Source organism: Rhagoletis pomonella, unplaced genomic scaffold, assembly GCF_013731165.1.
Source record: "Rhagoletis pomonella isolate Grant_MI unplaced genomic scaffold, Rhpom_1.0 Rhpom_scaffold_00006, whole genome shotgun sequence".
In the NCBI taxonomy this organism is placed as follows: Eukaryota; Metazoa; Arthropoda; class Insecta; order Diptera; family Tephritidae; genus Rhagoletis; species Rhagoletis pomonella.
In genome coordinates this window covers 56551035-56665864 of record NW_023458560.1, presented here as the reverse complement: position 1 = coordinate 56665864, position 114830 = coordinate 56551035, and the positions used below count along the sequence as shown (strand labels likewise).

The following is a 114830-nucleotide window of genomic DNA, read 5'->3' as shown; positions in this document are numbered from 1 at the left end:
TCGAGTCAGTGATTTGCTGTGCTACGTGAACAAGAAAATTCGGTTGATTTGTGGAGAATTTTAAATTAAGGCAGCAGCAATGTAAAGTCATGTTCATTGAACTTAAGTCAGCTTGGTAATTGTATAAGGATCCAGAAGTCCTGCGGAAGTCACCTCCGCCGAGTTGTCACTAATACAGCTGATTAAATAGTTTAGGTGTTTACAAGGGAAGGAAAGCGTTTACAAAATTTATAAAATGCCCAAAGGTTTGTTTCCAAACCAAATTCAATTAGCTTGAACGGCTAAACTGGCTCTGGCAAAGGAAGGTTTGAAGCAAAAAACTTTTTGGTAGGGGACACACTATGGCCATACCCTTTGCGCATGGATTATTAATGGCGGTTTCGTTTCTACCGAAACATGTTACAGTCTCATTGCCCTCTAAGCACGAAGACTATAAGAACCGCGCAATGAAAATGCAAAATTTTTTGTAGAAACAAAAATTGGTTGCTGCTAGTAAGCCTTAAAAAGGGTACAGCTTTCCGAAAAGGTATTCCTGATTATCTCTAGAATTACAGATAATGCCCAGGCTTACATTTTATATTAGGGACTGTATGGGAATTCTGATAAGTAGTTCGTAAGTTCATTAGGCGGAAGCTATTCAGAATCACTGGAAGACACGATGATAGCAAATCAGACCAGCGCCTGTCCAAAATCAAAATTTATTTCCGGCCAGGTATACATACATTTTTGTAAGCGATCCCGTCGACCTGGAGTACCGCCTCAGTAAATTAAAGTCTAATAACTCACTTTCTTCCGCACTAAGTAGAACTCCACTGCTCATAAAATTAAACATTTTAAAAAGCTAAAAAATTGTTTTCTTTAAAGCGTAACAATAAATTAATAAACACAAAAGTTACAACGCTGGAAGTTTCTATTCCGACGGTAAAAAATCTCGATGCTAATAGATAACTCATACGCCATTACATGCGAGTAACAGTCAAGTATTCAAGGGCGTTAAGATATGTAATACGAGTATTTTAATATTGCACTCAAATAGAATAGGTAATCATTACTTACTTTCTAGCCATAATTACTTGCATGCCATGGCGTATGAGTTATCGCAGAGCAACGACATTTTTTCCGATTGAAATAGACAATGTTTTCTATATTAATTAAATAAAAAATTTAAAAAGAGGAATATTTGTTTAATGCTATTTAATTTTAAAATTTAATTAATTTAATTTAATTTTGTTTTCATTTTTAGATTTTATTGTTTAAAAAAGAGAAATATTTTTATTTTTTTTCATAATTTAATTTTAGGAACTTATTTTATTTTATTTTTTTAATTTAATTTGTTTTTTTGTTAATTTTTTTTTCTTCTAATGTTTAGATTTTATTAAAAAAATATATTTTTTTTCATTAAATTTTTATTATCTTTTTTATTATTTTTTTGTCTCTTTTAATTAATTTATCTTTTGATTTTTAGATTTTGTTTTAAAAATAAAAATATGTTTACTAAAACTTAAGTATTGTTTTCTTTATTGATTAAATTTGTCTTCTAATTAAATCTTTTTTTAAAGAAAATTTTTTTTTTAATTTTTTTTAATATTTTTATATATTTTTGCATTATTTTCATATTATTATGTAATTTTCTTTTATTTGTAAGTTTTTATTTTTATATATATATTTTTGATTTAATTTAATTTTTAATAAACTTATTGCTAAAAGCCCAATAGCCTAAAGTTAAGATCTACTCGTTAGCTGATCTTTCAATTAGTATTTCGAAAGACAGTAAAGAGCTTTGATGATAGTTGCCAGAATTGACAATTGTCTTACGAAAGACTGTGGTGAGTTGAAAGGCAAGTGCCAGAATCGCCGTGTTAGTCGATTTGACAATTGAGGCATTCACATACATACATATGTATGTCGTCAGCGTAGCCAATGTGCTGCAGTAAGACAAGTTGTTTCGGTGTCAATAAATTTAGCGGAGAGGTCAGCACGCCAACTCCACTCCCCTACCCTAGTAACGGAGGAACTATCAAAAGATTTCACGCGACCTACTTGTGGGCCTTAGCGGGATGAGAACTGCAGCCGTTGGCCCATAGTTAATATAATTGTAGTAAATTTTACTTGTAAATAATAAGGATAAAAATTTATTCGAAGTACTAGTAAATTTAGATATATATGTATTTATGCACATTTACGTGCACACGTGCGTTTTTATGTATTCAACTATGCTAATCCCTAAAATAACTTATAACATTTGTAAACTTTTATTTTTCAAGTAGTTAATGCTTTTAACTTTTGCAAAAAAATAAGAAATTTCAAGTACATGAAGAAGAATAATAACAAGAATTTGTGGAAGCAATGCTCCAATGTACAAGTAAATAAGCATACTACATAATATACCTACATACATACACAAATAATGTGAGATATAATATTCTTATAGTTAAGTAATAAAATTTATAAAACTCAATGCAAAGCTGTCGACTAGAAGAATTTAATTTTAAATAGCAAATCGAATTATTGTAAAACATTTACACACACACACACTCACACACACATACATACATAGCATACAACAGGCAGATAAACACTAGAATTAAAATGAAATTTCTGTAAATGCATAAACTGCTTATATATACCTACATACATACATACGAAAATACTCGTACTAAATATTTATGCAAGAATGTAGGCAAAATTATACAGTGAATGATAAGCATAGCATCAATTTAAAATCAAAGCGGAAATTCTTTGCGCTCAAACACACATACATACATCATACACAAACACATGCATACTTATATCGATACTGACACAGCATAATATTGTATAGTGAAGGCAAACATTTTTGCAAAATACATACATACATACATACATACATAAAAATAAACTCGTAGCATTAAGTGCAAAGCAAAAATGAATTGAAAAACAAAACGACGCGGGCATGTAATGATATAAGCTCAACAGCAACAACAAACAAAAACAAGGTGAAGAGAAAATTTAAAAATAAATTGCAATGATTTAAATAAATGGAAATAAATTATAAACACAAAACAAAAAAAAACAGAAATGCTCAATAAAAGTAAGAAATTGAAAAGATTAATTTAATTAAAGAGTAATTCAATGAATAAAAGGAATGTAACACTGAAAAAGGTATATGAAATGCACTTGAGTGGGTTAATGCAATTTGTGGAGAAAAAACAATTTGCTAGTGTGAATGCAATTGTGGTCAAACACACATACACAGACGCGAAATATGCACAATTACAAAAACATTAGCAAAGCAAAGTGGCAAAATGAGTGAGTAGGTAAGTACATACAATGTATGTAGGTGGTACGCGGCGTATACGTAACATGAAAGGCCGGGTTCATATTACAATCGGAAAACACACACAACCTTTCTTTTCGTTTTTTTTTTTTTGACTAACAGTAAATTTAATTTGCGTTACTAGCATGTCTGGTTTTTATTATTTTACAAATTTCTTTCTCAATACTTTTTGTTTTCCTTTTTGATTTGCATTCACTCATCAACAACTAACGAATTTAATTGGAAAATTGCATTTCGTTTGTTACGCATTTAACGTTTTTATGCAAAAAAAATTGGTATTTCAATGACGCGTTGTGCAAACTGAAAAATCAAACAAAAAAAAGAGTACATATTTGCCTGGAAAAACCACAAGCTCGTTGCAAGCGCGCATTTTTAAAGAATCGTAAGCTATTTTAAATATATTTATTTATACATACATTTTTTTTCTACGCCTCGCACCGAAAGCTGATAGCGTTGAGGCTAATGAAAATCACCTTTTATACTCGTTGCAAAAGTGTTGAGCAAGAAAAAATGAAATGACGCGTTAATGTCAATTTAGTGAGAAAAATGGTCGAAGTGTACTTAGTAGAAAAAAAGGCAACACAAAGAATATGCAAAAACTTTGTTTTTAGTTTGTGATTTTAGTGCAAACGGCGGCTTGCCTAGCTTTTGACGAATTTCTGATATTTTTCCCCTGAAAGTTTTTCAAAGCACAGTATATCAATTTTGCATCAAAAAAAAATTTCATAATTTCATATAGTAAATATGTATAGCTTTACCTTTAAGCGGCGTTAGTGGCAAATTTATAACGGTTTAGTAGGCAATTCTGGCTAAGATAGTAAGAAATCTTTTGTAAGAAAATTAAATGACAGTAGGCAAGATAACTTGAAAGATTTTGTTTATTCTGGCACAAAAAAGGGCCTCCCATTCATTACCTACCCCCTATTTTGCTGAAAAGCCATTTTATGAGAAAGTACCTGTATATCAGTTAGCATGAGTCGCTCCAATAGTCGCAATGGCCGAGTGAGCAAAGCACTGGTGTACCTTTCAAAAGATCCGGGTTCGAAACCTCGGGAAGAGATTTTTTTTGCTATATTATTTATTTTATTTTCGTTTTCTTTTAAGTAATAAATTTCATTACCTTAAAAAGAAAAATATATTTCGTTAATTTAATTTAATTTACAGAAATTTGTCTTATAGGTATAGTTTTTTTTTTAATAGTACTTATTTTTTTATTTACATTCCAAGAATCGTATCTGATTTCGTTTTTTTGTTTAATTATTATTATTTTTTTTATTACTATTAAAATAAAAAAATATATTTTTTGACTTACTTTAATTTTTGGCATCTTATCATTTAATTTTTTTGTCCTATTTATTTAATTTTAACTTTTAGATTTGGTTTTAAAAATAAACATGTTTTTTATTTCATTTAATTTTTAAATAGAATATTTTTCTTTTTTGATAAAGTTTTTCTTTTTCCAATTCAATTTTCTTTCTACAAATATTTTGTTGTTTAAAAAAAAAATTTTATTTTTTTAAGTTCATTTAATTTTTAAGTTTTTTTTTTATTTTTGCTTAATTTTCATTTTATTTATTTTTGTTTTGCATTATTTGGTTTTGTTTATTAGCCCCACGACTGTTCCCGAAAAAATTTTAAGAATTAAATAAAAAATAACACGAAAATTTCTGAAAAAGCTTCTAGATACAGACATATAAAACAAAAAAATCTAAAAGTCAAAATATTCCAAAAGGAATCTAAGAATTCTCCAAAACCAGCAAAAATTACTAAAAGTCTAAAACGATCCCAAAAACCACTGATGGATCGCGAAAATGCCAAAAAAAAACAAGAAAGGTCCCAAAAATGTTCCAAAAGGATATCTAGAGAAACGGATATTATACACGAAAAATCATAAAGAGTTCCGAAAAATCCGGGAAATTCCGTCCTCAAAATATCCCGAAGAAATCCTACAAGATTTTTAAAAAAAGACTAAGGACTCCAAAATGTTCCAAAAACATCTTAAAACGCCCCGAAAAATAAAACATGAGGAGTCCCCAATAACAAAACACCAGCAATTTCGTAAAATCCCTAAATGTTTCACAAAATCCCGAAAAATAAATTCCGTATGTTTCCTAAAATGTTGAAACCAGTGTCTGAAATTTTTTCGAAGGATCCAAAAAAAATCCCGAGAAGCAAACAAAATGAAAGATCCAGAAAAAAATGCCGAAGAAACATCTGAAAACACGAAAAAATAAACGAAGAGTCATAAAGAACCTCGAAAAATTTCCGAAAATCCAGAACAATTTCCTCAAAAAAATTCTAAAGATATCCTACGAGTTCCATAAAAAAAGAACAAGGATACCTTAATGTTCCGAAAGTCTCTGAAACCGCCCGTAAAAATAAAAAAAACGAGGAGTCCCGAAAAACAAATCGCGAAAAAATCCAGATAAAATCTCCGAAAAAGGCCAAACAAAGAATTATCCAGAAAAAAAAGCGAAAAATAAATAAAGAACGATGAAGAACTCCGAAAATATTTCGAAAAATCCCGAACAATTTCCTCAAGAGAATACCGAAATGTTCCGAAAAATTCTTAAAACGCCCAGATAAATAAAACACGAGGAGTCCCAAAAAAGCAAGTCGGGAAAAATACGGGAAAAAATATAAAAAATTACGAAAAAAAAGAAAAACCTCGTATGTTTCCGAAAATGTTGCAAGCAGTGTCTGAAATCTTTCCAAGTAACCGAAAAAATTCCGAACACCTGAAGAACGGAAGGTCCAGAAAAAAGTACTGAAAAGAACTACAAAAATAAACGAAGAATCACGAAGAACTCCGAAAGTATTTCGAAAGATCGCGAACAATTTCCTCAAAAAAAATCCCAAAGAAATCCAAAAAAAAACCATCTACCGAAATGTTCCGAAAAAATTCTTAAAACCCCCAGAAAAATAAAACACGAGAAGTAGGGAAACCAAATCGTGAAAAATTCAGAAAAAATCTCCAATTGTTACGCAAAATCACGAAAAATAAACTCAACACTCCCGTATGTTTGCAGCCAGTGTTAGAAATTTTTCTAAGGATCCGAAAACTCTGGAAAGAAAAAACTAATAAAACACGAAGAATAAAAATAACTCCCTAAAATTGCAGTCAAGTCCCAAAAAAACTCCGAAGTGCTCCAAAAAATTAAATACGATGAATATGGAAAAATCCAAAAAAGATCCCAATTAACGGCCGCGAATCAAACGATACATCCATTATATAATGGAGGATCCGTGTACAATAAACAATTAGAAACAGCGGGAAAATGGTAATAAAATTTACAAAAAAGCTTGTATAACAACAAAAAACTATCTCAAACTAAATTTTTCGCTTCACTTTTTTTCTTTTCATGGATTTCGAACTTTTCAAATCGATGCAACTGAATAGTACTTTTGATTTTTATAATAAAACTATACCTACTTACTCTTTTCGACTACTCGTTTTTTAACCGACTTCCAAAATCAAGAGTAGGTTTTCAATTCGTCGGAAGATATAAACATAAATAAATTTTTTTTTTGTATGTTACGTCATAACTTTGGACCACGTTAACCGATCTATAATTCTTTTTTTAAGGGAAAGGTTGGTTTAGATCCGATTATTGTATCATGAAGAAACTAATGGTAATCTTAAATTTTGATATGGGAATTGAAGTCGGTTTTGTTTTTTGCTATAAAATTATTTGTTATTTTTTTTTTTACCCTTTTAATTCACTTCACTTTGCGATGTAACCACTTCGAAAGCTTTGATTCAATTGTCATCTTCTGTGCAGCGCATTTTAGCGCCATTATTTCTGCGTCATTACGGTCAATACGCACTCACATATCGTGCTTCGTTCAGTTTATACAGACTTTCAAAGGGAAAACTCATGGTGTTGCCATATGGCAACGTCAGTGTTATACGGGTTAACATATATGTAAGAACTTCTGGAACTCAAAATATCTGCTTTGCATTAAATATTTTACCGATGCTTCAGCAATGAAAAATAGCAATGAATTGTTACTGCAGAAGCTGCCGCGAATGGAATGAGGAAGAATACATTTATCACGTTTAGGAACATGCCTCCTCCCGGTATTCACAATGGGGTGCCCATTTATGTCCCCTAGTGGACGTAAGGAACTTTTGTTACAGTCCTCCTAACCTTATTTATCTTAACACCGCCGGAACAATAGCCTCCATGATACACATCAAATAAAGAGGCAATATTCACAAACTCAAACAGAACCAATTATAAGCACATAACTCTTAAATCTTTCAATGAAATCAAGGAAGACGATTAAGTAGCCTAGACAATTGAAAATGAAACCAAAGCGCAGTGCAAAATGAAGCAAGTGCAATTGGAGAAACCCTACATGCCAGACAAAAGGCTCCACTTGCCAATCAATTCAACTCTGCGAAGCTGAACTAAGTAAGCAATGCAGCAACAAACAGCAAGCGGCCAAGAGAGAATGGTTAAACGGAAAACAGCTAAATCAAATGGCTACTTTGAACGATGCCTGTCGACGTTACTGCGAAACTTTCGGAACAAAGTACGAGAAACGTGGAGCGATCCAATTGAAAACTCAGATGCGCATACTTCCTGTGGCATGAACGAATGATTGCAACAGATGAACGCTTGCCGCAGGCCTTAAACATATATATACAGGAAGAGGGAATTTTGGAAGAGCATAACATCCATACACACACACACACACACACACGAGTGCAAATAAAAAAGTTACAAAATGCAGATTGCAAATAGAGGCGCAATGGAAGTTTTGGTAAAACAGTGTTGCGCTATGCGAGAAACCAAAAACAATAAGGCATTGAACATTCGTAGGCGATAGTGCGTGATAATTAAAAACGTCAGACTCACGCGTTGTCTGCGCCACCTAAGCATACATGCGACGCGCTAAATGCAAGCAAACGAGATAGCGACAATCAAGAACCCATCAGCGACAAATTAACAAGCACGGCAATGTGTAAACAGAGCATGGAGCAGCATTCCCAGTAGCCACAGTTGCACCAGTAGCCCCGACAGCTCTAACAGCTCCTTTTTAGCAGCGGCATCATCATGAAAGCGCTAAGGCGTCGAAGCGTTAACACAAAAGTAGCTAAGCGCATAAAAATGCATTCGAGTGAAGCAATGCTTTGCAGTGCACACCATGCAATGCCGCTTCCACTGAAAAATTAGCTGGAATTCAGCACGTGTGGGTGCAATGTGTGTGTGTGTGTGTGTGTGTGTGTGCGTATGCATGTAACCGATTGGCATGAATGTGCCTTGTAGCGATAGCGCGCCTTCAAAGCTATTCAATTGCTGCTGCTCTACTTTGTGGTCTAGCTCTAATACCGCAACAGCAGCAACAACATCGCTCGCAACATCAATACTCCACGCTCTCAACTATGGCCCTGTTGTTTGTTCGTTCATAGTTGTGTTGGTGCGCAAGGATATGCGCATATACGCTACGTTGCACAAAAACAAATACATACTATAAAGCCAAAGGCATGCGGCATAGCTCATCAGCAGCTAAAGCAGGTCACAGACGAGATTGCCATTGGTGCAGATTGTATTTGACAGCTTTTATAATTGGGTGTGTATGTATGTATGTACATACTTCTAAATTAGTAAAGCTAAAAGCTACACTAACAATTTTCTATAACAGTCGACTAATTTTTAGATGGAATACTCCTAGAATTTTTAAGTATATATTTATTTACCTACTGGATAAACAATAAAGTAATTAGGGTGAATTTATAACAAAAGGTAAGTTTCTGGAGACACCGTTTGTACTTAAGCAGGGTTACCTGAACTTGGTGGAAAATTAAGCTTTTAAATAGTGGCGCGTTGGGTTCACAACCAGTTTAAGACGATTTCAGGAATAAATAGTTCGCGATCTTTTCGGGGGACCGATTCGGGACTTGCTCAGGTCCATTTCGGGATCATTTCGGGGAACTGATTCGGGACCTGTTCAGGACATTTCGGCACTATTTCAGAGACCTTTCAGGACTAGCTCGAAATCATTTTGGTACTGGGTTGAGAATCATTTTGCGTCTAGTTCAGGACTACTTTAGTATCATTTTGGGACAAGTTATACCCCATCCCGAGACGAGTTCAGGACTATTTCAGAAATATTTCGCGTCTACACCATTTCCAAGCGTCATTTCAGAAAGCGTCAAATGTACTTCTGAAAACGTAAAATGCACTTCAGAATAGTCAGTTCATTTTACAACTGAGTTTTATTTTATAAATCGAAAATAACAATTATTTTAGATTTTTATCTAAATAATCTGCAAATAACAGTAATTTTTGGATTTTAAATTATATATCTTAGATAACAGTTACTGAAGACTTGTATTTATAAAAGTCATCAATATAAATCAGTCACTGAATTTTATTTTTCAAATTGTAAAAGTCAGTTGTATAACTCGTAGTAAACTTTGGTTTTCCAACACATTTTTAACTGCGAAAAATTATAGTGGCTTTTATACGTATTATTTAAAAAATAAAAGTCGGCGACTGATTTTTATTGATGACTTTAAAGTTGCGCACAAAAATTCTGAAAAATTTTAAAATGGAGTCCTGGCTGCTGGCAGTTGGGCGATACTTCGATTGCAAAAAGGTCGTACGACCGGTGTATTTTTGTTTTAAAAGCTTCAAGCGCGAATTTCTCATAAAGTTTTTGTACAATTTTTATAAAAAATTGTGGATCTATAGAGCATGTCTGAAGCTATCTTTTGAAGACCTAAAAATGTTTCTACAGCAAATCTTTATATACATTTTTTGGGCTGAAATAAAGTCTTCTATAACTGTTATCTAAGAGATGTAATATGAAAATCAAAAATAACTGTTAATTGCAGATTATTTAGATAAAAATCAAAAATAATTGTTATTTTTTTTTGAATTTTGCATAAAAATTAGAAATAAAATTTTATTTTCAAATTTGATTCCCGGTAAAAAAATAAATCGATCGGTATATATCACTTAGTTGTAGAACATTTCCTTCATAGTGAATTTTTCAATGACAGTTTTCATCAATAACTGTTATGTTCGGTCCCTGTTCAGAACCACTTCAGGATAATTTTGGCACTAGTTCGGGATCATTTACGGAGATAATGCTGAAATAGGCCTGAGCTATCGCGGAAGTGGTTATGAAAATGCCGTGTATTGGTCCCGACAAAATGAATAAAATGAAATTAAATTAATGTTTACTTTCTAACCTAACCTATATATGTATAGTATGTATGTAACTGAAACGCCTAATGCTTTGCCTGGCGGTACAGAGATGTTGACACATAAAATTTTATGAGTTCCTGGTACTCTCGCTTCTTTTTATTTTTACTAGGAGAAACATATTAGAAACCGAATTTCCATCTTTTCTCAACGGGTGGTCTTCCACTCAGGTTCTCTGGCAGGTTCTTGGTCCTTGATCCTTGATAGTAAGCGTTTTAAGAAGCCCAACGTAGAGGATAGAGTCAAGAAGACAGCGGTAACCTTATATTGTTTAAGGACGACCATTGGCAAGTGCTCGGGTATATCGCCGAAGGTAATTCATTGGCTTTATGGAACTATAATTAAGCTGGCGAAACGCACTTGACAAGGCCATCATAGGCAAGCAGCTGTAAAGAATGCAAAAAGCTGTTTTAATTGGAATCAGTGCGGCACACTTCGTGCCCCATAGAAATAGCAGGCAGAGCTACCGCTGTGCGCGTCGGAGTAATGTAAGTGTGGTGGGCTTTAAGCTCGCGTCGACCTGTGGGCATTCCATTGTTCTAAAAATCTTCCAAGCTCCTACCGACTCGGCAAACCTCTGCACGCCGAAATTTGGTCCGAATGGATCTTTCTTCCCCCAAATTCCAGCGATAAAGGACCATTCCTGTATCTGGAAACAGGGTCCTGTTAACTTTTTAAAAGTGGATCGAAGCTGTGGAGGAGTCTTCTGCGAAGAACTCTCCATTAACCTGAAATTTAGGTTACTGGATCACTGTAGCATTTTTCTGGAGAATACGCTGGATGGGGCATCACTTCGTAGCCCAGTTCGACAAATTTGGCTCACACCTTCGCCGTCGCGTTGTCATGGTGATAGAGCACTTTTTTCTTCGCCAAAAGAGGCCGTTATCTCTGCGATTCGGCATTGAATCGGCCAAATAATTCGGCATAGTATTCTTCAGGTAGTCGATATATATCACACCTTGTGAATCCCAAAAAACAGTGGCCGTCACCTTTCCTGCCGATGGCACAGTTTTCGCCTTCTTCGGAGCACGTTTTTCGGGTGAAGTCCACTGTTTCGACTGTTCCTTGGTCTATGCTGTACACCAGTGGATCCATGTTTCGTCGACGGTCACGAACCGACGCATAAACTCCTTCGGATCGCACCTAAACAGCGTCAAACACTGCTCTGAAGTGGTCTCTTGGTTACGCTTGTTGTCTGGAGTGAGCCGTCGTGCGGACAGCTTTCTCATGCCCAAAATATCATGCAGGATATGACCCCGCGGTCTTTTGAGATGCCTACTGTCTGTCTCAGCTATCTCGCGCACCTTCAATCGGCGGTCTGCCAATACGAGATCGTGGATTTTTGCCATGTTATCCTCGTTGGTAGCCGTTCTCGGGGCACCTGCTCGTGGCTCATCAAGAGCCGACTTTCGATCATGATGAAACTCGTTAAACCAATTTTTGACTGTCGCGATCGAAGGGGAAGAGTCACCGTACACAGCATACGAGCGCTCTGATTTCGCTGCGCGATTTCCCTTCCAAAAACAGGAATCGGATCACCGACCGATATTGCTCTTTTTCCAGTTTTCTAAAATCCGCGGACACACCCGCTTCCACACGCGGTCAAAACAAAACTTTGAGTCCGATTCGGCTGAAATTTTGACAGTATGTGGATGAATATCTATTCCAAAAGCCAGCGGCTATCATGTTGCTTGCCTCTTGACGGTTTGTTGGAGAACGGTGAAGGATTGTTTTACTTCCATATCGACCTCATAGGTTTACTACACTATTAAGTTTATTTGGGTTCCGGGCCACATCAAAATTACTAGAAACTGTATGGCCGATGAGTTGGTAAGCCAGGGAACCGTTGAGAAAGTACTCTCGAATAGAAAACGAGTGGGAGCTCGCTTGACCTCGTGTGGCCTGCTTCCGGACAGATGGCCGTTAAGTCAGCTCAGCAAGCGTTGGACGAGTCAATGGAATGCAAGGTTGCTAAATGCTTTTGGCCACGTGTTGACCGGAGGCGGGCTAGGAAGCTCTTGGTACTAAGCAAGTTTCACTTCTCGCTATTGATGATAGTTCTAACTAGCCATTGCGTGATAAGTAAGCATACGGTAAGGCCTAACGACCTGCTTTGCTTTAGGCCGAGTGTTATCAATTGCGACCGCCGAAAACGGAAATCTACAAAAGAAAGCTAGGGAGATATTTTATGTTATCTTAAGAGATAATGAAGCTGGCAGCTGAGCTCTTAAATAAAAATTGGATGATGACTTTCAAGCAAATCAAGGCCCATTTTGGTACTTTTCGACTGTTGGCAGCAGAAGAAATGGTAACAATGACTTAAGTTCCAGATGACTGCGAGTTCGATGGCGAAAGAAAAAAACTGCTGCCGTCTTTCAAGGACTAAAGCATGAAGACGTTTAATTACAGCGTGAGTGACCTATGTGGAGAATTTTGTGGAATGATAAAGGGCCTTAAAGGACAATTCTAACTAAGATAGTGGAAAGTCTTTTGTAAGACAACTGAAATACAGTAGGTAAGATAGTCTGAAAGATTTTGTTTCTTCTGGCACGAAAGTATTACAAAAACAAACTCCTTGCTTGCTTTTTTTAATTTTCACATTTTATTGTTAAAAAATGTGTTTTTTTAATTCTTAGAAACTTATTTTATTAATTATTTTTATTGTTTTTCTTTTTTAACTAAATGTTTGGATTTATTTGGAAACACTTTCTTCATTTCTTATAATTTTTGTAGCCTTGAATTTTTTCTTCTTTTCTTTTTAAATATTTTTTTTTATTCTAATTTTCTCTTAATTTTTAGATTATGTATTTAAAAAAAGATATTTTTATTTCATTAAATTTTTAGGGAGTTTCGTTATTTTTTTTATCAATTTTTTTATTTTAATTTTCAGATTTTATTTGTCATTAGGTCTACAGATTTTTAACAGGTTTTGTAAAAAGATATTTTTTATTTCATTTAATTATATTAATTTTTACATTTTATTGTTTTAAAAAGAAAAATTAATATATTTTTTTATTTCATTTAATTTTTAGGAACTTATTTTCTTTTTTTGAATGTAACTTTTTTTATTTTCTATTAATTTGTAGGTTATATTATTTAAAAAGGACAATTTTTTATGTATAATTAAATTTTCTTTAAATTTGTAGGTTTTTTTATTTATAAATAAAAATATTTTTAAATTGCATTTAATTTTTAAAAGCTTATGTTATCAATTTTTTCTTTTTCAAATTAACTTTAAAAAGAGTTATCTGTATTTAAGTAAACCGATAATGTGATCGAGTCTCTATTCCTTTGTTGTCTTTTTTTCCAAGAACAGCAAGTATGGATACTACAGAGAGACCTTCACTACTGGGATATCGTAATAGGTGGGATCGGATCTAGCAGGAATTAATGAAAATTAAACAAAAGGTTTTTGAATTGTTAGAATGGGTCTTGGTCTATGTTTAAATGAAAAGAACTGGTTGCAAGATTATAAAAAAATTACAAAAAATTAATTGGTTTTATTAATAGTTTTAATTAAAAACTTATGCTTTTACATATTCACATTTTCTTAAAAAAGATATTATATCCTTTTGGCCATTTTAATCATATAAATAAACTACCCGTACTCATATGAATGTCTTTAGTAATGTAATATACGAACCAGCTGTACTTATGATCTGAAAGTATATAAATGTGTTATGAAAAAAACCATTTTAGTTAGTAACAAATTATGTACGTAGTTTATAGTTTTGTTTTTCATTTATTTAGTCACCAACTAACCGATCGAAAAGCTGACAACGATGGTGTAAAAAATGGCACTGCAATCGTTTTGGCTTTCTGTGCACGTTGTAACATTATCAAAAGCATACGACGCGTGCGTAAATCACACTTGTACCAGTCAATATCGTAAATAACTTGAGCCACTTCCACGCTCTAAAAACATAGATTTACTAGTACATAGATTTTCAGATAATTTTTTGCTTTATTATTCACCCTGTAGGACACTTACACTTTCACTAACATAAGTTCCACCAATGCAATAGAGAAAGAGTTGTGTTAGTGCAGCAATGCTGTAAAAGATGTACGTGACTATGCCAATGGAGGCGGAGTTCTGGAATGAGTTATGCAAAAGGTGTGAGAAGGTAAAAAGTTTAAAACTCAAACCTTAAAATAAGAATGGTAAATGTAATTGGGATGGTGATGGTAATGGTTATGGAAATGGTAATGGTAATGGCAATGGAATTGGTAATAACAAAGATGATGGTAATGGAAATAGTAATGACAAAGTTGATGGTAATGAAAATAGTAATAACAAAGGTGATGGTAATGGTAATGGTAATGGAATTGGTAATGACCAAGATGACGATAATGGAAATAGTAATGACAAAGTTGATGGTAATGAAAATAGTAATAACAAAGGTGATGGTAATGGTAATGGTAGTTGTGGTTGTAGTACTAATGGTAATGGTAAAGAAATGAGTAGTATTCGAGAGAAAGCAGGAAGTTTAAAACTTAGTAATGGTAATCTTAATGCTAATGGTAATGGTAATGCTAAAGAATTGACTTATACCGAGAAAGAAGGCAGCTTAAAACTTAATTTTGATGGTAATGGTAATGGAACATAATTGAGTATTACTCGAGAGAAAGCAGAAAATGTAAAACTTAAGCTTTAGAAGAAGGAGGGTAATGGTAATTGTAATGGTAATGGCAATAGTATTGTAATGGTATTGGTAATGGTAATTGCAATGATAATGGTGATAGTAATAGCATTTTAATACTAGGAGTAACGGTAATGTTAAAGGTAATGATAATGGTAAAGTATCGAGTATTGCTCGAAAGAAATCAGGACTTTTAAAACTTAAACTTAAAAAAGAGGGTAATGGTAATGGTAATGGAAACATTGATGGTAACGATAGTGGAAAAGATAACAGTCCACTTCCAATGAACAATTATAACAACAAACACTTAATCAATATTACAAAGTATAGTAGTCAAGCGAGCAACCATCTCATCAACTCACCAGCATCATGTCCAAAATGCTAAAGCACAATACCAGCGCGGCTGAAAGAAAATGCATTAGCACGATGAGTGTAAATTCCGATGCGAAATCGCTGCACAGATCGATGACTTTGTTGTGGCGTTCAACCAGCACCGCCAAACGACGTTGTATCCGCACATTTTGCAACAACGTGGAGTACTCCACTAACAACCACGATTGTACATGAACAAGATGTTCATACGAGGAAGAGGAACACGGCCATTGAAAAAAATACATAGAAAAGTAAAAGTTACGCTTGTTAAGTGCAGATGAGTTGCTGAGTGGAGGAGAAGAAGCCGAGAGGGTTTGCAAAAATTTGTAAATTGAATCAATCACTATTTGACGTTCGCTTAGATGAGTGAGTGCAGTTAGTGAATTGCTAGCCGCTGTGGCATGCAGTAGTCGTTCACTTTGTGAAGAGTAGCGCCGGGCGGCCGAGTGTACGGTACGTGTAGGGCATGCACAAAATGCATATGTATGTATGTAAACATTTATGTGTAAGTAATTGGTTGGAGCATGTGCAATGCATGTTCATCCATGTGCATGCATGTTCATATGTATGGGTGGTTATGTAAAGAATCTTGGTGTAAGCGTGCGTATATGTATGTACGTGCATTTAGTGCGCACCGCATTCGGCTGCTGCTGCTGGTTTTACTCACGTTCTTGCAATTCAGCGAATGTATGGCGTATGTCAAATTGCAACATACGAAACAATGCACACGTATACAAACAAGCGCAAAGGAAGAATCCATCCACGGCACTGAAGGTGAACACTGTCATGGCGCCGGAGAGCGTCAGCATCAGGTAGGTGGCCGGGTAATAGGGTAAATTGACAAGCAGTTCCGGCAAACTGAAATATTTACAAAAAAAAAAAAAAAAAAATACAAAGGGATGGCATATTGAAAGAGTAAGTAAAAAATGTTGCCTGCAACTTGCGTGCGTAAATACATTTGCAACATAGAGGTACTTTTCAATGGATATATTGAATTTGTTGCTGCAACGACAGCTGGTTGTCATAAGTGCTGACTTTTCATTTTATAAATTCTACTAAACATTGTATGGGCTATTTATGTTTATAGGTTTACAAGTATCTATACACATACTTATGTATGTATGTAGGTATGTGCGCTCATATGCTAACATGTTGGTGGAAAAATAAATTGTTCAGAAAAGGATACTATTTTTCGCATACATGAATGTGTTCATCGGCCGTATGCAATTTCCTATATAAAAAAATAAACTACTTACTCTATTTAAAAATTGAGAGTTGCATACTACACTGTGCGACGAAATGCAACTTTTTTTGCACCCATAAAAAAATCAGGCATTTTTGGAAAGTAGAGTGAGAAAAAGTGTCCATATTGGCCGATTTTCTAGATCAGTTCATTTACGGTTTTTATGGCGAAAAACAAGCCTTAACAACAGCAATAGGTCAATAGAATATTACCTTGTAATTTTTTAAACTTCAAAATTGGTATTCGAGAGTTTTTGGGATTGCTGATTGCGAATCTGAAATCAATTTTTAAAATTTCAACATGGCGAATGGATTTTTAAAAAACTTGTTAAACCTTCATAAAATTTTGATATCCATAGGTGAGTCGCTGAATGCATAACTGAATCCGGTTTTCAAAAATTCTATATGGCGAATCTAACATGGCGGATGAATTTTTAAAAAATTTCAGATTTTTATGAAGTTTGGCATCCAAAGGCCAGTAAACCTTCCTCAGTCAGTCTCTAACGACGTCATAGGTAGAGTTACACAATTTTTTTACTGAAAGAAAACTGAAGCTCGCTAGAGTATGACATGGTGCCACCGATGATGCCTTCTGCGTAGCAATCTGCAAAGTGCCACAAAAAAAATAACCCAATCAGCAAAAGGAACTTTTAACTCTCGACTACTCTTTTGGGAAAAATAGAGCAGCACGAGTTCGCGTGAAACTGAGCTTTCTAGGATTCGGGTTGCAATATTTCTCCTCTTCAAATGACCTCCAGTATCCCTGTCAAGTGCGGTCGAGGCTCGATCAACTAGATCATTTGACCATAGCCTTCCCCTAAGCCCCTTTTCTGGCTACAATATTAAAAACATTTCTTTATCGATCCGTTGGATGTTGATTAATGAAATTCTGTAGAAAATCTATAGAACGAGATCGGTAGGTCAAGCAAAGGCAAATAATTTCGAGATAAAACTGAAAAGAGTTATACGCGATTCGTACTGACGTTGCCGGGAAAGCATGAAGCGAAGAGCCGTGAACCAAGGAAGCGTTGGAGCAATTCCTATGCCTTTTTATGGTGCTATCAAGAACCCGACTATGCCGTACCGTCATCCAAGCGAACCTCGGCTCCTTTATCCTAAAAGGTATGGAGAAAATATGGGATCAGTACATAAGACAAGCAAATTTATTAGATCGGACTCTAAACTGGAACCATTTTTCTTATCAACTAGTCAAATCTATTGAAACCGCGATTCATAGCTTCACTAACCCGATATGCATCACGTAATTCCGAAGATCCCTACAAACTTTACAGCAATACATAATCAATCTTTACGAGGACACGGGGCATAGTGTGGTGTACCGGGAAATGAGGGACCGGCCGAATATGCTAGAAAGGGATCTAAGATGGAAATTGGGGAGGGGACCCGGATCGTAAAACCTCTGCTGCGATTTCCGTCTACAGATGTTGAGAGAGAGTGACCAGGGAAGCCACCAACAGTAGGTGGAAACATTTGCACACCCGCATGGAATCGCGCTCGCTCTGGCCACGGCTTGACGGACGAAGAACACGGAGCTTGTTAAGGCTTTCAAAGCCCAACGCTAGTCTTCTCACAGGAATACCAACGGGAAACTGGGCCCCGTATAACGACTTCTTCAGAAGTTGCAGGGATGAGGAGGAGACAGAGCCCGTCCGGCGAGTGGCTTTCAGTCCGAAAAAACTCATCAAATTTCTTGGTGACCATTTTTTCGAGAGCCTAGATATCTTAGGGTAAACTCCCCCGGAAGGGCTGCTAGCTTTCGCTAGAGTATCAAAATGGTTTAAAGACACGTAAAGATAGACATGGAGAAACCCCGGAGTATCGGAAATGGTCGTTGTGTTCTCCGAGTGAACTCTTTTCAGAGCTTCAGAGAGTTTACCTAACCTAACCTGTGCATCCTTAGCATGCTGGTTCAAACCCTGCAGGGAAACTGCGGACTAGTGAATCAAATTTCTAGTTCCGTACTGAATCTTTTTCGCCAAAAACAAACGGGATCTAGTTACAAATGTGATTTCTCGCGAACCAGTACTGGGTCTAAATGTACCAGAAGCGCACCAGTTCAGAGCTAGAGATTTTCCCCACAGGGAAGCAACGCAAAGAACTGCTAGCTCAGAATTAAGTAGAGGCCAAAAGGTCTACGTGCCCCACTCGACTAGCCAAATTAACCTAACCCGTTAACAACTTTACAAATAAAATCGTGTATGGAATAGATAAGGAATCAGAGCCAGATCGGCTTAAACATTGGCTTCTACTCTTTTTAGCTAAACTTCTGTTGGCATTTAAAAATATCGTAGCTAAATATTGAAATAGGATAAACATAGTTAGTTGCGCTAAATCAAACAAAAACGCAAAACACTTCGCCATCAACTTACACAACTTTGAAGGGCAACAGCAACGGCGTTTCCTGCGATTGCCATTTGTAGTAGACCATTTTCACCAGCGGCGAAACATTGAAAAACGTATTCGTTAGCGAACCAGCTGCGAGTAGCGCAAAGGACAGCAGCGATGCAAACGAGGCCAGTGGCTCCATGATGCGACGCTTCTCGTTGCTGGTATCTGTGTGTATGTGTGTGTGTGTGTGTGTGCGATGCGAGAAGAAGTAACAAAAGAGAAAATGTTGTACAACACATAAAATAAAGAAAGCTACACAGCAAACAACAACAACTGATTTCGCAATGGCATTCTGCCAAAAACCGCGGAATGCAAATGTTTGTAGAAATACTTTAGCACACAGGCGACCAGAGCACAGAGTCTTTACTCTACACTCCGGCCGGTAAACACTTATGCTATGTAAGTAAGTATGTAGTTATGCACGAATTTCCGCTACACATATTCACAAACGCTGCTGGTACTTACCCTGCAACAACAACATACGCATCGCATGAATCACACGTTGCCAACGCTTATGGCGTACAAAAAACATGGTCATCTTCAACAACGATATGACCTTGGTAACTCCTGGACAGAATGCCTCGAGTGCACTAAAAAGATCGTCCAGATACATGAAACCGTAGAAATTCTCACCGAAGGCGCCTAAAGCAACCGCAAATGTATTCACGCAGAAACGCAATACCGTTAGAGAAGTGCGCGGCGGGCCGTTAGGTGATTGAGGCCAAAAACCGGCGATGCGCGCCGAAATGCGCGGGATGCGGAAGAAGCTGCATTCGATGGGCACCTGTGGGCCCAGAAAATGGCGCATTCTTTGATGGTGAGGTGCAGTGTGCGGATGGCGGAATGAAATAGCGTTGCAATGCCCGTTGAGTTGCGTTTTTGGCGCTCGAAGTTTCACTAACGAATGCGGCGTCCCGCAACGCTGGCGGCAATTTTATGCTGGCGCTTGAAATGGTTGTTGGGAAAGTGAATATGCGGGTTTGGGTGTTTGTGTGTTTGGGTGTGTGTGCTTGCAAGTGTGTGTAGTGTGTGGTTGCATGCAGCATTAGTTGATGCCTACTTTTGTACGCTACATGCATTTGCAACGCCCCCGAGCTGTAATTTCCGAAATTATATATGTACATATGTAAAATAGTGTACGTGTGTGTGTGTGTGTGTGTGTAGGAGTCTGCTGGTGTACTTGTGCGGCAATTAATAATACAGTACAAGCCTACAAATTTCGTAACTTTTTCCCCCAAAAGTTGTTAGATGGTTGAATTTCGTATTCATAACAAAACATAAATTTAAAATCATAACAGTAATGTAATATTCGTAATTACCATTTAGGGGCAAAACTTTTAATTACCTTCGCTGAACATCTAATGCGTGGTAGTATTTCACTTTATATGGCTAGAGAAATGTCAGCCTCAAGACACTTTCAAACTAATTTTTCAAAATGCATTTACTTTGAAAAATAAAATAAAACAAATTAAATTAAATAAAAACAACGCCCGTAACATTAATCAAAACAAGTAAGAAAGTCTAAGTTCTGGCGGAGCCGAACATTAAATACCCGGCGCAAGTATTAAATAAATGTTTTTTCACCTTTCCGCAAGCTACAGCTACATGGTAAGCCAGGGTGTATGAATTTTGAGTAAATTAGCGTCCTTCAATTTCGAAATATTGAAGTTTCAAGCATTTCTGAAATTTACAGTTATATGAAAAGCGGGCGTAATTTTAGCCCGATTTCAATCGTTTTCAACATTTTGCTTTTATGTGGTAAGCACAATAACCATACCGAGGTTGGTGCAAATTGGTAGAACGGTTACCGAGATACATATATGTGATCATAAGTGGGCGATGCCACGCCCATTTTTTTAAATTTTATCATAAACGTATTTCTTGGTAAAGAATTGTTGCAAGCATAAATTTTGAATAAATTAGCTTTAATACTTAGTGATTTATCGAAGATTTTGTATTTCTTTAAATTACCGTTATATGGGATGTGGGCGTGGTTATTGTCCGATTTTTTAGGCCATTTGGTATGTTGTGCGAAGGCCAACAACTGTGCCAAGTTTGGAAGAAATCGGTGCAACGGTTACCAAGATATACACATGTAACCATAAGTGGGCGTGGCTACGCCCATTTTCCAAACATTTATAATATTCTTATTTTTCGTCTGAAAGTTATTGTAAATGTCAATTTTGAGTAAATTATCGTCATTAGTTACTAAAATATCGCAGTTTTTGTATTTCAGAAAATTACCGTTATATGGGAGGTAGGCGTGGTTATTGTCCGATTTTGCCCATTTTCAATACCATCCGAAAGCAATTACGTTCCGTTATCCCTAGTTAACATCTCAACGCATTTAATTAGTTTGATACGTTTTTATAATACTCATAAAGTGGGAAAAAATGCCAAAGAAGTGTCACCATATTTGGCTTCGCATGCAGTGGAGGGTTAATTTCTCTTTTTTTTAATAACTTTTTTAATTTTTTGGAAAATTTATTTCAATTTTAAAAATGCTTAAAATTGTCTACACAAATAGTTTAATATTATTTGAAATTTTTTTTTTCAGTAGACGTATTGAAATAATTGGATCAAGATTGGTGAAAATTTATGAAAATCTATGACCGACCTTAATTGTTTTTAAAAGATTGTTGTAAGTTTTAGCTTATAATAAATTGGCGTCCTTCGTTATTGAAATATCGCAGTTTTCGTATTTCGTCGCCGAGTACTGTCGTTCACCCCGGTGGACGAGCGTCTAGCCACAATTCGCATCAAAGCGAGATTCTTCAACATCACGCTCATCTGCGCCCATGCCCCGACGGAAGGGAAGGAATAAAGTCCGCTCTCGACGTACAAAGATCACACTCGTTAAGTCACTCATCATGCCCGTGCTGGTATATGGCGAAGAAGCATGGAAAATGACAACGTCCGATGAGGCGGCTCTTGGAGTGTTCGAGAGAAAAATTTTGCGGAAGATTTACGGGTCTTTACGCGTTGGCGACGGCGACTACCGCAGACGATGGAATGATGAGCTGTATGAGCTTTGCGGCGACATAGACATAGTGCAGCGAATTAAAATACAGCGGCTCCGCTGGCTTGGCCATCTCATTCGAATGGATTCCGATGCTCCAGTAAAGTTTCTCAAATTTTCAAACAAGCAACAATTATTTGTAAGGAAATGAATAACAGCCTTACCACTAACAATAGCACATAGAAAAATTCGGTATAGCCTAATGCATTTAAACAATTACATAAAAGAAATAACAAAAATTTTTCAGCATTTTCTTTTCTACAATAACTTACCTCAAACGCATAAATATCTATGCCTTTTGTTTACCAAACAGCAACACTGAATTAATATTTTAAACATATCTTATGCGTTTAGTTTCGTATGTGTCTCATAACTTTTACATTTTAATTATTACTTTCACCAAATAACTGTTTACTTGTGTAATTTGGCCTTTGTTTGCATTATAAACTTATTAAATATTTCATGTCGTTTCTATGTATGTGTGTGTGTGTGTGTGTGTCTAAGTGGTAAATTCTATGGTTGGCTGAATTAAATTTTCTTTGTATAAATACGAAGACAAAAAACAAGTGAGAGAAAGTTTTCACAAGCACGCCTTTTATTTGTTCACGCACACTTGTATTTACAATTTACATACATACATACACATTTTTAGGCGACGAGTTTGGGATTAAGAAGTAGAAGGAGATACAAATTTTAAAGTTCTATTCATACTCATTTACATGCTTTTGTAGGGTTTTTGTGTGAGAGTATGTGTTAAAAATATCAAAAGTTTTGCCAAGTATTTATGGGGTGTTCCATATCAAGCGATCACACTTCATGTGTTGATGCATAAACATAAATAATAAATACATATGAAATTTGAACTTGATTAATACATTTTTAAAAATTTTACAGCACAAAAACAAAAACAAATCGATTTAATAGTTTTCCAAATATCTCGAGAGGCGAGGAAAAAATTTTAAAAGAATCTCACATACCCACATCAAAATTCTCTATGAAAAGAAATACTTAAAAAAAATTTTTGAAAAATTTTTAACATATGCCATATATGTTTTTAAAAATATGCCATCTCAAAAAAAATTTAACAAAATCGCAATTTTAGCTCTGAGTATTGCGCAATATTTAAGTATAGTATTATGGGGTACACTCTTGAATTTTTTTTTACACCAAAGTTGAGTAAAATTAGCATATTACAAATCTAAAATTTTTTTAAATTAGCCCATTGAATTTTAGTATAATAAAGTGCAAGTTTTAAGCGATTGCAAAACCGGCATACATTTTTTTAAGTATTTCTTTTCATAGAGAGTTTTGATGTGGGTATGTGAGATTCTTTTCAAATTTTTTCCTCGCCTCTCGAGATATTTGGAAAACAATTAAATCGATTTGTTTTTGTTTTTGTGGTGTAAATTTTTTAAAAATGTATTAATCAAGTTTAAAATTTCATATTCATTTATTATTTAAGTTTTGCATCAACCCTAAAAATTTGAAACAAATCAAACACATGAAGTGTGAACCCTGTCCGTTTTGATATGGAACGCCCCTTATATATGTGTTTGTGTATACATTTGTACATATGTGCCGCAATCTGGTAACTATATATATATAAGTTTACCAGATTTTCCAAATGTCTTTTTAACTGCATAGCGTCCACGAAAGCCATTCGACTCTTTTTACTTTAGCGCAAATTTTACTTGTAATATTACAATTTAATTAAAGCAAAACCAATTTTGGTTGAGAGAAGATTAAATTTACATAAATACTCAAACAAATGTGAATCGCATTTAATTGGTAAATGCATTGATTTAGCAATAAAATCATTAAGTTCCTACTTTCTTTGCATCAAAACAAGTTCTTGCATGCATTGGCAACTATTCATGCAAATTTAATTAACAAATCTGTTCTTTAATCAGATTATATTTATCCTTTTTGGAAGTAGTTCTAAAAAAAATTTCAAAGAAAAATTTTTAATTAATAACATTCGACTGCGAAGAATTTGGGTTAGTACGAATATGTAAAACTTTTGCACTGCAGACATTTCTTGCTACATTTTTAAAGCTTTTCTATGCTCATTCATTGAAGCATTTGTTGCATGAAGTTCCAGAAAGCAAATAGAATAACTTTCGATTAGTTTATTTTAATTTACAATCATTTTTAACACAAATTAATTATGCGTATTAATGTATGTCTTTGTATTGAATTTATTTGTCGTACTATAAAAGAACTTGGTCTTACTGTACTAAATAATATTTAATACTCTGAAATAAATTGAAATTGAAATGTACATACATAAATGTGTATGTTGGTCCATCAACTGTCCATTCGAAGTTATCCCGATCTCCAACCGATTCACGACTGGAGAAGTATCGTCAGCTCCGCCTAGGGAAGTCAGGCCCCAAAGCACACACATCGTAACCCAAGGACGAGGGGAGTAGTAGCAGCTTGGGCAAACCGGCAGGCACTGCTCCAAAGAGGCAGCGATCTGCTGAACAGGCAGGTGATATGTCGTCAAACGTAGGGGACGTCAGGGACGTAGTCAAGGGAGGCGGTGAGGTACTGGCCATCATCGACAGAAGGGAGGAGGAAGGGACTATCCCCAAAGAGAAGCGGAGGTTGGTGGAGAAAGCGATCGCTGAAATATACCTCCAAGTCCTAGAGGAAAATCCTGGACCTCCTCCTCTCTGCCATTATTCCGGATGGCATCAGGGTAGAGCTAAACTCCACGCCTGCGAGGACCATAGGTCAGCCCAGCTCTACAGGTTGGCCGTCATTAAGGTAGGTGAAGTTTGGCCGGGAGCCAAGCTCGAGGCTGTCAGCAAGGAAGATATTCCTAGCAGACCGAGGGCTCGAATTTGGATTTCGGCTAAACCCGCCGAGCCTGAAAAAATTTATCGGATCTTTAGATCCTGCAATATGGACCTACCAACTCATAATTGGAGCGTAGGGAAGATAGAGGAGCCGGTAGAAAATAGAAGGCAGGTGTTGCTGATTCTCAACGCCGAATCGCTAGCCTCACTGGCGCAAAGGAATTGGGTGGTGAGATTCGATTTTGTTGAAGCAACCATTTGAATCTACCGCAGCGACGAGCCGAGCTTGGACCTTAGTGAGGAGAGTGACAAGTCCGGCCTGCGCAGCGGTAGTGAAGAAGGGTTGCACAGCAGCCAGTGCTCATCCGACTCGGAGAGGCTATCCGGTTTGGGGCCACTATTTTATGAAGAAGACCTCCTCGCCGATGACACCGAGGGTGAGGAGATCGAAGAGGCGGACGTGGATGTTACAATGGTGGAGGTAAAATGGACAGATTCTTATGAAGCTGATCCAGATCAACCTCCATCACTCTAAACTCGCGGCTGCGAACCTTGAAGTCCGCTTGGCTGCCAGTGGACTTGACATTGCCCTCATCCAGGAGCCGTGCATACACGGCAACAAAATTTTCGGGCTTGGAGTGAAGGCTTTCAAGCTCATTGCCGCACAAAATGCAGGTAAGACTCGAGCTTGCATATTGGCAAGGAACGACTTAAACATCTTCCTGCTTCCACAGCTTAGTGACGGCGATCTGGTAGCGGCAAGCATTGAGCTGGACAAAACCAGGTAGAATCCATCAGACGAATAGGATTTTCTTTAATACGTGGTTTTTTCTTCAGAAAAATTACGTCCAAATTATATTTTTATTTTTCTTTTTAAATTTGCCATTTTGGCCATTTTTCGACACTTCAACAGTTTTTTCTCAAAATCTGGACGTGCTAGAAAAATTTTGTAAATGCACTTTGAATTAGAATCAAAAACTCTATAAGATGAGGTTGGCCCCGCTTTTGAAATCAAATAGGACCAAATTTTGTTGAACCGTGTAATAATTTTAAGGAATTTTTGAGAGATTTTTTTTGTTTTTGTAAGCGGACGATAGATCAAATCCCACTAATATTTTGAATGTGAAAGTTTGTGTGTGAGTGAGTGGAGTATGTTTGCTGCTCTTTACGCAAAAACGGCTGGACGTATTTCAATGAAACCTAGATTAGTATATAAGGCATTTTGTTGAAAAGAGTTGCCACCTTTTGCAAAAGTGAAAATCAATTAATTAATTAGTTAAATAAAATTTTACAACAGCGTAGATATAAAATGAAAGTGGTTCCAAAGCGATTTATTCTGAAAATATTTTTAATGAGGTTGCCACCTATTTAGAAATTTTGTAAATTCGTCGCTTAGTGTCAACTCTTTCAACCATCAGCGATTTCGCTGGCCGCAGAGCTAGCAAGCCAAAATACTGGTGAGAAATTGTCGCCGCTAATTTCTAAAATTATATGAAACTGAAATAAACTAAATATGTTTCTTTTTAAATCAATAAAACCTAAAGTAAAAAATAAAAAATTTAATTAAAATAGTACATTAAAAATAGGAAAAAACTAAAACAAGATTCTAAAAATTAATTGAAATCGAAAAATAAAACATTAGGAAGAAAATAAAAAAATTTCTTAAACGAAATTAAAAATTTAACCTTTTTCTTTTTGAGCAAAGAAATTTAAAAACTAAACAAAATTACATTAAAAATATTTTTCTTGAAAGTAATTCTTTTTAAAATAATATTACATAAAAATTAAAGGAAATTTAATTTAATGAAATTTAAAAAAGAAGTTCCTATAAATTAAATGAAATTAAAAAAATTACTTTCTGTAAGAAAAAAATTAAATAAAAAAAATTCTAACAATAAAATCCAACAATTTAAATAAAATGAAATTTAAAAAATAAATTAAATGCAATAAATGAATAAATATTTTTAAACAATAAGATCTAAAAATTATAAGAAAATTTTACTAAAATAAGAAATGAAAAAAGAAGAGAAAATAAATGAAAAAGAAGAAAAAAATATAAGTTTCTAAACAAAAAAAATCTATAAATTTAATTAAAAAAAGATAATAAGAAAACAGAATTTCTTAAAATAAAATAAAACTAAAAAGGATTATATATTTTCTTTTTAAAACAATACTATCTATAACAATAACAAGAAAAAAAATCCGCTGCCCGAGGGCTTGAACTCTGAACTCTCAAATGTTGCGCCAGTGCTTTACTCACTCGGCCATTGCAACTGTTGTAGCAGCGGGATCAAAATGATATGCAAGTGCTTTATGTAAAAAGAGCTTTTTACCATGAAAGTTGATAGGGGAGCTTTTTCTAGTAAGACCTTGGTGCCAGAATAAACAAAATTTTGCAAACTACTATTTCGCCTACTGTCTTTTTAAATTGTCTTGTTAAAGGCTTGTAACTATTCAAGTCAGAATTGTCCTGTTATACTTATGCCACTGATGTGTCCTTTTGTCCCTATTTCAACAAAAATGTTTAATCTCAGCATTATATACAACTTCAATCAATCAGCCATCGGTTTCAACCGCAACTTTAATCTCAAAAGTGTCCACAACTTTCAACGTCAATCAATACATTAACCACCTCCTCAGTTTAAAACTCGAAAACAAATATCAATTTCGATTTCGATCTCACAGTTAACCTCAAACTAAAGTCAATCTAACATCAACCGAGAACTTTCAAGGGGTCAGTGAGTGAAAGGACATTCAAAAACCAAATCAAATTCAAAACCATTTCTCTTTGATTGTCAATCAAATTAGTATGCTCATATCAACCAGAGAGCAGGAGAAATGATTAGTTCTTGCATGAAATTCCAAGCATAAATTAAACCCAAGCCAGCTGCAACTGTTTAAAAACACTCATGCGGGCGTATATAAATGTGTACATTGTGTGTATGTGTGAATGCACATATGTACATGTGTATCTTTATATGTAGTAGTATGAATGCACATATTTGTGTGTGCAGGTCATTCAAAATGTAGTATGCACTTTGTGTATTTTTACCCCAAATTGTGACGTAGGATTGAGTATAATTTAATGGGGAATTGGTGTCAATGAAATGGCATGGCCGCCTGAAGAGTGCTAATAACAATTCTCAAAACAGATCAAAGTACCGAATGCAACACATTTCTCAACCTCCAACTTGCAAATGGCAAGGAACCTAATGGGAAAATGCATAATTTTGAGTAAATATAGATAGATGTGCACGTACATTAGGGTACATCACAAAAAAATTTTACGATTTTTCCGTGGAAACTATAAAATTCATTGTATTTTAAGACTTCCTCCAAAATATTTTGGAAAAGTTTTAAGATTTACGTGAGATGGACCGATTTGAAAATATGTCCAAAAATCTCGTAATTTTAATTTCGTTAAAAACAATTTTCAAACATTTTTGGACGACCTCTTAAGCTTAAACTCTTCAATCATATGATCTGATTTTTTAGAAAACATATTTTTATATTAGTATGCACTAATTTTTTTATAAAAAATTAATTTTTATTGATCCATTTTTACAAAATGTTTTGGCGGAAGTCTCAAAAAATCTACAAATATCGATGGTACTCTGCAATAACGACACACTGTACACTTCTGTACATTATAAATATTAAACAGACCTGTTAAATAATGATTAACAATCATAATTATTATTAATGAAAGCATTTTTTTTTTGGGTAACCATTTAATGATTAAATACCATTATTTGCACCTTTTTAATGATTAGTAATTCGTTACTTTTAACGAAGAAAAATTAATTAATTAATTAATTAATTTTAATTGCATGATTATTTTATTAGTTTCGATTATTTTCAATTATATTTGAACTTTTTTAATTACTTGATTAATACAATTTTTTGATTATTTTCAATTATTTCCAACTTGTGAATAATACATTGCAACGCACTAATATACATATGATGAGAATCAATGCACTAACATAAGATAAATGCACAAGGAGAATAACAAAACCGCAGTCAATATGCATACATACCTATGTCTACAGAGTACAGTACAGTACAAATATATACTCGTACAGTTAATTTGGTTTCATTTATTTAATACTAACATATACAAATTTGCCTGCTAAACACAGCTTTTTCTATTCGGAAAAATAATTGAAAATAATCATATAATTAGAAATAATCAAATAATTAAAAACAATCAAATAAATAAAAATAATCAAACAAGTAAAAATAATCATATAATTAAAAAAAAAATTGATTAAATTTGATTATTTGGTTATTTTTGATTATTTTTTTTAATGGCCATTAATCATGATTATTTTTGATAATTTTTAATTATAATTAATTATTAATTGCTGAGTTATATAAAAAATTAAAATTAAAAAAAAATTAAAAAAATTAATGTTTACTAATCGCAATGGAAATTTAACAGCTCTGATATTAAAGAAAAATGAATTCAACAATTTTTAGAATTTTTTTCTGTCTGTCTCTCTGTGCGTTTGTACGCGCATTACTCGAAAGCTAATACATGAAATTGAATGCAGTCTTCGTCGGTTTCTTGCTAGAGGTCTGACTTAAAATATAGAAAAATTATTTAGAGAGCTGCCACCTGTAGGAAAATTTCAATTTAAGTAAACTGATAAAATAAAGTAAATATTGCAATATGGTTGTCACAAAAAAAAAGACGTTTAGAAGGCTTGCAGCCTGTTTGAAAAATTGAATCTAATTTAATTGATAAGATAATGTATATCTTGCAATAAGGGTATAAAAGTACAGAGGTTTAAAAAATCTGACTGCCGAAAATATTTTTGAGGAGGGTTACCACATGTTTGAAAATCTTTTTTCGATTAAATTGATAAAATAAATGAAATATTACCATATGGGTATTAAACTAAAGAGGTTTAAGAAACTTTGCTGCTGAAAGTATGTTCGAAGCGGGTTGCCACCTATTTGAAGATTTTATTTCAGTTAAATTAATAAAAAGAAAACTTTGACATTGAATTAGTACACCTTTAAAGAAAATGCGCGATATGTAGACTCAAGTTATAAGATTATACATTAAATTCCTAGGAGAAAGTCGATACTTTCCTACTTTCTCAGTGCCTTCGAAAATACATTAACTAACACCCACATTCATAAGAAATAAAGAGGGCTTCATAAATTGAAACTTTAGTTGAAAAACTCACTTTATAAAGCTTTTTAAATCTATTTAATTTTTTAAGAATGAGGCCAGAAGAGTTTTGGAAATACAAAAATACTTTTAAGGCGCAGTAAAGCACGCCGGTTATTTGCAAGTAGTTAATAAATTTTATATTTCCGTTGCAAAAACAGTACCGATTTTATTCATTTTATTAATTCTTTTTTTTTTTGTATGAAAAGTGGTGTACCCTAATGTTCATATATATTGGTACGTGCTGTGAGTAATAATAAATGGCTACTGCTAATACCAAATCAGTTTCGTCCATCAACATTACCACAAGTATTGACACAGTAAGACAGAGTGGATCGTTTATTTGTCAACTACTTTTGCCTGGTAGAGAAAGTGATATCTGCCAATGTATATTTATAGGCATCTAGTTGAGTGCACAGTGCCACAGCAGAAGTAGCTAGCTAAGTATGTATGTAAGTAAAACATAAGAAATGAAAGCAAGGCTTTGCTGAAATTAACCAAAATTTTGTGCCAAAGCAACTTTCGAAAAGCGAAAATGCATCAGTGGCTTTCACCAGTCTTAATTTCAAAATAAATTCAAAATCCCGCAACGCTGTAATTTGTAAATGCATCTAGCGCTCAAACAACATTGGAAAGCGTATTGATGCAATGCAGAATTAGCCATGGCATTGAAGCTATGAAGGGATGCATTTGCATAAAAATCGAATGTTTGCCTCCAGCTAGAAGTTTTTCCAGATCCATGTGGGTAGTACAATTGTGGCAAATACATTCCATTCAGTCACAACTGACACTTTATTTCAAGTGTCATTTTTTTTTTTTAAATCTTTTAATGATGTTAGCTGGTAATGACAACTGCGAGGGCTCCATTTGTTTCCGTACGCAGTGCAAACAGTTCATTGTCAACGCCAATGTAGCAGCATCTGTTGTTGTGTGGTTAACTGATATGTACTAGCAATGTACAACTCAGTAGCAATCAAGAGCCGCCTAATGTAGTGTTAATGGTGTCTGAAACAGTTATAGTGCTACCAGGCACAGTTCAAATCTGCATTTAAAAGCGAAGAAGCGAACAGCGCACTTGAACGTCGGATGCATAACTTTAAAGATGGTAAATCATAACGATATGTTATACTATGGTATGTTATGTTATGTTATGTTGTGTTATGTTATGTTGTTAATGTTATGTTATTTATGTTATGTTATTTACGTTATATTATTTATGTTAGTTATGTTATGCGATGCTATATTATGGTATGTTATATTATGTTATTTTATGTTATATTTTGTTATGTTACGTTATGTTAAGTTATGTTATGTTATGTTATGCTGTGTCATGTTATGGTATGTTATGTTATGTTAAGTTATGTTATGTTATGGTATGTTTTGGTATATTATGTTATGTTGTTTTATGTTATAACATGTTGTGTTATATTATTTTATGTTGTGTTATGTTACGTTATGTTATGTCATGTTATGTTGCATATAGATATATATATATATGGCCTCTCAATAGCATTTCTTTCTATTATTCAGTTAAAATTTCCTTTCTGCTTCCCCTTTGACTTTCACTCCTTGCAAACACTGTGGCTTCCATAAGAGGCATCCATGTCGTATACGCAACATAATTCCACTTCTATGTAGCAGCTGACAACCCATAAACGCATTTTTACATAATTTTTGGTGCGTGTAAATGCCAACATGGCTTGCGCTTCATTCACAAACACACACATACACCCGTTTACTGTAATTTGTTTGCGCTTCCGTTTTAAGAGCATCGTGCCAATGCAGCAGCACTGGCGATCGAGAACAAGTTGGCAAAGCGTACAAAAGCCTCTTAACCCCGTCAAGTGGTCATAAAGCATTTTCACATTCACTGACCCATACACACACACACACACTTACAAGCGTCGCATTGTACATTTTAATGGCTAGAAGTAGCACTCATTGCAAGCAACAAAAATTAAAAATGCGTGTCTGAGTGTGGAAGTGGTGAAGGCAGAGGTGTGGCGGGGCGGGGGCGGAGACGCAAAGTGCGTGACATTGTCCTTTTTGGGCTAACAATATTTTTTGTTCGGTAATGGTGAAATTATGTAATATGCAAATTGTATGTTTATGCTGTTTGTGATGTGTACGCATAAATGCGTGTGTGTGTATGTGTGTGTGTGTGTGTGCACATAGCATTCATTTGTGTCCGCATCAAGAGCATCAACAAAGATTGCAACAACAGAACCGAAAAATATACTGTGACAGTGACTGCACAGCGCCCACAAGCAACAACTCACACTCATTTATAAATACATAGATATGTACATACATATGTATGCACTTGAATGGTGGGTAGTGTTGTGAGTGTGCAACAAGCACAAGCATGCCTGCAACAGCAATGATAACAACAACAACAGTAATGTCTGTACCAATGGCAGCGACAACAACTGGCACTTGTAACGACTTGTATGTACTATAAATAGGACTTGCGTAAATTTCCAACCAGACATGTTTGGCAAATGAAATTTCTTCTTCTAGCGCCGTTATGCTAGCACACACATATGCATACATACATGTGTATGTATGTATATGAGAGGACTGATCCTCAAACACATTCAATTCAATTTTCAAATTTTCACAAACATTTACAGAGTTGCATATGTAAATATGGGTGCGGGTGCGGGTTGCTCCTTCTGGTTCATTTATGACACCCTAGCGGCTAATTAAACCAAGATACAGATGTACGTACGTATGTATTTAAGTGCCTACGTTTGTGTACATGTGACGCATTCAAGCTTGCGAACACAAATTTGTCGTAGATACATATGTACATAGGTGAGTAGCAAGCTGAATACCACATATGTACCTACATATGTATACTCAATTTGGTTCTCAGAAAATCGTTGTTGGTTTTGGCAGTTTTTTTTTTTTTTTAACTCAGATATACGAATTTCGTGTTATTTTCTTGTGGTTTAGAAGCCATTTGATAGAACTTAACGAATTGCAACCAGTCTGAATGGATGGAGAACTCGATTTTTTTTTTTTTTTTTCTATATGTTGACTCTTTCTGCAAGAGATATTATTTATGCAAAAAATTCATTCTGAGGTGAGGTGAGGTGAAGTGACACCAGATTTTTATATATTAGTTAATATTTTTTGTCTTTGTAAAATTAAAAAATGTAGCTGTTTTAAAAAAATACTAAATTTCCCATTTCTCACAGAAAATTTTAAATTTTTTTCCTGCTAATTGTTAGGTCTCTTAACGAAGTATCTAAATGAAAAACAAAAATGTACCTACTTTTTATAGGCGGCATACACGGTGCGTCTGACTCGCGAGCCATTTGTGTACGTGTTGACTCGCCTTCGACTACACACAGTTGAATCATTCAGAGTCATGCCGGGAGTCATGTTGGTGTAACTAACACATATTTATTATCACAAACACTTCCACACCGACTCACGAGTCAGACGCACGGTGTGTGCCGCCTATTAACCGACTTCACAAAAAGGAGGAAGATTATAAATTCGTCGAAAAATTTTTTTTATGTATGTTAACGCGCAACTTTGGACCACGTTAACCGATTTCTATAAAGGAAAGGTGTTACCTCACAGGTGGTCCCATTCTGATTTGGTTTAAATCCGATCATTGGATCGTGAAGATATTAATGATAATCTGAAATTTGTATATGAGAATTGAGGCTGGTTTTGTTTGTTGCTTAAAAATTGCTTGTTATTTATATATGTCAAAATTTGTAAAAATTTCGGGTTTCCGCCAAAATAAACTGTCATTACTTCCAATTTTTTTGTTATTATTTGTCGTTATTTAGTAAAAATTATACCTAAATCAAAACTAAATTCATTTTTTATAGTACTATGAAAAAATATAAAAATTTAATGCCTTAATTTTTTCAATTTGGGCAATACCATAAAATTAGCTCTTTGTAACTTTTTCTGGAATTTAAGAAATATGGCTTAAAAAATGCATATAAATTTTACAGTTTCGGCAGGAAAATCTAAAATTTCTTCACAGCTTCTATTAAAGCACTTCAAAACGTACCAAAATAGTGCATAAAAAATTAGGCACTTTTAAAATTTTTAGCAATTTTTAACTTTAGCAATTTTGGGAATTCCAATAAAAACATCTCAAAAGTTGTCAATAGCAATAGCTCAAACAACTTTTCCATAAAAAACGTTTACCAAAACTTATTTCTGTTTTAGTACGTATAGCAGTAAACAAAACTATTAAGTTTCAAAGTAATACACCAAAACTGAATTTTTTTTTAATTTTTTCTTGGAACACAGTAAAAGTCGCTTTTCCGTTCAACAGTTGTAGCTCAGAAATTTTCTGACTTTAGCGCCCTCTGCTGTTAGCAAAAAGAGGAGATGATAAATTAAACTTCCAAATCTATTAAAGGTACTATGTTAGTTTTACAAAAATGTATACTACTTAAATATTCTAAGAACTTTATTTTATTTTAATTTTGCCTAAGGGACAAAGCATTGTGCGGCGCCTGCGGATATTGCAGATAGAGTTCTCGCAGCACGAACTGCTATTAGGCTCAGGGAAACCGGGTGGTAACCCTCTGAAGTTCTGGACGGCTTTGACTTCGCCCTGAACACGAAGATCACGAAGATTACAGCGCCTCCAAAATGACACCCGGAAGCTCCTTATCATTCTATATTCTTTCAATAGAGGACTGGGAAGGGCGTGCCTACTCGAAGAAGAGAGCGGTAAACTTCTTTACGGACGGATGAAAACTTGTAGACAAGGTTGGTGAAGGTTTCTTCTGTCTGAAATTCGCCACCAAAACTATATTCTCAAGGGCTGGTGATGGGGGTTCTGACAGGCCATTTTTCGATTGGTATTCACGCCGGAAGGCTAGGCAACTGACCGCTTTGGTATCATCTCCACACTTTCTTTTAGACTGTCCAACCTTCGCGAGGCTAAGATGGGAGCGTTTTGGCTTGCACTTTTTAACTAACAGTGAGCTCTCAGGGATCGAAATTAGCCGCATTCCAAATTTGGTAATCGGCTCGCGGCATTTCTCCGACTAAATTAAGGGTCTCCATAATTTTTTTCGCGGTATCACAAAGGACAATCTCTTAGTTGTCCAAGTGTGTTCCTTGCCTGGCGCAACCACTTTAACCCAACCTAGCCTGTACTTCTTTGAGCAATGAAATAGGTGGTCACATTAAGCATTGCGAGTATATTACATGGAACATGCTTTAGTGTTTTCTGTTGAAGCAGCTTTTCAGAATGAAAGTTCGAAAAGGAGCAAAGTGTCTTGTAAAAGAATTGGCCTGTTAATCTTCAGTTTTATCTTTAGATTTGCCTCTTAAAATTTATCTCTATCCGTCTCTCAATCTCAATCTATATATATATCTTCCCCTTCAGTACAAGCAACTCAATATGTTGGACAAAGCTTTTTCGTACCTAAAGCTCTTTTCGTAAATAAGAGCTTTTGTTGTTAAAACAACAATTGTTTCGAGAGAATTATATCATTGTTCTTTACCGCGCTTCCTCATTTGTAGCTTCCTGATGCAGTTGATCTAAATTGTCTCCTTAAACCGCTACTAAGCACGTTCCTTTGGTTTGGTCCTAATATTAAAGTATACATTTAGGACATACTTCCGTCCCCACCAATCTACCATTTCCGCTGCATTCGGCTTGATGTTTTTTTTTCAATTCTCTACCCCTACTAAACAATTTTTCTCCACAAAAGTATCGATTAAAAACCGAGCAGTGAATTCACCGAATACATAGAGTCACCAAAATAGTTCAAAATCCCCATTAACTGACGACGCCTGTAAATTAACTTCACTTCGATCTTTTCACCACTAAATTTATTTATGCCTTCACGACTTTGCAGTAAATACATAAATTATTTTGCATTGCCTTTGTGCAGGTAAATACATGCCACGCTAGCAATATGTTATTTGAGTAGTAAATTTGCATTTTAATAGCTTTTTTACACTTCTTACAAAATGTGTGTAAGCATGTGTAGGACTTGCAAGCTTATAAATATATACTTAAGTATGTATATGGGTACATGAAAGGGTGTTTCTTGCTTACCTACGTATACACACACGTACGTATGTATGTATATGTCTTTGATAAAATACTTTGTAAGCTAATTCCTTAGAGACTCATTGAAATGCATAAAAACTCCTGAAAATTCTTAAATTATTAACATATTTCAATTAAGTTGACAACTAGTAAATTTTTCTTCAACTATGTACAAGAGCAAGCTGAAGTTGTAACCGAAGAGCCAAACTTAATTTAAAAAAGACACATTAAGAAATAGCTTGTACTAGGAAATGTGTTTGCACATACGTATAGAAAGAAGTATGTGTGTAAACAGTGTGACGCATTGCAATTCAGACAGGTGACAGGTGAATGACAAGATGTAGTCAAAAGGCTGATCCATGTCCGGGTAGCACAATTGCACAAATTACATTCAAGAAAGGACCAATGGTTCCCATTAGGATTGGCTAACTCAGCACGAAATGAAGCTATCGAGCTGTGGGCCGCACGCTCATCCTCACTTATAAAAAAAAAAAAACAAAGGTGATCAGCTCTACCGCGTTCGCCAACTTTACCGCACTAACCAACTCTTAGCTGTATTGTCAGGTTTCATTGTGCCACCTCTCTGAGCTGAATGATTAAAATAAGTTGAGCTTTAGCCATTTAGTCGACTCAAGAAAATGGACTTAGCTGGGCAGCCGTAGTTTCCGTGGATGCAATCACCTTCGATCGTAGTCCCTTTGGTGATACAGAGGCTGAGAGACTGTAGGTAGCCTTATGGAATTTTATATCCAGCTTGCCTCCGCTTGATTTTCCTCCTCTTCTGAGAAAATGCGCGGATGTGGTTCCAACTGGAGTGGAGTGGCAGGTATAGCCTGTTGACAAGGTGGTCGATATTTTCGAAAGTATTATTCCTGATTTGCTGTTACTTAATTTCCGACCTTTCGGGAATGTTTATTTTCAGGATAAGGTTTTTCAGGCATCAACGAAATAATGAGCGTGTGGAAGTCTAACCAAAAAAGGACTGTGGTCCACCTTATCACAGTCTTTTGAAATCTAATTAGTTTAGCCGCAATTGTGGACAAAAAATTGTCACAAAAACTTATGACAATGGAAGTCCATTTTTCTTCCATCTTCCCATCTGCATTAATGTTAGCCATTTCGAGTGACATAAGCAAAGACGAGGGCAAAAGAAACGATAGAAAATGTTTTTTTCTTAACAGCGGTCGCCCCTCGGCAGGCAATGGTAAACCTCCGAGTGTATTTCTGCCATGAAAAATAGCTCCTCATAAAAAAAAATACAAGGCGCACGCCACAAATCGGAGAAGAAGCTCAGCCAAACACTAACATATTTGAAAGCGTCAATCTATTATTAATATTATTTCAATTAAATAATTCTCTTGATTCAAAATGGATTCGACTTTTTTAGGAGGTGGCAACTCTCCTGCATGTGGTTTGGCAAAAAAGCCTTTCTAAAGCTATTTAGATGAATACTCATATTGTAGTGATTTATTAAATAATTTGAATTTAATTTAATTTTTAATTAGGTGGCAATCCTCTGCAACCACTTCAGAAATAATCTAAATGTTCAAACTAAAGATTTTTTCACACTCTGACGTTTCACATTCATTTTTTAATATTTCATAAATCTAGTGTATAATTTCATTAAATTCGACATTTAAAACATGTAGCAACCCTCTTAACAAATTTTTCAAACTTATAACCTTCAAATTAATTAATTTCATTCATTCAAGCTGAATTTAATTTTTTGAACAGGTGGTAACGCTCCTACATATAGGCTAGAAATGCATCCTTTTCAAAAGCATTTTAATTGATAGCCATACTGTAATAATTCATATAGTTTTTCAAGTAATTTGAAATTTACTTTTTAAATAGGTGGCAATCCCCTTCAAAATATTTTCAAACTACAGCCTTCTTCTAGCGCTTTCGTCTGACACCCATATTGTGGTACATATTTCCATTACCTAATTCCCTTTAATCAAGTTGAACCAAAGAACTTTTTAACAGGTGGCAACCCTTCATATTCTATCCTAGATACCAATAAACCTTCTCATACCCCGATAACATAGAATTTATTGGTGTCAAATTTTCTTTTTATTTGCAGAACTCTTTAAAAATGTATTGTCCGTACTTTTATGTGTACAACTGTTTACGCTAACAAGTTGCATGCATACAACTATGTACAAATATTTGTCTGAACCTTTGAGCGATAAGTTCAAGGAAGTGTTTATAAGTTACAAGATGTCAAAATTCCATATAATTTTCCTTTGGCTGCATCCTTTTGTAGCATTTTCGAAGGACATGCAAGCAATTTATCATTTCACCCAGAAAATCTCAACATAACAAAAATAACCAGAAATTTATAGAGAATTTTTGCAATGCAAATTACTAACAAATACGTCTATATACTTGTAATATGTGTGCGTGTGTTTGTATGTAGTGAGTTAATTAAAATTGCAACTGACTTTCAAATTGAAGTTGAAGACGGACAGTAAAATGACGTAAGGAGCGTAGATAAAACAAAGTGACAAGAAACGTTATTGGCAGTGCATACACTCCTATATACCTTCGTGCATATATATATATATATATGTACATATATACTTGTAAATGTATCAAATTTATTAAATACTTATGTAATAAATTGTGTAGATTTGAAGACATATGTATGTACATAGCTGCCTTAAGAAGCAAACCGAAACTTCTTTAGTTGCACTCAAACACAAGCATATCGAATTTAGTAAAGTCTTAAGAAAGAATCTCAAGCATTTGAATAACTCTTTCGAGCTCATTATTACAGCTTCTTCATTTAGGTTTAAGCAACTTAAGTGCATGTTAAGTATGTATATCTAAGTACCAAAGTATGTCAGTATTCACAGTCTGTGCACATTTCAACTGAATTCTGCTTCAACTGAAGTTCAAAGTCTGCTTGGTACGCCTAAGTGCATATATAGAGTCCTTTAAATACTCTCTGCTTAGTATCGACATAGAATACATATGTACATATATACAAACTCCCTTATGCATATTCTATATATAAAAATCTCGCCTTGTGACAACATTTGGAGTAATAACTTTCCCAGCGTCATCATTATTATTAATGTTTTTGCAGTGAAATTAAATTCGCAAATTCATTTCTTAAATAAATACTTCACACAGTCATTATTTTCACATTTATGGCCGCAAGCTGGTGACGACAGTACTTTGCACTAAATTACTTCATCGTCACATGCGCTGCTTGCTGCCTAGTGCCTTTTTTTATAGTTGAATGCACAAAAAGTGTTATGCATTGAGGCAGGGTTTGCAAGGTTGGTGTGAGAAAGTACTATTTTAGATAGCGCGAAGTTTTGATGGATGCGAGTATATTGAATTTAAAACCTAAGCATTCGCGCATAGATGCCCTTAGTAAAATAACCAAAAGTATACAGATTATGTTCGGTTAGGTTATTTGGGCAGCTCTGAAAGAGAGTTCACTCGTACGCCACAGAGACCCATCGGGTTTCCACATGACTATTCTTGTTCTATGTCTTTAGACTGTCCAATGTAGTTTTCCGTAAGCTGTCTAGACTCTGGAAGAAGTGGTCATGCAGAAATTTGCATTGCACTCGCAAAGGAAGTGTCGGACGGATTCTATATCCTCTTCATCTCGGCAGCTTCTGCATTAGGCCAATGACCAAGTGTCCCGTAACTATTGCTGTGAGAAACCTTAGCTTTGGCTTTGAGAGCCTTAGTAAACCCTGCATTCTTCGTTCATCGAGCCGGAGGCCAGAGCGAGCATGATACCGCGCAGGTGTGCAGATTTTTCCGCCTGCTGTTGGTGACCCTGGTTAATTTCTTAACTTCGGAAGACAGGAATCGTAGGGGAGATTTTACGATCTGGACCACTTGAACTAATTTCAGCTCTCCTTCTAGCACTCGTCCGCTTCGTAATTTTCTGGAGTACCACAATTGAACGGGACTCAGTAAAGACAGATTATGTAATGTTGAAAAGTATGTAGACACTTTCCGCATCACTTAATCCACATCGAATTCATCGTTAACGACCCTAAGGCTTTGATGGCAGCTTGACTATCAATAACGAAAGCAAGTTTAGATGAAGCCAAGTCAATTATGCTTACCGGCTTTTCCGTCATGTCAATTGCATATATCTCAATCTGGAAAACGTTGCGGTGTTCTGGAAGTCTCTAGGACTCTCTCAGGCTAATTACTGAGATAAGACGCCACAGCTGTCCCTATTTCTATATTAGAGCCTTCCATGAAAATGGCGATTTCTTTATCGATAGAACAATATCAAACTCCCAGTCACCTCTGTCTGGCAAATCGATATCAAAGTTTCTGTCGAATTCAGTTTCAGCGACCTGATAATGACAGCTACTGCCCTCAACCCTCACCGCTTTTAGCTGCGGTATTTTTAACGTATCATATATGTATCCATAAGCGTGTTTCTAGTGCCGCCTGGGATGTTGAGTATATGCATGCTTGTCCTTGCACCTTAGAGTAAATAGTATTTGGTATAACCGTCTCCCACCATACCAGCGCGCTGTAGGTGTGAATAAGGGTAACTACTGCCATACAAATCTAGTAAATTATCAGCGGTCGTAGCCTTAAGTCTTTTACAACCGTGGTTTTTTAGGAGAAGAACGCACTGAGCGCCTTTCTATTCCTCTCGTCTATGTTCCTTTTCCATGAGAGTTTAGAGTCGCTTGGTGAAAAATTAATGTTTGGTCGTTGCTGGGCAAACACACATAATGAGCTCCGAGGGCTCCTCCTTGGAGATTAGATGAACCATTGATCAGACCTTTCGGTCTGAAATTTTCACGCGGAATTTCCTTCCAAAGCAGATTTCCTTTGGCACATAGTCGGAGAACTCGGTAGTTTGGTCAAAATACCTTTGTGTTGAATCGTCTTATGAAGAGTACTATCAGAAATTGCTCGAAGCTGCTGTTGCTTGGTCAAAAATATGAAGTGCACTTTAAGCCAGGACCGACTCTAAGTCTGCGGTTGAACACGTTCCGTTTCCTGTAACCGAAATTAGAGCCATCCTTTGGAGTTTGATAAAACATGAAATGCCATGTTTTCAAGAATTTATGTACATGGGCAAATCTAAAAAATAGGTAACCTTGGTGTTTTTTAGCTTTATTTTCACTGCTGGAAACTATATCAAGCTGGTTGCTTTTGGATATAATTCACTGACGTATACTTGAAGCCTCAAAAAAAATTTGGATCAATTTGCCGCATAACTTTTGAATTATAGGTGTTTAAATAAAAAATAATAATGAAAACAAGTGAATTTTTTATGTAATTTTTAAGAGGTGAAAAATTAATTATGCCATAACTTTTGAAGCACACCATATACTGATTTGAAATTGTATGTGCAATTAGTACTTATGTGTACACTTCAAATGTAGTAGGTAAGAAAAGTGTGCATTAAAAAATAACGAAATGGCAAGTAATTCAAAGTCTGCAATTCCACATTTCACAATTTTCAAAATTTTCGATTTATCGCGTATAGTTTTTGAAGCATTTAAGTTTAAGAACTTTTTAAGTATGTATTATATACTACAAACAATTACGAATAATTTCATACCTGAGCAAGAGCTGTGCTTTCAGAATAAACCAACTTTTAAAGATAAAATATTCTGCGATCTTGAGCGTAATTTTTTTTCCAAAAACACTTTAATTAAAGCCACATTTGGAAAACACGTCGTAACGATCTAAATCTTTCTATAACTGCTAGTCCTTATAAAATTACATATACCTGTAAAATGCTTCAAAAAATTTATCTCTAGAAGTGTGTAAAAACCCTGATTTACTACTCTTAATGATGCTACTTCTTTTAGTCAGAATATTTCGAGAGTGGTATCAAAGCAACTTTTTTTCGACAAATGTTCTGATAGTTGCTCTTACTTAATTGGAGCCTTTTAAATTCAATGGCGTCCTAAGTTTTACCCTATCGACTCCACTTTTCGAGATAGCGGTACTTGAAACTTTTCTTTCCTTAAATTTTAACTATTTTATAAAAAAAGTCCCTGGGTTTTGAAGATATTTTACTAAAATTTTGCACATAACCGGTTTTTAATATTACCTTAACTATTCCATAAAATCATCGAAATCGGTTCACTAAAACCTATAGCTCCCATACAACTGATTGATCAGAGACGTTGTTTTGCGTTATAACTCCTTCAATTAAACAGGTTAAAATTTAGTATAGGTTCAATTTAACATATAGCACGCATACAATATATTATTCAGATATGAAGTAAGAGTTATTGCGCAAAAACACATATCTGAGTAATCAGTTGTATTGGAGCTATATGTTAATGTTAACCTATTTCGATAATTTTAAGGAATAATTAAGGTAATATTATAAAACTGTTATGTGCAAAATTTTAGTAAAATAACTTCAAAATTGAGGGAGTTATTTATAAAATAGTTAAAATTTAATCAAATTTTCAAGTACCGTTATCTCGAAAGCCGGAGCCAATCTGTTAAAACAGGGCATGCCATTGAATTTAGAACATCCCAATTAAGTGAGTTCAACTTTCAAAATCTTTCCTCAAAGTTTACAACTTGAACAGCGTAATTTCAACCCAGCTTATTATTTTGTTTTCTATTTCATGCTTATTCCTCGTCTAACTTTTGAAGCACTTGATGAATATGAATTACACTTATATTAATCGATTTATTAAGAGATTACGAATAAAATGATACATAAAACATAGGTGTGCTCACAAATTTAAAAATTAAAATTTTTTGTTTGAAAGTGTACCTATTTTTTAGATTTGCCCACATACATAGATAAGAATTGATTTCCCACAAAAAAATTATACCCAAATTAAAAAAAAACTTTCGTATCTTTAACATTATTTATCAAAAGTAATTCTAATACAACTTTTTCACTCAACCATATTGCTTTCCTAAAATGCTTTACCAAATATAATATTCATAGCTTACTAACTATTGTTGAAAATTTTTGAGGCGCACAAATCTTTCCATATTCTTGGATATCTACATACATACATACATACGAAATTTAGTCTTTGAAAAGTCAAACAGGTCTTGGGAGTATACAAACTTCAAATCAACCACGATTTCTTCTGTCATCGAATTTTTACTTTCATCAATCATGTTGTAAGCTGTACAAAGATTTTTCCATCGACATTTTATTTAGATTTTGCCAATCGCTTAAGTGGAGCAGTAAAAGTATTTAATAAAACTTATTCATCAATTGCAATTGTCAGTAGAAAAAAATAAATATTCATGCGTTAGAGTATTCATTAGGGTGGTCGATTATACGAATGAAAATAAAATATTGAAATAAAATAATTTATTTTGCGGGCGGAGAAGTATAAAATATCGAGTGCTGCGCGCCTGTTTTCTGCTGTTTAGAGGCCTCGGATGGAAGAGTGCTGTCCTCTTGATGCCGATAAGGTTTCTCATATCTCAATTTAAATTGAGCCATGTAGCTTCATTGATCATCTTACGCTGAATTCTAATGCTGCAGGCTCCAAACGCTCACAGAAGAGATCTTTGCACCAGAGACATACATAAATATTTTAAGAGAAAAGAACAAAAGTCAATCGATATTTATTATAGTAAGATAAAAATGGCTCGAGTCATCAAGAGTTGTAGATCAAAGACTTATACGGTGTTTACATGAGACGACTTTACAGGCGATTTAAGAGGCGATTAGTTGAATAAAAAGTTGCCTGCCGACCAACTTCATTGAAAGCTCTTAGATGAAAGGCCGCTTACACCAGGTGATTATGGCTTTCAACTAAAAGTTGCCTGTAATATAATAATTATCAGCTAGATAAATATTTTTAAGTATTCAAAGACTTTTATTTTGAAACTTATACATAGCTGTTATAACCACCTCGGACCATGGGCAGACATATCGATGGTGCTCTGCAATAACAGCTTCAACTTCGCGTTTACAAGCACGCGACGTTAACCCATTACTACTCAATTGGCCTCGCCCAGGCCTGATTTTTAGCTTCTAAAAATATTAAAAATATATAAAATAAATTTTCAACCTAACCAATGAATACTAAAAATAAAATAATATAAACAATACAAAAATGTTTTATTTATGCCCCAAAAAGTAAAAAAAAAAAAATCATTAAAAAATTTCCAATGTCAATTTTTTCTTGTTAAGCAGCTAAAAATCTTCAAAGGAATAGCAGGTGCGCCCAACGATATGCAACTATGTTCAGAATAGTCCCGAAGAAGTCCTGAACTAACCCTGAAAAGTTTCTCTAAGAGTCCCAAAATGCTTGTGCTGTAAGACTTAAATTTTTTTCACTCATGAAAAGACTTTTTTAGTAGAAGTCTCAAAATAACAGCACACCTAAATTTTATTTTATTTAGAGTCAAAGAAAAACAAAAACTCTTCAAAAATTTCTCACGTACGATATTATATTACTTTTATGATTCGCCGTTAGGTTCTATTTTCTTTTAATTTTTTTTTTTTTTATGAGATCTGCGGAAGTTTTGTTGCTAGCACACCACCTATAATTTTTGATAAGGAATATTATACTGGAAAACGTTAAATCTCTTCCAGACGTGCTGGACTATAACTTTGTTCAGCGGAAATGGTCAGTATGATGCCCTCTTTCAAAATTAATCCATTGTTATTATGTTGCAGAAAAAAGTTATTCTGGCTATGTGGTTTGCACGTCTTGTATTTTGCTTCAGTCGGCGTGTGGACGCATAGTTAAATGACTGGTAAACTTTTCTGGTAGATGGCAGCCCTCTTCAGAAATTCTTCTATATACATATATCAAAGGGGTTTCTTTCTTAATTCTTTGAAATTATTTATACATTTTCCCTAAACGTCGGTTGTCGGCTTTTCTCAAGCCACAGTTCGGTACATTTCCTCTAAATCGTCCAAAAAAACAATATTTCACTAAATAACTCTCGATTTAAAGAAACGAAATTTCAATTAATTTAGGCTTCTATTAAATTTATACGCGCAACTTTCTGAAATTTCCAACCACCTTAGTTCGTGAACACATTCATGGGCATGATGCGGCATATTAAACTCTTTACTAACTTAACTACAAGTGTATCTGTATGTAGAAATTTATATTTTATAAACTCATTGATGCGTAGACTTGTATCATTGGCATTGAGGAGAGCTAAAATGCAGCACATGCACACACACACACGCATACATATTGCACCACCACATATGCTAAGTGATTGCGTATACGCCCCGTTGGCTCAACAAAATGCATTTTCAACTTGTATGTCGAAGTTCGTAAAGGCTTTTGGAAAGATTTGGATTTGATATGATAGAGCTATAAACTTGTGAAATGCACTTAAAAGTGTGCAAGCATACTTGCTTTATAGCACAGTTAGTCTAGACTTAACTTAATTTAACTTACCCTAAGAAATCATCAATTTTTGTATTTTCTTTTACAGCTGTTTGACAGTTTGCCGCCTAAAATGCCACTTCAATAAAATTCATGCAAAAAAAAAATATGTTTGCGTTCATTTATTTTTGAGAAATCCATAAAAGAAAATCTGGCAAGCCTGATTCTCTCATCGCTCTCAATTTCCGTAAGGCCGTAACTTAAGAATCTAAAATGTATAGGTTCTTAAATTGCTTACGGTAAGTTAAGTTTTAACTAACCGCCAACACAGTTTCTTATATAACAGGTTGGCCAATATATTAAGTTAAGTTGAGTTACGGGAATTAAGTTTAGACTAACTGAGCTTTTAGCATGCGTATACTAACGCAATCTTTTTGCATACAGTATATTTACCCTGTCGGGAATTTCGTAGTCGACTAGCCAATTTTTGGCCAACTTATTTCGGCTAACTTTTGATTGTTTTCAAAGTCATGCAGGGCTCAATCGAGGGGATATGTATGTATGTACATATGTATGTAAAATTCTTTCACAATTTACACTTTCGACAAAAAACAAAAAATTTTAAACAATTATGTACATTTATTGTCAGTGGGTTTTTTATTGAAAGCGAGAAAACATGGATTTTCGTTATTTTATTTACAATAATATAGCGGAATATAAACACTGCCGGACAAAGTATTGGCACAGCAAATTTTTTACAATCTATGCAACAATTTTTTGTTCTAATATTTTTCCGCCAATTTTGTATAAAACTATGGTTTATTCTACAACAAAAAACATAAAAATATAATTCCCACACTTTGTGCAAATTTCTCGAAAATTCAGCAATTTTTTTTTAGTATGCAATCAATTTTATTATAATAAAGTACAAGTTTTAAGTAGCTAGGAATTACCGTTGATTTTTGGCAATTTTTTCACGCAGGCTCTTCCATACAAACATTTTTTTTTTTTTTTCGAAAATTCTTTATGTGGAAAAAATGCAAAACACCTTCAACAAAAAAATTTTCAAAAATTAAATCCGAATTTTAAATAACTCCGAACTTGCATTTTTTACTGCAAAACTGCATACTCAAAAAAATCCAAAAAAATCGGATTAAAATTTGCATGAAAATTTCGTGCATTTTCGCGAGCTTTGCACAAAGTTTAGCAATTATATTTTTATGTTTTTTGTTGTAGTTTAAACCATAGTTTTATACAAAATTGGCCGCAAAATATTAGAATAAAAATTGTTGCATATATTGTTAAAAATTTGCTGTGCCAATACTTTGTTCCGGCAGTGTATGTAAATATGTACATTTTTATGTATACGTATGTATGTATGTACGTTACATGGTAATGGCACATTTTTAGAGGTCTTAATACATACAGTTATCATGCAGGTAATAGTTAACCTAAAATAAGTATAAAAAGCGAGAGTACCAAAAATATTCTATTAATTGGCACACTACAAGTGAACTTCTTAATAACCGGTTTGTAGTTAGCTGAAAACAAACTGACCTTTTTTGCGACATCATCATGTAAAAGTAGTCAGTTGAAAGCAACGTGAAGTAGTCGAGGCGTAGTAACCCCTAGTGGAAAATTAGTGAACTTATAGTGCGTTTATAGTTAGTTGAGTTCCCTGCAGGGTATATACATACATACATATGTATACCACAACAATATTCAAATAGTTAGACGTTTCTATGCAGTATTTCGTAATAAAATCATTTCCTCGTAGTTCATTGCCACTTTTGAGGCACATCAAAGCTACTATTACGTCGTATTACGCACATTCATTATATGTATGTATACATTGACGTTCATATGTGTGTGTGTGTGTGTGTGTGTGTGTGTGTGCAATGGTGTATGTGTGCTCACATAAATTGCTTTGAGTTGCCCTCTGCTTGCATTGCACTTTTTGTGCTACTTCTACACATAAATCACTCGAGACCTGCCAAGCGCGAAGACGCGCATTTGACTACAACTACCACTAAATACGCTGCAACGGTGAAATGCTCTTCTGCTTGGTGAATATACACATTCAACTTGAAAGTTTGCAGTCATAATGCAGCAGTGAGGAGAATTTTTTCCGCCTGAATTAGTAGTATTGCTTGTCAATTATTTTGCTATTTTCTTCAAAAACTTTTCCTATCGAAAACTTTCTACTATACATACATACATACCTACTATATACTCGCAGTAAGAGTTTTTATTAGATATTTTTCGATTAAGTAATTTACGTACAAATAGATAGGTAAAAGTGCATTAGCGGCTTTATGGAGCACTAAGCAGCTGATATTTGGTTTTGAATTTTTGATGCAAAATCGTTGTTGGTAGTGCACTACAAAGGACTAAGTTGATGCGAGACTTTTGACATTTTTTTTTGGCACTCTCTGCGCTTATATACATACATACATACATACATATGTAGGTTAATCTTAAAAATATGCGATGAGTTGAGTTTAAATAATTTTGTTGTCTTCCTTACTTGAGGTTTACACAGGACAATTTTGCGCAGACAATAGCAATACATTCAAACCATTTTTCAAATACATTTACACTTCTCTCATTGTCTACGTCACTGTCTTTGAATTTTGGAAGACAGTTCGATTATGTTTCGCTGTAATTTACGAAAAACAGGCAAAGTATAATCGCAAAAAAGCACACAATTAGAAAAAAATTGATACGAATCCCCGCCCAACGACACTAAATAAATAACTGCGATTGAGCGAACAAATAGTACCAATTACTTTCTTGTTATATTTTTTAAGGCAAAACTATGAAAAAAGTAAACTATGGCAGATATTTTTTGAGTAGCAAATACCCGGGAATTTTTGCTTTTAAATTTCTTATTATCGTTCATATTTCATGTGTTCGTAACTTTCGACATTTTTCAAATTTTAGAATTTGTCCGGAAATTTTTGAGATTTTCGCGAATTTTGCGGAGTTGCGGGTACGACCATGCAGATTCTTCCGGAAAAAGAATTCGTTGGAATGTTGTTCGCCACTTGCAAGCTCCTTCTAAAAGAATTTATCTATACGCTAACGAGAGATGGATGCAAACTACGACCTGTCAAATTTCTAGGCAAACTTGGCCTAGGTGGGATCAAAAAGCTTATATTCTCTAAAAACGGAGAATATATCTCACACAATTGGTGCTCTAACAGGCCACTGCCTTTTAGTGACCTTGACAAATTGGGATATTTAAACCCTGGGTGCCTGAAGAATTTCGTCAAGTATTTCAAATGGTTCAGCTGGACGGAGTGAAAACTCTTAGTTGTGGTATCACCATACCTACCTACCTCATATCCCAAAAAAGGGCCCTAGAAATTCTACTTAATGTTCTTCATAAACAGTTTCGCAGTAACCCACAGGCTAGCTGCAACTAATTCAGATTTAACGTAGTTCTTGCCTACAGGGACATCAGAAATTTGTACTGCTACTATCAGTAGCTTTTTGTGTTGCAAAAACAGCTTTTCCCCTATAAGTTAATAGGAAAACTGTAGAAACTTGATTCTAAGGTCTGATGCATATTTTTTAATGTTAAAGTCTGAACAATAAGGTCGGAAGTAAAAGTCACTCACACGAAATTTCGCTGAGCCTCAGCCTACCACCGTTGCTGAGGTTAATTAAGTAGGTCAGCCTATTAAGCACAGCTGCAAACCATTTGAAATAATCTGATAAACTGCTAGCCAAATTAGCCATGCGTTTGCGGCATATTCGCGAAAATATTAAAAATTGAAAATTTTTAAGCAAAATCCATGCCAACCATCTTTTCACATCGTCACGAGCTAAAGTAATGGTAATCGTAGTCTGAGCAGGTATAAGCTTGCTGGCAATGTTGTTGAAATTTCCACAGGACATATTTAAGCCGTAGCAGTAATGTAAAAATGTTTATTTTACGCTACAATGCAACCACGTTCTCAAAAGGTGTTAATATTTACAACCACAACATTCACCATACATACATATGTATATGTATGTGTATGTACCAGCACCACTTTCATATGCATATAAATGCGTATAGTGCGCGAATTTTGACTTCAACTGAAAAACAATGCCGCGAATATATGGTTAAGCCAACTACTATACACTATAGTACAATACCTACATAAGTATGTATGTATGTACATTGCGGAACTATAAACAATATCCACACGCACAAGTAAATATAAGTGTGTATATGTACATGTGTGTATGTATGTGGTGGTGGCTCTTTAGTGGTGATAAGCTGCCGAACAACACTCAGCGCGTTTGCACGCTAGAGGCGCACTCGCACACCTGGGCGTATACGTAACAGCGTAACAGTGCAATTTAATGCCGCTCCATTATTTATGGGCTGTAAATTGCAAAAGCCGCACACACACACGCACGCAAGAAAAAATCAGGCAACGGAAATTGTGTAGCGAAAGGGTTCAACTAGCAGCAGCAACAGCAAAAAAAAAGTAAAAGTAGCAGCAGCAGCAGTGCGGAAAAACGCAACTAACCTGTGTTGTTTTTGATATTATATGGGTTTTTTGCTGTTGAATTTTTAACTCTTTGTTTGCGTTTTTTTTTTTTGTTTTGGTTTTTAGACCTAGCCCTAGCGGCCTTTGCGCATCCAACTGAGAGTTACCACTGCTGCGCCGCTAGTCACATTCGCACTTGCTGTTTTTTTTTTGTATGGTTTGGTCTGGCATGTATGTATGTATGCATATGTATGAGGATATATTATGTATGTAGGTATGTAATAATGAGTGTGATGAATTGCGGTAGTTGCCGCTGTGAAATAAGCTTGCGTGTGGCGATTTAGTTTTCAATTCGCAGCCTGCAAGTTTGAGTTATTTTTATAATTATCGATAATGCTATCGAAAATTAAAATTAAAATTTGCTTTTCGTCAATTGATATCAGGGACCATAACAGTTATCACTTTTGTTAAAAAATCGCTCTTTAACGATTCTTTTTTTAATTTTATTTAATTACTTCATAAATAACCGTTATTTCTGACTTTTATTTTATAAATCCAAAATAACAATTATTTATGATTTTTATCTAAATAATTGCAAATAACAGTTATTTTTGATTTTTAAATTATATGTCTCAGATAACAATTATCGAAGACTTTTGTTTATAAAAGTCATAAATAAAATTCAGTCGCCGACCTTTATTTTTCAAATCATACTTATAAAAGTCATTTGTATAAGTCGCAGTAAACTTTTGTTTCCCAACACCCTCTTAATTGCAAAAAATGTTAACGACTTTTATACGAATGATTTAAAAAATAAAAGTCGGTGACTGATTTATATTGATGACTTTTGAAAGTAAAAGTCACTGACTGATTTTTATTGATGACTTTTATAAATAAAAGTCTTCAATAGCTGTTATCTAAGACATATAATATAAAAATCAAAAATAATTGTTATTTTGGATTTATAATATAACAATAAAAAAAAAAATTTATTCTTTTTAAATTTCGCATAAAAATTGCAAATAAAAATTTATTTTCAAATTTGAGTCTCGGTGAAAAAAGAAATCGATTGATATGTATCACTTAGTTGTAGAACATTTCCTTCATAGTTAATTTTTCCAACAGTTTTCACCAATAACTGTTATGTTCGGTCCCTGATTGATATTGATATATTTTGTTGGTATTTTGACATTTTTTCGATACAACCACATTCACAGTTATAACCAGGGACCGAAAACGAGCGTTAAATAACAAGATTTTTATTTTTAGATCATTGCAAAATAGTTATTTTTTTATGTTTTCAATCAAGAATAATCGATACAAATTTGGATTTTTATTTTTTTCGACCTAAATTAATTGTTATTTTTTATTTATTTTTCGATCCAAAATAATTGTTATTTTGAATTTTAATTTGTTTCGATCATTGTTAACCGTTATGATGGAGACTACGTTTTTATTGCCAATTTAAATCTTTTATGATATACAAAATTTATTCTGAAAATTATTATAATATGATCGAAGAAATAAAAATCAAGAATAGCGATGAAAAATATAAAACCTAAAATAGTGATTATTCTTGATCGAAAAAATAAAAATAATATAAAAACGGTTAAATTTTTTCAAAAAATAAAAGTCCAATTTGAACGTTTAAATTATGATTTTTATTATAAAAATCATAACCGTTACGGTCCCTGGTTATCACAGTAATTACCGTAATCTTTAAATTTATCTTTGCCTTTTGTCATATCTTTATCTTTATTTCCTCTTGTAGTTTATCTTAATCTTTATATTTATAGTAATATTCATCTTTATATAATTCTTCACCTTTATCCGCATCCAAATTTTTACCTTTATATCAAACTTTAGTTTAACCTTTGGCATTAACCTAAATATTTAGCTTAAATTTATCCTCAGCCTCAACCAAAATTTTAACCCTAACCATAAGCTCAAGCTTAACCTCAATCTTATCCGTAACGTTAACCTTAACCCTACCCTTAAGCTTATCGTTAACATTAACTGTAACTTTAGCCTTAACCTTTACCCGTACCTTTACCATTGGCGCTGACCTTTACCTGTATTTTTACCATGACGTTGACTTATACCTTTACCTTAAATTATACTTATCCTTAATCTTAACATTAACCTTAGCCTTAATCTGAACATTAACCTTGTCCGTAATCTTAGCGCTAACATAAACCTTCACTCTTACGTTAACCCTAAACTTAAATTAACCCTTTACATTAATCGTAACCTTAACCGGAACCTTAACTTTAACTTTAGCTTCAACCTTAAGCTTAGCCATAACCTTAGTCTTAAACTTAAACCTCATCATAGCCCCAAAGTGAAACTTAACCTTAACCTTAACCTTAACCTTAGCCTTGTAACCTTAGCCTTTAAACGTAACCTAACGCGAACCTTAACCCTACTTTTATTCTTTAGTTGAACCTTAACCTAAACCTGAAGCCTTACTTTACTCTACCTTTACATAATTTTAACTTTACCCTAATCTTCATCTTTAACCCTGCCCATATTTTTATCTTTCATCGCATCGCGGCCCTAAACTGTCAGCATTGCCTTCACCGCCTAGGTATTAAGTATTTTTATTATGCGAATACAATTGTTGCTGTGTGGTGAATTGCTATATTCATTACTTTTTGCATGGCTGCAGCGACTCACCGACCGCATAAAACAAAAGGAAGAAAGGAAGCCACTTTCCTACTTTGTATCAGATAACCGCTTGTGGGCCAGCTATTCACAATTGACGCTGTCCACAGCATCGCCATCGGTGCGGTTGCAAGTGTGGGGATGAGCGTCAAACAGGCAATTACAAGCATTTTCGCGCTCCCCCACACATATTTGAACATGTTGCTGCCACCATAATACAACACACCAGCACCAAAACCAATAACAATGTCCGCAACAGCGGCACCAGCACTGTCAATTTCATTTTGGTAGCCGCTACTGCCATCGCTATGGGAGTTCGCACTGCCACTTTTCGCCGCTTTGTGTGTGTTTTCGTTTTTTTATTCCTCACCTCCGGTTATATTTTCATATGAAATCGTTAATTATTCAGCAAGATTGCGTGAAAAATATAAATTTAATAGACATTTCAATATTAATCAACCGCAGCATAATGTTAATTAAGTACCAGGAAAGCGATTTAAAATATCATAAAAGGTGTTAAAAATAATACAGCGTACTTGGTAGTTACATATGTATGTATGTATGTATGAAAGTGCACCACATGGCGTATGAGTGATGTGGTGAAATGAAGAGCGGGCATACATATGAATGCTGTGGGATTTTTGTTGAGCGCTAAGCTTATAAATAAATGCACACAAGTTACTGATTCGAGAAAACTACTTTAACCTGAGATGTTTATAACTGCATACAAACATACGAATGTACTATGTGGGTGCACATTGAACTTTATGTTACATTTATTTTGTACATTGAATTTTGGTGAAAGTCAAGTTCTGCCAAAGGAAAGTAAAAATAAAAATAAAAATTTATTATACTACAATTTAATGGGCTACAAACTGCATACTCGAAAAATTCTAAAAAAAAACTTGTAAATTTGTGTTGTACTCATTTTACTCAACTTCGGTGTTAAAAAAAAATTCATAACTCAAATTATTGTAGAGTGCACCCCATAATACTATACTTCAATATTGCGCAATACTCAGAGCTATCATTGTGATTTTTTTCACTTTTTTGAGATGGCATATTTTCAAAAACAATTTATTTTTTATCAAAAAATGTGTATGTATGTGAAAAAATTTTCAAGAAAAAAAATTTTTTAAAAATATTCGTTTTCATAGAGAATTTTAATGTGTGTATGTGTGATTTTTTCAAATTTTTTCCTCGCCCTGTTTCCGAGATATTTGGAAAACTATTAACTCGATTTGTTTTTGTTTTTTGTATTAACCAAGCTCAAATTTCATATCTATTTATAATTTATGTTTATGCATCAACCCTAAAAATTTAAAACAAATCAAACACATGAAGCGAGAATCCCGTCTGTTAAATCCGAAAAATAAAAAATTTACAGAATTTCGATTTGAAAAAATCGTAGAAGCAAAAACTTATAAAAATTCTGGCTCATTTTTTATAGTTATAGTGATTTTAAAACATTTTGAAATTTTGAAAAATGTTTTTTTTAAAGACATGAATTTTGGAACTTCCAAAAAAATTGTTCCTGCAAACTCTAACTGCGGTTTCACGAAAGTAATTTAAGTGAAAAATTATCAGTTTCCCTATTAAATTCAAATAAAGAAATCATTTTTCACTTAAATTTCTTTCGTGAAACTGGCTGTAAATAAAGTTATGTTAGCAATTTTTATTTAATTTAAATTACTTTTTAATCTAGAGTTTGCAATCAATTTTTTTTTTTTCAAAGTTAAAAATTTCTTAACAAAAAACACGTTCTTGAAAATTTCTGGGCCTTTTAAGATCATTTGGCGGTATTTTATGTATAAAAAGTTTAACCAAAAATTTGTTTCCGGTTTTTCTTTTACAATTTTTAAAGTTTCGAAAATCTATAATTTTTTTCGAATTGTTTTGTAAATATAATTTTTTTTAAATATAGAAAACAAAAAATAAACAGAATTTTAAAATTAAAGGATCGTAAAATCAAACAGTTATACAAATTTGTGGCTAATTTATTTACAATACTTGCTACTAATGTTAAAACATCCTGAAATTTTCAAAAAGGCGTTTTTAAAGATATGAATTTTAGCTTTGAAAAAGAATTTCTTACAAACTGTAAACAAAGTTACATATGTCAAGCAATTTCTATTTAACTTTAATTAATTTTTAATTCAGAATTTGCAATAATTTTTTCAAAAGTTTATCCAAAAAAGTATTTCCGGATTTGCTTTTACAATTTTTTAAATTCAAATATTCAATAATATGTTTTTATTTGTCGAATTATTTTGTAAATATATTTTTTTAAATACATAACAAAAGAAAAAAAAAAAATACAGAATTTTGAAATTTAAAAAATCATAAAAGTAAAAACTTATAAGAAATATTGGTCCAATTTTTTTTATACAGTACCTAAACTGATGTTAAAAGTTCCCCAAAATTTCAATAAAGTTTTTTTAAGATTTGTCTTGCAAACTCGAAATAAAGTAATGTCAAACAACTCATGTTTAATTTAAATTTATTCTTAATTTAGAATTTGAGATAATTTTTTTTAACTTCAAAAATCATGTCTTTAAAAAACAGCTTCCAAAAAACAGAACTCCAATTGCATGCCGCAGCTCTGGTCGCTTCAAGTGGAGGGGGGCGCTAGATCTACGCTTATCCGACTTCGGCCGAATTTGATTTGCTATCCTGCACGTGGAATCTGCAGACTTTCTTAGCTCGTTCGATTAAGTTATTTTACAGCCGGAGTTTGCAATAACATAGCGGAATTCCCGCATTACAATCGCAGACACTCTGGTTTCTTTCCTCGCCAATTCATCTGCAATTCTGTTTCCCTGTTTGTCTTTATGTCCTTGTCAGCTGATTTAGAGTGCGTAACTATCCTCGAAGTATATTTGTTAGCTTAGGTTAGATTAATGTGGCAGTTAGTCTAATTTACCAACTCATTTAGACCCTTCAGGCCCATTGTGATACCACTTTGTATATAAACCTCAGTGACTATATTTCATGGAACTATTTTGAAGCTCTAATGAAGCGTAGGATTGATTTTATTCCAACACCTTATAGTTCTGTAAGCGAGCTAAAGAAGTGTCTACCTAAAAGCCTTCTCTGCTCTTAGCTAAAGCTAATGGATACAGCACTCGGCTAAAATCGCTTAGGCGGCTACGCCGCCAAACAAGGAGAAGTCTAGAGAAAGAAGTCTGTTGAGGAGATGAGGTGATCTCCGAAATAGCAGCTATAACTTCTACCGCTTAGACTTTGTTGCTTTTTCCATTTTTCTTAAAAAACAAAATCCGGGGTACAAATCTCAATAACACTATTGAATTAAATATTAATACGCCACAATAAAATTTACAAGAAGAAGAAATATAAACAGTAAAAATTGTAATTTCCCTTTCCTAAAGACATTGTCAATGTTTGTGTCAAATTTTGACATCAGCCGTTTCAGTATGAATAACAACTTATCATTCGTAGATAATCTCTATATGTACTACATATAAATGTAATTCATATGAATTCCAAATTGTTATAAGTATTTGGCGAAAACATTTGATTTGCATAAATTTTGAAAATGTGGCAACAGTTTAAACCTGAAAGCAGTTTATACCTGATACAAAAGGGACGATATCAAAGTCCTCCAGAGCTTCTAAGTGTCCAGCTTTCAAGCCATTTAGCCACCCAGTTTCTCTACCCCTAGTAGCAGTTCCACAGGCGCAATCTCAACATGACTTCCACCAGACACGGGCTCCGTAAAATAAGATAGACTTAGCTATAATTTCATAGAGGCAATGAATTACTTTGGGCGAGAGACACCACCTCTTACCAATATCTCCGCTACAGCAATACAAGGCAAACGACGTCTTTCCATTCCTTTCCTCAATGTTAGGCTTCCACGGCAGCTTCCTATGCAGGATCAAGCCCAAGTGGTTGACGCTGTTTAAGAGCTGCATACGGATGCCTCCGATAGAGGGAAGGGCCCCAACAGGTATCTAGTACTTCCTGGTAAACAAGGTCAGTTCCATCTTGCTTGGATTTACTGCGACGCCGCAGTTGGCCGCCCACCTAGTTATCTAGTTCATGTAGTCTTGCGCCAGATCAAAATAAATAGGTGTCTAGAAGTCCACAATTAACCAAAAGTACCACTTTTTCCAGTTCATCTTGAAGGTTGCTTACAACAGCAATCCAGAGCAGGGGAGAGAGAACACCATCTTGCGGAGTGCACCTATTGACTCTACGCTGAGCGCAGGCGCTCTCCCACCCACCACGGCAGTTATGTCCCGCAGTAAGCTGTAGATAAGCCATATTAAGTTGGTTTCAACCCCCAGCTTATGAATATATTTGACTATTTCCCACGGAGTGACATTGTTTAAGACCGCGCGATGTCGAGGAAGGCCCTTACTGTGTGTACAGAGCGGTATCCACCGACCTTAGCCTGCAATAAGCATTTTGATGACCCGAAAGACAGTCACGAGCAATGCCTGTCAGTCTCTCCAGCGTTTTTGGCAAAAACTAAGACAGACTGATTGGCCTAAAATCCTTATTGCGAACATGAAAGCCCTTTTCGGCCATCGGGATGAGCGCAAACCCGATTACCCTCCAAGCCTTGGATATGTAACCGGTCCACACGCAGTTCGCATAAATAGGAGCAAGCCGATTTGACGTTTGATACCTAAGCCACTAAAATATTTGCTATACATTGTCAATTTAACTGATTTAAGCTTTTTGAACTGGTGGCAACCCATACTAAAACATTTTCGAAATAAATTGCATCGGAACGCTTTACACTTGACAGCACGTTGTTGTAATACATCATTTAATCAATTAATTAATTGATTTTAACTTTTCCATTATGCGGTAACTCTCTTAACAAATATTCTATATGTTAATTCACATCATATCGTATCCGTGTGTCAAATTTCATTGAAATACGTTTAGCCATTTTAGCGTAAATGAGCAACAAACATACATATCTACTCACACACTATCTAACAAACTTTCACATTTAACTATAATATAAGTAGAAGTCTTTTTGATTTCAACCGCTTGAAATAACTTTTATTGGCAGTCCCTGTCAGTATACTCGTATTTATTAGTTTCGTCTATATGAAAAAAATGAATGTAGACAGCTCATTAAACTCATTTCATGAACGCCCTCATTACTGCTCATTTCACATACAGTTCACTTGAAGTTCATACAAAGTTCTAAATAGTAGTATATCTTTACAAACATACAATCATATGTACATACATATGTATGTATATGTACGTATGTATACATTTGAATATTGTAAGTACTTATATGAAAATGCATCTGCATTTGACAGTATGTTAAGGCTTGGTATTTGAAATTGATTGTCGTTGCATATATAACTGTTATTAATAGGTACTGAATGCTCAATAAATATGCCTAAATATGTATATCAGGGTGGTCCAAAAATACATGCGGGGGTGGTGGAAGTTCAAAATGTTAAGCTATCACCCCCTAGGATTTTAGAAACGCCTTAAAGCCCATGAAGTTTTCCATCTGTTTTATATGGGAAAAAAAACTGTTTCGTAGAAATGATATAGAATTCGTGAAATTTGATATTTTTAGATCGGAAAACTCTGTTTCTCTTTAGGACACTTCCAATACCAATACCCAATTGTATATTTAAACATTTGTTTAATACTATTTTTATAGGCCCTCCCCCTAAACCCCAACAAATGCAATAGGGGACCCATGAAACATCGTTAGTGTTAATAAAAAATATTTATAAAATAAAAAATTGGGTATTATTATTAGAAGTTTCCTGAAGAGTAACAAAGTTTTCTTATCGGAAAATATTGATTTTCAAGAATTCAATAACATTTCAACGAAAAGGTGTTTTTTTCGCCATATAAAATACATGAAAAACTTCATGGGCTTTGAGGCAGTTCTAAATATCTTCTTTTTTTTACAAAAAAAAATACGGTAGTTCCTTCTTCCATTTAAAAAAAATACTAAGGAGTGCGAGCTTAACATGTGCGACTTCGTTTTTTGTTTTTACCACCCTAATGTGCACACACATGCATGTTTACCACATACATAGTCTTATATAAATATGTCTGCATGTACATAGGTACACACTATTTTGTGAACCAAAAGCAAGTGTGTGCATTTCAATGGAAATAATAATGTTCGATTAATCATTTATCAGAGTCTACAATTTGCTTATGAAGAAAATTAAATGTACGAAATACAATTTACTTGTGCAATTATTAGTTAGAAATTTGTAATTATTTGTAGATATAAATATACTTTCACATAAATAACAAGCCTTATTTTAATTTGTCCATTGGTTGACAGGTTGGCGCTCTTAGGAAATGTACTTCCCATACTAGTAAACATTGGCATGTCTCAATGAAATTTAAATTAGGGTAATTTTTGAGCGCGACTGCAAAGCATTGAGGGTTGCCTATAGTTGCCTAAAATCTGCACAGTCGGAAGAAAATGTAGTGTGCAAAATTCGGCCCTCTGTCCATTCAAAGTTCACTTAAAGGACTGCATTTAAAATTCAAACCGACAAAATAAAGATTTTCTATAAATAGAATGTAAGCCAGCCTAATGGAATTAGATGTATGCCTTAATTAAGCACACAGGAATGTCTTTGAATACATATATGTATTCATTTTCATTTGACGCATGCCAATGTAAATTTGTTAATTAAAATGTTAGTTGAAACATTTTAAAATACTATCTCAGAAATTCGTATTTCACACATTCTAAAATGTATGACTACATACGTATTTTGTTGTATTTATGAGTTGATAACTCTAGTAAATTCTAACATAACTTCTGCATTTGATGTCAAATGACCTGAAGTGTTCATGTATCAATAAAATAGCATTCAATATTTACATATGTTATGTACATTAGGGCGGGTCAATTTTTTTAGTATACGCGTATAACATAGCAGAATTCGAATTGTAATTCTAAACAAATTTGCTAAGAAACCATGGTTCTAAAATCATTTTCGCGTTTGCCAAATGCGAAAATAGTTTTCGAAGAAAATGTGAAAATGTTATGTGTTGCGCCCTCTGGTGGAAGATTTAAGAAAAATTATAGTGCAGAAATGGATTCCTCATACCAAAGTCTCCTTGTAGCATGTTTTTTTTTTTTAATTTAAGCACTTCTGTACAACACTACAGCAAAACTGTAAGAAAGCTATTTTCGCAATTTGGCAAACTCCAAATTGATTTTAGACCCATGATTTCTTCGTCAAATTTGCTTAGAATTACACGTAGAATCTTTCTGTGCTATAGGCGCATAGTCGAAAAGATCTCCCATAAAAATGGACGTTAAATTACGTACTACGGTGCTTTTTTCGGCCAATCTTTTTTTTTTTTTTTTTTACTCCAAAATCGACATTTTGTGGGAAATATCTAAAACCAAGTTCCCTGAAAATGTGAACCCTTAATATTAATTTTAAGTGCTCGACAAAGGCGTGCAAAGATTTCCCGTTCAACATACACGTAAACTTTGATTGTTTTTCTTCAAAATTCTATAGCTCCGAGGCATTTTATAATATAACCATGATCAATGATGGTTTTTCTTCAGAATTGAATGCTCTACAAAAGTGCCCATTGCGGCGTAACTCTAACTCCCACCAGCGAGTTAGTACGGGTCACTAAACCCAATATTTTCATGAAATTCCCGTTTTTTTCCATTATCTAGGTGCTGGCCAAGGCTCAAAGGACAACGGCGAATGAACTCAAAGTACCGAGGAATATCTCGATATATTCAGCCTCATTGCGAGTGTGGTGTCGAATGCACGTCGTTTTTCGAGAGTCGAGTCGTATCCAAAAGTATATGGCATTGCCTAAAAATTCGATTCGACTGGTGTATTAAAATGGGAAAACTTAGCCGCACTGGGTAGTTTTCGTCGTCTACTTATTTCACCACGACAATAGCCAATGCCAATGTTGTTGACTCGTGCTTTTTAGTCTCATTTACGACGTACGCGATGAGGCTAATTATTTCAGATTCACATCCCTGCGGTCGAGAATCGAGGTGGTGTACCTGACGATGCAGCATCCACAGCAGGAGGGGATAGTCTTGCAAGAGAAGTGATGTCGCCATCCAGACGTGAGTGTGCGTTGAGCTTGTTTTCGCAGGATATTTACGTCAGCGGATCTGAACGGTATTTTTCCTGCGATGTTGCTGAAGGCGGGTCAGAAGACCAGAGCCGGGCTGTGCAACATATTTGAAGGCTATGTAAGACTGACCTACGTTCTAACGTCTTCAAGGACTGGGGACTAGAAGTAGAGCGAGCTGGGAGCCTAAAAGTCCTCTCTCGCGAAATTCCGGAGAGTTCGCTCTGCATCCTGTTCAATTGAAAGATGCAGTCTCGAGTTGCAAAATTACCTCCACCACTGCCGTCGGGGATGTGTGCTTTGCCCCCTTCATGCAAACACACGCCAGAGGTTGAATTATGGTAAAGGTCTGCCTCACCTTTACCAGATTAGTCCCGGAAGTCCAGTCCACAACCCCCATATGTTACTATTGGTCGTACTATCGTCGTGTACATCCATCATTTGCCCGCTGAACGTTTACGCACCATCAGCGCTCTCATTGCCTTGGAAGTGGCCGCCTCAACTTCATGAGTCCTCCACAGCAGTTTGGAGTCCAGGAAAAGTCCCAGATACTTTACTTCTGTGACGACGCCGACTGCGAACCCATCCAAGGTCTAGTTCCTCGTTCCCTTGGAAGTTCTTTTCTTGGTGAAGGGGGCAAGGGCTGCTTTAGAGGGATTGATATTTAAGACCACATCTTTACTTACTTTTGGCTAGGTTAAGTTTTCTAAATCCACGGCTCCGCACGAGAGGACAGCCGCTCACCCGCCCCCCTTGCGGCATCCTTTTATCGTTTGTCCGTAGGGAACGGCCTGAGCGCGCGGAACACCATTTCCCTCGAGGCTGGGATGGCATCCTGTCCTGAACTAGTACCGAAATGGTCCCGAACGTCCTAAACCAGTCCCGAAATAAACCCGAAAAAGTAATTAACTAGTCTCAAGTGGCCCAGAACTAGGTCTGAAGTGGTCCTGAAATAGTCCTGAACAGCTTCCGAAATGATCTTGAACTAGTATTGAAACGGCTCCGAAATGGCCCATTATTACGCCCAAAATATTCCCGAACTAGTCCCGTAATGTTCCTAAATAGTCCTGAACATTTCTCGAAATGGTTCATAACTAGTGCCAAAATGGTGCACAAACAGTTGCGAACTATTCCCGATATGGGCCTGAACACTTCCTTCAATGCTGGCCGAACTAGTCCCGAAATAGTCCTAAACAAGTCCCGTAATGATCTTGAAATGGTACTGAAGTAGCCCTGAACTAGTCCAGAAATATTCATTTGTACAATCAAGAATCAATTACAAATTTTCTGCTGGGTTAAAGCAAATTTTACCATACCGAGACCTAATATGTCCACACATCAAAAAGCAGCACAATTCCTTCTCTGTGACAAATCGATATTAAAAGCTGCAAGTCTAAATTTTTTCTAATAATATAGTTCTTTATTTATTTATTTGTAATTTTAATTAGAACTTATTACAACAGCATTATCGCTAGCTCTCTCGCTCTCTCTCTCTATTGCTCGCTTACTCGTTGAAATGATTTGCGAATCATGCACACTTGATCTCTCTTTCTCTCGCTCTCTCTCTCTCTTTCTATGTCAAGTTTTTCCATTAAAGCTTAGCTGCTTTATTTTAATCTGTATAATACAATTATATATTTCTCATTATAAACTAAATAAAAACTATAGGTTTCCATAAAATTATAGCATATATATGTATGCATGTAAGTATGCACGTACATATGTATGTACATATGTACGTGTATGCGGTGTATATGCGATTTCTTTGAATATATAATTGCTTGCGTATTAAGGTGGTCCTTAAAATATGAACATCATGGAGCACCCCCTTGTTTTGTTCTAGTATAAAATAAAGAGATCCACGAAAATTTTTAAATTAAAAAAGCAAAAATGTGGTCGCTGCCAATGTTTGAAAAAATTCAAGTTTTTTTAAATCGCTAAAATTCGACAAAATTGTGACTTTAACCGGCTTTAATCAGTGAGCTTATGCATTGATTAGAATAAGTTTCTATAATATATCAAACTTATCAGACTTCAAGTAAAAAATTTTTCGGATTTTGCTATTAGAAAATAAAATTAAATTTTTTCAAACCTTCGCAGCGACGCCAATTTTTTCTTTTTTTATTTTCTAAATTTTCGTGGTTATCTTTAATTTGTACGTAGAACAAAATAAAGGGGTGTTCCATAAAAAATTTAGGTGTTGATATTTTAAGCACTACCCTAATGTACAAACATAAATAACTAAATCTGCCATGTTTTGGTTATTACTTTTTGATTTGTATACTTTTCGCACACACATACACGCTGCATATCGTTTTTCCTCCCGTTTTTATTTCATTAAGTATTTTCATTTAGTTGATTTACTTTGTGGTATCTAATATTTAGTTGTTGCCATATGTTTTCCTGCTTTATTTTTTCTGCTATAAATTCTTTAACAACACTACTACACATACATACATAGCTATGTATATTATTTAAACATTTCTGCATATTATTTAAGTATTTTTTTCTCGTTTAATATGGTTAAGACTTAACAGTAGGTTTGCCGGTGTATCAATTTCTTCACGATATATTTATATTTGTTTTGCTTGTTTGTTTTTTTTCACTACTAACACAATTTGCTAAATTTGTTTGCTGGCGTGTGGGTTATTTTTTTAGTTCTTTTACTCATTTTTTTAACATATTCGTGTCAGTTACATAGTGTGGCTCAAAAGTAATCGCATGCAACGGTAAACAAAAAATCTCGTAATAAGATATATGTATATTGAGTTATACATTTTTTGCTATTCAAGTTAGGAAATAGGTGTGGTCGAACAGTTGGAAATACGCGGTTTTATACGAAACGATTGATTACTTGTGCGCCACCTTGGATATAGTATGTAGTTGCTTATTTATTTAATGTTTTTGTCTCTTGCTTTACGAACATTAGATGCTCTACCATACTAGTAATGTCTTTAAAAATATTTTAATTGCCATTTTTATTTTTTTTTTTTTATATTTGACTTTCAATTTTAAAATTTTGCATTGAATATCTGTTTCCTCACAGCGGCTGCTAAATGTCTTTTGCCAATAATTTTATTAAAATAGTTACTTAATTTTAAGGCTTTAATTTTGCTTACTTTAATGCTACACATACGTATGTACATATGTTTATATACATACATATACAGTGGTGGTCAAAATATATGGAACTACATCTGTTTTTTTTTTTTTAAATTTCTATATATACCTGACCAATGGCTTATTTGAGAAATACTGCTGCTATAGCCTTTTTAAGAATGATATTTAGTAGGCTCATTGCACTTTGAAATGTACAAAAACTACTATTCGCTTAAGACATATCCACACATACACTATTGAACCTGGAACAAGCATGGTCAAAACATATCGAGCCCTAACCGATAACAAAAAGGTAAGCGACATTTTTTCCAAAGTTTTATTTTTGACGCAGAAATGTTCCTAAAGCATGTAGATGCATTTCTGCATCAAAATGAAAATCGTGTAAAGGTTTCTTACGTTTTTTGGCAGTTAAGGCTTGATATGCAACTGCCTGAAATGACTGAAGCTTTTAAAGATTTTACTTGCAAAACTAGTAAACAACGCCACTACTTTGCAGGAAGTTTTCTCGCTTAGTTTACAAATTGGGTTGCTATTTCAGTAAAATTAAATCCATAATTTTTTGGCTCGGAGTACGAGGGATCGAGAAAAAGAAATTTACAATCGAATGTCTTAAAACCAAATTACAGCAGCGCAGAAAGCACACAAAAAATTTCAAGTTTAAGTATTTTTTCCCTAGGTTAAAAGCAAAAAGGGACTTTCAGTGAACGAAAAAGTACTCGCCACAGGCTGTCGCCTGTTAAAGGTCTCCTCACAAGCATGCCGCTTACCAAATGCACCACTAACTTCTTAGTGGAAACACGTTACTAGTAAAAATTGGCAAAAATTAATACACTGCACTGAAAATCATATTTGACAGCAGTAGTAGTAGCTGTTTTAAGAAGACTAGTATCTAAATAAAAAGCCTTAAATACCCTACTTCATAAAGACGATATAACATGGTGCAGAGAGCAAGTTGTGTGACTGTGTTTTTCTACTGCAGGAATGTGTATATTAAACAAAATTTATTACATAATCGGGCAATGGATTTCTAAAGAATATTTAGAAGTTGTTATGCTTCACTGCCACGAAGAATAGATAACAGTCGGGTCTACGTAATCGAAAAGAGCTAGATTTATATATAGCTGGCCAGCGGTCACTCCAGCATCACTCCCCAAAAACTATTTAAGAAATGTGTAATTTTTGGCCACGACAACAACGAAGAATAGAAACGATTTCTTTGTCTTTACCAACACGGTAATAACTTCGAACGTACGCCTAGTGAAATTTTATAATCGCCGTCCCAAATATCAAATCTCGAATCAATTGGAAACTTTTGCAAAGTTGTAAACAAATGGATCTGCTGTGCTGGATGACGCGTGGAAAGCTACTTCTTCTTTTGAGGCTGCATTTGCATATAACGGATATTCAAATAAATTTAATTTTACAAAATGAAATTTTATCATTTTGGTTTTTATGCCATGTTTTAACCATTGAATTATTATTTACGTTAACTTCTTTGGGAAAATGAAAGTTGTAATGACAAATCTAAGCTATTAAACTTAACTAATAGACACACAGTTTTTGCCAGCCAGCCTTTCGAAAAGAATCGTTTCAATTCCATATGTTTTCACCACCACTGTATGTACGTATATGCATAAATGTATGTACCATAAATAGCTACTAAACGTATGTCTGTAAGTAAATTAACATGTATATATTTATTAGTTGTGTGCTATATACAAAATTTAAAATTAAATTAAACCAATTTAATAGAATTTACACAAAAAATATATATCTATGAATGTATGCTAATGAACGAAATTAATTAAATTAAAGTTAGGAAGGAGAATATGCTCTCTGCAAGACGGCAACGTTACTGATACATAGGTAAGACACTTGCACGTACAAACATACTAAATATGTGCATAAGTTTGAGCGCACAGCATCTGCCTACATACACACAAATATGTATATATTATGTATTTATGTTTCTACAATATAATTCAATTAAACTCGTTTATGCGCAAAAACTCTTACGAATACACACACAAATACGTTTATGTATATACATATTGCAAATTTCTAAAACGGTAATAATATTTCTGCTATAAATATTTATGTATAACTAATACAAGTAAACAAGCGCTTATAGTTGTTTTATGGTTTTTATGTTATTCCTCAAAAAATTAAAGAAATTTTGATATGCATTTGAAAATAGGCATAGCAACAACAACCGATGCGCATTAATGAAAATTTAGCTCAAATGAAAAAATGGCTACAAGCACACGCAAGTCGATTTATAAGTATGCATCTAGTAGGTATTATAAGTTTGTATAAAAAAAAGAAACAAACTAAAATATAAAAATGTCCGTAACATACATTAGTACGCGCGAATTTCGTTGCATAACAATTACAATATAACATTAAACATAAATATAACATTTCCATTCCTGCTACCTTTATTTGGTTGCCAATTACACCACACACTCAACAAGAGCGCCGCCCACAACTGCTTCGGCGTCCTCTTTACTCCCTTGTCCACAATGGTCACTACTCGCCGCTTTCCGCTCTACTCCTGGCAGAAGCCTTCAGTCTCTTCAATGGCAAATGTCAATTTCTCCACTAGCTGATCGTAACTCTTATACGGCGGCAAGTCCAAACGATTGAAGCAGGTATGCGAACGCGGCAACCATGTTTCTTTGCCAACTTTTTCAATGCAAAAGCGTTGCGGTCCATTGGAGCCCATTAACTCAGCGAAACCGCCGACGGGCACACGACACGTACCCGTAACAAATTGCAGCAAGCGTGCACGCTTTTCATTGTCCGTATCGCGCACAAACTGGTGTGAAAAAAGAATTGCAATGTTAGATATTTGAGGAAATGTTTGAAAACATTTGCACTTTTTCTTTACGAGACGCTAACTCACCTGCCAGAACCACATCACTTGCTTGGAGTTGCGATTGTAATGCCTGTAAATCGTATTCCGTTGCCAATCATCCACATCTACATCTTGCATGCCGCACAATATGAGCTCCAATTCACGTTCGTCGAAATACTTAAGCCATTCGAGCGGCACCACCTCGTTGAAGCCTTCCAGGAACGTTTTTGTCTGCTGCTCAATACCTCTGAAAATGGATTTTTTGTTTAGTATTATGAATTAGTATAATTCTACAGATTACATTCCTTAAAGATTATCATCTTTTAAAGAGACTCTGAGCTAAAGTTCTCTTAAACTGATCATTTCAATACTTGTCGGTTCTAAGAATTTTAAATACTCGGGTTTTAGCCGACCTACGGCTATTGCTTCGCTAATCTAATCCTGTTTGATCGGCGAACCCTAGTAATCGCTTTTAATTCCTTGAACAACAGCTTGCAGCAGCGTTGATCTACACTTTTCCGAGTCGGTTAGAAACAACATATGCAAAGACCAGCGGCACCTATGAACCTCTACTGCTCTTAGGTCAAATAGGGAGTCAACCACAAGGTATGAGGCTTGAGAATTACAATTTTGAAACCCAATTAAAAAATAAATATTTCTAGATAATAAAGTATGAGATCAGTGAGCGATCTTCTCGGTGTTGCGTTTCTGCCAGTGGCCAGTGATTTCTACAATCCAGTAAAACTAACTCACCAATACTTAGTTTTTCTTTCATACTATTTTTTAATCTTTTCTGTTCTTCTTTTTGCTTCTCACTTACTCTTTCTGAATTTTCGTGACGCTACCTAAACCTTTTGGTAGCTTTTATTTCTGCTTTTCACACAAAATTGCGATTAACTGCTCTCACGTTCAAAGTAATCTAACTCCCTTACCTCGTCATCCGCCATTCAGTCATGAGTGTTATATATTCCTCTTTATTCTCCTCCGTCACTCGTTCTTTTTCGCCATTTTCCTTCAATTCATGATGTATTATCTGTCCAAGCACCTCAAAGTCGACGCTAAACCAAAGCTCCAATCCACACTCGTCAATATTATTGTCACGCACCCAAATAAGCGAATTATAAAACTCCGGATCGATGGTTTCAATGTCTTTTATAGTCAATTTCTTGTTCAACATACGCTTGTAGAAGGGCATTGTGAATCCGGAATATATAAAACGACCATGATACAATGCCATCGCTATGAAACGGCCAATAAATTTGAAATACTGCAAGTGATCTGGATTCACATACGAGGCCGGGTTGATTTGCAAACTATAGTTGTTTTTGTTGGCATACTCGAAGAGACAATACATGGGATTGAGCACCTCATGTGATAGCAAAAAGAACCATTCACGCGACACACCACCATAGTCGAGACCCTCCTCACCACGGAAAATGATATAGAGGCGACGTCGCAGCTCATAGGCAGGCAAACGCATAATTTGGTGGTATGAATCTTCGAAGAGCGTCTGTCGTGTCACGGTTATTTTAATGTGTGACGGCAAAGCATTACTCTGGCAGAGGTAGCGGAATTGTGAGAGCTTCCAACGGAACGAACGCTCATAGGCGCGTGGCACGCCATACACACCTTTAGCGCCTTTGGGTGCGCCCGGACGTGGATCGTCGAAGGTGGTGCGACGTGTATTGTGATCGACAAAGAAGCGTTCACCTGTAGTGGTATAGCGTATCTCCCAGCCGGGCGGTAGTGGACCCTCGTTCATTAAACTAACTTCTTGACCTGGCGAGAGAAAGCAAAAGCGAGCGAGAATTTAGAAATCATTTGACACTACTAGAATGTTAGTACTATAGCTTTTATGCGCTACTCACCCTGCGTGCGCGGGTCCTCCCACTGTGTCGTGCGATTCTTGTGATTCACAAAGTATACACGATTATCCGATTGCACCTTCTTTTCCCAGCCATCGGGCAGCGGTCCCAAGGCATCCTCATCGTCTTGCGTCACCGTGGCTGTCACCGCTGTAGGCTGTTGTTGTTGCTGTGAGTAGAGGAAACGTTGATTACCCTGTGCTACGACATGCGCACGCTGTCCTTGCCAATGTTGAAAATGCATAAGACGCTCGCTGTTCGGTCGCTGCCAGGTGGTTGTGCGCGTATTGTGGTCCACATAGTAGACGCGGCCGCGTGGATCTTTGCGTATCTCCCAACCGGGCGGTAGTGGCGTCGGTTTCTCCCAGTAGGTGGAACGCGTATTGTGGTCGACGTAATAGCGGCGGCCGTACTGATCGAAGCGTATTTCCCAGCCAGCAGGCAGCGGTTCATCGTCCGCTTGGGCGGCCTGTGTGTACCGTTAAAAAAAATGCATTTAATTAAAGTACAAAATAAAAGTAATGTTTAAAAACTACTGCTACTCACTTGCAACTGCTGATCAGTCACATTGGATACCGGCATTGGCGCTTGCGCCAACAGTGCAGCCTGATCGCCTGCCGCGCTCATCAGCGCACTATCCATAAGCTGCTGCTGTGTTTGCGGCTGTTGCTGTGACGGCAGTGGCAGCGGTAATGGCTGACCACTAACACCACCATTCGCATACATTTGCGACATTGGACGCACTTGCACGCCGGCAGCATTCACCGCCACTGCGCCGCCATTCATCGACGGTATGCGCTGCACTTGCATTTGTGATTGGTGTTGTTGTTGTGCTTGCAATTGTTGCTGTTGTTGTAGCGCCACATGTTGCGTCTGTGCTTGTGGCATTGGCTGTTGTTGTTCCCAAACGGGTGGTGGCGGGGCAGCACGTCGCACCGCACCATTTTGTGAACTACCACTGCTGCAGCGTTCCAAATTGCCATTGGCTATGGGCGAACGTGAGCTACCACTGGAGGCAACTGCCATGTGTGACACGCTACCTCCACTCCCTGCCGAAGCTGCTGATGCGGCTAGCATGCCATTTTCGATACTGCGCACGCGCATGCGCGCACGTATGCCACCTTGTATCATGTAACTGCGACCGGCAGCAGGCGGCAACACAGCGCCTTCGTTGGGAGGTGGCAGCATTGATACGCCATTACCATTTTGTTGCACCGCGCCGGGCATGTCCAGCTTGAGTCCGTTGAGCACTGCGACAAGTTCACCGACTTTTGTTTGCCGATTATCTGATTTGGAAGTGGCTATCAGATCCATTGTAAGTTCAAGAAATTCGCATCTGCCATTAAATTGTTGCAGCACGTGCGCCAAGTGGATGGTGCGCTCGCCTAGCAAAGTGTCCTTGCGAAAACTGGAGTGGTCAAGTACTTTGATGTGCAGCACAGAGCTGGTAGTGATCTGGAAGGAGCATAAGGCGATGTTAGTATGTATATAGGAATATGCATTTATTTTTCAAAGTGGTAAGAAAATCTAACTAATTTTCATTCATTTAGGACAGTTCGAGAAAAATCTCTATAACTGGCTCGAAGGCTCGAAAATAATTCCCCAAATATCAATTGTTTCTTGCTTAACATAATGCAACATCTTTCCCCGAAGACTAAATAAAATAATATCATGAAAAAAATTTAAAGTATCCCAGGAAGTTCCAAAAGGTCATGGATTCTAAAAAAAAAAAAATTCTTCGAAAATTTCAATAAGTCAAAAAAAGACCTGTAAAGAAAACAAATCGAATAATAACGATAAATTTTAAATAAATTCTTAAAAACCCGGAAAAGTACGAAAAAAAAATCTCGAAAAATTCAACAAAAAAACCTAAAAAACTCGTAATTTTGGAAAATACTTTGAATTTCGAAAAATTTTCAAAAGTCCACGAAATTTTTCTCAAGAGTAACGTTATAAACACGAAAAATACTAAAGACAATTCCGAATTATGCCAAAAGAATTTCAGAAAGTTCCGAAAAAGTCGCAAGTCATACATACCAAAAAGTCACAATGGTCGTACAATACTAAATCCATGAAAACTGCGAAAAAAACAAAATTTTAAGTCCCCAAAAACACCCAAAATTGCCAAAATAAAACCACAGAAAACAAGACTCAGAATAAATTGTGTCTAAGTTCCAAAAAACAATCCAAACGAAAAAATTCGAAAACTCTTGAAAATATGCCGAAACCCACCTGAAAGAATCAAACATTTTTTCGGAACAAACAAGACCGAAAAACCCCCGAATTATATTAAAAAATGCCAAAAGGTCTTAAAATCCCAGAAAAAAAGTCGTAAGTCTATCTAAAACTGATGTAAATTTCTGAAAAAAGTTCCAAAACTTCCGAATTCCAGTTGGCACCGAGCCCTTTCTAAGAGTGGGTCCCAACACTCTAAAGAAGGAGCTTAGGAGGGAGAGTTCGTCAGAAATGTGTCAGGCAAAGAGTTTACTGGGAGGGTATAACAAAAGGAGATTCCAAAGTTTAATTGACCTCCCAAAGGAGAAGCTTAGAGGAATAGCAGATACCCTCACAGGCTGAAAAGACGACTCTACCAGCGAGACACCTCTACACATCCTCACCGAGCGTGATGCAGTCTGCAGAAGACGTGAGAGAGTTTAGGCTCAATGTGGTCACAGCTTAAGCACATTCACTTCCTATTCCCAAAGGTATTGTTCAACGTTCTCAGGAATGCAGGTTTAAAGGAGGTATTCTGAAGAGTGAAGGACACAACAGACCACAAGGTGCAAACCTCATTTTATTATCTATACATAATAATTAGGATTAGAGACAAGAGCCACTTAACAATAGTAAGGGGTTTTATTTTTTGAATTGTGTCTCCAACGGCCGAGTAATCAAATTTACTTAAGCACTGGCGTGCCATTCGAAAGGTCCGAGGTTCGAATTCTCGATAAGCGAATTTTTTTTGTAATTTTTTTCTCTTTTAATAAATATTTTGAGTTATTTAATTTTTCTTAACTTTTTTCTTTTAATTAATTTTTCTTTTTGTTTTTTAATTTTTTTATTATTTATTTTTTTAACAGGTTCCCTGTCCTCATGCAATACATCTTTTTTCATGGCATACGTCCCCGTTCCGTTTCAGGATTCTTTATCTGATTTGATATTATTTGCATATAAAAATATGCAAAGAGCGTAGATTATATGCCCTTATGCAAAAAAAAAATAAAATATTTAATTTCTCATTTATTATACATAAGGGTGGGAAATAGTTTTCGATAAGGTACGTCCTATGTATCATATTCAATCCACAACTGTTTTGTATGTTTCCACACAAAAACACTATATTTTTTGTAAAATAAGTAGAAATATGTATCTGAAGTCAGCATTGATTTTGCTCATATAAGATTCATGGACGTGTGAGACAAGGTACAAAACTGTTCCCATGAATCACATGTGATTCATTGGACAGGGAACCTGTTAATTCTTAGATTCTGTTGTTAAAAAAAAATATTTTTAAATAATTTAAATTAAATTAATTCCAACAGTCGCTATAGCCGAGTGAGCAAAGCACTGGCGTGCCATTCGAGAGATCCAATCTTCGAATCCTCGGGCAGCGGCATTTTTTTTGTTTCTTTTTTTAGTATAAATTTTTTTATTTAATATACTTTTTTCTACTTTAATATAATATATTTCTTTTTGAATTTATTTTTTTAAGTAATTTTTTTTTTATTTATTTTTTTATTTAATTATATTTGTTTTAATTTATTTATTAATTTAATTGTTTTCTCTTTTTATTTTATGTTTTTTTTTTTTTGATTCACCTTTTTTTATTCCTCATATTTTTTAAGAGATTTTTTTTAAATTTCCTTTTTGTTCTTTTTTAAATTTAATTTATTTTAAATTTTAGATTTTAAGGTACACGATTGAGCATGTGCCCAAATGTGTGCCTAAGTCCTATCCTAATCGTGTGTATACACAATAATTTTTCTTTATCCCAATCAAGAAAAACAAATTGCTAAAATTTTTCAATAGAGGTTCGCTGCATTGTACCAATCGTATGAACACAAAATAAAATTTGTCCCAAAATTTTATTTTGTAGTCCAATATAAAAAAGGTACAAATCTGTACAAATGTACCAATCGTATTACACAGCTTTAATAATTTAAAAATGAAAAATACTTCCAAGTAATTTGAATAAAATAATCTTTAAATAATTTATATTATGCTGGCCATCCTTACCAGCACTGACAGGTTAACGGCACTTCAAAAATTAGTTTCGATATTTTATACAGTTGTGCCGACTTTAGACGACATCGAAAGCGTTTAACAAAACTAGAGGCAAAATCAATTCTTCCACCACAGACTTAATAATATACATACATACATATGTACAATAGATGATCTGTGTGAATATGATTTTTTCGAATTCATCTAACGCTTGTCGTCATTAGATCAATACACTTTCGTTGCTCGATACTCAATCCTTTGTGCTTTACCTTGGCTTCATTAATATCATAAACTTTAAAGAATTTGCAGGAATCGTTTTAAGCTTTCCTGATGAAACATCATGGTTCCTCGAAACGACATGTTTACCTACATATGCATGTACATATGTATGTATAATCACCACACCTCACTCAAATTATAGTTAGGAGCTAACAGTCATGTCCTTTTGATGTCAGTTTGACCCGTTGACCGAAAAGTAGTAAATGCCAATGACACGGTAATTACTTAAGAAGCAAAATTACATTAATAGCAATAAAAAGCACGTTACATATGTACTTATGAACATTAGTGTGCGCCTTGTTTGTATAGAGAAAATAATTTTTGAAGCTACTAAAAAGCAAAGCCCGCTAGGTAGGCTTGTTTGGCCATAAAAACATGCCCGGCAAAAAACTTTCAAAATCGGATAACGGAAATACGTGCTTCAGAGGGCCCGAAGTTGAGCAAATTCATGGAGCTTTACAAAAATTAAAAAATTGTCTAAACATAAATCATTAAAACAAGTTTATTTTAATCTTTCTGTTATCCGAATTTGAACATTTTTCGCAGAGCACGGTTTTGTGACCAATAAATTTTTTCTAGGTGAAGTCTTAGATACTTTGTAAGTCAAAGTTGAAAAATAAGGCGCACACTAATGTATATACGTAGGTATGTACATTAGACCGTATCGGTCGCCACACACCCCTGAGTCTACAGTATTTTTTAAAAAAAACTACATTTTTCGTCATATTTTCCGAATTTACAGTCGGATCTCAAGGTATGATATATCCGGGTTTTCGTCACGAGGCGGCCATTTTTTTATTCCGAAGATCAATGACCCCAAATACCCAGTACTTACCCACCAGACCACAGTTGCTACCGCCTGGACGTACCACCCTAATGTCAGTAAATAAAAACTCGCCAAAAATCATTAAACTTTTGCTAAGGAAGTATTTCGATTCGAAGGCAATCCCGATTTTTTTTTTGTAAGGTCGAACATAGGAGTCGCGTTTTACATTTTTCTTCATATCTATGGCATTTACAGTGGGATCTTAAGATATGATGTATCGATTTTTTTGTCTCGAGGACAATATTTTTTTGTACCAAAGTCCATTGACCCCGAATACCCCGTTCCAGTACTCACCCAACAGACCAGAGTTTCTACTGCCCTAACGTACCACTAATGTCAGTAAATTAAAGTTCATCAAACATCATTTAACTTTTGTTAAGGAAGTATTTTGATTTTTACAATAGAATTATTATTATTTTTAATTCCGTTGGTGTCCACGAAAAATGTAAATGTGACCCCTACACTCGGCCAAAAACTTATTTTCGAAATTGCTTTGCAAAAATACTTTATAGACAAAGGGTACACGGCGAACTTTTTTTGATTGCTTGTAAGGTGGTACGGTCTAATGTACCTACATTTGTATGTACTTATATGTACATGCACCCTTTTAGCACAAGCGCTCATGTATGTATCCATGTACATATGTACATACATATGTAATAATTAACCGCATGCGTTGCACGTTTTCATACATATTAATGACGTTTCCCGGTAGCCGGCCAAACAAATCTATAATCAGAGCTTGAATATCAAACAAATATTGACGCACTTCGCCTTAAATTGCAATGCAAACAGTACGTTTGTATATACGAGTATAAGTATGTACATATGTATGTACTTATACGTATGAATAAAAGTTAAAAGTAAGCAAATCCAAAAACAAAAACAAAACTTAAACTAAGGTGGAACGCGTAAAGCGTTTGACTGTCGTGTGGAGACAAAGTGGGCTCTCGGTGATATTTACATACATATGTATGTACGTTTGTATGCACTATCACTCTGAAATTTTGTCTACACCAAAAAAGTAAAAAAAAAAAATTAATTAAAATCGAAAGTTATTAAAGTTGACAATAATTTTGCTGAGTGCTACTTGAATAGAATTTGTAAAAGCCGAAGCCGGGCCAATGGACATTTTATTTGAAGAGACCTGCCAAAATAATTACTTTAAAATCAATATTAAATTGATATATGTTATATGTATATATGGTATATCGAACGTCGATAATGCACACACATTCATACATATGTACAAGCGCACATACATATGTCTATGTGTGTATGCAGCTATATTGTGAGTAATATAACACGAGTGTAGCCGCTTTTAAAGTAAAAGCTAAAAATATACAGTATTTTCCCATTTACGAACAAACAGCTAAGCTGTTAAGTGAATTTTAAATTCTCAGCATTTATTTAAAACGCAATCGCTATTTGTCTATCTATACATACTACATATCGCACATTTGCTGCAAGAGTGTCATAATCCAAAAAATCAAAAACTCGAGATATATGTACATACATACTCCCATAGTAAAAATGGATACATATTTTGTTCTAGTGAGCTACTGGTAATCGGTAGAGCTATGGACACAACAACATTGAAGAAAATGTTGCGTTCACTTCTGAATACTTTACTAAATTTTTATGGATTAGGCCACTCTTGAAGCAAATTTGCGATATGTATCTGTATCATATCCATACGTATTTCACAAGTCGCAATGCATTAACAAAGTTCTGAGACGTTTTAAAGTAATGCTGAAATTGTATCTACTAATTCATTGCTATATGTATGTAGCTTTAAAATAATTAATTTCTAGAAAACAGTGACAGAAACGTTACAAAAAATAAGTTTTGAAATTTATCTAATCTCCGCTAGACAAAACGTTTGCTGAGATCACTCAGTTTAGTACTTTATGCATTGGTCACTTTCGAAAATAGTATTTTATTATTAGTTTACGATAGCTTGGTATGGCCCAGGTCCTAATACATTCAGCCTATCCTTCTTCTTCTTAATGAAACACTCCCAAAGTCCAAGAACGGGTGTGCTGTGTTGCCAGGGGTTAGCATGGAGGCTCAGGATAAACAAGTTTTAATAATTTGGCCAGCCTTTGACCAGATTTATCCAATGAGGAGTAGAACGCTTAACTCGCAGACTTCTGGGAACTCAGGCTTCTAAGAGGCCCCTATTGTGTTCTCAACTCTTCTCTTATTGTATGTAATCCTATGGCATGGAAGAATTCTGGAATATTGCCCGTGTCCGTGCTTCCATTGTCAGTCTGTTAACCTGTGTGTCTTAATGCCCCAGCACCCAGTTCAGTTGTACAGTGTTGTGTTGCCCTAGGCTGTTCAATTTCTTATACCCTAGAGAAATCGTTAGCTTCTTCTTCTTCTTCTTATTTGGCGCTGTAACCGCCTAAGCGATTTTGGCCGAGTCCAAAACAGCACGCCAGTCATTTCTCTTCTGTGCTAACTGACGCCAATTGAAAATGCCAAGTGAAGCCAAGTCCTTCTCCACCTGGTCTTTCCAACGCAGAGGAGGCCTTCCTCTTCCTCTGTTCCCAGCATCGCGGCCCGCGTTGAATATTTTCAGAGCAGGAGCGTTTCTGTCCATCCAAACGACATGGCCAAGCCAGCGGAGCCGCTGAATTTTAATTCGCTGCACTATGTCTATATCGTTGTAAAGCTCATACAGCTCATCGTTAAATCGTCTGCGATATTCGCCATCACCAACGCGTAAAGGTCCGTAAATCTTTCGCAGAATCTTTCTCTCGAAAACTCCAAGAGCCGCCTCATCAGATGCTTTCATTGTCCATGCTTCCGCGCCATACACCAGCACAGGCATGATGAGTGACTTATAGAGTGTGATCTTTGTACGACGAGAGAGGACTTTACTTCTCAATTGCCTACTCAGCCCAATGTAGCACTTGTTGGCAAGAGTGATTCTCCGTTGGATTTCAAGGCTGACATTATTATTGGTGTTAATGCTGGTTCCCAAATAAACGAAGTCGTCTACTTTTTCAAACTTGTAACTGTCAACAGTGACGTGGGTGCCAAGACGCGTATGCTCTGACTGTTTGTGTGCTGACAGGAGATACTTCGTTTTGTCCTCGTTCACCACCAGACCCATTCGCTTTGCTTCTCTATCCAATCCCGAGAAGGCAGAACAGACGTAGCCCTTGTTTTTACCGATAATATCGATGTCGTCGGCATACGCCAGCAATTGTACGCTCTTATAAAGTATTGTGCCTGAGCGGTTCAGTTCTGCGGCTCTTATTATCTTCTCCAACATAAGATTAAAGAAATCACACGAAAGGGGGTCCCCTTGTCTGAAACCTCGTTTGGTATCAAACGGGTCGGAGAGGTCCTTCCCTATTCTGACGGAGCTGGTGGTATTGCTCAACGTCATTTTACACAGCCGTATTAGTTTCGCGGGGATACCAAATTCAGACATCGCGGCATAAAGGCAACTTCTCTTCGTGCTGTCGAAAGCGGCTTTGAAATCGACAAATAGATGGCGTGTGTCGATCCCATTCTCGCGGGTCTTTTCCAAGATTTGGCGTATTGTGAATACCTGATCTATGGTGGATTTTCCAGGCCTAAAGCCACACTGATAAGGTCCAATCAGCTCGTTGACGGTGGGCTTCAGTCTTTCGCACAATACGCTCGATAAGACCTTGTAACCTATGCTTAGAAGGCTAATTCCGCGGTAGTTGGCGCGTATGGCGGGGTCGCCTTTCTTGTGGATTGGGCAGAGCACACTTAAATTCCAGTCGTCGGGCATGCGTTCATCTGACCATATTCTGCATATGAGCTGATGCATGCACCTCATCAGCTCCTCGCCGCCGTACTTGAATAGCTCGGCTGGCAGGCCGTCAGCTCCAGCAGCTTTGTTGTTTTTCAGCCGCGTAATCGCTATTCGTACCTCGTCATAGTCAGGCGGTGGGACAGCTACTCCATCATCATCGACTGGGGACTCGGGTTCGTCTTCCTCACTACTTTCAGCGCTGCTACCATTCAGTAGGTTATAAAAGTGTTCCCTCCATAATTTAAGTATATTCTGGACATCGGTCACTAGGTCGCCATTGTTGTTCTTACAGGAGTTCGCCCCGGTCTTGAAACCTTCCGTAAGTCGCCTAACCCTCTGGTAGAATTTTCGGGCGTTCTTCCTGTCGGCCAGCATCTCAAGCTCTTCGCACTCACGTATTTCAGCCTCTCTCTTCTTATTACGGCAAATACGTCTCGCTTCCTTCTTCAGTTCCCTATAACGGTCCCACATGGCTCGCGTTGCGCCCGATCGCAGCGTGGCCCTGTAGGCGGCATCTTTTTTCTCTGCGGCTTCTTGACATTCCTCATCGTACCAGTTGTTCTTTCGGGCTCGCTGAAATCCAACTACTTCTTCGGCGGCGGTACTTAATGATCGGGAAATGTGGTTCCACTGCTCGCGTACGTCGGATTGTTGAAGAGTGCTCTCAGAGAGCAGGTGTGTGAGTCGAGTGGCGAATAAATTGGCCGTCTGTTGTGATTGCAGCTTTTCGACGTTAAGCTTTCCTTGCATTGTTGGGCGCACATTTTTTGCTGCACAGAGGCGGGTGCGTATCTTGGCTACAACAAGATAGTGGTCCGAGTCGATGTTTGGCCCTCGGAGTGTACGTACGTCCAAAACGCTTGAAGCATGCCTTCCGTCTATCACAACATGATCGATTTGGTTTCTCGTTTTTCGATCTGGAGACAGCCATGTAGCTTGGTGGATGTTCTTATGCTGGAACCTAGTACTACATATTACCATATTTCGGGCCCCGGCGAAGTCGATCAGCCTCAGTCCGTTATCGGACGTTTCGTCGTGGAGGCTGAATTTTCCGACAGTGGCGCCAAAGATCCCTTCCTTGCCCACCTTGGCATTAAAATCGCCAAGCACGATTTTGACATCGTGTCGGGGGCAGCGCTCATATGTACGTTCCAAGCGCTCATAGAAGAGATCCTTGGACGCCTCATCCTTCTCTTCCGTCGGGGCATGGGCGCAGATGAGCGAGATGTTGAAGAATCTAGCTTTGATGCGGATTGTGGCTAGACGATCGTCCACCGGGGTGAACGCCAGTACTCGGCGACGGAGTCTCTCTCCTACCACGAATCCAACACCGAATTTGCGCTCCTTTACGTGGCAACTGTAGTAGACGTCGCAAGGCTTCACGCTTACTTTACCTTGCCCCGTCATCAGAAAAAGGGGGTCTCATCCGAGGCTTGTTGGAATTTTTCATTGGGCGGGGTTTTAACGTGGCGGGACCCAAACCCAGCGCACGCGAAGTTTTACGCCTTCTCACTTTAGCTCGCTCCCAAACGGGTGTTTGGTTGCTACCCAGAGGATACGTGGATATAAATATCCGGACGTTGTGAGCTGCGATTTGAACCGTACGCACAAGAATCGCTTCTGGCCACTCCCAGGTGAATGGCAGTCAAAAGTTTTCCACTTCTGCGCACGGAACCATCCTCCAGTTTTCCACTTCTGCGCACGGAACCATCCTCCAGTTTTCCACTTCTGCGCACGGAACCATCCTCCAAAATCGTTAGCTTAGGGTTATATATTCCTGCTCCTATACATTAACCAGTTTTTGAACCATCCGCGTATCACCTTTGTGTGTAGTGTGCATTAAAATTTCTTTTATTCATTTCCCAAACGATATTAAGATGAACGAACGAAAATATTTCGCCAGAGATTAGGCTTTGTTAGTTAGTTCGGGAATAAACTTGATAATTGGGAAAGATATGGCAATGAAGCTATGTAAATAGCTGGGTAGAATCGTGGTCAGCAGGGGCTGCCGTTTAAGAGGAAATCCGAACGTAAGCAGTCCACTACGGTCTCTACGGTTCACCACATCGCTTTTTCTACGCACAATCCAACTGTGCGTCAGTTTATTGTATACTAGGTATTTCTTTTCCTTTTTTTTTTTGCTCCTCATCACGTTTTGGGGCTACCGATGATAAAAAGCCAACTAAACCAAACAAATTTATGTATATCGCGCTTAATTTTGTCAAACAATCGAAACTCGCGCAGAGATATATTTAACGGTCATTAAGGGTCATCGTGAGAACGAAAGCAGTACACTAATTGTGAATGACAACAAGCTACCAGCCGAGCTATTCGTCGTCCTCGCTTAGTTAAGCCGATTTTACCGATTTTACTAAAGCTTATTTAATTAGTAAATCCTAAATGGACAATTCCAAAGATATCTTAATATTTCGCTATCGCTGCGTGCTCACTCAAGCTCGCTAGCATTATACGAGTGGACAGCTTTGCGCGCAACTTCCATGCATGCGTGTGTGTATGCGCTCGAGTGCATGAGTCAATCGCATTTTCTATTTATTCTTATATACTGTACGACGATTCATCAACATACCAGCACTGTGAACTCCTCGTTCCATTTGGGTAGATAAGTATTCTTCACCACATCAGTTTTGCGTTTACTTTTATTATCGATTACCAATTCAACGTATGGATTAGGTTTTAGAAAACCATTATTGCGCAATGAAGCTTCTTCAACTGTAAGCAAAAAGCAACGAATAGCAAAGTAAATAAATAATTCAGTTCGAAAAAGTTTTTCTCTGTGAACTTACTTGTCACACTCAACTGGTGATAACCTTGATTGTTGCCAATGCCACTGGCAGCTGACGCGGCTCCAGCTGTTGTCCCCGTCCCTGCTGCTGCCGCGGCCACCGCAGTGCTTGCCGCCATAGAAGCCGCATTCAAATTAATATTGCTGCCACTCATACTTCCACTACCGATGATGCTCATAGCACTGGCACCGCCCACGGTGGAAACTGCAACGCCACTGTTGGTCTGCATGACGCCACCTACACTGGCATTGGTGGCCATTCCTGATGGTGCTGTTATTGCCGCTGTTGCTGGTGCTACTGAATAGTAGTCAGCAGCTGCATGTCCTATAGAAGCTGCTGACATAACATTTCCATCGGCCATTAACGTCGCACACTAACTCGACTTTAACACTTAATCACTTGTGTGCGTGTTAATAACGAGTCGCGCCACTCTTGACGCAAAAAAAAATTGTGAAGAGTTTGTCGTAGTTGAAGCACTTGCCTTGAAACACTGCCAAATTTTTGTAACAATTTACGTGCTAATTGCGCCAACCGCTATTACTCTCTTTTTTCCTAGCGCTTTTTGTTGTTGTAATAATTGCGTGTTATTACGTTAAATTTAGTAGGAATATTTATTGTTTAGTTGGCACAAATTTTTATTTCGCAATTCAGCTGCTGAGCACCGCCGTTTGGCCAACACCACTGCCGGCAAACGAAATTCGACCTGTAAGAGAGAAGTAACTTGAGTTTAGTTCATGATTTTGCTTGGTTTTATTTCAGTTAGTAATAAATGTTATCACGTTATATGATTTGTGTTTATTTTACACATACATACATACTACAAATATAAGGAAAACAATCAAGTACAAAAAATTATTCAATAGCCTGTACAGTAGCGCGAGCCGAAAATCTGCTTTTTTAGAATTTTGATTGGTAATAGCAAAAATATGGTTCATTATGCTTTAGGAAAAATCTGCGTGAAATTTGAAGTTTTTTCGTCAATATCCTAGGCTCGCCCAAGTCCATCAAAGTTTCCTTATGCTCAAAAAAAATTAATAAATAAATTAATTAATACATTTTTTTACTAAAATTGCAATAATCTTCGAAAGTATTAGTCCTACATAATTTGGTATATGGACCTTTTTTTGTAGAGAATCGAAGTTAGCTAAGAAAAAAATTGTTTAGTACTTGACCTTTGGTGGACTTTGGCGACCCTAGGATATTGACCAAAAATTTTCACATTTCACACAGATTTTTCTAGAGCATATTTTTGCTATTACCAATCAAAACTCTAAAAAAGAGCGGAATTTCGGCCACAGACAGGTTATAACCCGGATTAACATATAGGATACTTTTTGAAGAGAGTTGCCAGCGTTTCCAAAAATTTAAAACAACTAATTAATAACTTAAATAAAATATTACAACAATGTGGGTGTCAACCGAAAGGGGTTCCCAAACTATTTTGTTCGAAAACATAATTTAAGGTTGCCACCTCTTAAAAAAGTTAAAGTAAATTTAATTAAGTACTATATAGGCAAGGCATTGTTAAGGAGCTTTCGTTTAGCGCCCGTTAAAGGTAATATTGTATATTAACTTTCTAAACAAAAAATTACATAAATATACGATAGAAAATATGTGGCAACCCTATTCAAAAATATTTCTAAATTGGGGATTTCTAAACCCTTGTGTGCGCTAATGTCAAACGAAAAAGATTTAAGGCTTTAGTTTGGAAATACCTCTGAAGGAGCTTGCCTTGTGTTTGAAAAGTCGAATCTAGTTAAGTTAAACTTGTGTATAACTCAAATATAAGATAAACAAGTAAGAAAGTCTAAGTTCGGGTGGAGCCGAACATTAAATACCCGGCGCAAGTATTACATATATCCTTTTTCACCTTTCCGAAAGCTACCGCTAGATGGTAAGCCGGGGTGTATCAATTTTGAGTAAATTAGCGTCCTTAAATTTCGAAATATTGCAGTTTTCAGCATTTCTGAAATTTACCGTTATATGAAAAGCGGCCGTAATTTTAGTCCGATATCAATAATTTTCAACATTTTGCTTTTATGTGGCAAGCACAATAAAAATACCGAGTTTGGTACAAATTGGTAGAACGGTTACCGAGATACATATATGTGATCATAAGTGGGCGGTGCCACGCCCATTTTCCAAAATTTTACCATAAACGTATTTCTTGGTAAAGAATTGTTGCAAGCATCAATTTTGAATAAATTAGCTTTAATATTTACTGATTTATCGAAGATTTTGTATTTCTCTAAATTACCGTTATATGGGATGTGGGCATGGTTACAGTCCGATTTCGCCCATTTTCAATACCAACCTACCTTGGATAAATGGAAACCTACATACCAAATTTCGTTGATATCTCAATTTTTGCTCGAGTTATCATGTACACAAGTGCGCTCGGGTATAAAAATAGGATTTCACGCAAGAGTTTAAAGTGGGCTTTAGTTTGAAAATATTTTAATATTTTTGATTAGGATTGCAATCTATTTGAAAAGTCATAGTCATTTAACTATTTATATTTATAATACGCGAAGCCATTTGGTGTCAAATTAAAGGGCTTGGCCTGAAGATATGCGATAAGGTTTTATTTTTTGGAGTTAGAACTCTTTTAGCGTTAAGGGTCATTTTAAATTTCATAAAATTAAAAACCGTCAACATGCGAGACCAATCTTCACTCAGAAATGGCTCGACGGATTTAAATGAAATTCGGTACACGGATCGCTTATAACTCTGACGAATATTTGGATTTTTTAAGAAGGTTTAAATGAAAGTTTGACATTTTAACATCGCATGAATTCACTAGTATACATATATTACATTCGATGAACACTTTTTTTGCACATTGTACCCATTATCAAAGGGAGATTAGATTACAATCTCATGAAAGTATTAGGTAAGTAAAAATTTCCCCTATTCACAGACATACATATATATATATATATATGCATGTGTGTGCGCATCAAACGATTATAATTTGCGACAAAGCAAACACCGCTTGGAAACTTTTATTAAATGCAAAAAAAAACCCACACAGTTAGTTACCATTTTTTGATAAACACGCTAAGTCCGTACGATTATTTGTTTATTAGCGGCGATGAAAAGCGCTTGTCAACATACAATAACTACCACACAGTGTATGCATGTTTATGTAAATGAAAATGAAATGATAGACAGATCTCAGAATTTTGTGCGAAAAAATTCAGTGTGAAAGTAGAAATCAGAGATAAGCATGAATTCGGCCATGACAGATGTTTTTTCATTACTATTTGCACGGGATGATGTTGTTTACTACAGAATTGTGTTTATTTACGGAAGCCTATCTGACGGATTTCAAATTTATCACTCAGTCATGCTGTTGTCGACAAAACTTAAAAAAAAATATATACTACGTTTGTTACCTTCTAGAAGCTTTAGTAATAACTATGGAGCTAGTAGGTTTTCATGGCAAGATCTACATTCGAATGACTGACCTTGATGTGAATTTGTCACATTCAAAGTGCTTCAATAGCAGCCTGACTATCTGAGAAGATAGCTACTGCTGGCAGAGTTAGCGAAGAATGGATCAGCCACCTTGCAGCTTTCCCCCGCCTGACTATGTCGAGGTACGAATAGCGATTACGCGGCTGAAAAACAACAAAATTGCTGGAGCTGACAGCCTGCCAGCTGAGCTATTCAAGTGCGGCGGCGAGGAGCTGATAAGGTGCATGCATCAACTCTTATGCAGAATATGATAAGATGAACGCATGCCCAACGATTGAAATTTAGGTGTGCTCTGACCAAGCCACAAGGAAGGCGACCACCATTTCTGTCAGAATTAGGAAACACCTCTCCGAACCGTTTGCCACCAAACGGGGTTTCAGACAGGAGGACTCCCTTTCTTGTGATTTCTTTAATCTGATCTTGGAGAAGATAATAAGAGCCACAGAACTGAACCGCTCAGGCAGAATACTTTACAAGAGCGAACAATCGCTGGCTTATGCCGATGGCATGCATGTTCTGCCTTTTCCAAGTTGGACAAGGTAGCAAAGCGATTGGGTCTGGTGGTGAACGAGGACAAAACGAAGTATCTCCTGTCATCAAACAAACAGTCAGCGCATTTGAGCCTTGGCACCCACGTCACTGTTGACAGTTAAAATTTCGAGAAAGTAGAGTATTTCGTTTACTTGGGAACCAGCATTAACGCCAAAAATAATGTCGGCATCGAAATTGAACACAGAATCACTCTCGGCAACTACTTGGTTGGTGCTACTTTGGACCATAAGTCACTCATCATGCCCGCGCTGGAATATGGCGCAGAAGCATGGACAATGACAAAATCCGATGAGGCGGCTCTTGGAGTATTCGAGAGAAAGATTTTGCGGAAGATTTACGGGCCTTTACTCATTGGTGATAGCGAGTAACGCAGATGATGGAACGATGAGCCGTATGAGCTTTACAACGACATGGACATAGTGCAGCCAATTAAAATACAGCGGCTCCGCTGGCTTGACCATGTCGTTCGAATGGACACCGACGCTCCAGCTCTGAAGGTATTCAACTCGGAACCCGCTGGTGGTAGCAGAGGAAGAGGGAGGCCCCACTGCTATAGAAAGATCAGGTGGAGAATGACTTGGCTTCACTTGGCGTTTCAAATTTACCTTAGGTTTTTTTAACAAATTATAACAAACATTTTCTCCAACTTTTGATGAAAGGTAAATAAAAGCTCTGTGTACATTTTGAGTGCATAATTTCAAAAATGCCAAGTTTTGAGTTATGTCTTTTTTGAAGACGGTGTGCTATATATTAAAACGCATTTTTTCTTATGAGCGAAATTATTTTGTACGTAGTAAAAACCAATTAAATTAAAAACATTCAATAAAATTTCAAAGAACATACGATAATTTCGCGCAAAGGTTTAGATATAAACTAACTTTTCATCTTTTTATAGAATTCTGAAATTTCGATTACGCTAAAATGTTGACAAATTTTTTTTTATAAACATACATACATATGTACATATGGGTGTTTCCATAAAAACGTAAAAAGAAAATGCAAGTAAATGAGTTCAAACGGCTTTATAACTTTAAATTTCGTATTCAAATGGCGAAAAAAGATTATGAAAACGCGAAACGGTGGAGACAACTGAAAAAATTAAATAAAAAACTAAATTTAATGTGTTACTAGTAAAAATTTTGTATGGGCGAAAAATCTGTCACGTCCGATATGCCACGTCCGTTATCCCATTTTATTTACAAAATTATACCAACAACAAATTGCTTCTGATTAAAATTAAATTGGTTGTAATGGTCCGTAGTTCGACTTTATTTAAAGAATGTTTTAGAAAGGAAAGCCTCACCGGAATCGCACGAGTTTGCTTATTTTTACATGTAATCAGAAACTACTTCTATTTTTGTCACGTCCAAAATTTACCAACAAACTATTTTTTATGATTTTCTAAAATGCACTTTTATAGCCCATTAAATTCTAGGTTAAGATAGTGCAAGTTTAAAGTAGCTAGGAATTCTCGTTTATTTTTCATAATTGACGGTGTCACGCAATTTTCTTCCATACAAAGTATAAAGTATGTACGAAATTTCATAAAACAACACGACATAAAATAACATAACGACATAAAGCAACACGATACGTACATATGTATATGTATGTACATTAGACTGCATCACATTAGAGTGGTCCAAAAAAAAATTTTCCGAAATCAGGTTTGGGGCGCCTTCCCAAATTTTACCTCTTGTCGAAAGAGGTGCTGGTAGATACCAAGCATTACGTTTCTAAATATAAGTTTAGATTTCAAATTTAAATAATCTAAAAAAATTATCACAAGCTTCAGTTGTCATGGCTAAAGTAGCTTTTTATAAAAATCGCCAATATTTTTGCCAGTTTCACAGCGATCCAGTAGCGATCCAGTATATTGGTTAGAGTAGGAAATTTAAAGTTGGTATAGATATTACAAATATTAAAAGGAAAAAACTAAGGGGGTGCCCCGTTTTCTAAGATGTCATTTTTTCCACCATACAAAAATTGGACTACCCAATCTACTCCCCAAACATAAAAAAAAATTGGTACTGTTTTTCCATTGGAATTATAAAATCTATTATATGTATTTTAAGACTTGCACCATAATATTTCGGAGAAGTATTAAGATTTAAGTACGTGAGTTGGACCGATTTGCAAATGCCACCAAAAATAAAAATAGTTTTCAAAGAATTTTTTGAAAAAAAAAACTCACCTCAGATGACAAAACCGTATAAGCTTAAAAAATTAGCATACAAATATATTTTTTTTTTTTGTTTAATTCAACGAAATCATATAATGAGATTTGTGAAGTTATAGAGTATGAATAAGAAAGCATCATTCCAAGTTGAATTAAGATGTGTTCATATTTGAAAAAATAAATTCTGACGTGAATGAGTAAAAAGTGAAAAAAGACCGTTCCGTTGAAAAATGTGTTTAATATTTTTATGCATATGAGGGGAGCTTTTTTTTCTTCAAATCGGTATAGCTCACGTAAATCTTAATATTTTTTCCAAAATATTTTGGTGGAAGTCTTCAAATGTAATGAATTTTGTAGTCCCGACGGAAAAAGTGCAACTATTTTGGTGATGCAGTCTAATGTACATACATACATACATATCGCACACCTAAATCTAAAGTGAGCTAACTCAATATTAGAAGAGCGAAATTTAAATCCTTGTAACGCAATTAATACAAAAACAGGTACAACAGTAGTTTTTTAATTAATATATATAATCATGAAGAAAAATATATTTCTATTAATTGGATGTGAGTTGTTGTTGTTGTTGTTGTTGTAGCGGCTACAACAACCCCGCCCAGATCGGTTGGTATCTCAGTCGTTGTCGTCAAGTTCCACTAACGGCAACCCTAGGAAGCGTGCAGCTTCTGCGGGGTTTGCCCATAAGGACAAGGTCGTTAGGGATGTCGGGTTTGCCGGGCATGCGAAGAGATGTTTCGAGTCATGTGGGGTCTCTCCGCATGCCGGACATTCATTAGGCACATCCTCAGCCTACTCAGGTAGGAGTTTAACCTGCTGCAGTAGCCGGAGCGAAGTTGTGCAAGTGTGGTGCGCGTCTCCCGAGGCAGATGAAGCTCCGTCTCGTCAATGTCCGGGGGTGGTGTGCCTAGAACGGCATTCACAGGTCTAGAGTCTACATAACTCGAGACTGAGTCCCTGTGAATGCCGTTCAAGGCCTGTCTGTAGGCTGTCGGGTCCAGAGGTTGCTTAATGAACCTCTGGACTTCGTCCGTTAGTTCATATAGATGCCTCCTGACGTGCCTAGGCGAGGGCTCCTCTGCAAGCAGCTGTCTGCATGGGTGGCCACTTCTGTGGGTCCCAATCAGGAACTGCTTGCAGAGCATTATATTGTGCTCCTTCACCGGGAGCATTTGCGCCTCGCCGTGCAGGTGGTGTTCCGGCGTCATCAGGAGGCATCCCGTCGCTGTCCTCAGTGCGGTGTTTTGTGCGGTCTGTAGCTTCGTCCACTGCGTCCTACTAGTCCCAGGCGACCACACTGGCGCTGCGTAGTTCAGAACCGGCCGGCCTATTGCCTTGTATGTTGCCAGCAACGTTTCTTTGTCTTTGCCCCAAGTACTGCCGGCTAGCGACTTGAGGACCTTGTTGCGGCTCTGTACTTTATTGACAATAGCGGTTGAGTGCGCAGAGAAGGAGAGCAGGCTGTCGAAAGTTACTCCGAGTATTTTGGGGTTATTCACCGTCGGAATTGGTGTGTCATCGACGTGAATCCCCAGCGGTAGCCTGACCTCCTTCGTCCAGGTTGTGAACAGGGTCGCGGAGGATTTCGTAGGGGAGAGGGCTAGGCACTTTGCAGTGAAGAAGCGAGAAAGTTCGGAGAGATAGCCGTTTACTTTCGAACACAGGTCATCAATTCCATTCCCAGTCGCCATAATCGAGCAATCGTCGGCATAGGAGACAATCGAGACTCCCTCTGGTGGTTGAGGGAGCTTTGAAATATAAAAGTTAAACAGTAGCGGGGAAAGGACACCACCCTGAGGAACCCCCTGTTTTATTTTTCGCTGCTTACTCGTTTTGTCTCTGAACATTACCGACGAATGTCGACCACTTAGATAATTTGCCGACCACCGTTTGAGCCTCTGTGGGAGAGAGGAGGCCTCTATATCTTCTAGTAGCGTGGAATGGCAGACGGTGTCAAACGCCTTTGACAAGTCCAACGCTACTAGAATCGTTCTCTCACAGGGACGGTTACGGTTAAGGCCACGAGTTATCTGAGTGTTTATGGCGTTAAGTGCTGTTGTTGTGCTGTGCACTTTACGGAAACCATGCTGATGCTTCGCTGGGGTCAGGTGATTTGTGAAGTACGGGAGTAGCAAGGCCTCGAGTGTCTTCGCTACCGGGGAAAGGAGTGTAATCGGACGATACGAATCTCCTTTGTTTGCAGGTTTCCCCGGTTTGAGCAGTGGGACCACTCTCCCCGCCTTCCAGATGTCTGGGATGATGAGAGTGGCCATTGACAAATTGAGGACCTCCGTTAGGTACGCTACCCCCGCAGGACCCAAATTTTTCAGCATCAGCATGCATATACCGTCGGGACCCATGTCTTTGGAGGCTTTCGCCTTCCCGATGGCCACCTGAACTTCACCGCAAGTGAAAGCAAGGGGGGCACAATTTGTTGGCAGTTTGTGCAGCCTTCTGGTCACTCGACGCTTGGCTTTGTCCACCGGAGGATGCAGTATGAACTGCCGGCTAAAATAGCTCGCGCATCGCTCCGGGTCCGACGAAGCATGGTCGCCGAAGGAAATTTCGACTCTGTCGTCGTGCTTCGTCGGATTAGACAGTGACCTCACGGTTGACCAAAGCTTGCTCACACCAGAGGTGAAGTTGCAAGTCTTCAGATGCTCCTCCCACTTCTTCCGCTTATGTACGTTTACAAGTTGCCGAATCTCCGCGTTGAGATCCCTGATACGGGGATCTCCGGGATCGGCCTGACGAAGGCTATCACGCTGGTTTGCTAAAACAGCCGCTTCGGCAGGGAAGTTTGGACGTGGGTCCGATATGCACCCTGCCGGTATGAAGCGGGCTGCAGCAGCAGTGATAGCCCTGCGGAACTTACGTTCACCGAGGTGGACGTCGGTTGGTGTGGGGAGCGATGTGAAGGTGTTTTCAGTAAACTCCGCGTAACCTTTCCAGTCAGCTTTAGGAAAGTTGACATAGGTCCGGTGTTTGGCGGAGGCAAAGTCGGTTGGTTTATCAATCGAGATGACTATGGGTAGATGGTCTGATGCTAGAGTCAGCATAGGTCGCCACGTTATGCTGTTTATCAGACCAGCGCTGACTATTGTGATGTCTGGCGAGCTACTGCAGTTACCCATAATCCTGGTGGGTGCGTCGTCGTTCATTGTGCAGAATGTCGAATCGTCTATCTGCTCAGCCAAGTCTGTTCCCCTACGATCGTTTGACAGGCTTGAGTGCCAAAGATCGTGGTGCGCATTAAAGTCACCTACTACCATACGGTTTTCACCTCTGAGGAGCGCACCTATATCAGGGTGATATCCTGCCGGGCAGCAGGTGACAGGGGGTATGTATATATTAAATATTTCGAGCTCGACATCGCCTGACCGGATAGCGATGCCCTGACATTCTAGGGTGGTATCCCTGCGGTCGATGTCTGCTTCGATAAGACGATACTGCACGGTGTGGTGCGTGATGAACGCTAAGCCACCACCATTATCTCGCTCGCGATCTCGACGGTGCACGTTGTACCCGGCACAATTCAACAGAGTTGAATTGCTGTGCAACTTCGTCTCTTGGACCGCAGCTATTAATATACCATGCCGACACATAAAGGCGGTTATCTCCTCAATCTTGCTCTGTAGCCCGTTACAGTTGAATTGGAGGAGCTTCATGTGGTTCGGGAGACGTGTTGTGATGTGGGGTGTGAGTGAGGTGTAAGTTCTTGCCGCCGTTGGCTGTGTGTGCTGCTGGGGTGATTGCCTCCCTGTGGTGGTATTGGGGGGCGTCGCAATTGATGCCAGCGACCGGGCAGCGCAACACGGGCCCTCGAAGTTCCCCGTCCAATCTCGCGTGGTGCGCAGACCTGAACATGCCCTAAAGTGGCACCAGCCAGGCAGGTGTTGCACTTGACTGATGTCACATTACGGAATATTCTGGTCTGACATACCGTGCAGATTGTAGGGGAACCAAGAGTTGTTGGCGACGGCGTGCGGGTGGTGGTGCGGTTGTGTGTGTTATGTGGTCTGTGGTGGCTGTGGTATGTTGTTGTGTTGTGACGACTGTGTGTGGTTGCTGTGTGAGTGTGTGGGGCTGCACGGGCGGACTATGGGTTGCCGTGGAGGCTGCTCTATTTGAGCAACAGGGGGCCACGTACGACGTGGTCCACTGTCTGTGAGTCCGTAGTCCCGAGCAGACCCTGAGGTGACTCCACCCCTCGCAGGCATTACACTTGACTGAGGTGGAGTTGTGGTGTAAACGTCTTCGGCATACACAGCAGGTGTATATTTCTGGCCCAGGGTTTGACTCGATGCCAGCCCTGAGTAGGAGAATGCGTAGTGAATGCTGCCCTATGGACGGACAACTTCTGAGATACTTCGCCGACCTAAACGGGGTTGGATGTGAATCCTATGAATTGATTTATGCAAAAAAAACGCCCAAAATGTTTTTTAGTTGATCGCACTTTAGATCAAGATGTGCGATATGTACATGTAACGACAAAATTTAACCTTCGAATTTTCAATTTGTAGTAGCTTAGTACCTAGATGAATTTGTCGTTACCTCTGTATTTGGTAAAAACTAAATTTCCTACTTTAATTTTTTAAAGTCGTTACAAATACAGAGGTAACGACAAATTCATCTAGGTACTAAGCTACTACAAATTGATAATTCGAAGGTTAAATTTTGAATCAGTTGATTACAAAAGCCGCTTCAACATATATCAGGTCCTACAACTTCCAGGCGCCATGCACTCCTCCCCAAAGTATATTTCATTTACATAACTAAAGCGTTGGCAGAACTATTTAAATTTAAACCAATAATAGTTTTTATACTATCTTAAGCCTCTTTAAAAAGATAAGAATATACAAGCCTAGTTTAATTACACTATAACAATAAAAGAAGGCTTACGACATTTCTTAAGTTTGCAGAATACCAGCGATTACTTTTAAGAATTTAATAATTCTTATCAATGGTTGAAAGCTTAACAATACAACTATAATACTCATGGAAATCACAAAGAAAATATAATATGCAGCAATAAAGATAACGCCAACGGATATTGATAAGTATTCGCAAGCAGGTAGTTGTTTATGACTTTACAAAAACACATACCCAAAGAAAGGATCTGTATAGCAATGCTCAAGTAGAGCGAACAACTCACCAACCTGATTGTCGATAGATTGCTTTTGTGAAATAATTTCGTAAGCGATTTATATTTATACATTTTATAATGGTATGTATATGGATATGTAAGCAACTATGTATGGATAATCACTCACATGCATATGCATTTATTACATGTACTACATTATCTACATATATGTACATACATATGTATTGGCAAGTACAATATCAGTTTCCTTCTACCGAATGCCTTAACAGCAAATAATCAGTCAGGCAGACATCAGAAAAGCAAGTAATAGGCACTTTCGAGTCCAACGAGTCATTGATAGTGCTCATATTAAGTTGGCGAAATGGAAACAATACAGTCACGTAGAAACACCCTCCAGCCGAGCTATCACCGGACATGCACTTTGCCCAGTTATATTTATGAGCTCAGGCAAGAGATAAGCTGCCCAAATGAAGGCACTGCATTTACATATACATACATACGTGTGCATGCAAATGAAGCGCTACAAAAGTAACCTCTAGCAAGCAAACAAACAAACAAGTTATTTAAATAGTGACTTCTAAATGCATATACGCTCCTTTACATACATATTTAAATGTACATATACGCTGGCCGACAACCGCAAAGGAATCTTGCCGCACACAAAGGTTCTATATACATAACTAGCATTTGCCCATTTCCTAAAGTTTTTCCGTTTTTAACGCCAGCGCCTTGTGCGGGTGTAATGGCCTCTACGTATATAAATGTACACGGCAGCAAGGCGTAACCAAAATTTTGCTATCCGCTAAGTTACCTTAACAAGTGAAAAGCAACACCTGGCCCTGCCTTTTTACCCCAACTCAAACATTTGGCTGACAATCCATGCGAGACGATGATTTCGACCAACTGACCAACTAACACTACATTTTGGCTAGGAAAATACAACACCACCTTACCTCGAATGCTAGTTGGAAGGTTAGTTCACCCTTCCTATTGCTATCCACAGCTTTTGCAAATGCATAGAGTAATAACTTTTTGCAGCTAAATTAAGGCAAAGGTCGCATTACATACACCAAACTGGCAAATACCAGCGTCCACTAGCTGTACAATATGGTTTCAAAGCGAAAACTAACTGGTGGCTAACTTTGGTTACGAGTATTGTACATATGTACATATGTATTTGCAATACATTCCAGTTTGATGAATACTTACACTCGAAATTCTTGCAGTACCTATATTGGTCTATGCGATTTATTGCATTATAGACGCTAACAATTTCAATAATTTATAGATCGGTTTGGTTTTTATGAACTTAGGTATGTATTTCTTTCTTTAACAAGTTGCACTATAGATTTTAAGTTTTTCCAATAATTAAACGCAGCGTAACACTTTTAACACAAACACGTGCCCTTCATTTCGTTGAAATGATTTCATGAAATTTTTAACTTTATTTTTTCACTATTTTCGTTCAGAAAAGTACAAAATTTTCACAACAATTTTTCAGTTTTTCGACCCGTGAACAACGCAGAAATTCTTTCGTTTCAACTTCTCTACTTCGTTTGACATTCGCAGTTTTTTGCTTCTCTTGTTATGACATATTCGTTAAATTGAACGAAAATGGGAATGGTTCGTTTAAAGCAGCAGAGGTGCATTTCTCTGGTCAAGGAAAAATGTTGTCCTAATAGGGCATCGCACGCTGCGATTTTACAAGCAACAAAAGTTGAATGCGAAGTTGAATGAGGAGTTGAAAGTGAAAAAGTTGTCATCCCTATTCAGACAATGCGATATTCGATTCAACACGAATTGTTATTTAGGGTTGGCTTTCCTTTATGGCCTTTTTGGAGAGGGAATGAACCGCCATTGACAAAATCGCAACCCCCGACCACCTAGGTTCCCTATGGTTCCCTAGGGACCCCTTAGAAAAATTGCCAAAAATCACCATTTTCATTTGCGTTTATTCGCTTGAAAAATGTTAAATATTCATTTGCACGATACATTTTTATATACACATTTTTATAAAACACCCAGTAACCAAAATAGACATCACTGGGGCGGCTGCCCCAGGTTTACCACACAGAAAGGGAATTCTGGCAAAGAAGGTAAATCTATAGATTTACGTTCTTTGGAATAACTCTTTAATGAATTAAAAATGTTAATTTCAGGTCTCTGATTACTATTATTGGCATCAAGACGCGTCGATTGATACCACTGGTTCCGCTAAAGTGCACTACCATGAACCAAAAAGATAAGATCACGCGGGCTGGAGATTAGCCCGTTAGAATCGCATTTAGGAAAAAAGTTGAACGATTTTGACATTAACCGTTTGTTTACATTTCTTCGTTGTTTACAATTTGGTGGTGGCTTTTTACTTCAATTTTCTTCATTTTCGCTTGTGACAACGTGTGTACACATAAGATAAAGAATAATTTAACACAACGGCATGATTTATAGAAGAATTTGCATAATAAAAATGATTTTTCATGCGTTCAACAATTTCGCGGTTTTCTCCGTTCTCTTCGTTGTTTACTTCTTACAACAAAGATGGCGTCGAGATTTCTGCAGCTAGAAAATAACTTTTTTCGTTCTTTCCTTCCCGCTTGATCTTGTGTCTTCGTTCATGGTGCACTACTACCTTATTCTGCTTTATCCTGAGTTTGTATTCCGCCCATAATAAATCCATGGAAACCAAACGTGAAAAGTGAACCTGTTCGGGGAAAATGAAACTCATGATAAGGCCTATTATTATTATTATTTATTTATTATAGAGACAAAGAAGGTAAATTTAGATTTACGTTCTTTGATAGAGATACGTTCTTAGTACTTATCAAACACATATTTTTTAAGCTCAATTAACCCGCTCCATAGCCAATCCTGCCCTACTGTGCAAGCGTCCAACAGCAGCTGTGTAAGTGCATTTTCATTCAAGAAATGCCGTGTTTTTGTTTACATCCGCCAAAATGACGGAATTGATAAATTTATTTAGCAAATTAAGTGAATTTTATGATCGTCAATTACTTTGGGAAAATATTGAAGAGATTTACGAAAAGGATGCTGAAACAGATCAAAATAAGAAGAAACAGCCTAGCGGCGAATCACAAGACTCCGATGAGGAACCGCTATCTACTTCGATCCCTAAATCTGGTATCATTAATCTTCCGTTCCTACGACGTGCGCTTAACGATCCTCAAGTGCTTGCCACGCTGCTAGAATTGAGTTCCACCATACGCAATTTACGCGGTGAAACAAGTGCCAGTTATGATAACACCTACGATTGCTGGGATGAAGTCGTGAAAGTGTCACCGCGTGATGCCTACCTCAGTTTCGTATATGCTTTAGCTGGTTTGCCGACATTGGATCCAGCGTCTGCTGCATATACAAAGTTGGCGCTTGCCGCTGTAAACACTTACTTTCTTTCGCTGACTATACCTGGCGCAAAGGGGTTTCACATTTTCGAACCGGAGGTAATAGCACATTGTCTACAAGTATTCACCATTATCGAGCGCATACAACAGCCAGATGTAGTGCGTCGCATGTCAAAACAGCAGCCTGTAGAGATTTGGATACGCTTTCATACATTATGCGATGATTTGAAATTGTTGCTAAGGTATGTGCACTTCAGTGATCACAAACCAACACGCGATTTGCTGCTAAAGAAGTTAATTGACATACTCTACATGAATCATGAACGAGGATATGCAAACGTGTGTAAGTAAAGATATTTATTATTTTTAATAACTTGAACAAAATGTGCGCAAGTTCCAGTTTTATTCGCAGTCGTTAATAATTAGGTTCATACAACATTTTAAAATATACCGTATGCAATACAAAAAAATTACAATATCGTCAAAGGCGTGTCGACTTTTTAGAGCATTTAGCCCATAGCGCGTTTCATAAACAAATTTTTGATCGGCAAAATACTGTCGGTCAACTGCAATCCCAAGCTGCGAAGCAAAACCACAGGCGTAAAAGTAGTCGAGTAAAGCGTGTGTAGTCCGTGTACGCCTACCATAATAGGTACGTTTTTCGCCAAACTTCGCTGTTCATATTTGACGAGATAGTGCTTGTCGCTAATTTTAGCGCCAGCATATGCCGCCTCGGCCACCACCGTAACCAGCTCACGCACATCGCTGTAGCCCAAATTCACACCTTGTCCTGCTAACGGATGCACGCGATGTGCGGCATCGCCAATTAAAGCGGCACCAGTGCACACATACGAAGCGGCATGTAGAAATCCCAATGGAAATGAAGCACGCGATTTTTCTATGACGCCATTTACGCCTGGAGGATACTGCCTTATCATATTGGGATTACGACCAATGAGTGAATTCAAAGTATTCATTGCATTAACAACAACGCCTTCCTTGGGATATTCCTTAAAGAAAGCTTCATTGAGTGCCTTCGCGAAATCTGCATCAGGCATGTCCAACAACTGCTTTGCGTGCGGTATAGTTGTGCTCCACACAACCGAACTCAGGGTCTCACTTAATGGTAATAAGGCCACAGGACCGGTGGGTAGGAAACGTTGCCAGGCCACAGCATTATCGCATGCATCTTCCAGCTTTACTGTGGCTACGACACCACGCCGCTCATAGTCATATGTGAATAAATCAATATTCATTTGCTTGCGGACCAACGAATTTGCGCCATCGGCACCAATTAGCAGTTCACATGTTAATGTTTGTCCGTCTTTGAGGTGTACTTGTGAGTATTTTTCGCCGGTATCCACTGACAAGCGCAAACCCTCAATTCTTGCATTATTGCGCACCTGCACATTCGGTGCACTTTTGCCATCAGACAATTGTGCATACATTGCGTCCAACATAAGATCGTTTTCGACAATGCACGCTACGTCATCTGAGTAGTGTTCATCTTGAAATTGTATCAATGCATCACTGCATGCATCCCATACTTGCATTTGTTTGACATGCTTAACCCGACGCTCTTGCATATAGTCCCAGGCATCGATTGACTTGAAAAGTTCCACGCTGTTGTTGTTAATGGCCGATACACGATTGCCATATTGGGATTCAATGTTGAAGCCTTTGAATGGTGGCGCACCTTCCAGCAATAAAATGCGTTTATCGCTGAGCACCTTGTTTTTGGCGAGTGCTACAGCCAGCGTAGTGCCAACTAGTCCGCCACCTCCAATTATAATATCAAAATGTTCTGTTGAGGATTTAGACTTTTGTGCATCGGTGTCGGTGTAACTTTTTGAACTGAGGCTGAGGCCACGCACTGCAGTAAGGCGTTGGAAAACCAACCGCAAATGGCGCGCGCCAGTAACGTTTATTAGGGCGGACATTCTATGGTTTTTCACCCTAATGAAAGATATAGTTTTCGAATTATCTAATAATTTGGTAAAATATTCGTATTAATTTTTACCTTTCACAGTATTTTTCGCCCTTTGATATTTGCTTTTTTTAAATTTCTTTCGTTTGTTTAGAATGAAGTCAGTGAAACAGCTGTTTTGCGCACAGGGTTGCATGAGTTAAGAAGAGATTTTTCTTAGGTGATAAAAGGAAATAAAAACTGTTCCCACTCGTTATATCCAATTTCGCACATCCGGTTGTCGATAGGAAGCAACGTTGATTTTTTTCTTTAAACTCCGCTAAGCAAACTCTTCCTTTTCCTTGCAGATGCTGCAAACCTACACGCCAAGTGTTTCGAAATTTTCGAGGAAATAGTAAATGCTCATAATGGCGAACCAGAAGAAACACTCATGAAGCTAATGAACATGACTGTCTTCGTACATACCTACGCGCCAAAACCGAAGAGCTCCTACGGCGCAAGCATTAGCGGCGACTGCGAGCACATTTCTGATTGGTTTATTAAATGTATTTCCAAATATCCACGAATTCTTGTCAAAGTGCTGAGTTTCTACATTGAATGTATTGTAACCAATCCGATCAAATCATGGAAAACAGAGCAAACACAGCGTGCACTTGAATATGCTGCAAAATATGATGCAGCGCTATTCACTAAGTGCAATGAGTCAACAGTGGAATTTCTCTGCGATGCCGTCTATGCAGATGAAGTGATGATACGCTCCCGCGCCATTGATTTGATGTCGCGCATTTTGCAGCTAGAGTCACAAGTTGATTGGCAAATGTTTCGCCATGAAATATCGGACATACCGCGCGAAGTGCATCTCATAAATGAGCTTATAAAAAGTCTGCAAGACTGTAATAATACAATTAAATTAAAGGCAGTGCAAGCATTACATATATCACTAACTAAAGGTTCTCCCAACACCCTGAAAATACTTACTGAGGGCATACGCTATACACAGTATCACGACGTGGGCGTTGTGCTGCCAGACGAGCCGCGCGTAACCAAAAATGAAATACGTTACGAGAAGCCCACGGCATTGGATCCAAAATTTAGCTACACAGGGCATGGTTTGGTTGAGTTAGCGTTCTTACATTTGCCAGAATATGTGTACAAAAATCTCTTTCAAAGTCCACAATCGTATATGAGACGTGCGGGTGTGATGTTTATGGAGCAGTTGGTGAAACTGAATCCTTTAATAATCTTCAATACAAACTTTGTAGCGGAAACGACGCGTTTGGTGGATGAACCCACAGCCTTAGTGCGTAAACAAACTCTGCTCACCATCGATGGCATACTTGGTTGCTATCCAAATTGTTATGCAGTAATATGGGTGTGGTGTAAAATTGTTGCGCCCATGTTACGAGACGCCGATCCCAAGAATGTGGAATTGGCTATGGATGTAAGTGGTGTATGATAATGAATAGTTACATATTCGTGTAATATTTTGGCTTTATCTTTGCAGTGTTTTCGTTCACGCGTACTAGTAAATATGCGTGGCATTGATCAATCAAATCAAGCAGAGCACTTTATGCCATGGGTTATCATACGCACGATGCTGTCAACGCAGCCGCGTCTATATTTGCAGATGTGCTTCCACATGGCGCTGCAGCAGCGAATGCTTAAGTAAGTGTAGAAAAAGTGGTTGGAAATAGAACCTATCAACGATAGCATTTCATTCTAGCCCGCAAATGGTCAGCATAATCGAATCTCACCTACTAACTTCAAATTCCACTGAAGCCTGGATTGTACTCAATTTCATTTCAGGCAAAATAAAGAGTAAGGAGCCGGATGCCCTGGTGCATCTCTTCACGTCATTGAAATCGGTATTATTTCAACCTTAATAAATGTACTTCAGAAAATATTCGTTTTTAATTTATACACTTTTCATTTATCTACTCCAACAGTGGAACAAGGAGCAAAATATGCTTATCGCTTTGGAAGTGCTTGCCAATTGTATACAGGATTTCTCCCATTCAGCACTCAATCATGCATTTACGCATATACTCAGTCAAATTCAAGAAGGTCAAATGATACCCGTACTCATTGGCAAGGCATTTGACCTTCTCATACACATTGATAACTGCTCACAATCTCAGGCATGCAAAAGTAGCAACGCAACGACCAATCCACTTGAGTTAACTGAAAAGGCTTGGCTATTGGAATTGCATGATTTACTAGAGTTGCGCATACTCTCCGGCATCGCTGATTTTCCTGACAATCGCACTACATTTATGTCACACCTTTACTCTTACTCGGAAGTCAACTTGCAGACACGCTTGCGACCGCACCGCACTATTGTTTCCTTCATACACAAATACATGAGCGTGTGCTCGAAACTGCCTGAGTGCGAGTTGGATTTGGAAAATGAGCGTCTCTTCAATTCAATGATTTTGATTGCAGGCCGCTTCTCGCTGCGCGATGCTGTAACGGCCAGCACTAGTTGTACGCTTTACGGCGCAATTTTGAAAGTAATCGATCGTCCGCCAATTGTGAATACAATAATTGTTTCCCTTACGGATTTATGTAAGAAACACACACAGATAGTCGAACGTATTATAGAGCATGTGCTAGCGAAATTGGCCTCGCCATACTTAGTCAATCGCATAGAGACATTCAAATGTTTTGAGAAGCTAGTACTGCAGGATCAAATAAAGTTACGCGGTTCGCTTCTATTGGCGCTTATGTCTACAATTTTGGACGATAATGTAGAATTAGCAATGCGTGCGTGCGAGTTTTTTGCTGAATACCTCAGCAAAAAGAATGCCACGCTCTTTCAGAAATGCCTGGTCGAATGCCCATTCGTTTTTAATGAGTATGAGGTAGGTTAGCGGTTATTGAATGTCTATTCGAATTGCTTAATTTACTAACTGCTTGGCAGGATTTTGATGGTTTAGATAGTTTTTCGGATACGCGCATAAAGTCGCCATTGAAGGGTGAGGAAAAGCGCAAAAGTCGGCAATTGCTATATAATCATTTGATGGCATCGGTGGATCAAGTAAATTTGGTGCTGTATTTCGGGCAACTAAAGCTTATTTGTGGTAAGAAAAATAATGGCCAAAATAGAATCATAAAAATTGAAGTTCATAAGAACAGACTTAAAATATTTATTCAAAATAATCTGCATACCCTAAATATTTCTATGCTACTTGTTTGCATCAACCCGACTTTCAGAAAAATCACAACGCGACTCAAGCATGAAAAGCGCAGAGGGTATCGCTTTGATCAAAGATGTACTTTTCATTCTGAAACGTGTCTGCCAGCTGGCGAAAGAACAAAAACCGAGCGCAGAGAATAAAGATGACGATGAAGAAAATACCAAAACTGATGATGCACTTACAGAGGCTAACGAAGCAGCAGCCTCAGAGCAGCCATCCACTGGAAAGTCTACCACAAATACTGCTACAAGCAGCACAGGACGTGGGCGTGGACGGCGCAGAGCTATTGTCACGATGCCTGATGCGGTACAGCAACTTATAATATACATTAAATGCTCTTTTATTTACTATTATATTTTCCTTTGTCCACAGCTAGTTCTCCTCGAGAAGTCTTTGATTTTTATACCCACCATCTACGGCTGTTTCACTGCCCAGATGACAGATGATGACTCGTTGCAAAAAGCGTTCGATGATTTGGGTTTTGCACTAGCAAAGCGATTTCCCAATCTAGTGCAATACGCACAGCCAGCAGCGTTTTGGAAAAAGTATAGCAATAAAATCGTAACACCGGTTAAACAAAATAAGAAAAACAAAAAAGCTAAGGGAAAATCCACAAGTAAAGCGCCTGAGAAGGCTCAAGCTAACTCAACACAAATTGATGAAGCTGTCAATTCAACTGAGAATGATGTAGATGCTGATGACGATATGGGGTTCGGCGATTCATTGTCAGAAAGTGATCATTGCTCTGATGATGATTTGCCATTGGCAAGCAGTAAGCGTGACGATGGCGCATCACCACAAAAACGGCCGCGTTTAAGCGATGCCGAATTGCCAATGGAATATTTGTTCAATCCGAATATTTGAGAATTACAGCAGTGTCCTGGTACAAGCACCAAGACCGGGACACTGAGTAGCGTTAGTGATGTTAAGTGTTTTGACGTATAGAATAGAATAGATTTTCTTATAGAGGATGTGCGCTGCGACAAAACGTCCTGTAATGAAACCAAGCAGTTTCGAGGGCGGAAGGGTCCTTCCTTTCAGTTAGTAAGTCTTCTTTTCGCAACCGCATGGTTTTCTAAAAGGAGATGCGATATGGTTTCTTCTGCCATGTCGCAGTAATAATAGGAGGATGTTCATATAAATCTTAGGTTTGTCGTTGTGACGAATAACAATATAAATTTTTATATTTAGACTGACACTGGAATATGTATGTATGTATCTATTTATCAAAAGTGGTACCTTACTCAAAACGATATCATAGCCGCTACTTAGATCTACTAAATCCCGCATTTATACTATGATTAAGTTTGGTGTTTTTTTGTTTTTTTTTTTGTTGCTTATTTGAAGTAATACAAATGACTCGAATAGTGTATTAGGTGACTTATATTTTAAAATTTAACTTGTACATACATTCTTACAGGTGTGTGCATTTATACAGTAAAATTGTTAGATATTAACTATGTTTGTATAAAATCTATTCGGTGTATTCTGATACGACTATTCGTTAATAAGTAAGGTCAATTTGATGTACGCTAATTTGATGTGTGTATGTTATATTGAAATGCTTACGTAAAGCATGCTAGAATTATTAAAACAAATATAAGACTAGACAGATATATGCTCTACTTACTAATGAGGGTATAAAATAGTGATTTGCACGAAAATCTACGGTTTGGCCGTAGGCACGGCTTCTCAATATCGCTGAATGCTGTCGAAGGGCTGTACTCTCTGTTTCTTGAATATCAGTGATTAATTAGTGATCAGGTATGCAACAAAGGATAATAATAATGCCAAAGAAAAATACTGATGACCCGAACTCAGCGAATAGAGTTGAAAAATAAGCTGGAAATCAAATTCAGGAGTGGAAGAAAGCCTTTAAACGACGTTTTACTCAATTCAAGGTAAGATAAATGTTATTGACAACATACATATGTATAAGGCAACTCGCGGTCTGCTTTAAATTATGCCACGTCAGTTTTTTCAAGATAACTATGTAGCTGTGAAAGAAGATCGCCTGAGTTCTACTAAAAAAAATCATTGAAATCAGCAGTCTATTAGTTAGCGCTGCCAGACAACTGATGAATTGATAATTGAGCTTAGCGTCAATGATAGAAAAGTTATCCGAACTAGGCGTACCAACAATTTACTGATCACTTATCTCCTCCGATTTTTACTCGACTATGCAATTACCGTGTAACATGAGAAAACTCGTGCGAGATGCACTAACTAGCACTTGTGTAGCTTTGAGTCATGGCAAAAAGAAAAAGCTTTATTGGGGCAATTTCGACGTACTGGTTTTAAGGTTCCACTGAAGATTACAGCATTTGTTCACCATGAGGTTCAGCCGCTAGAAGGTGTCTGCCTTGAAGCAAATTTCTCGATTTGACTATGATTTGAGGGCATGTATCTTAATATGGAGGGTGCCTTTGCATAGGTGATTGATGTCTTCGGGAATACTAAGGCTGACGTCACCGCTATTCAAGAAATGCGATCGCCATGAGCGATGAGGCACATTATCACCTAAACGGAAAACCAAAACTGCCACATTTGTGGTATTGAAAATCCAAATGTAATTCAAGAATAAAATCTGCGGTCCTATAGAATCATCCTCTATATTTTTAGCGAAAATGTTCCGTTGCATCGAAACTCTGACCTGTCGAAACAGGGTTATTTTTGTTTATGTATTGGATAAACCATGCCAAGTGTATTGAGCAAAGTATCCACTTTATTTATTTCAAAATAACGCTGTGACCACCTTAAACTTCTAACTTTATTTCGAAATATTTCCAAAATTAATTTCCTCTGAAACCCACATGAAACACCCTTTATTACTGTGCTTTAATAACTGTGTCATGTACATACTTACATATGTCTAATTCTATTTAGGCGCCCTCAACTATTTTCGAACCAAAAATTTTCCACGCTCGATTTCACATGCCTTTAATTCGCCAAATGCCGCCGCATACGATGCGTATTTGTAACACTTCCAACTAGCCAATATTTACCTTTCCGCAATGCTCCAGCTGCCCACTTTCGTCGTCCACATACCATGAGTAACGGCACATTGAAGACGCTGCCGGTTTGTAACACAATACGATAGACCACTTGCACGTTGCAGAAGCGAACATAAATGAAAACAGAAGTAGAAATACCAGACTAATTAGATTAAATGGTATTTTCCATGTCAAGTTCTACCAAACAAAAAAAAATTGAGTGCAATGTATTGGGATTGCAAAGCGAATTCGAATCAGTACGAAATGGACTTTACTTAGAGGCGCGCGCGCTAGAACGAAACACCGTTGGGAGACCAATTGTCAATAACCTCAAGTGCATTATATAAATATTTAGTCCCATTAGTGTGGAAATTTTTGAAAAATTAGAATGAATAACAGCGAATATGGCTTTGAGGTGCATCGAAAATCATACGAGTTTGAGTCGAACTTCGAACATGACTCGAAATTAAGTCCCGATAATTACGAAAGCGCGAGTGAAAATTTACTAACCGATTATGAAATTGTGAGCAACGAGGAGGCTGACGAAGACGAAGATATCGAGTTGTCCTATCGAAAATTACGTTGCGAGAAAACTGAAATTCCTGAGTTTCCAAAAACTTTTCATCCAAGCGTAAGTAGTGAACGTGAGCGTGGCAAATTGCAATTAAGTTTGAGCACAGAAAAAATATCGTTAAAATCACAGTCGCGAAAAATCGATAAAACAAACACGTCGCGAGAAACAGAAATTGCGCAGCAGCAGCAGCAGCAAAAGGCCAACGAGCGGGGCGCACTCAATACGAATGCGGCAAGCGCTAGTGGATTTTGTCCACGGCATAGTAGGCGTCAGCAAACACAGCACCAGCAACAGTTGGAGAAAACCAAACCAAAACAATATGCGCCGCTAAATTTCACAATAGTGCCGATAAATGTGGCGACACAAAAGGGCGGCGCAAGCGGGTTTAAACGTTTTGAAGATGGGCGCGATCTGCCGGAAATCGTGCTAACGTCCTTCGATCAACAGCAACAGCAGAAACAAAAGTGGTTGGTGGCAGAGGGAGCGCAGAATATGCCGGTAGCGTCAGCAGTGGAAGCGGTCGCAACGCCAAGGCGCGAAATAGCAGCGGCAAGTGCTTATACGCCGACTCAAGGCAGCAGCAGCAGAGAACCTTTGGAGCAAAAACAACAACAATATCGTAGCGCAACGTTAACAAAAGTGCCAATGGCGACTGCCAATCCGCCCACACCACCACCGCTGCCGCCGCCTCCAGCGTCGCTTTTACCATCTCTAACATCCTCAACGACGAGTGCGACTGCCAACAAAAAAGTCAAAAAAGTTACACGATTTTCGCGCGCGCCCGAGTTCACCAACGACCACTTTGAGCTGGTACCAGCTTTAACGCCAAAAGCACCATCGACAACACCACCAACAATAACAAACGCGGCAGGCGCCCCACCAACCGCAGCAGCAGCAGCAAATAAATTACCGGATGCGGAGGATACGAGTATAAGTGAAATTAATTCACAACCTGGTAGCTCTACCTCGCCGGAATCGCTAATGGATAATGTGCTAAGTGCGGCGTCATCGGTGTCGATACGGAGTAGTAGCCTGAGCAGTGGTGGTGGCAGCGGTAGTGGCGGCGGCGGCGGCAGTGAAATGCTAAAAATTGTTAATGCCAGAGGGCGCGGTAATGTGACGCGTAATATGCCACATGTTGCTGCTGGTGAAGCAATGCCTAAAGAACACCAACGACAACAAGTAGCAACACAAATAAAGGAATTGAACGATAATCGCTCATTGAACTTAAAATCGCCCACATCGAGAGGCTTGTCACCAATGCCGCAGCCAGCAGCTGGGAAGCAAAATGCACTCACACCTATTCTAACACCACAAATGTTGTCACCAGCGCGTACTTTGACGCCCTCCCCTTCCACTGTGATGGCGTTGGGCGGCGCAGCGTCGCCGCGCTTGAGTGAAGCGCGCGCACTGCAGCCAACCGAACTCATCGAAGCGTCGTCAGCAAATCGTTCAAGGTGCGTTGGTACGCATACACTTCACTGGGTATGCTATTTCACGTGCGCGAAGCCGGGATCAAAGGGACTATACTCGCAGACATGATAAAGAATGATGTTAGGAAATGGTTGGCGGGGAATTGTGCTAATGAGCTAAATACATACGAAATAGCAATGTGAACCATTTGCAACAGTGTGTTTTGCGTGCGCGTAGTCAAATGAATGAATGCTTTGTACGGTTTTGCATTACCTTGAACTCTAGAGAGATGAATAACACTGTGGGTGAGCCAAAAAAAAAGCCACGAATGCGGTATGAAATTATTATGAAATATAAGGAGTTCTATAATATTGGACCACCAGTTGTTTTGGCTCTAAACGTCACAATTTTTTTGATGTGTAAATATCTTATCTCGAGACCTTTTCGGGTGTAGTTCAAGCGATTTCAGGACCTTTTCGGGTGTAGTTCAAGGCTATTTCAGAGCCATTTCGGGCTAGTTCCTATCCAGTTAGGAACATTTCTGGCCTAGTTCGGGATCATATAGGGAATACTGCATTATTTGAGGCCCATTTTGGGACTAGTTCTGGACCAATTTGTTACTAGTTCGGGACTATTCAGGTACATTTTAGGGTTAGTTCTGGATAATTTTGGTTTTAGTTCAGGACCTAATCAGCCCTCAGTTTAGTGATACTTTGCGACTAGTTCGGGATAATTTTAGGACTAATAAGGAACCGTTTGGGGATCATTTCAATACTTGTTCGGGATAATTTGGGGACGTTTTCAGGACCATTTATAGACTCTTTGAGAACCATTTTGGCACTATTTTCGGGACTAGTTCGAACCGGTTCCGGTGCTCAAGAAAGTGGTAATGTAAATGCATAGACCCTTTCGAAATAGCTTAAAAAAAATTGTTTAAAAAGTTTTTACAAAAATTCAATTCCTTTTTATATTTTTGTATAAAGTAAAGCAAAGAAAATAAATAAATACATACATATATCACACTCATTCCTTAGTCTATATTTGGGTTAGAAAAATTTTATAAAGTAAAATACAAGAAATTAAATTCAAATAGGCGTTTTATACGTTAGTATTTAATTTTAAAAATATTTGTTTCGATTTAAAAACATGATTTTTTCCATGTTTCCGTTGCTCTTTTGATGCATTCAAATCGCAGCTGGCGGCGACAGATCAAAGAAGTTGATGTAAGTCGAGCAGATCGGGCATATGGCGGATATGTGATAAAGTGCCCCGAACCGAGCAAAATTTGTTGGGTCAACTTATCCGCCATTTTCTGTTAGCGACCATCTTGGATTATTAATTTTTTCATAGTGTACTGTAATCAGGTCAAGCCTTTTATTTTATACCCATATTGAGAGGGTTGTGAAAAACTATGTAATCTACCATTTTGGGGCGGCGGCCATCTTGGATTTACTGAATATACATAATTATATTGTCGTCAGATAAATAGCTAAACAGGAAGGGGACAAATTTCAATTACCACTAGATTATACACAAACAAGGGTCGAAACGACCCACACGAGTCAGAAATAGTGGGTTAAAATATTCCACAAAAATATGCGCCATTAAATTTTACTTTAGACCTTTAAAAACAAGATTAATGGTAAATGTAGTTTTACATGAGATTACTCAAATGATTTAGTTCTACTAGAGACTAAATGAGGAAAACTTCAATAGTTACACTGTAAAAAAAAAAAATCCGTTTACGGACAAGATGGCAGGTGGTAAAATATTCTAGAGCTCTTCCTCTTTCATAATTGCCATACAGAATTCGAGTATTTTTTGTATTGGTCGCATTTAGATACACAGTGTAATAATTTGGCTATCAGTGATCGTTTGCTATGAATGCTCTACTCTCTCAACCCCATACTAAAATTTGCAATTCATTTAACCCTTTTAAAGACACAAGGGTCTAATATACACATTATGAGAAAAGGAGGAGAATTTTTTTTAACCAATCCCTCTTTTTGTTCTATCCAGAAGTCCATCGCCGAGCCCCAGTGTTTCGATTCGTGTCACACAGGACACCTCATTATTCTCCGATGATTTAAAATGTCGTATTTGCAACGACATCTTTCGTGATCCACGCACCTTGAACTGCTTACATTCGTTCTGTTTCCAATGCTTGGTTGATGAGAACTTCAAGCAGGATTCAAGCATACCATTCTGGTCGCAACCTGGCGCGGACGAGCACGATTGGAAGGGTGAGTAAATAACTATATTTTGGTAATTTCCGTTAGACTAAGAATCATAGCCTTAAAATCACATCAAATAAGTATATATAGCAAAAAACGTGGGTTGCCCAGAACGAAACTTCGCGGGTTGCTGATGTCAGTCCCGGGAAACTTCACAGGACTGGCTAGCTAAAAGTGTGATTGGTCGGCAGCCAGACAAAAGATTACCAGCTTGAGAGAAAAGGGTTGGATGATTCCACCTTATCTTACTTTAAATAGATGCGACGCAAAGTCGGAAGTGTAAACGTTTACGTTCTTTGTCGATGTTACACACATTTGCGCAAACAATCAACTAAGTTAAAAAACATTTACCAAAAAAAAAAACTAAAATTATTTTATGATTACAAAAAAAACAACAACTTATTGAGAATAAAAATATAAGGAAAATAAGTAATTTTTAGAGAAAAAAATATTTGGAGAAAAAACTGTTTTCTTTTTTAAATTTGTTTAAGAAATTTTTTTTAAAGAAAATGATGTTTATCAAAATTATAAAAGCTTATGTATGAAAAAAATTATTTGTGGGCAAAAAATTATTTCTTTGGGGAAAAACAATATTTGAAAATAAAAATTGTGGAAAAATAATTTAAAAAAAAAAATACAATAATAGCTTTGGTAAAATTAGGTTTTAGTTGAAATTAATGAAAATTTTTTGGAAAAAATTACTTTTTACATTGAATTTGAAATTTTTTTTTATTTAGCTCCGAGGAATAACATTTTACAATTGAAATCATTAGTTGTTTGATTATAGGCTTATGGTCCTGAGAGGGTTAACGTGGGGAAATAACGGCTTGCTTTGTTCAGCCTGCACTGGTACCTCAAATCTTTTGTGTAGCAGAAATCATAATTATTTTTTTTCCCACATTATTCCATTTCCAAAAACGCTCGATTTAACAATTCGGAAGAATGCTGTTTTCTATGTTAATTTATTGATTTTTTATTGGCGCTACTATATTTAAAGCTATTGATATATTTATATATATATGTAAGTATGTATGTATATACCGTTATATATATGAATATATATGCATGTATAAATGAAGAAAGTTTTACATGTATTTATTTTAATATTTAGAGTAATAAAAATTTGAAATTCTATAAGATTTCTTTATAAATTGAGTACTTATTACTTTTATTTTATTAAGTAATTTATTGCATGCAAAAGAGCGTTCGCATTTGCGCCAAACTCTCGTAGTGTAACAAGTGTGATATTACTAAGCTAAAAATTGCTTTTGAATACTTTTTTCTAGTTTCGATGTTTTTGATAAAAAAACTGCTTTTTTTCATATCTTAACTATACTAAGTATATATCTGGAGACTCTTTTTTAGAATATGATAAGAAAGTGATTTAGATATTATGTATATGTATGTATATATGTCAATAGTTACTAAGTATGTAAGATTAGCTAATACAATTGGCATTATTGGAGTTATTCTTTAGCACACATCGTAATTTTCACACATACGTTTTTTTTTTTGCATGTATGTCAAACGCTTTTAGCGATACTTGTGTGTACAGCTAAATTTCAGTATTCAATAGTGATACAGAAAACCGAGTAACCGGTACCGGAGAACCGGGTCCTTTAGAGAATAACCGAAGAACGGTTCTAACGGAACCGAAACTCGATTCCAAAAGAACCAAAAAACAGTTGCGGAAAAACCGAAAGTCGATTCCGAAAGAATCGAAAAACTATTCCCGAAGAACCGAAACTCGATTTAACCCATTAATGACGAGACCCCAATTTCTTTTTATTTTGAGCTTCGCTGAACGCTCGAAACTAAACGCGATGGCTTTATTCTACTAACTGACATAAACTGAATTACGAACGGCACAAAACGATTAAAGCATTGCTCTCAAAGACATTTGCATTTGTATAAACATCAATGTTATTAAATTTTATTTTTTATTTGCCTGTGGGTTAAAAAGAACCGAAAACATTAGTAAAGAGACCTGAAAAACCACTGCAAAAGAACCGAAAGCGGATCCTACTGCCACTGTCAGCCGCGATTTCAATGCGTCAAAATACCAGCGACAACATCGAAAAAATCATGTTTTTAAATGAAAGCATCACTTTTTTTAATGAAATACTAACGTGGAAAACACGTTTTTAAATTTTATTTTTATGAAATTTTTTAAATTTTCTTTACTTTACTTTATGTCAAAAATAGAAAACAAAAATTTTATTTTCTTTTAAGTTTTTAAAATCTCTTGCTACGCTATTTCGAAAGGGCCTATTTCCGTTACCACTTTTTTGAGAACCGTAATCGGTCCAAATTCCTGGTTCTCCTTGGAAGCGGACTCGGCAGAACCGGTTTTTTAAATACTCGGGACCGCACATCACTATAATTTAATCATGATTAACTCGAATCCGATTGCATTTAATCAGATTAGGTAATTGCTAGATATCAAGGCGAAAAAGCAGACGTTAAATGATCTGATCTAAAGTACTCAAGTACATACTTTACCGACGAAAATATGTACTACCACTATAGTACTATGGTATTTAGTATATAGATGGCTAAATACTTACAAACTAAATACTTTACGATTTAGAAAAAACTAAAACCATTAACACCTTGCCTTACACTCACCTAAACTTAACTTACCACAAATCACTTCAACTAACCTCACCGCATCCCACCTCATCTAAGGTCTGCGAAGCAAATCACAGACGCATTTTATTTCTGAAAAACCGAAAATAGTCCCGAAAATTGAGGAACAGCCCCGAAAATCACACTTGCTAGAGGTAGAGCCTATTCCCATTCACCTCCAAAGACATCTACGCGACCCAGATTTACGTAAAACAACTACTGGACCTGACGGCTTACAAATAAGGTAGTTCGTAGTACCAGACACCGACATCGGAATAGACACAAAGAGACTTGGGTTTCCCCTGATCAAAGAACCAAATTAATCACATTGTGATACACGGAAGAAATACTTCGAGCACTCTGGACGAGTGTTCCATCTGACGCCTTTTGGAAATGCCAAGTGAAGCCAAGTCCTTCTGCACTTGATCTTTCCGTCGCAGAGGATGCCTTCCTCTTCCCCTGCTACCATCAGTGGGTTGCGAGTTAATTACTTTCATAGCTGTAGCGTCGGTATCCTTTCGAAAGACATGACCGGAGTCGCTGGATCTCAATTTGCAGCGCTATGTCCATGTCGTTGTAAAGCTCTTACAGCTCATCGTTTGAACGTCTGTGGTACTCGCCTTCGCCAATGCATAAAGTCGTGAACTGCATGAACCAGATGCAAAAGAAACATATTTAGCCCCTCCACTATGAATTGCGATCAAAAACTTACCCCACTTGCATGAATTTCTGCAACCGGAACCGTTTCAGTAGAGGAGCAAAAATCTACTCTGATCACTATCTTCATGTCCAAGAACGATTTTCGGGTTCCCCGGTTAAATTTTGACGTCAAGAAGCTACAGTCGCACCCTACAGCCATTTGTTACGCGACCGCCAATCGAGCGGTTCGGTGAGAGGAGGAGGAAAGAGAGGAGGAATGAGGAGAAGATAGGGAATTAATTTTCAAAAAAACCGATGGAAGGGGAAACCAGAGTCCGGCTTACCGAGTCTCCAAGCAAACCTAACTGAAGGGGGTTTAGAAGAAATGAGTTTACGGCTAAAATTTTCGAAGAGGAAGGACGAGTTATTTAAACCATGTTACATAAGCTTAAGAATGTATTAACAATAAAACGTTTTCTTTCATTGCGTAAAATCAGATAGTAATTAGCAGGGCGGACTGAATAAGGTAAAATGGCCAAGGAAATTTGTAGGAAATTTCAAATTGATTGAATTTCTTATGTGCAGATATCTTAGCTCTCCGTATAGGTAAAATTTGCATTAACCCAGCAGAAAATCTGTAATTGCTTCTTGTGTGGACAAACGAACATACATCACTAGTTTAGGATCATTTCGCGAGTAGTTCGGCACCTGCTCAGGGCTAGTTCGGGATCATTTTCGGACTGGTTCGGGAGCATATCGGGACTAGTTCGGGATCGTTTTGGGATCGTTTCGGGACCTGTTCAGGACCATTTCAGGACCATTTCGGGACCAGTTCGGAGCTACTTCCCGACTATTTGAGACCATTTTGGGAGTGGATTTGGAAAATTTCTAGACTTGTTCAGGACTATTTCTGGACTCGTTTTGGATCATTTGGGAATAAGCAGTTAAGGACGTTTTTAGTTCGCGACTGTTTGAGGACCATTCGGGATTAGTTCAGGACTATTTCGGGCTCATTTGGTACAAGTTAAGGACGATCTTTTCGGGACTAATAAGGGATCATTTCAGAACCGTTACAAGACTTGCTCGAAATCAATTCGGGACAAGTTCACGACTTTTTCGGAATCATTTCGGGTTAGCTCGAAACTATTCACGTAATGATCCTGAAATAGTCCTGAACTATTCCCGAAGTGATTATGAAAAATTCGTAATAGTTAAATTTTAACCTAATATATTTATGTATGTATGTAACGCAATCGATTAATGTATTTTCAAGCCGTCACCCTTTGATATATAAAGAAATCGGTTAGACAAACAGAAAACACTGCAATTTAGCCGTACGCACATATTTTGTTGATAACTTTTTTAGTGCCTAGGCATATATAGTATAAATACGTATCTGTATGTATGTAGTATGTAAATAAGTATAAATATAAAGTTTCTAATGCACAGCAAAATGTTATTTGGCTCTCTTCCAACCATTCTAATATGACTTCAATATCTGCCGATAATAACTAATTACGTACTAAGTATATTATGTAAATGTTTGCTATCATCTATTTTTAAAGAAAGTAACATGACCACTGTACTATTGTTGATTGCATATAGCCACGGGCTTTAGCTAAGTGTATGTATATGTATACTCTTGTAAGTTTTTGACTACAAAAGTTGTAAATTGTATGCAGATAGTTTTTCATTTAAATTTTTTTTACTTAAGTAGTTTTGAAATTGCTTGTAACATGTCTTTATATGTATTCTTACTCATGTAATTTAATATAAGTATGACTCTTCCATATATTTATTTTCAACAAATCGTATTATTCAAAAATTCATAACAACTCGGCTGACCGGGAACAGCAACAGCGGCCGCCTCATTACGTGTCTTTAAGAAATTGCCCACCCAGTGTGTAGTTAAATCTATATACTTAGTTTTGGCACCAGGATTATAGTCTAGAAATCCAGCTTTCGGAATGACCTCCTCAATTTGACTGCCATCCGGCCAGTTATTGTAGCTGGCTATATTAATGAAGCCAACGTGATTGAGAATCGCCGTACGCCAAGCGACACCATAGTACTGTAAGGAAAGTGAAGACGAATTGTTTAACGTAAATATGAAAAGTATTGGAATCGACCATTTTTGATTTCGATGAATTTGGTTCAGAACTTTTCTTTTGTCATATAACAAAACTATGCCAAAGGGAAGAAAATAAAAAAAAAATATGGAAAGTTCAAAACTTCACAATTTCCCAGATTTTACAAAGTAATTTTGTGAACAACTCAAAAACTAGTCACTAAAATGGTTCTGGCCCCTTTTTAAAAATGATATTTGGGGCTATATAAAAATATGTATATGTATGTATATATATATTAAAAAAAAAAACATGGAAAAATACAAAAACATTGCAGAAAGCTGAAATTAAAAAACTCGTAAAAGCCAAAACTTATATAAATTTTTTGCAAATTTTTTTTTATGCGATACTGATCTAAAAATGTTCCGAAATTCTCAAATGTTTTTTTAAGTTTTGAATTTTTGAGCTTTGAAAAAAGGTTTTTATTGCAAATTATAAATTAAAATTAAATTTAAATTAAATAAAAATGATTTAACATAACTTTATTTAAAGTTTGCAAACAAAAATATTTTTCAAATTTCGAAAACTCATATCCTTAAAAAAACGATCTATTGTATAAAAAATTTTACAAGTTGTTCCACTTGCGAGGATTTCATTTCATAATTCTGTTTTTTTTTTTTTGATTTTACTATTTTTGTATATATTTATTTTATAGCTCTTAATATCATCTTTAAAACTTGACCAGAACCATTTTTGCAACTATGTAATAGAGCTTTTGAGATATTAAAAAATAAATTTGCAAAATCTGAAAAATTGTGAAATTTAGAATTATGCATAACTTTCTAAAAATAAATGATTAATTATTTTCCATTGGCAAAATTTCGTTTATCATAAAGGGAAATGTTCTGACCGAAATTCATCCAATTCAAAAATGGTCGATTTGGCATGGATTGACCCATGTAGAACTTCATATTCGAAATTTCTACTTAAAAAAGTTCAATACATTGTTGGTTTAAATTCTCTAACTACGAGTATTTTCATCATGTTTGTTTTTATAAAATCTCTCACTTACCCTCCCATTACTGCGATGCCTTTGTATATCACCGTGTCGTGGAAATTTATTCCGCTCTGCAAAACCTGGTCCCACAGTTGGCACAAATAACATTTTATATGTCATTGCGAATGATTTCAAATAGGACCAATTCTTCCAGGTGCTCGCAAAGGTGGCGCCATTACTCGGCAATTTACTGTAGAAGCCTTCGAAACAAAGTCGTCGCATAATATCAACGTGGTTTTTGAGTCTGTAGAGAATATAAATGAGGAATGATTACATTTTTTAAGTGAATACATGTTTGTTTAAACTGCTGTGTTGTACGTTTCAGAATGTGGTTCGTTCAGCAAAACCGTTATTCCTATATGTATATGTATGCACATCAGTGTAAAATAAAATAATACGTTCCAGGTCGAAAAACGCACACACTAAAATATTTCAATATCAACTTTTTTTTAATTGTTATATACATAATATATGTAGTATGTATATGTACATCTGCTCCCTACATCATTATTGAGTGCTTCTGAAAATAATTACCCCTCCTAGTCCAGTGTAGATAATGAAATCATCTATAAAAACTGTTATGACACTTTCGTTATTAGGGATTACTATATCTGAGATATATCGATTCATAATTTTAGTAAAATCACACAATTAAAAGTTTCACTTCAATAATTCATTTGAATGATTAAATAAATTGAATTTATCTTTTTAAACAGGTGGCACCCCTGTTCAAACAACTCAAAAATTGTTTAATTGCTCTAACTGACGATTTATTAAAATACTTTCGTTTGACACTTACATTTTAATATTTCACTGCGACCTTTAAAACAGGT

At 36.6% G+C, this 114830-nt stretch overlaps 6 protein-coding genes and 1 long non-coding RNA gene across 11 annotated transcripts in view; 2 read left to right on the top strand and 5 right to left on the bottom strand.

The window, feature by feature from the left end:
* Positions 1-14072: 14072 nt before the first annotated feature.
* On the bottom strand, positions 14073-20022 carry LOC118740997 (odorant receptor 22c). Its single transcript, XM_036472776.1, has 7 exons — positions 19665-20022; positions 19181-19364; positions 16216-16406; positions 15539-15720; positions 14528-14629; positions 14299-14451; positions 14073-14195 (listed from the first exon to the last, which is right to left on the bottom strand). The coding sequence occupies exons 1-7, from the start codon at positions 20005-20007 to the stop codon at positions 14145-14147; spliced, it is 1206 nt and encodes a 401-aa protein (XP_036328669.1). The 5' UTR covers positions 20008-20022; the 3' UTR covers positions 14073-14144.
* Positions 14548-93478, bottom strand: LOC118740996 (E3 ubiquitin-protein ligase Su(dx)). 4 transcript variants are annotated; one of them, XR_004993213.1, is made up of 9 exons: positions 93120-93478; positions 80575-81277; positions 80358-80500; positions 69186-70094; positions 68643-69108; positions 67707-68553; positions 66823-67021; positions 66354-66735; positions 14548-14629 (listed from the first exon to the last, which is right to left on the bottom strand). XR_004993213.1 is itself a non-coding variant. In XM_036472773.1 (8 exons), exons 2-8 carry the CDS (start codon positions 80933-80935, stop codon positions 66466-66468), a joined length of 3195 nt encoding a protein of 1064 aa, XP_036328666.1. In that variant the 5' UTR covers positions 80936-81277; positions 93120-93478; the 3' UTR covers positions 66344-66465. The 4 variants fall into 4 exon arrangements, 2 of the variants coding, with proteins under 2 accessions (XP_036328666.1, XP_036328668.1); XR_004993212.1 differs by lacking the exon at positions 14548-14629 and adding an exon at positions 62192-62414; XM_036472773.1 differs by lacking the exon at positions 14548-14629 and having other exon boundaries at positions 66344-66735.
* A 1282-nt stretch (positions 93479-94760) lies between these two features.
* LOC118740994 lies at positions 94761-101946 on the top strand. Its single transcript, XM_036472771.1, has 8 exons — positions 94761-95612; positions 97544-98637; positions 98701-98861; positions 98920-99061; positions 99143-100057; positions 100117-100276; positions 100410-100699; positions 100766-101946. The coding sequence occupies exons 1-8, from the start codon at positions 94865-94867 to the stop codon at positions 101255-101257; spliced, it is 4002 nt and encodes a 1333-aa protein (XP_036328664.1). The 5' UTR covers positions 94761-94864; the 3' UTR covers positions 101258-101946.
* Positions 95640-97381, bottom strand: LOC118740995 (ubiquinone biosynthesis monooxygenase COQ6, mitochondrial). The gene is made up of 2 exons (XM_036472772.1): positions 97290-97381; positions 95640-97225 (listed from the first exon to the last, which is right to left on the bottom strand). The coding sequence occupies exon 2, from the start codon at positions 97207-97209 to the stop codon at positions 95779-95781; it is 1431 nt and encodes a 476-aa protein (XP_036328665.1). The 5' UTR covers positions 97210-97225; positions 97290-97381; the 3' UTR covers positions 95640-95778.
* A 1243-nt stretch (positions 101947-103189) lies between the features above and the next one.
* LOC118740993 lies at positions 103190-104151 on the bottom strand. The gene is made up of 2 exons (XR_004993211.1): positions 103897-104151; positions 103190-103497 (listed from the first exon to the last, which is right to left on the bottom strand). It is a non-coding gene; the product is annotated as an uncharacterized LOC118740993 (long non-coding RNA).
* LOC118740991 overlaps positions 103358-114830 on the top strand; it is a 27059-nt gene continuing 15586 nt past the window's right edge. For both annotated transcript variants that reach the window (XM_036472769.1, XM_036472768.1), the window contains exons 1-2: positions 103358-105417; positions 107393-107616. In XM_036472769.1, coding sequence (XP_036328662.1) covers positions 103775-105417; positions 107393-107616 — 1867 coding nt within the window. In that variant the 5' untranslated portion in view covers positions 103358-103774. The remainder of the gene's footprint in view (positions 105418-107392; positions 107617-114830) is intronic.
* LOC118740992 (glycoprotein endo-alpha-1,2-mannosidase-like protein) overlaps positions 112673-114830 on the bottom strand; it is a 6548-nt gene continuing 4390 nt past the window's right edge. The window contains exons 2-3 of the mRNA XM_036472770.1: positions 114013-114241; positions 112673-112945 (exon numbers count right to left, since the gene is read on the bottom strand). Coding sequence (XP_036328663.1) covers positions 112676-112945; positions 114013-114241 — 499 coding nt within the window. The 3' untranslated portion in view covers positions 112673-112675. The remainder of the gene's footprint in view (positions 112946-114012; positions 114242-114830) is intronic.

What these genes read in the sequence shown, in the direction of transcription:
- LOC118740997 (XM_036472776.1), bottom strand. Translation starts at nt 20,007, where the DNA reads ATGCGCCATTTTCTGGGCCCACAGGTGCCCATCGAATGCAGCTTCTTC. An exon ending in GCGTATGTTGTTGTTGCAGG is followed by an intron (nt 19,365 to 19,664) that starts GTAAGTACCAGC and finishes ACATACACACAG; the next exon opens with ATACCAGCAACGAGAAGCGT. An exon ending in CTGTTGCCCTTCAAAGTTGT is followed by an intron (nt 16,407 to 19,180) that starts GTAAGTTGATGG and finishes TAAATATTTCAG; the next exon opens with TTTGCCGGAACTGCTTGTCA.
- LOC118740996 (XM_036472773.1), bottom strand. Translation starts at nt 80,935, where the DNA reads ATGGCCGATGGAAATGTTATGTCAGCAGCTTCTATAGGACATGCAGCT. An exon ending in TCACCAGTTGAGTGTGACAA is followed by an intron (nt 80,501 to 80,574) that starts GTAAGTTCACAG and finishes TTTTGCTTACAG; the next exon opens with TTGAAGAAGCTTCATTGCGC. An exon ending in ACGAGGAGTTCACAGTGCTG is followed by an intron (nt 70,095 to 80,357) that starts GTATGTTGATGA and finishes TGCTCCTTCCAG; the next exon opens with ATCACTACCAGCTCTGTGCT.
- LOC118740994 (XM_036472771.1), top strand. Translation starts at nt 94,865, where the DNA reads ATGACGGAATTGATAAATTTATTTAGCAAATTAAGTGAATTTTATGAT. An exon ending in ATGTGGAATTGGCTATGGAT is followed by an intron (nt 98,638 to 98,700) that starts GTAAGTGGTGTA and finishes TTATCTTTGCAG; the next exon opens with TGTTTTCGTTCACGCGTACT. An exon ending in GCAACTAAAGCTTATTTGTG is followed by an intron (nt 100,277 to 100,409) that starts GTAAGAAAAATA and finishes CCCGACTTTCAG; the next exon opens with AAAAATCACAACGCGACTCA.
- LOC118740995 (XM_036472772.1), bottom strand. Translation starts at nt 97,209, where the DNA reads ATGTCCGCCCTAATAAACGTTACTGGCGCGCGCCATTTGCGGTTGGTT.